General features: G+C 41.1%; 2 protein-coding genes across 6 annotated transcripts in view; one reads left to right on the forward strand and one right to left on the reverse strand.

Moving 5' to 3' along the window:
* Nucleotides 1–18,897, forward strand: part of ECRG4 (ECRG4 augurin precursor) — a 19,171-nt gene extending 274 nt beyond the window's left edge. The window contains exons 2-5 of the mRNA XM_086769721.1: nt 12,326–12,438; nt 13,252–13,299; nt 16,386–16,543; nt 18,498–18,897. Coding sequence (XP_086625847.1) covers nt 12,360–12,438; nt 13,252–13,299; nt 16,386–16,543; nt 18,498–18,659 — 447 coding nt within the window. The 5' untranslated portion in view covers nt 12,326–12,359 and the 3' untranslated portion in view covers nt 18,660–18,897. The remainder of the gene's footprint in view (nt 1–12,325; nt 12,439–13,251; nt 13,300–16,385; nt 16,544–18,497) is intronic.
* Nucleotides 18,898–26,983: 8,086 nt separating this feature from the next.
* UXS1 (UDP-glucuronate decarboxylase 1) lies at nt 26,984–92,509 on the reverse strand. 5 transcript variants are annotated; one of them, XM_086769745.1, is made up of 15 exons: nt 92,340–92,509; nt 78,682–78,709; nt 75,724–75,772; nt 73,553–73,596; nt 69,435–69,495; nt 64,380–64,560; nt 51,568–51,672; nt 50,190–50,249; nt 47,862–47,983; nt 39,674–39,793; nt 35,181–35,224; nt 33,894–33,954; nt 32,440–32,497; nt 29,877–29,980; nt 26,984–27,822 (listed from the first exon to the last, which is right to left on the reverse strand). In XM_086769745.1, the coding sequence occupies exons 1-15, from the start codon at nt 92,434–92,436 to the stop codon at nt 27,691–27,693; spliced, it is 1,266 nt and encodes a 421-aa protein (XP_086625871.1). In that variant the 5' UTR covers nt 92,437–92,509; the 3' UTR covers nt 26,984–27,690. The 5 variants fall into 5 exon arrangements, with proteins under 5 accessions (XP_086625871.1, XP_086625865.1, XP_086625886.1 ...); XM_086769739.1 differs by having other exon boundaries at nt 75,724–75,775; XM_086769760.1 differs by lacking the exon at nt 69,435–69,495 and having other exon boundaries at nt 64,380–64,462.
* Between the last annotated feature and the right edge of the window lie 51,670 nt (nt 92,510–144,179).

Consider the following 144,179-nt stretch of genomic DNA (forward strand, 5'->3'; position numbering starts at 1 on the left):
CGAAAACATGTCAGAGTTCGTAAGAAAAACTTATTGTGGCATCTTACTCTTGCTCTGACAGCAACTGCAGGGTGTCGTGAAGAAATGTTTTAGCCTTCAGCAGTCTGTAGCCTCGTGCAGGGTATTTTCCTTGCTGGAAGGATGCTCTTTGTCCGTCTGTGTATGCACGTGTGTGTGAATGTGCACTCTTGTAGCAGAGGAAATGGCTGAAAACATTAGAAGTGAGTGGACATAGAGGAATATTAGCAAAGTCTCTGGAACTGCTACTGTTTCTTTCTTAATATTTTCTTTATTGCAGCTGACCAGTGAGGAAACAACTAAAAATCACTGCTTTAATGAAAGCTGTAATTTGTAGCACGGATGCGTTATGGTTTACATACTTTTGTAGATCTGTCAGATTCCATTTCAGAACTTGCCTTTCATGCTGCTACATGAGAGGACCGAAAAAGTAATTTATAGGTGCAATTAAGAATGCCATGTTTGGGGAATACAGGGAAAGTATTTTTAATGAAAGCAAGCTTGACAATCGAGTGGCTCAGCTTCACTGGGATTCCTGAAGGCAGCGGCCGCAATATACTTTTAATCCTGAAATCTGCTCATCAGTTAATATGTTTGTAAAGGCTAGGTTGCACCCCACCCCTGCCCAAGACCTATTTTTTACCAGCTCATAGTCCAGATAACCTGAGGACTTAAGCCAGGTCTGCAGAAGGTACTTTATCGGCACAACCACGCAGCTGTAGCCACAGTGTCCCCAGGGCATGCGTGTCCCAGCCCAGCCGCAGCATCAGTTGGACTGGTGAAAATAGTCAGAAGTGACAACTCACCACGTCCCTGACTAACGCAGCGGTGCAGGAAAATGCTGTGCTGAAAGGCTGGGTAGGGGGACTTTGGTTACCTCAGCCTGCTTTGTGTTTGGTCTTGGAGGCACGCCGTTAAATTGGGCATGGACTTCTCCTAAACTCTTTCAACTGAACTCTTTCCAAGACCCACCAAGGGCTTGTTTTAGGCCAAGCTCTATTCTTGGCCTCAAACAAATGCTTAATAGAGAGGAGAGCTCTCCTGAATGAGTCTGACTCGGCGTTTTTAGGAATCTAGCTGGTTTAGGGAAGTTCTTCATATAAGGGTAGGGTGGAAGAAAATTGTCCTTTAACAAGTGCAGGGAATGGTGATGGACAGACACTGTTTTAATAAAAATTTGGCATGCAGGGGGTCTTTCATTTGTCTGCATGTTTGAACATTGCAATTTATTCATCTGCATTCAAGTACACATGTGGAATTTTACGGTGACAACAGAATGACCTATGCTACTGCATGAAGATTCAAAGGGAAACATCTGCCTTGAAAAAAACATTTATTTAGCACAGGCTGAAATACAGAAATGTTTGCATGCTGTATTTGGCTTGACTTACTACAGGCAAGACTTAATGATGTACAGAAGTGTTGTCTGAAAAAAACTGTGCAGGATCTGATATCTTCTGGGACTTCTCTCCTAAATGTTCGTTTGGATGTTGCGACATGCTGACACACTGTGATAAATCCATTTGGGTATTACGTAGAGGTCTCATACTCAATGCCTTTTTTGATTTTAATATGGCTTCATTCCCTGTGAATGCTAATGCGGATGTACAGAGATGAGAAGCTCTCCGATGACAGACACAGGGCTGTGCCAATGGCCTCTGAAAATATTGATGGCCAAGTGTGGTTACTGAGAAAAGATACTGAAGCCTTTGGAGCTGAAGAGTTAACAGAGCGTGGATCAAACCAGGATTTTCAGTTCTAGGCAGGATAAGCCCTTATGTCAGCCCGTCCCCATGGCAGTCAGCCAGTCTGATGGCTGGGTCTACATTGATGGGATTGCCAGTGATGGGAAAAAATGCATATCTCTGTTACTCTGCTTTGCGAAAGCTGTGCTTGTAGAGCGTTTTCTTACCACTCGCCACGCAGCTTTCATCCTCAGCAGGAGGCACAAGCACAACTCTTTTACTTTTGGAAGTAAATGTTATTTGTCAAAGCTTTACAGAATCAGGTCCCACTCTTGCCCCTTGATCTTTCCAATCTTTTACTCTACCACACTTTGTCTGCTGTGTCACTTACCTGCAGCCCCTCTGCTCCTTGTAGCACTTTCATCGGCCGTCGTCCTTTTTTTGGATATTGCCTGAAGCTACTGCTGTGCAATTGCTGGGAAAACAGTAACAGTTAGGTTGAAGGAAAGTTGGCTTCAGCTGACATTTTTGTATAAATTTGGAGCAATCAATTTCTTAGGGGATTTGTAAATGTACAAACTCTGTGCTACCACCTGTCTTTTCCTTCCTTTCACATCCGAGAGAGATGCATTGATTTTAAGGCTGGAAGGCATCACTGTGGGCTGACCACCTGCATAATTCAGATCCTCTGACATCCCTGTATAAACTTATATTTCAGGATCAAGAAGAGTACTTGTGACAGAGACTGTCTTTCAGCAAGAAAAAAAAATCTGCCCTTGATTAAGAAGGGCATAGTCCAAGACATAGTCAAAGACAATCCTTCTTAAGTTGTTCCAGCGTTGCCCAAGAAAAATGTCTTATACCTTCCACATGCTTGTTAACACCTATCTGGTATTTTTCCTCTGGAGTCAGACTCTGAGCCTGTTACACATCCAGTTAGGTTATAAGCACTCCAGAAGGGAGGCTGCTTCACTATCTGCACATGTACTGCCTGTGCACAGAATTCAAGTATTGGTAAACAAAATATACATGCAATGTACTGCTACGCAGAGAATGTGCTTGTATCTCTGAATAATATTCCAGATTTTTGTTGTTTATTTACATATAAGAGTTTAGTTCTCTGTGTGTGAGAGCTTATTTCAAATGAAAGTGTACGATGTTTAAGTGGAAACCAAGACAAATATGGGACAGAAACCTCTGATGAAATTAGAGGAAGTGGATATTGTCCGTAATGAAACCAAAATGAAGGTATTCTGTCAGCCTTTGTTTTACTTTGCTTGTTTTTTAGCCTAGCCTGGAGTTGTCTGTGTGCTTGCAGGGAAATCAATCTGTGCCTTGGGCAGCAGCTGTCTAGGGGAGACTGATTGATTGTTTCACATATTGGGACTGCAGGTTTGATGGGAACTGTATAGGAATGGTGACAGTAGTGGAGATTTGAGGGTTTTGGCTTCTTTACTAAAATATATACCTTACAACATATGCACCTTTTTCAGATAAAAAGAAAAAATCCTCTCTTGGCTGTGTATTTCTCTCCTCTCTCTGCTGTGCAGTTTTCTCCTTCCTCTCCAAGCATTTTTCTATAGCTTGTTTTAAACACAAAATAAATGAATAAGTCAAGCAACACTAGTACTATGGAAAAGCTTTTCCCTAGGCATATTTAGTAGCTTTGTAAGGATTTAGAGACTTGGTTATATTTGTATTGGGGTGGGGTTTTTTTTGTTTTGTTTTTGTTTTATTTTTCTTTAGTGTAGCACTATTTCTCATGGAATGAGAAAACCCAAACCACAAAAAATTCATATGAAATGATCGAGGTTAAAATGTTGACTTTGCTAAACCCAAGGACAAGCATTGCCTTTGAGTCAACAGGACCAGGATTCTTCTTGTCCAGCTGCCTAAAAATTGCTCAGCAGCGAGCCAGGCTACATCTCCGAAAAATGTGCTCCCACATCGAGTACTGCATGCTTCAAAGTATGACTGACCTGTGCATCCCCCAATTTTCTCTTCATTGAAAAAAAAAAGGCAACAAGCTTGCTATCTTACCTTTCTGATTAACAAGTGATTGCCAACAGCAAAATTATATCGCATGTCTCATGCTGTCCCTGTATCTGTGTTAACCAGCATGAAAAATAAAAATTTAAATGACCATCTTTAAGATGTTCCTAACCTGGTTATTACTTGAGTGAAAATAAATAATCTTATGCTACCGTGCATGCTCTCCTGCTCTATCATGCAGTCATTACTGTGCTTTGCTCATGCTGTTTCTGCAGGGTACAAGAAGTCCTCAAGGTTTGCCTGCGTGTTTACTCACTCCTGTATAGCTGAATGCTAACCTGGACACACAGAGGAGAGAAAGACATCAGTGTCACCAGAGCATCACTGTACAATTACCCTGCTCAGGTCCTCCTCAGCTCCAAATAGTGTTTAGCTCATACGTATTAGACTCATAGCCACTGCGTCATTACAAATAATTACCAGGTGAGAACACCTTTCTATTGTGGCCATTAGGCAGTAATATTACCTATTAAAGGCAGCCACCATCCTGTGCTTAGGAAGAGTGCGACAGCTCTGCAGTGCAGGGTGTGAAGAGATGTTAAACCAAGAAGATGGGTTTTAAAGCAAAAATCAACTGCAGTTTCATGGAAGAGGTCGTCCTCACTAAAAAGATGGAGTTGGATACAAAGGTTTGTAGCAGCAGATCTTGAGAAAGGAAGAGCTAAATACTTTTGTGTTGGTTTTGGTAGCAGTAATCTCACCGCACCTTGAAGACTTACAGCCTCAGAAGCAGATTAGCTTTCTAGTTAAACTGCATATCTGGTCTGGCCCAAAACCTAGTGATCTGGCCCAAAATGTGGCTGTCTTGCCCACCAGGACATTTCTGATGGCGAGGAAACAACGTGCTGGAGATGGATGGCAGCATATGAGCTCCTCAGTGCCTCAGCCATCCCCAATGGCAGGAGCTCCAAGGCATGAGAGCGATTATGCCAATGCCTAGAGGAGCTAGCAGAGACTTCAGTGGCCTGTCTACATGAGTAAACGTGGGCAGGTTATTCTGCCTGGGTGAAGGAGAGCCAGGATTGAGAAGTTGTGCAGCCCGATGAGCACAGACAGAGATAACCGGCCCTGCTGTGAGCTGAGTCAGGCCCTGTGCTGGGCTGTAGGATCAGCGCCCTGTGGCGTTCCCCTCCACCATCCCCCCAAACACAACCCTAGGAGGGCAAAGGGCCGGGGCCGAAATGCCTGCCTTTCCAGGGGAGCCATGTTTCTGTATCACGGCATTTTGCGAGATCCAGGTGTAATAGCGGCAGACCAGAGTTTAATCTTTCTGACATAAACGGGAATCCATAGGGCTCCTATGATTAAAAATACATATGTGCGTGAGCAGGATGGATGCCTAAATTATCTCAATAGGCAAAAAGATCTCCCCTCAAATTTCCACGCCCTGCAGCCATTGCGGTGCCAGCTTGGCACACGCGCTCTTCTAAGTTAAACACAGGTGGGTGCAGTGGGGTCTGACGTGGGAAGATTAAAGATGCCACCACCTCTTACTCAGCAGTGGCACGGGGAGACTTCAAAAAGTGCACTCTCCTGGAAACAAACCGATCTGTGGATCAGAAAGGAAAACCAACATCAAACGTGTGGAGGCAGAGGCTTGTTCACAGGCAGGGCACTGGTGAAACTGGAAAGCACAGGTATAAAGCAGAGCTAGGGCAAGCGGCCCCAAAGCAGATCAAGAGAGGTGTGAGGTCACACGTGATAACGTCAGGAAGACAAGCGAGGTTTCTTCTCCGATAACCTGAGAATCGAGCTCCGAGCTGGGAACCACCACCTGTTATTAAATCTCCCAAAGGCCTGTGTGCCACCTGAGGCCAGAGCAATAATCATCTGCCCTCTGCTGCCAGTGACTTTGCCATATTTTGACTGCTTGGGTGGCCGTTTTCCGCGCTGGGAGCCTACCTCAGGCAGGCTGGCGGTGCTGCTGAGGATTTCAGCCCATGCGATTCCCCCTTGCCCGAGAAGGCAGGCAGCGGAAAGCGGGTTGATTGCTTATGCTAAAAACTCCCAGCAGGCTCGAGGTCACGTTCCAGCTCCCATACATTGAACCAGGGGCTTCAAATTGAGCAAGGGGTGGCGGGAGCTGCCTGGGATGCACCCCTTTTCCATGAAAATGCACCCACTTTGCCTGATTTCAAGGGAAGGAAACAGTGGGTAGAGCTAACCCATCGCTGTCTCAAGCCCTTTGCTCCTCAGCAAGCAAACTTGTTCTACTAGTAAACTTCCCTATGCGGGCAGAAATCTGCTCTGGAGCATGCCAAAATTTAACAGGCATGCAGGTCATAGCTAAGGGGCCGTGAAGACACCGATTTGGCCTGCAGAGGCCTGTTTTAGGCATTGCTAAAGCCTCAAATGCAACACAGGAGGAGGAAGCGATGTGACAGGTGCTCAGGTGGGATGGTATCAGTGTGGACTCAGACCTCTCCTCTCTCCACAGTGCCCTGCACCTCAGCCAGTGCTTGCTGAGCATTGAATGAGCATGACCCCCAGCTGTTCCTCAGGGTGGTTAGACATACTGCCTGCCTCCAGCAAAATGGAGAAGTTCTGTTTCACCAGTTTCACCCTACTGTCACTTCTGGCCATACTCTCCTGCCACCTTCTTACTTGGCCCCAAAAACCACCTGCCACCATTACAGCTTACTCATCCTGAAGATAACTATCCCAGCAAGAGTGAACTGGGTCTGCTGTTTTAGCAAACTGGATTGGCTCCACGAAGTACTAGAGCCAATGTTGGTAAAAGAGGTGAGGACCAGGCAGAAGAAGGCAGAGAGGCTTCCCCCACTTGGTGGTAGCAAGCCACCATATTAACTGAAGCTCTTAAGGGTAAGGCAGCTACCTCGGAAAGAACAACCAGGTTTCCAGCCACCCTCCAGCTTGTGTTGGATTCATCATAAGGTGCTGAACTGTGTGTTGGAAAAGCTGGCTCCTCTGGCGACGCTCTTTACAAAGGAGGAGACTCCGTGCACTGTCCTGCAAAGGCGTTTAGGGCTGCAGGTGGCAAGAGGAGGCATCTTCCTCCAGCTGTGATGAAGGTGCTGAAGTGCCTGAAGGTGGCTGGGCTTGCAAGAAACTCCCCTTACAGCTTCTCCTCTCACAGTTGCTAAAAGGATGGTGCTGTGTCCCCTAAGCCAGCTTTCTGGTGAAACATGAGGGAGGAAGGAATGATCTCATGAGGATGATTTGGTTGGGGGTTTAGGAAGATGGGAAAACCCTGGAGGCCAGGACAGGGCAGCTGGTGGTGGTGTGGGACACTCTTCAGGGAAGGGCTTGATCACCGTGAATAGTGCACGGGCACTGGCAACATGATGTAGCACAATGTCAGATCGCTTTTTTTAATTAAATGGGCATCACAAACCACATGCATAAGCCCAGAGTTTGGGGGAAAGAACAGAAATGTGTCCAAACCATTAAAACAGCAATGTGTAGGAAGAGGGATGCTAAAATCAAACTGCTAAAATTAAGATTTTTAAGACTTTTTACTAATCTTTGAGTATTTGCAGCCCATTTTTTTTTTTTTGTTTTTTTTTGTTGGTTTTTTTTGTGGTTTTTTTTTTTAATTGTGCGTGCATTCTGGATATGAATAATAAAACAAGGGAGTGAAAACAAGTCAAAAATAGCTCAGAAATAAGAGTTCAGAGAAAATGGTTCAAAGCATAAAAAGAAGAGTCCCGAGAGACAGCAGTGAAAGAAAGAATGACTGGAATGAAATCAGGCTGTGGTAAAAACACAAGTTTCAGTGTACTACAGTCTTTCTCCTTCTCCCTTCCTGTCAGACCTGACTCGCAGAGCTGCCATCTATTTCCAAGTTTATCCAAAAATTTACTGGAGGCAGTGGAAGAGAAAACTGAGAAGAATTTGTTAGAGAAATTTCTTACTTCTCTGTGAAAAGGAAGCAGCTGTGATCAGACAATGCTGCCGAACTAACCTGCTTCTCACTGTGCTTGTCATGAGAGCAAGAAGGTTAATTCTGTAGTGAGGGCAGCGAAGTACTGTTGGTTAGTGAAGGGAGGAGGATGGACAGACCAACAGAAACTATTTCTTATCTGACGGGGTCAGCCAGAAGCTGCAAAAAATATCAGCAGCACCCAAGCACAGGGGGAAAAAAAAAAAAGAAAGACTGTATTTTAAGCTATTTTCTCCGGAAAAAAAAAATAAACTCTAATATTATTAATAACAGGGACCAAAGTAATGGTGCAACCAGTTGAGAGGCAATGGATGAAATGTGTCCTAAACCATGTCTTGAGGCCAACGAGACATACAGCCAGCAACAAATAAACTTTCCCTAAAGAGAAGGTGTTTGTCCCAGGACTTGGGACTGGTCCTATCACTATCTGGAGGACTCTGGAGCAGTGGAAGAAATAGTATGAAACTCAAAATGTTTTGGAAAGAACTGACTGGGGACTTAAATGTTCTTCCTTCTGTTTGGAAGGAAAACACGACTCCTGCGGTTTTCTTGGAACAGGCTGCAGAAAAAAATCTGGAGTGCCAAGTGCCTCTGTCCTAAGGCTAGCGACCAGGGAAATACGGACGGGAGATTTTGTAAAAACCTCATTAACAGAAAATAATCATTTTCTGGGTGTTGGGAACACTGTTAAATGCTGCCATGGTCTTGATCAAATGAGTCGTTTTAGTGGATCATTAAAATCTTCATGGTGCTTCTTTGCAAAAAATGAAGTGTCATCTCCTGCAATCCCTGGCCAATTTCCTACTTCTCTATTTACCTACTAAGTTAGTAAGCTGGTGCTAGGTCTCAGTATTTTATCATAAGTCTTTTGTATTTGGTGTTTTTTTTTTCCTTGAAAATCCAGCTTTAGGAGTCCTGTGATTATATAAGCATTTAATCTACACTATCTTTAAAAACATTATTATGTTGAGACGCTTGAAAACATGAAGCCTAATAAAAGAAGAAAGAAAGAAACCGAGATAAATATTTTAATACAATTTTTTATGCTTTTAATTTCTGAATATCCTTGAATGGCCATTACTGATGCTGTCTCTTGCCTTTTACTGAATACAACACAGTTCTCTCAACAGCTACTGTGATGAGATGCAAAAGCAGAGGTGTCTCTCTGCTATTCAGGAATCTCTCTGTACTTAATTCTAGGCAAAAAGTACAATAATAATTTTAAAAAATCAAATACTTAAAAATTCATTGATGTTTCAAGGCAGAGATTTTCCCCCTGTTCAGGTCAGATTAGTTAAGCAGCCACACTTGCCCATGCCACTTTAGGTAGTTTTAGAAGCCACTGGGTTTAAACCCACTACGCGTAAACTCAGAGATCATACAGGCAAAACGGGGTCACCAAACATGCAGAAGGTTGCAGAACTGTTTAAAAAATCAGCTAGAATTTTATCTGCTTACCCCAAAAAGCATACATGAAGTCCTGCAGGCTCCAAACACAACGCTGGCTAGCAGTGGGCACAGCGATCAGTATTTCTCTGGCTCCAGAGAGCATCTAGCCCGGCTCTTGCCCATTGTTGCTCAAGGTCAGGCTCAGCATGGCTTTCTGTTGGATTGCTCCCAGATTTCTGCCTCAACATGCAGGCTTGCAAGACCATAGACCAGCCTCGTGCTGGAGAAGCAGCAAACCCCACCAGCTCCCTCCTACCATGGACATCCCTCCGATTAGCAGTCCCCATTACACCAAGGGGCTTGGTGGAGTTTTACACTGTGTGTGAAAGTGGCACTGCTCACCGCTCCTGATCCCAGAGCTGTCTGGGGAACAGGCCTGCTGATGACGTTGATTAACGTCTTTCAATAGGGTTTGAAACCAAGAGTTTACCATTGTCAGTTGTGGTGATGAAAGACATTTAACCAAGTGACATCATTAGCGGGGGCTTGCTTAGCTGGAGCCCTTGGGGATGCTGCACAGCTGTGCCAGTGGAGAGCACCCTGAATTGACCTGCCAGCAAGGGCAACCCAAGCACTAAGACAAGTCTTAAACTTCATGATGAAGAAAGGGATTTTTTAAAGACAGTGATGATTTTAGATCCCTTAAAAAACCCCTGTCAAAGGTTTTAGCAAAAGTGGTTTCGATATGATATTGTAAAAGCAAAACTTAACAAAGTTTGATGGCAAGGTTCATTCTATTAATTACTTTGTGAAAAAAAACATACAAAGGAAACTTGAGTTACCCTCGAGTTAGAATCATTCACAGAAAGACCAGAGATGGCAAAGGATAAGGAGGACCCCCTCCCCCCATTGAGTCACGAGGTTCAGAATGGACCCCCTTGCTTTCTAAACTTCTGAGAGAGGCATCTAGGTGCAGCTCGATCCAGACGTAGTCAACAATTTCTATTTAAAGGATTATATAGGTAAAGCTGATATAACGTTTTGTTTGCATCAATTCATCATGCAATCAAAGTTACCAAGGCAAAATCAAAGTTACCATACTACAGGGTTATGCGTTATATTGGCCACTTACCAAGGATCTGCCATTAGTAAAAGGTCTCTCTGCACTGCTTTAGTCTGTAAAACAATCTGGAACAGAAATAAAGATTGCCTCTGGAAAAACACCAGTCATCTTTCACGACTGCCTTTGAAAAGAAGTGGTGTTATATTTTTACACAATTTTTTTACTTTATGTCAAAAGCTTCTGTTCCCTGAACCGAGAAACTGACCTCTTCTGGGAGGATACTGCATTCAGTTTAACCCAGAGCATTATATTCTTCTGTCAATCATTTCTGCCACCACCACAGCAAGGATTTTCTAAAATTGCACTTGAGTCAATCCATTCTCTGGGTTTCACCAGGTAGCATTTTATCCCCATGGTTTCTTGAGTCATCGTGATATATTTGGTATCCAGAGGAGGTTTTGTGCTTTGTGTTGCTTTAGCCCAGAGACACCAAGTACCTGAAGTTCTGCAGAGCCCCAGCTCCCATGCAAGGCTTGAACAAAAAAGCTGAACAAAACACCCTTTGCCGTTACGAATATAGCAGCAGACCTTAAATATTCATGAGTTATCACTCTGGTTTTATACATTATCTACATCATGGCTGTTTCATGTAGTTTTACATATGTACATTTCTATCCCTTCTAGCTATATCCTGCAACTAGCTATCCAAAAACCTCAGGTGATTTTAGCCAAGAGGCTGTCAGCGTTAAGCTTGTGAAAAGGCACATTGATGCTGAAGAACGGACATTTGCTCCAACACATGGCATTTAAGAGTGCTGACTCTGGAAACATAGAGCTATAAGGAAAAAAAAAAACCACTCAAAAGCAGTGATGGAAAAGAGAGACTAATTTTGGTTCCCAGTTACACTGGAGTTGAATTGGGACGCCGGTCTTCTTATGGGAGTACTTCCATCGTAGGGGTCTGGAAGATGCTACTCCGTTGCACTCTGCCGCTCCGAAGCCTCAGCTCCTGCAGAGAGCAAGGGGTACTTTGGCTGGAGCAACAACATCCCTTCTTCATGCTGCTGCCATTTCAGCTGGGATGAGCAGAGAGTCCTGAGCGTTCGTCTGAGGGCAGCTGGGGATGGAGAGAGGCAGGGGAAAGGCTTTGAGTGCAGCTTCAAGTCCTTTTTTCAGGAGGGGAAAGATGCGTGGGACAATCAGGGGTGGTTGCCTGAAGCAACATTCAGGCTGGGGCTGGGGAACCACTGCGGGACCAGCCCGTGCTGATGCTGCTTCTGCATTTTTATGGTAAGTGGTAAAGCCAGCTGCAGGGGCTTGTCCAACCTGCACAATTAGCCGTGCCTGAAACAGCACTGACAGGCCCCACATCTCGTCACAGGGAGCTGCCGCACCACTGCACGGTCCCCTTGCCAGGCACACGTGTGGGTGTACGTACAGACATACGTATTCAATATAAGCATTTATATACCATTACAATATATACTTTGTGTGTGTATCTATTCATCTGCAACCAATCTGGAAACAATCCTTGGCGCAGGGAGCTGAGGCCCCGGCGCTTGCCAGGTTTCTCACAAGTAGGTTGCAGAGAGAGCCCAGCTCTCCCTCGCTGACCCTCGCCTCCCGCTAAATCCCCCCTCTGTGCTCCTCCTCGCTGCACCCTGGCACAGCTTCAGCTGGAGACCGGAGGCCAGTGGCGGTGTCCGGAGTGGCGTGGGTCTTTGCAGCGAGGGGAGAGAGAGGTTTGTGTCCCAGGACAGGGGTTTTGCTGGGCTTCACTGGACGTGTTTCTGGCATTTGCAGGGGAGGGAGCGGAGAGAAGCTGGGTTCACCAAGGAGAGCTTAAACCTGAATTTGGGAAAGGCAGCCTAAGTTTGGGCACCGTTACAGTTATGATCCTGCTGAGCAAGGACTTTCGGTTTGTGAGTTGGGCTTTTGGTCCCTGAGTTCTTCCTAGAAATGAAACCTGTCTATAAGGAGAGAAAGAAATCGGAATTATTTTTTAATTCTGATCAGTTAAAATGCATTGCAGTTTTCTGTGGACTTGGGGTGTGGTGGGAAGGAGAGAGAAAAAACCTTGAATTGAGTAATTTTTGCTTTTTTTTCTGATTCGTTTTCCCACCCAGACACGCTCCCATCTAGGCGTGCCCCTTCCCTTCCCTCCCCTCCACTCCGGCTCCATCCTCATTCTCCTCTCTGTCTCCTCCCGCCCAGGTGGGTCACAGCCCCCTCTGGCCCTGTCCGTGCCATGCCGCCTTGCCCCCGTGGGTCCGCCTTCCTCCTCCTCTTCCTCCTCCTCCTCCTCCCGCTGCTCTGCGCGGCACCCGGTGAGTAAGATCCTGCGCCCGGGGTGCGGGACCCGAGGTGCTGGGTGCGAGGTCGGAAAACGCAGCCCCGCGCATCCTGGGGAGCGGGACAAAGCCTTCCCCTGGCATCACATGTGGGTGAAGGCTCTCGGTCACTCCCAAAGCTTGGGCAAGTTGAGCATCCCTGCTCCTTGCAGGGCGGTTGGACTAGATGGCCTTTAAAGGTCCCTTCCAACCCAAACCATTCTGTGATTCTATGATCTTTTTTAAAGAGTTCATTTTCTAGTGAGGAAAGTGTTTTGGAGCGGCCAAGCGCTTGCGAGTCTCCTGCTGCGCTGCTGGGCTGTGGGTGAAAGCTGTGGATTCCTTCTGGGAACGGGCTTCAGCAAGGAAACAGCCTTGGTGTGCACTGGGACAGGCTGTGGGGAAAAAATTTGAAGTAGCCCGGTGGTTAACGTGTCCCTTGCTCTGTGACGAGGATTTTCCAGGTTTATGATGCTGCCCTGGTCGCTGTGTCACAGTACTGGCATCAGCTGCCATCTTCTGCTGCAAAATATTATAATTTAATTGGCAAAGAAGCCCAGCATTGGGGTTGCCTTGCTGAGAAGAGCTGGGGAGAGGATGCTGGCGTGTCCAAAGCTTCCCAGCAGCGTATGTTGCGCTCGAGCACGGAAATGGGAGTAGAGGGAGACACTAGTAGAGACATGCTGCAGGGTTTTGCCTGGTGGTCTGGAGCTATGACAAAAGTGTTTTCAGTATTTTTCAAGATGCAATCTTCTTTCTGTTGTTATTTCCTTCTTAGTAAATGTATGTGTTTTGTTTTTACTTCTCTAGATGTTTCAAAGGGAAATAAACTTAAACTGATGCTTCAAAAACGAGAAGGTAAGTAAAGAAACAGCGAAGTGCTTTCCCTTACTTTTCCTTCAAGTCAGTTGCTATCGGTCAGAGCTGCCAGTGCCGTGTCGCTCCCTCCCCAGCTCCAGGAGGGCAGACAGAGGAGCCGTGTCCAAGCACTTGGTCCGAAGCTGGTAGCGCACAGCCGGACTAAAACCTCCTGCGCGCACGGGGCCTGTGCCTGCACGTCTGTTTGGGACTTGGTACTGGCAAGGCTGAAGGCTTTGCTTCTCACAGACCCCTCTGAAAACCAGGGTTCACGGCCTCAGGCGGTTTTGCTCTGCGTGGTCTATAACACATACCTTTGCCACTTCTGCCACGAACACAGACTGAAATTTATCTAATTTATTCTGGGAAGTCACAAGCTTTTCCAAGGAATTATAACGCATGGAAATAGCGCTGGCTTAGGTGCAGAGGAGAAAATGTGCAAACCAAGCTTGCTGGCGATGCCTTGACTTGTTCTCTTTGTCCTCTTGGCCCCATATGTGCTTCCTTTTTGGAAGGCTGCTCTCTCCATGGAGAAATGATGGCCCAGCGCCCAGCGGGCAGACGCACCAAATGGCTCGCTGGTTGACATACGGGGATGGAAATGGAGCTGGCTGGGGACAAGCAGCACTGCAGCAGGTGGAGGGCAGGCTGAAACACCCCACAAGTTTTGGTTGCCTCCCCTCAGACTGCTCTATGGCTGAGGCAAAGACTTTACACCCTCCACAGACGGGACTCCCCATTTCTGCAAGCCTGCGTAACTTCTTGCTGGGTTTTTCCTGGCATTGCCCACCACCTCTTGCCAGCCCTAAAATGTGTGCCCCATCCACGGCTGTTTTCCTTGCATGTGGGTTCCCTACCTCACCCCGCTGTAGTGCTTGCGTGAGGACAGGGGTGATCACCTGCAACAGCCGTCCTCCCTGCGCCCCAGCAGCACTCAGCTTGTTTGCTTAGGTCCTCTGGTGGGAGGAACCGCCTAGGAGAAGGCTTCTTGACAGACAAGACGGCCTAGTCCAGGAAGAACTGCAAAGCCTTGAATTGATGATGGTGGGAGTATGCAGCACCGTAATTCCAGCCTCACTCCCCTTTTCCAGTTCCTGCGACAACTCAGCTATAGTTTCTACCTCTTGAATCTCCTTCCCGCTGCAGTCCTTCATCTCTCCCTGTGAGTCTGCCCAGCTCCCACTTCAATGGTTTTCACATCTCCACCTGACATCCACTTCTGCCCCAACCTCTTCCCTCGCATCCTGCGAAAAGCCTCATCCACACCCATGTTCCTGGTCTCTCCCTCATCCTCCGAAGCCAAGACTGCCTGTCTCTCAGGCACGGAGCAGGCTGGGCAGCACGTCTGGGTCTGGCAGGTCGAGGCCGTTCCCCTGCATCCACCAAGCTGGGTGCTACAAAACCCTGACAAGGCTTTTATTTTCAGGTGTACATGGCATTTAGTAGCACTCATTATTTAAAAGCTAAATTTTTACACAACAGGTTAAAAAAAAAAAAATCTATCTTTTTATGTGTCGTAGTTCAGCCCCGATCGGGACCAGACTACACAGTCTCTCTCTCGCTCCCCCCACCCTCCGAGAGAATAGGGGGAGATGATATAAGAAAAACGGCTCAAGGTTTGAGATAAGGACAGGGAGAAATCCTTAAAGTTACCATCACGGGCAAAACAGACTCAACTTGGGGAAAACTATTCATTTATTTCTAAAATTAGCAGGAGAATGAGACAGGGAACAAGATAACCTCCCCCCACCCCTCCCTCTTCCCGGGCTTAACACTATCTCTACTACCTTCCCCTCCCGAGCGGCACGGGGGGGGGGGGAAAGGGAATGGGGGTCGCGGTCAGTTCATCACGCATTGTTTTACGCCGCTGTATCATCGTCGGGGGAAGAACTCCTCGCATTCCTCCTCTGCTCCAGCGTGGGGTCCCTCCCACGGGCCACAGTCCTTCGTGAAACTGCTCCGGCGTGGGTCATCTCTTCCACGGGGTGCAGTCCCTCTAGAACAGCTGCCCCAGCAGGCCCTCCACGGGCCACAGGCTCCTTCAGGCCTCCACCTGCTCCGGCGTGGGGTCCTCCACGGGCTGCAGGTGGATCTCTGCCCCTCCGTGGACCTCCATGGGCTGCAGGGGGACAACCCGCTCCACCATGGTCTTCACCACGAGTTGCAGAGGAATCTTGGCCAGAAGCCGTATTACTCCTCCCCCTCCTTCTTCACTGACCTTGGCGTCTGCAGCCGTTCCTCACAACAGGCTGGTAGATGCCTCTCAGGATCCTTTTTACATCTTATTCACTTCTCATCTCCTCTCCACTTCTTGCAGCCAGGCTGGGCCGAGTTGGGCCCAGTCGGCTGCCCGGTGGGAGGCCAGAGGGTGAGGCCTGCAAGGCCCATGAGGCTCGCGCCTCCCCCTCTCTGCCCCCCGCTCAGCTGCTTCACATCTTCTCCTCCTCTTTTTCCTGTTTTCCCCTACTTAAATACGTTATCGCAGAGGCGTTATCACGGGACATTCTGCTACCAATTGGCTCGGCCTTGGCCAGCAGCAGGTCCGCCGTAGGCCCGGCCGAGTCCACTGAACAAAGGGGAGCGACTTCTAGCAGTTTCCTACAGAAGCTACCACCTTAGGCCCCCCCTCACTAACAAAACCAGAACATTATGTGTGCCTTCCATCACCCTAATAAGTTAGCAGTGTTTCTGCAGCTTCTTCAGGCTTTTTAACTTCACCTCTCATCTTCTCTCCCATTGTGGCAACAGCAGCAGGCAGAGGCCAGTCTCCTGTTCTGTCCTCAAAGCGCAACACAGTGTGTGTAAGCTCTTTCAGTTTGGGTTTATTTATTTAAATTCCTTACTTAGCTTATGTCTTTGAGCTTAGAACAGCTTTTATAAAATGCAAGAGAATGAGGGTAGCTAGGAAATCCTATTACAGTGACGATTCCTGGGTTTATTACTGTTACCGCTGTGACACGCATCGCGCCACCGAGCACAAAGGTGACGGCGAGATGCGAGGAGTGTTTTCTGACTCGTTGCAAGCAGTATGCTTCAGGCTGACTAACTGTTTCCTGGCGTGCCTTCTGGGGGGCAATTAATTTCAGCCCCTGCCGCCACGAAGCCAGAGGTGTCTGTGAAAGAGACGGCAGCCAAGGAGTTCCTCAGCAGCTTGAGACGCCAGAGGCGCCAGCTGTGGGACAGGAGCCAGCCCGACGTGCAGCAGTGGTACCAGCAGTTCCTGTATCTGGGATTCGACGAGGCGGTGAGTGCAAGGCTTCCGAGAGCGGCTAGGGCTTCGGCTTCTGCGGCTGAGAGCACGAACGCGCAGCCACGGGGCTGCCCAGAGAGAAGCTGCCCCGTTTCTGTTCACAGACACTGCGATTTCTTTTTTTAAAAAATGTTAGCAAATATTGCACAGAAGTATAAGCTCCATATTTGTTAGAGATTTCTGCATTACTTTGTTAATAAATGACATTAAGATCTTGCATGGAGCTCTTGCCCGCTGCTGAACGTAAGCCTAACAAATTGCAGCCAGCCAAAGTTTGCTTTGAGAAATAGGTGACCAAACCCAAAGCAATCAATTGTATTTCAGGAAATTAATTTGGCAGCCTCAACCTAATCAATCTGCTTTTTAACCTGCTGAGAAACCCACGCCAAGCTGGCCATGATCAGCGTTCCACAATTAAATTGCACTAACGTTACGTACCTAATGCACGCGTGTGCCTCCATGATGCGGGCGCAGCTCCTGACCATCACGAGCACCGGCAGCTGTGCCTCGACGCTGAACGTGAAAGGAAAACCATTTGATAGCATGCAGCCAGCCTCACTTCAAAGGAGAAGGATAGATTTAAAAAAAAAAAAAAAAGTTAATTTATAAAAACACTGGAGTGGGATCTGGAGTTCGCAGCTCTGCTCAAAGCTCTGCTAAATAGATGCTGAAATAGGGTAAAAAATGTGCTTTTAGTCGCAGACCCACATGCAGAATAATTTCTACGTTAATAAGCAGTAAAAATAGTTATAGATGGTGAATTCTTGGCTTGTGTCAGCTGCATGAATACATTTAATGAGATTGCATTGGCACAGGCAAGCTGGAGGACATTTTGGACCTTCATGCTGTGTGGATTGCTTAGAAGATGAATGCACTCATTTTCAAAGCTGGAACAATTAAAAAAAATAATCCTTTGCTTGGACTGAAAGAATGAAGGATACATTTTTTTCGTTGCTCCAGGATATTATGCAGATAAAAATGACTTTTTAACAGCATGGCTATATCCCCCTCCCTCCCTGCTGACAGCAATAGGAAAAATAGGAAAAGTGGTTTTACGCTTCAGAAACTGAAGACCGGGGGCAAATACTAGGAGGTAACGAGGACAAACCATGCAGATAAAATGAATTCTCCTCTGAGTTCCTGTGTGCATTTTAAAAAACTGAAATGAGGCCTGTTGTGGGATACAATGAGTCCACTTAGTAGGTTTTCTTGAGTATTAAGACACAGTTTTAACAATGAAATAACTGTTTGTTCCAGCAAAGGACTTGGGCCATACTTACCCATTGTGTATTTTGCAAAACCTTTTTTTTTTTTCCAAATCTCAGCCAAAAATTTTTCCAAAGAGTCATTCAGATGGAAAGGCTTTGACTTGGCAAGTATTTGATATCCTTGCACACTGTTGTTCCTCTGCCGTTGTGAGCAGAATTGAACTGCTTACTGCATTTCCATAGCTAGAAGGATGTCCTGTACGTTCGTTTTTACCCATGCAACGTGAGAACAGCAAGATCACAGGCATGAAGTGGAAGCCAGTTGCACCCACCTTGACTTAGGGACATCAGAGCAGCGAGAAGCAAACCTTTAGATTTTTAAGTACAAAACATTGAAGTGCTTTTATAGTCCACCACTGAAAAGGTAATAGAAATATTAAAGGAACTGAAGTGTGTGTTTCAGTTGCAGGCACTCTCGGTTTAAGCGCTTTACGGTGGGCAGACGGCTGGGGGTGGGTCCGGGGTGGGGCTGGGCAGGACAATTCCTGCACTTGGGGTCCTGATAATCCCATGGAGAAGGTAGGTGCAAGTCACAACACCCCTTAGATTCAAGGACTTAATTTTGAGAAATACGCACAGGATCTGCATTTCTGAAAAGAGACAAAAGGTACCTCTTGTTTCACTCCCTTTGTTGTAAACTTTCAGGCTTGGAAAGCAAGAATTTTCTTTTTTTTTGGCAGAAATTTGAAGATGACATCTCCTACTGGACAAGCTTAGGGCGTTCTCGTAATGAATACTATGGTGGATACTACCAACATCACTATGACGAAGATGCACCGATTGGCCCACAAAATCCACACACCTTCAGGCACGGAGCAGGTGTCAACTACGATGATTACTAACGGTGTTTATCCTACTATAGCTGGTGCCTATAGGGCTGCGCTGGGCGAGGCCAAGTCCTCCCTCGGTCAGAACGACCCTGCTTTCCTTCTAGCCATGTAAAACAAGCAAGAGCAAAGGAACTACCAGACTTCAAAGAAAGCAACATGACCTTTTTTAATTATTGTTACTTTGTAGTACACTATATATAAAGTGTTATAGAAATAAAGCTTTTTTGATAAAATAAACAGGTTGCCATTATTTAGTAGAGTTTGTAACGGCAAGTTTCATTCCAATTGTATTACTAGAGATTCCTTTTTAACGAGCTTTTGCATTTGCTTTCCTACAATCAATTGCAAAATTATATTGTATCATCTAGTTTGGCATCTAGAATACATAATCTAAGCCAATACATTTCAGATGTGCCTGCTCATTCCAATTTGAGTCCACAAATCCAATTATTCTTGGGGGAAAAGTAAAAAAAAGCACATTCCTCTCAATTGAAGTGCTGCCTTGTTGCCTTCTCTGCCGTTTCCACACCCACTGTGCCCAGCCCTCCACACTTGCGTGATACAGCACTTCTACAACTCCTGTTGGGGTAAGGACGCAGACGTTCACAAAAGCAAAATTCAGTGCAGAGAAGCTTGCCTACCTGCAAAGCCTGTGAAAGGAAAGGATTCTCCAGGGAAAGGGCTCCAAGCAGAAACCTGACTTCAGAGGGAATTGCTGAGACGCAGAGCATCTAACCCGAACGGCCCCAATCCCTCCCGGGCACGATAATGCAAAGCTTATCTTTGATGAATACTCCCCTTTGTATCCTTCCCACTTAGCTGCAAGCTTTCAGTGCAGCTCAAAACAGGGAGTAAGATAACAAAACGAGCTATTTAAAGTGAAGTCAGTATCAGATAGCATCCAACGTAGTTCCCAGCCATAATTTCCTACCATGAAGTTGCCTCCATCCTCAATTCAAACTGGCATCTGTAGACATTAGGTTGAACACCAAAATACATCATTTGTTAATGAAGCATAGTGGATTAAAGGGAGTTGGCTGGTGGGGCTGTGTTCATTAAGAACTCAGAAATACGATTAATGTTTTGTTTGTACCACAGCAACACCAACTATGTTGCTGCTTCTCTCTTGTTACTGTAGAGAAAGTCCTCAGGCAGACCTACGTCTAGGAGGGAGATTTTGGCTGTCACGGGCTTCAAGAGGAGCTTAGTTGGGGAAGACACTGCTGAAGCTTGACAAGCGTAGAGAATGGGGAAGGAGTAGGTGAGGAAGGTGGGCTGGCTCCATGACTTCAGGAGTTGAATCTTAGAATCACAGAATATTAAGGTTGGAAGAGACCTCCAAGATCATCAAGTCCAACTATCAACCCAACACAACCATGCCTACTAAACCATGTCCTGAAGAGCCACATCTACACGCTCTTTGAACACCTCCAGGGATAGTGACTCCACCACTTCCTTGGGCAGCCTGTTCCAGTGTTTGGCCACTCTTTCAGTAAAGAAGTGTTTCCTAATATCCCCTGCCACAACTGGAGACCAGTTCCTCTTGTCCTGTCACAAGTTATTTAGGAGACAGAACAACACCCGTCTCCCTACAACCTCCTTTCAGGTAGCTGTAGAGAGCAATGAGGTCTCCCGTAAGCCTCCTCTTCTCCAGACTGAACAATCCCAGTTCCCTCAGCTACTCCTCATAAGACTTGTTCTCCAGACCCACCACCAGCTTCATTGCCCTTCTCTGGATGCGCTCCAGTAACCCAATGTCCTAAAGAACAATCAGGACAAAGAGAGATGACATGTGTACTGCAAACTATAGCCATCAGAGAAGACATTATGGATTGGGTTAACACCATTCTTTACAGTTCACTTCCTTCTTTCTTAACTCTGAGCGTATTTCCTCATCTTTTACTTCAAGCCCCCACTGCATAATGGAGTGGTGTCCAGCAGAGTCAGCCCAGTGCTATCCAGCTCCCTGCAGGAACACTTCCAGGGAGACAGCTCTTTGCCGAGGGAGCCAAATTGAACAAACATGTTAGCCACTCCTCCTCTGCACGCACAGATACGTGCTAGCCTATCATGCTCCAAAAAACCTCAGCTTTCCCCTAGGTTTTGGAGGGCTGGCTGTTAGCAGAATCCTTGCCAGTTTAATTGGTTTAAACTGGTGTGTTTCCTCAGTAGAAGACCCTTTATTCCAAATACAGAATAATCATATTCTGAGTCAAGCACACACTCTTCTGCACAGTTGGAAAACACCTATTCCTAGAAGAATACTTCCATTTTCTGGCCTATCAAAAAAGTGCACCGAATTTGGCAACCTTTGAACTGTGCTGATAATTTCCATCATTTCCCAGAATTTACAACAACTGGGAATTCAGACCTGCTGAACAAGAAGAATAAAAACAAGTACTGTAAATAAATACCATCCCTCCCTAGGCCTTTGTAAGCTGTGTCCGTTCCTGCAGGCTGACTCAGTCCAGCAGCTTTCTGTGCCTTGCAGGCTCATGACCAAGTCTATGATCTCTCTCTTCAGGATTCTCCAAGAGAAAAAAAAAAATTAAAATCTTTTCCATTAAATTACATATATTGCACGCTGAAGTTTCCTACCACATCCTGTGGTCTGGCTGGCACAGAGTTAACCTTCTTCATAACAACATGTGTGATGCCATGTTTTAGATTTGTGCCTAAGCCACTGTTGATAACACACCAACGTTCTTCCTATTGTTGAATCATGCTTGCACAGCATCAAGACCGCCTGTCTTGACTGCCGACACTGTCCCCCAGCAGGTAGGCTAGGGGTGGGTGACAGGTTGGGTGGGGACACAGGTGGGACAGCTGACCCAAACTGACCAATTACACACCATATGACAACTTGCTCAACACTAAAACTGGGAAGAGGAACAAGGGGGTGGGAGGTTGTCTTCCAGGGTAGCCATTGCTCAGAGGCTGGCTGGGCATCAGTCTTGCTTAGGGGAGATGGTGGGTGGCTTTGCATCTCTTGGGTGTTTTTCTTTCTTTTCTTCACTTATTAAACTGCTCTTATCTCTCTTCTTAGGAGGAAGACTACTTAAAAAAAAAGTTTGTCAGATATACATGGAGTATATAAAAGTTAACTACATTAACAAAGTATATTTCCTTTGACTATTTCTGTCCCAAAACACAGACGAAATCTGTGCACCCCCTCCCAGCCTTTCCATTCTGCATGGACATCATGTTTCAAGACCCAGTGCTGCCACATCCCCCAATTTGTGGGTGTCAGCAAGGCAGGTCTGTTGATCGGACTGATAGGGTGGTTCTGCCTCTTTTGCTGGCAATACAGGCCAGGTAACCCTTCTGTCAAAGCTACTGCCGTGCCCCAACAGTCACTCTCATATACTCCCCCAGGTCTAGACAGAGGTCTGTCTCTCCAGATCCAGTGTCTTCATCAGCAGCCTTAAATATATATTTTTTGGGGGGGAGCAGGACTTCGAATCATAGAAACATAGAATCATAGAATGGTTAGGGTTGGAAGGGACCTTCAAAGGTCATCTAGTCCAACCCCCCTGCAAGGAGCAGGGACATCCCCCACTAGATCAGGTTGCTCAGAGCCTCATCCAGCCTGGCCTTGAACGCTTCCAGGGATGGGGCTTCCACCACCTCTCTGGGACAACCTGTTCCAGTGTTCTATAACTCACATTGTAAAAATTTTTTCCTAATATCCAATCTAAATCTATCTCCCTCTATTTTAAAACCATTACCCCTCATCCTATCACAACAGGCCCTACTGAACAGCCTCTCCCCATCTTTCCTGTAGGCCCCCTTGAGGTAATGGAAGACCGCTATCAGGTCTCCTTGGAGCCTCCTCTTCTCCAGGCCGAACAGCCCCAACTCTCTCAGCCTGTCCTCATAAGAGAGGTGCTCCAGCCCTCTGATCATCTTCACGGCCCTCCTCTGGACCTTCTCCAACTGGTCCATGTCCTTCTTGTGTTGTGGGCTCCAGAACTAGACACAGTACTTCAGGTGGGGTCTCACCAGGGCAGAGTAGAAGGGGAGAATCACCTCCCTCGACCTGCTGGCCACGCTCCTCTTGATGCAGCCCAGGATGCAGTTGGCCTTCTGGGCTGCAAGGGCGCATTGCTGGCTCATGTTGAGCTTCTCATGCACCAGCACTCCCAAGTCCTTCTCCTCAGGGCTGCTCTCAATCCATTCTCTGCCCAGCCTGTATTTGTGCCTGGGATTGCCATGACCCATGTGCAGGACCTTGCACTTGGCCTGGTTGAACTTCATGAGGTTGGCATGGGCCCACCTCTCCAGCCTGTCAAGGTCCCTCTGGATGGCATCCCTCCCTTCCAGTGTGTTGACGGCACCACACAGCTTGGTGTCATCGGCAAACTTGCTGAGGGTGCACTCTATCCCACTGTCCGTGTCGCCAACAAAGATATTGAACAGGGCCCTTGAAGGGAACTTCATTCCCTTCAAGTTCCTACTTGTAACACAAACATGTTGGGGATAGGGGATTGGGCACTTTTATCCCAGGCCTGTTTCCCAGGTGGAAGACGTAGGTTTCCTCGCTCAAAACAGCTTTTTCTGCAGTGGGGTGGACACAGCCCAGACTGCTGTGCTTGGCTTTGACAGTACTTGAAGCCACCCAACGGTTCCCTGTGGCTTCATGTTTTGGACCTTACAGTTGCTTCATTCATGGCATGGACCAAGGCATTCACAGGATGCTCCTTCTTGCTCAACAGCACGTCAGAAATTAGGGAAAACATAGCAAGAATGAAGCAGTTATTGCTTGTTCCAGGCTGTAAATGGCAACAAAACAAGGTGGACAAAATGTTGTTGCCATGTTTGCTATTAAGAAATAGCCAAGTGAGAGAAGGAAATGGATTGGGAAAAGAAATAGAGAACAAGAGTCTGGTTTTTGCAAGAAAAGTGAATTGTTATTTCAGCAAAACCTCCATGTTGAAAGGGAATTGCATTCAAGAACCTTCTGCCACACAAAAGGAGCCCTGCTTTTCTCCAGAGCTATTGCTGCTGTTCCTGGTATCTCTAAGGAGTCAGAGCGGCAAATAAGGCATTCCCTTCTCCTGTCACTTGTGATCCAAGCACAGGGAAACATTCACAACAGAGCAACTACAGATTTGTGGTGCCTACATTCCCACCAATTTCAGGGAGGGGATGTATGGATGTTAGGGCTAGCAACGTTGAGTACACACTTCCCTTGCTATTAAAAAAGCATCTTCTTCCTGTGCACAGGTCTCCTCTGATCAGCCTCTATCAACCTTCAAGGACTTCATGGCCTCAAGCAGCATTAAACTCAGTACTAACAAGACTGGGGACCAGCTCAATCCATCACACTAATCAAAGCCCTGTTTTGCCCTCTGTAGCCTGTTCTCTATGGCTAATGAATTTATGCAACTGTGTGTCTTCCCCCTCATCCCTCCTCTCTTTCTCTCAGCTTTGAAACTCCACTCCAATCCTATCTGGCAAAAGTGAATTTTTTTTTTAAAATATATTACATCTCTAAAAATGTATTGAAAAAAATAGATTACCATGAGAAATTCATAGGTGCTCAGAGGGTGGTGAGCTTGCTGGCTGCTGAATCCGCTGGTTAAGAGAAGCTGCCAACACCCTAGACACAACACAGGAAGATCTATAGATCATGTTTTCCCTACATAGCAAAAAATCTAACCTAAAGATAGACATGAAGCTTCTCTTAAAATAAACTAGGTCTGCAAGCCCCATTATAGCTTGTCTGTAGACAAGCAATGTGGTTTACAAAGCTTCTGAGCAGCCTGCATATAGAAACAAAGCAAAGTACATATGTTTAAAAAAAAATAAAATCCAACTGTGGACCTCACGCTATGATAACTTCCAGCAGCAAGAGTGGTTCTCCTTGTGAGGTTCAAGGAATACACAGCAGTGGATGCCCTGCACACCTCTCCTTCTAGAAGACGCATCTCACCCATCAGCACCAAGCCGGCCAGCTCACCACAGGACTCTGCTACATTGCGTATTCCCTACTGAGAAAGGCTGCCTTCCTTCTAACGCCCGTTGAGCTGCCCGTTCGTGCAGATCACTGTGACTAAAGAGGCACCTCAAGCCGGTCATGTCAGTTTTATGTTGTCTACCCGACCAGGTGACAGCACCAATTGTCAAATTTCCTGAAAAAAAAAAAAAAAATTACAATTTGTTGTATTTGGGCATGAAAATGAGAACACGGCTTGGCTTAATTTACTCCTGAGTCCTACATTTTCAAGCTTTACGGGGCCGTATTCCACCGCCCTCCATCAAAGTGGCTCTTGTGGAGAGGCAGCAGCTGTTTCTCACCTGTGGTTCCCCGCAGACTTGATGCCTTCTTTCTCCTTCTGGGATGTGTAACCCCAGATGCGAGCAGAGAGCACCAACATGCAAACTCTCATCTGCCTTCTCGAAGACTCAGTTCAGACCAGAACAAACTTGAAATTACCCCAGATTTTCAGTCTTAAGCACCAGCAGACTCTGTTTTAACACCCACAGTTCATGCTTTTCAAATCAGCTAGGCGGCTTAAAACACAAAGGGCAATAGCTGCCTCAGCTGCCGTTTCTGGAAGACACTATTTAAAAGAATATGGGGACTGAAACAGGAACCTCTGAAACAAAAGCTAAAAAGAATACAAGGAAAGCAGCAAATCAACACAGTCTGTCACTCAGGCCCAGTGGGAGGCAGGCCACGTACTCACAGATGGGTTGTATTGGTACCAGCCATTCGCCCTCTCTCTGATTCGCTCCTTTTATGAAGGAGGTCAGGCTGTGAAGTAACCTAAAAAGCTTTTAAATTCTTATCTGTAGTATCTAAACGTTCAGATTTCCTGAGGGATTTTTTTTTGGGAAAATGCACATTTTGTGCTATTCTCCAGAAGCATGCTTGTTCCTGTACAGTTTACGTATTTTGCACTGAAGTCATTGAATGAAATGAAAAACAGCCCTGGAAGTAACAGCTGGTATCCACAGCTCCCAGTCGTTCTCAAGGGCTGCTCTAAATGCTGGACTAGGGTTGCACCCTTGTGCACCAGCTCTTCAGAGATGCTTTGGCATCCAACAGCACAATTTGCACGAGGAGCAAAATACAAGGAGAAAGAGCATCTTCCCCCAATTACGATCTAGAGCTTAAGGGTTAAAGCCACCATGCTGGGAGCTGATTAACAGTTCTCACCACAGAACAATTAAAGCAGCGGGCATTACTTTCACATCCATCCAGCTGTGGTTTTGAGTACAGGGAGAGGTTGTACTTTGTGAGTGTATCAGTAATGACAGGTTACAGGCACAATCGGAGCACGTGCACCACGGCAACTTAAGACAGAACAAATGCCCAGATCAAGTACCTAGAAAAAGGCTCCAAACGAACAGCAGACGTCAAGCTGCTCAGCTGTGAAAAGATGGAAGCAATGTATAATAGCTAATTCTGCCTCTAATTTCCTGCCCAGTCCAGACACGAAAATGCTCCTGGCTCCCCATCTTCGTTGCATGGCAGATTTCTACTGGAAGAAAACCTGTACACGTGAGCAGGGAATACACTGTTTTGTCTTAAAAGGATCACTACAGACCCGGTCCAGGCAGGGCACACAATGAAGAAAGCAGCCCCATCACTGCTGGTGTCCTAGGGAACTTTACCAGACAGACTGGATAGGACTCCAAGCCTTGCAAGCACCAGGAGGCTCTGGCAGAGGGCATGCACAGACACAGAGGCCTGGGCATCAAGTCACTGCTACAGGTAACTCCCACTTTGACCATCAACCTAAAGATACTTGAAAGCAATGAAACATCAAGCTTTAGGGAGACAAGGTCAAGTCACCTTGCTTGACGAGATCTAGGATTTTCAATTTTGAGTGGCACTAAGCCAAAATACCTTTTAAAAACTCTCTGCCAATCTCCCCTCCTAGGTATTCCATCTTAGGTATTAAAAATAAAGGGGGGCTATTAAAAATAAGGGCAACTGGATATTTTTTTTGGTTGGTTTTTCTTTGTTAAGATGACAGGTATAGTTATTGAAGTTGAAAACATTTACTGGCAATTCAGTAACTGCTTAAAACAGAAACATCTCCTCCATTAGGAGGGCTCAAGTTAGACTCTACAGAAAATCTTACACCCCCGCATCACTACGAACCACCTGAATTGGAATAAATCATGATATTCCTGTCTGATCTACTTCAACAGACATCCTGCAGCCCTTTCTATATATCTATTAAGAGGCAAGCAATAAAAGACCAGAGTTATTAGCTTTCAGTCAATTATTTACAGACTGGCACTTTCTAATTAATATACAACAAACACAGAGATGTGTAATGACAGAGACGAGCCCACAGTGAAACCCTGAAACTAGTAAATAGAAGTTTCAGTATTTTATTAAAATAGCATATTCAACCACTGTAACCAATAATACATTAACTTTATTCCCAGAGTACGCACAACACAGTAGTGATTCAAAATATCCTTATCCATGGTAATCAATGAAAATATCTCAAATTCAAGTGTACAACTAAAACTAAACCTTTGAAAAAATCTCTCATTTAAAGAATACATAAAGCTCTCATACAGAATTCTTTTAAACTCCTCTATACTTAGATGTCAGTGTCTCTCACCTGACAATACCACTAGCTTTTTTCTTATGCATAGTAGAACATCTCATATTTTATAGTACTCATTTTATAAATAAATTGGCATTTTCCATCCCATTTGTGTTTATCTTCAGCTTCACAAAGAAACCAGTAAATAAAACTGTCAAGGACAGTCACAACAAAATGATCTCACAGCAAGATATAAAACTTGAAGATACTAAAAGATGCTTCTACTCTATTTTACATAAAAAGACAGATTTAAAAAGTGCAAGGCAAGATTTGCAGGGGAAGGGGAATATTTGTTTGTTATTTTTAGGCACATCCACTTCTTTAAAGCAAGCTTCAGAATGAAATTCCAGTTTGTTCTTCATGATACCTGTTTCAAAGTCTTTCTCAAAAAAAAAAAAAAAAAAACCAAGAAAAAAATTACATCCGTTAAATATCAAGCAGGGAATTTTCTGTCCAACTAACAGTCTTCAGTTATGTCTTGTTCTTCCTTTTTTCATCCTTGCAGGTTTTGGTTTGGGAATATACTGATTGTTCGCCTGATACTCAAGTTCTTTACGGAAGTAATGAATCGCTTTATTCAAACCTTCTTCCAATGGGACCTGTTCCCAAAAGTGAGGAGAGAATCATATCACTCTGAGTTCACATCAGCTCTTTTCACAACAGTATCTTTTTTTAATACAGCTATCAAAAGACTGCTAGGAAGTCTAATTCTTAGCCAATATAAGTATTAACAGCACCACATACTGGTTACATCTCTGCACTGCTAATGTGTGTTAGCTTTTAAGCATCAGATATATTTTCTGACGTAGCAAGTCAACAAAACCCAACAAATTTAAATCTCATCAGAGATTATGACCAGTTATGATTGGTCTGTTTAGTGTCAAAACAGACTTACATAATTCTACTTTCAATTCATAATACATTGAAAGAGACGAGCACACAGAAATTTAAGCCCCTTCTGTTTTTAATTTTCACAGAATGCTATATACCACATAAAGGTATAAAGGTGGTGACCTTTTTTTTAGTTTTTATTTCTTCTGTGCTCCATCAATATACAGAAAAAGGGATGGATACAAATTATCATCCAGAAGCTCATTTGAGCTTAAATCCTATACAAGTAATTGTAATTCTTCATAATCTATGCCTGTATTTAATCACTACAATTTGTAGACAGGAACAACAGAAATACTACTCACTTTTCTCAGGAGCCATATGCTCTGGCATGCTTGCAAATACCATCATCAATACAGGAGGATAAAATAGCACCACAAAAACTACTTGCCTTGATGTACCAAGACTGTACTGCTACTTCAGAGTAAGTTTTGGTACTGACTGTGCCAAACACAGAAGGTCAGAAGCATAGAAGTTAATTGTTTTAAACCCTTTGTGACACTAACACTTGCCATCATCCTTGTGCTTTCAGGCACAGCCTATTTATATTCGGTGCCTTTGTGAATCCTTTCAGAAGGGTCTGGAGCTACCTTTTTCTATTAATAGGCTTACAATTACTAGATAGGCTCACTTATTTCCTGGAAAGATTTTTGTCTGCAAATCTGAAAAAGCCTACAAACCACCGTGCTAGCCAGAATACGGAGCTGGCTAAGAAAGTCACACCCTTTCTGGGGATTAAGTAGACCTTATCTCCCCAAACAAACCAGCTCCTATCATCAGCTATGCCTGGTTATATACTTGCACAGTCACCTTCACCATAAATGTTGAGAAAGGGAAAAACCAGCAAACACAGGCACTTTGCATTTCTTGCACATTAGCTGCGTAGACCAACTACAATCTCGACATCACCTCAGATGGCTGGTAATTAAGCTTTAGAGGTGGACAGACATTACTGCGGGTGGTGAGACGTTAAGACTAATCCTCATCATGTTTCAAGCTTATCAACACACAGAACAAGCCATGAACATCTCTATGTATGTTACCTGTATCTCAAAATAAGGGCTTCTTATTCTGGTTACTACAGTCCACCAGAATTTAAAAAAAAAAAAAAAAATCACCTCTCTCTGGCTAGCTTCTGTTTTGCCTGAGTTTAACTTATTTCCCTTTAAACAAACTCTAAAATCCAGAGCATTTCTCTGGTGCTCATATTTCTCCCTATTAATCCAAACAAACCTTTTGCTTACAGTTATGTTACAGATTATCTTAAAAAAAGTCTTACTCCAAAGACTTTCTAAAAATATTTTCATTAAATAAAAGCAATTTTTTTCCTTCCATAATGCATGTTACCACAGCAAAACAGGAAGGAGGACTGCAGTAACAACAGCAAACTCATTAGCTTCCATAACTATGTACCACCTATTTCAAAAGATTCATTGGACTTACAAAAAGGTAGACATTTCATAACATGCATGTGAAAAAGTTAAAATGTCTATCCTAATAATGTTTTTTTTTTACTTAAGCCCATTACAAGTGCCAGTGCTAATCTGCTCTTCTGCATGGCACAGGTCATACAATCTTACCCAGCAGCTCTTGAATTGTGAGCCAGGGCAACATGCGACAGAGAGCCTTTTAAACAATCATCCTTGAGATCGTGTCAAGCAGATACTCTGATAACTGAAAGGTATCGGTATTGTGTGGTTCTCCCCCGCCCCCCTCTGCCTCCCTGTGTTTTTGGACTCAACAGTAATACAGCTATACATACCACAGGTTCCCAGCCAAGCAACAACTTGGCTTTTCTGATGTCAGGTTTTCGTTTCTGAGGGTCATCCTGTGCTTCTGACAGGAACTGGATTTCACTCCCACTGCCTATTAAAAAAGAGGCTGTGCATTATCATCTGCAATACACCACGCTTTGCATTTACATCCTTCATACCTATTGGAGCATCTGGTCTTTCTGCAGCTTTCTGCTTCATAATTCTACCATAGAAATGTTTCCACAGACACAGCTGCACTGCATGCAACAGCTGAGTGAACCAGCTGTCCCACAGCAACATGGATTCACAAAGCATTTCACAAAGATTTCAGCATGGATTCACAAAAAGGAAGTTACACTTGACCAGTCTAATAACCTTCTATGATGAAATGACCGCTTCAGTAGCCAAGGGCAGAGCAGAGGATATCATCTAACCTTGGCTTCAGTCAGGCTTTTGACATTGTCTCTCATAACATCCTTACTGAGGGCTGGATGAGCAGATAGTGAGGTGGATTGAAAACAGTCTGCATGGCTGGGATCAGAGGGTGGTGATCAGTGGTATGAAGTCCAGTTGGAGGGCAGTAACTACTGGGGTACCCCAGGCGTCAATACTGGGTCAATACTGAATTGCTGATACACCAGAGGGCTGTGCTACCATCCAGAGGGCTCTCAAGAAAGGATGCAGGAGAAAAGGGCTACCAGGAACCTCATGAAGTTCAACAAGAAGTGCAAAGTCCTGCATCCAAGGAGGAAAAACCCAAGGCACCAGTACAGGCTGGGGGCCAAACAGCTGGAAAACTCCTTGGTAGCAAAGGACTTATGTGTCCTGCTGGACACCAAGTTGAATACGAGCCAGCAATGTGCCCTTGCCATAAAGGAGGTGGATAGCATCCTCGGCTGCAGTAGGAAGAGTGCTGCCAAGGGGCTGAAGGAGATATCTTTCCCCTTTACTCAGCACTGGTGAGATACACCTGTAGAGCTGGGTCCATTTCTGGGGTCCCCAGTACAAGAGAGACATGGACATACTGAAGAGAGTCCAACAAAGGGCCACAGAGATGATGACGGGACTAGAACATTTCTTTTATGAGGAGATGCTGAGAGAGCTGGGACTGTTCAGCCTGGAGAAGAGAACGCTCAGGGGGATTTGATCCATGTGTTTAAATACCTGATGGGAAGAGTAAAGAAGATGGAGCCAGGCTCTTCAGTGGTGCCCAGTGACAGGACCAGAGGCAAAGGGCACACACTGAAACATAGGAGGTTTCCCCTGAACATCAGGAAACACTTTTTTTACTGTGAAAGTGACTCAGCACTGGCACAGGCTGCCTAGAGAGGCTGTGGAGATACTCAAAAGCTGCCTGGATATGGTCTTGGGCCACTGCTAGCTGTAAATGGCCCTGCTTGAGCAGAAGGGTTGGACCCGATGACCTCTAGAGGTCCAACCTCAACCGTTCTGTGATTGTTATTACTTTTGCACTGTAAAAGGTCTTGGCTCCCTCTTTGCCCATACTCTTCAGTCTGATTTAAATAGCCAACTTGCCTTTCCCAATGACAATACACAGAAACAGGGTATTTCTCTAACCAAATCTAGCAGATAGTTTACACGCCATGTTCCTGTGGGATTTTATGAATGTAGAACTAAACTGCCTCTCTGTGTAGACTGAAACAGATCAAGTTGTTTGTGAACAAACAGACAAATGGAGGTAACAATTATTCCATGTGCCGGACAGGTTTGGTGCTGTGATTTTCAATTTCCTTCCCTGACCCGTGGACTCACAGATGTTTTCCAGAGGAGAGTCCTCTATTAGAAACTTCACATGATCCGCTTCTGTACTGCATATTTGAACTCTTCTTTTTCATATCTCTCAGAAGCACTGCTGGCATCTACTGACTAAAAACCCTTGGCTAATAGCATCAGTATGTTTCATCTCATTCGGAAGCCCCATTACAAGACTAAGCACAGCCATTCACTTCCATTCTTGACAGCTCTGATTTGCTACAGGTATCAGAGCAAGAATGAAGAGAAAGCCACAGTGTTTTCTTCCCAACCCCACAGAAGGGAGGTAGTGACAGCCCTTGCAAGAGTCACTGGTAGATCAGCAAAAAGCAGAGAAAGACTGTCAGCACAGTATGAGGTTTTTAAAGGTAGTTGAAGGAGAACAGCCTGCACAATTGTGAAGAATCATCCTGCTGAACTATCTATATTTCAGCTAAGATGTTATCCAAGACACTTTCATTCATCTGTTTTACATTTATGTATTGTCTTTGTGCCAAAACAAAGCTAAAAATCCCTAAACATTATACAAGATAATGAGTGTAGATTGCACAGATACACAGAAAGAAAATACTCATTCTATTGTTTGTGCAATATTTTACATACAATTGAGAGGATTTGGATTATCTTATTAATATTTAATTATATGACCAGGATACAATTAAATACTTCTGATAAAGTTATTAGGAAATCTAAAGCCCAATTAAATTATCCATATATTACACACACTAATGAAGTAATAATCATCTAATGACAATAAGTACTTCATAAGCTTTACTAAGAATTACTTATTATACTCACCAACAAGTTTTTTAATTAACTGGGCAAATTCTAGGATAGTGTGCTCTTCTGGGTTTCCCTAGAAATAGAAGGGATATTCATTACAATAGCAATTAAACACCAATTCTAACAGGGTCATGCTAAACTCTGAAAAAGCTATGCCTTTTTCCTACTTTGATGAAAAAAACGTAATTTTGACAAGCTCCGGACTCATTAGAAAAGTTGCCCTCCATCACATTTGCCTTACTAATTCAAGTAAGGGGAGTGTCAAAAAAATCAGTCTGCAAAGAACGGGTACATGCACCTCAATCACAATGAAGGCATATGCCACTCAGCAGCCATATCCTCGGTTTGAAATCTGCAATCTTTGATGAACTGAGGACAGACAATATAATGAAGAAGTATGCTACATTCTCAGTTCATCCGAAGTTAGGGAACCAAACTAATTTAGCTGCAAACAGTTGCTTCCACATTTACTACAGCTTACATATCAATATGTATAAGGGCTACTTGCTTTCCTATACAATATTCCTTCTCTTAACTTTTTTTTTAACCAACTTGCACACGAACTCTCGATCAGCATTTCAGAACAAAATGCTGAGAGCTTCCTGTCAGCATTAGCTCACTTTCATCAGACTTAATTCCTTCCATCCCTTGCTTTCCTTGTCACAAAATTTCTTTACTACATCTTGTTTGACCTAAAGCTGAACATTTAGGTACATATAGGTTTAAACATTGAATGTTCTGGAGAGAAAAATATCAGCATTTGGACAGAAACACAGAAATGAATTCATGGCCACAGTAAAAACGGAAAATCTAGTGAACAACTGTCTTGCAGAGTTGAATATCTGATTTGGCAGAATCTGGCATACACAGAAATGACCAGGCATATGCATAGAATCATAGAATGGTTAGTATCCCTTATCTATTCTTATATCCTCTGCTGAGAATAAGGTGACGACAAGACAGACAGAACAAAAATTTTATTACAAAAGTTAAGTTCTAAATAGCCATAATCAATGTTAGAAAATTATACAATCAAATATTATCCCAGTTTCCTCTAATCAAGGCTAGTATGAAGTGATTTCTAATTATTTAGAGTTAAGTATTCCTTCAGCGTTTTTTTTCATTAAAATCAGACTTCAATCACACCCGTGGTGTATTTTGCACGTCCTCTTCCCCCTCATATTTTGTTCGGGTTTTTTAATATTCTAATTACATAAATCTTTTTGCTAAAAGAAATTAAAAACTTTATAAAATTTATCCTTTTCTTGGAACTACAAGATCTCAACATCTAGGGGCTTAATCTTCTTATTTAGAAAGAAAATACACGAAAGAACACATGATCCATAACGGAAAGAGCTTTTCTGCTCCACTTATTTCTTCTACAAATCAGATTCAGTGACAAGGAGGAAAACAGAGGTGATGTTGGCCACTGCACAGTAAACACAGTAGAGTGGTGTCCTCATACTCACCAAGTTGACAGGACTGCTGACGTTGCTGTTCATCAATGCCACCAACCCATTCACAAGATCACTATAAAAAGAGAAGAACAGATTGCAATTTCCACTTCCCTATAAATAATATTCTTCTCTAAAAAGAGAACTGCCTCCTCAGAGCTCCAGTAAAGCAGATTAGGCAGCTGAGGAATGGTGAAATCAGATTTACAGTGTATACTTCAATGGCTGCGTGTTTTCTCGGCTGTTTGTTTCGCAGTCCCTATCGTAAGACATACTGGACCGGAGGTTAGTTTGAAAGGGTGATTATCTTTGGGATGTATACTGGCTACAGTTCATCTGAGCATATGAAAGAATATTAAAAGAAATCAAGTTACTAAAAACCAAAAAATACTTCCTCTTCCCTCCAGTACCCAAGCATATTTAGATGCTCATTTCCAACACATTTCAAACAGAATAGAGTAAGTTTAATAGAGGTACATGACACCAGTTGGCAGTTTGTTGTTTGAATTGTCTTTTTGCTTTCAGAAATTCTTAAATCAAGTTTGTTAAAAAGCAGTATTTTGGTGTTACCTCCCCTGTGCAAAATAACCCAAAGTTATTCTGGATTATCAGCAACAAGCCTAGCAGCTTGCTCCTGGACATACAAATCCAGATCCCTTTCATTATGACTTATAATCAGGAAAGGAGTGGCTACTTTGAACTGGTGGGATTTCCGTAACTTCTATCACTGCTGTTACTACTTTTAGCAGAGGGAAAGAACATTTCCAAGTGGAGAATGATTAAAACAACCCAGAAGCCTGGCACGGAAGTTCAGCTAGCATGGCAGAACAAAAGATTCGGAGGAACAGATTCACTTTTTTGTAGTGCAAGCACATTCTGGCCTTGCTTACATTGCAAATATTAGCTACAGCAATACCCTCTCAACTGGTTCCTTCCCCCAGGAGGGGACACAAGCATACACAGACTGACCACAGCACCCCCAAAGACACAAGGTGGCAGCACTGCATTAAAATACAAGGACTGACAAAGTGCTCAGACTTAAAGGAGCATTAAAAACTTTCCTACCGGTTGCTTGCTGTCCCTTGAAGGGAAGAACACATCAATATCTTAATTCAAAGTTCTAAATCAACTAAGGTTTTGTTTCTTGGTATTTTTAAAAACTTCACTGTCTCCCTTCTGAAAGCAAAGCTGGCCTAAGAATGAACATAATTTCTTTGACTAAAATGCACATGCAAATGAAGCTGGCTAAACTCAAAGAACCATCAAGTGAAGTAAACATCGGCAAGCACAAACAAGGCTTACCTGACATACTGGAAAGCTCTCGTCTGAGTTCCAGGTCCATAGACCTAAAATCAGATGAAAATTAGAAAAGTTACATAAATATAAAAGCCCTCTATAGCCCAATTATCTTTTCCTCACCATTCTAGGAAAAAAGTCCCAAGGAGAAACACCTGAGACACAAGCTCAATGTTGCAGGAATGGAAAAAGATGTGCCTGCAGAGCCTTTGGCAAAGACTCAGTTCTTTGAAGGTCTTCTTCCTCTTGGACATGTCTCCAGTAAACATATCCTTAAGCATTTTCTTAACCAGAACCCTGGATGTAGGAAACATTCTCAGGGATGTAGGACTGAGTGATGCTTTGTCCTCTCCTAGAACACTGAAATAGGCTGCAGCATGCACTCAGCCAAAAGAGTGCCAAATATTTAAAACCTCAGAGTACTAAGATGTGGTTATAACGAGCAATTTTAATTTTCCCATTAACAACAGATAACTTCAAAGAAACCACCAAATGTTAGTGGTTTCTACAAAAATTGTCAAGAAAAATAGCACTGTAAGTATTTAAAGGAATCAGAACAAAAAAAAAATTATCATATGACTCTCTAAATATTACTATCTGGGGAAACGGGAGGTAGAATAATTTCTAGTGACTAGAATTTTGGAGCAAGTAAGTTGTTTAAATTTGAACCAGATATTGAAACATATCTAAACAGTCCACAATGCTGTCAGATAACATTCAGTTTTTTCACAGTTCAATTGCGTGCAGTACTAAAATCCCTAGAACATGAATATTTAAATTCTGAAAGTTATCAGTAGGCATATTTAAGTGTGGAAAACACCTAAATGGGGACACACACATCTTATCACCAGCCTGCTACAACAGAAAAGCTTTTTGGAAGGACAGAATAGAAAGCATGTTTGTTTTCCTAGGGGACAGGAAAGACAATACAATTGGTACACATAGAATCATAGAACAGCCTGGGTTAGAAGGGACCCTTTTAAAGGTCATCTAGTCTAAACCCCCTGCAAGAAGCAGTGACATCTCCAACCAGATCAGGTTGCTCAGAGCCCCGTCCAACCTGGCCTTGAATGTTTCCAGGGATGGGGCATCTACCACCTCTCTGGGCAACTTGTTCCAGTGTTCCACCACTCTCATTGTAAAAAATGTCTTTTTTTGAATCTAGTCCAAATCTACTCTCTTTTAGTTTAAAACCAGTACCTCTTGTCCTACTGCTACGGGCCCTACATGCCATCGTCTGTCTCTTGGTAAGTCTGCTGCCCTCTGAAGCAGATGTAGAATCAAAAGAGTTCACATTTCAACAGGCATTGGGCAAGATCAGGGGTTTAAGAGTTTATCCAACAACTGATTCTGAGAGGAATGCACCAGCAGAGCACACTGACAGCCTGATGGTCTCTCAAAACAAACAGGAAGATGATTTTATGTATGCATAGAGCTTCCTGCTTGTCTTCTTTTAGCTTGTGGGATAAGTTTTACATAACTAAGTCATTTGTGCTCAAATGTGCTCAAATGTGCTCAAATGTGCTCAAAGTCATCCCTGTAGCTACCTTTCCTACATACAGGCAGTGGTTGGAAAATACAATGTAGTTTCCTCCTCCCAATTGCTCTTAATAAACCCTTCCTTTACAACAACACAAAGCAGCAATGGTCATGTTTGCACAGGCTATACTTTCTTCAAATTAAAGAGATTGTTTTCTCAAGAGATTATTTACTCCATTTGAACAGCTATTTTGAACCAAAAGGCTGAATACATTCAGTTTCTAAAAAGGTCAACACTAGGTTTTCCTGTCAGCCAAATTCTGTGACTGAATTTCTTTTTGGTCTCCATTACTGCTTCTTGATGATTATTCATTTTATTTCACCTGGCCAACTAAACAACTCTCCCCTTCGTTCTTTTCTCATATCCAGTAATTTTCAATGTCATACAGTTACTCCCTACAGAACAGCGATGTTGGGCAAAATGTTCTATTTTATCATCTATGACATTCTTGATAAAGTCTAGACAGCATGGCACTTACAAAAGAGAAAAAAAAAAAAGCTTTCAATATTCCCTCCCTCTGAACAGCACTGACTCAAGACTTCTCTTATTGATGTTCTGAAATATCCCATGCATTGCATATTTTGTAACAAGATAATTGCTTCATATTTAGTAAGGCTCCACAAAACTTCCAGTTAGCATCCTCGTTCTGTTATCTTAAGAAAAGATCAGGACTACTTTCAATAAAACTTGAGAAATTATTATGAATGAAAAAAAAAAATGTTTGAAAGGCCAAATACAGCAACAGCTCATTACATGCACTAGGAGAATAAACTTGAAAAATTTAAGTACCTTCTGATCATCTATAGGCTAGATAAGCTTTCTAAAGAGCATTTAGAGGCTCAGACTTTATGCCCCAGGATGCCATCCTAGGAACATACAATCCTGACAAACCAATATATGGTTACATTCATATTTTGATACAAGCAAGTCCTACAGGGATCAAAAGACTCAAAGCAAGAAGCTCCATCTTCCTGACTGCTTCTGTTTGCTCGCTGTCTTGCAACAAACAGAACCAGCCTCAACCTGCAGCTTTGGGAAGATGCCTGGATGAGAAAATGAAACTGAAGGAATGTGAATGCTTTTTTTTTATGTTTTGAAAGGAAAAAAGGGACTGAACCCATGTGGTTTTGCAATTAGCCTGTTCAGTGCCGAAGGGACTTCGTCAGTCAAGAGTAGGCAAGCTGGGCTCACTGGTTTTGTCAACTAATCCAGACTAAGCTCTGACATCTGCAGTCTTAACGTGGACTTATATGACACAGTACAAATGATACGTCCCAGGAAACACTGGCCATTAAGTCAGTCAGCATCACACAACCGCTACCACACTCTGATGACTGACAGTGCTTTGTACAAAAAAAAAGTAAATGTCTGGGGAAAAAGCAAATCTTTAAGAGATGCAGTGAACACAGCATTCAAATTACTACAGGATTTTTACTCTGAAATAATCATAGGCCTAAACCAGAAATTTAACAATAGTTAAAAACAACAGAGTAACCAAGATGCATCACTGATGACGTTGAAAAATAATAACAGATAGCCTAAATTAACAACAATCACTGATAAACAGCAAGCAAGCAGATGCTAACCTCCAGAGAAGACCAATCTTTTAAAAATGGTCAGAGTACTTAAGTCAGGTCATATGCATTGCTTTGCAGACGGTACACAATTTTAAGTTTAAAAAAAAAATTTTATGAACAGTTCTGGATTTCACCCAGTCAGCATGGTAGTGTCTACTAACCAAGTTTTGCAGGGAGTAGCCATATATTTGGCACATTATTTTAAAAAGATTAAAGGTAGGGGAGATCTACCACAGGACACCAAGCTTCATCTTGTCTGGGCATGATTTATTTCCTGGTCTAGACTCTTCAATGCTCTGTCCAGTTACAGATTTTGCTCTACAAGAATCCCGTTAGTGGGAGTTGCCACAAAACTTTCATCCTTTTCCTCTTTGGATTATCTGCTCCTTCCTAGAGGAATTCCTGGCTGAACTTTGGATTTTACAGTCTCCAATGGAAGGAATGCTATCTCAATCTCAAGACAGCTACCTCACGGAGGTACTTAGCAGTATTTTTAGTTATTTAGCAGAAGCCTTTAAGTAATTTCCTGACACTTCACTCTTTTAATCTAGGCAACATTATCAAATATTTATAGGAAATTTGTATGTCACATTTCAGGATGTGTCCTAATTTATTTTACGTGTACTCATTATTTTATAACAGTAAACTAAATGGGATCGGGGCACAGGTCAGGCACTGTCTGTATTGCTAAATTACCAGCAACATCTTTGGCAGAGTAGTGGCCTGTGCCAGTCCTTGCTCTCCCAGACAATGCTGTGACATTGTTTAAGCATTATCAAGAGCCAAGGACCATTCACAGCAAACAAACTGGATGTGACAACTTGTTTCAGCAGCAAAATTTAGCTGTATAGAAGTGAGCCATGCCACACCAGTTTGTCAATGGCAATAAAAACCAGTTCTGGCCTACTTTATTTACTAACACACAACATAACCTGAAGGCCTTTAATGTTACGTTATACAGGGAAAATTTAGGCTGATCTCCAAGCTTGCAAAAAGACACTTAGATGCCTAACTTCCAAAAAGGCTTCAGAGAAAGCTGCTTGAGAGGAAGAAGTACCAAAACATGATTCTGTAAGCCTTGTCATGCCATGTTCCCATCAAAGAGTTATGACAGACAGAGATTCAAGTTCAGGATGACTACAACACTTTCTCAGATCGCAACTAGTAGCCTTGTTTCTCTCTGGTAGCAGAACACCAATACCATCAACAGAGCACATCTTTGCATATGTAATTCTATACACTTGAGCTTGATACATTGAAAGATTTGATTTTCGTAAGAGGGGAAACCTCAGCATTTTCTAAAATCTAGCCTCTCCCGTAACACACGAGGACAGGATATAAAGATGAATAACTCTTCACGTCACTGAGAGGTCATTACTTACTGTCAGCGGTTCTCCCTGGAGAGCTTGTAGGATAAAATTACTGACAACTCTACCATCATTCATATGCATTCGAGGACCAAAGGTATTGAATATTCTGGCAACCCTCACTTCAACTCCTTCCTGTAGGCAAAGAAAAAACAGTTGTTACTACCTTAACAAGAGTGTCTTTCTTCCTAAAAGTGCAAATTGACTCTCGCCTGCCCAAAAGCTTTCTTAAGAATCCCTCTTATAGCTTTAGCAAGCACTGTTTTCTCACCATGAAACACCTGTAACCTCTCATCAACGCTACTGGAAACTGTAGTGCACACAGCAAGGTAATTTATACTAGCTCTCAGTATCTGCAAAGCAAATTCTAAATCAGTGCTAGAACAGCTGATGATCTCAGCACAAATGTTTTCTTCAAACAAGAACTTTAAGATTTTTCAGTAGTACCCTTCCAACAATGACTTACTTCACCTGGAACTTAGCTACATTTTTTTTTGCACAGAAGTGAAGTCTCACTATCACCAGATATAATAGCAAGGTAGCATTTCCAAAGATTAGAAAAGTTGAACACTTCAGATAAGTATCTTCATCAATGCTAAGTGGCTTTGTAAGTAAGTGGCTTTGTAACCACGGTCACAATGTTTCTTAGCTCCCTGCTACTTATTAGGCTGTGTAAACGCATGCATTACAATCCAGATGTCTTCAACGGCTTAGTTTTTTCCAAGAAACATTTCTATCATTCCCAGAAGTCCTTTCTGCAGGATATTCTGCAAATCTTCACAGCAAAATGAAACATATATGTGAAACTGGAAACTCTTTGGATAAAACATCTTAACACTGGGAGACTGCAGACTGAAGCAATCTCTCTCTAGGTATTTTCTGTTTATTAACATTTACTCATTTGGACAAGTCACAGCTCATGATAAAGCCTACAAGAAGGGTGTTTGGCCTTTGTAAGCTGAAGCATGCACTCGGCTCCAGAGCAGCATGGTATGCTGTAAAAACATAGATACTACCACGCGAGAGTGACAGCCACAAAACACAGAGGAAGATGTCAACTTCAGCCCAGGCCTATGCCTCCTGCTCATACTCCTGGTCCTTCCCTCTTCCAGAAAAAGTCATCCTTGTATCAGTCACAGGAAACACTTTTCATCTGAAGCAACCTTTGTGCTATTGATGCAACTGAAGCAACTGAAGTCACAAGCACAATGTTCTCGAGTTACAAACAATGAGTTATTCCTTCAGAGGATACGCAGCACATCTTGTATTTTCAATGCCTTTTACTAACGCTTAGACCAATGCCTGCCATTTTCTTGGAAGACAAGAGTTTCTGCAAAGAAGTGTATTGTTGGTGCATCTGTAGCTGAAGGCTGCAGCTCACACACACTTCACTCAGGAGAGATCTGGAAACACATTTCTTGGAAATAAATGTAGCTACCTGTACAAGAGAAACTTGCAGGAAAACCTGATCTTCTCTCTTGGGTCTCCAATGATTCATAAACAAATGAATCCTCAAATAAGTTTTGTGAAAGCAATAGCACTAGCTTTTTACAGATGAAAGAGAGAAAAGGCACATTTAACATTGATGTTGAGAAACTGGAAACACCAAGTAGTATAGGTAAAGCCCAACACTTCCTAGTATGGAGAAGGTCAAACAACATCCAGTTCTGTTTAACTGCAGGCAAGGTTTCAGTCACCATAATCAAACGTTGTTTATATTTGCAACTAAACTGTAAGGTAACAGTAATGAGGGAGGTAACTATTTACCATAGGAAAAGCTACAGTCTTGAGTCTTTGTCACACAACAAACTTGCAAACACAACAAAGCCAAAAAAAAATAACCTCACAGCATCCACTTGGCCCTGCTGAGACCCTGGAAAGAGCAGAAGTCCCTTCCCATGTAAAATGCATCAGCTGGGAACATATTCTTTATTTCCTGTTAGCTAAAAAAGCACAGCAGTGTAACATGTCAAACATACACTTCCAGTAGCCTATTACAGAGCCATTCCTAATGCCTGCACTGTATCTGGAAAAATATACTCTGACGGAGTTTCTCGTTCTGTTTTGCCCAGCGTTCTATCTTAAAAAGGACACTGACTCCTTCGGGGAGGGATTGTATTTCATGTGGGCCTTCCAGATCTTGCCATTAATTAAAAGCACAGAAAACGAGGCACTTGGAAGCTAGTACTCAAGATAAAAATAACTCATTAAACAATGCTGACCAAAAAGCCTCTCTTGTACTGCACAAGCTACAGCAGCAGCCTTGTTTTCCAGTACTGGCTGGAAACCAGCAAGGGATCTAGAAAAGAAAAACAACACATTCTGCATAGGAACTTACTCACAGCCACAGTGAATACGGTATTTCTTCTCCCTTCTATTTATTCCCCTCCCCCCACTGCAATGTTGTCTTTTAAAATGAGTAATTTTTTATTTATAGTGTCATCTAGCAAAGCTTTCCTCTGCAGCCTACTGCTTTGAAAATCTATTTTCTATGTAGCTGAATTTTCATTTGTGCCTGTAAAACTGGGAGCTATCTTCTTAACAGGAACTCTTCCACAGACAAAAAGATTTTGGAGCCAGTAACTTAAAAATTGTCCTAAGTTTCCTTTTGTCATTTCATTAACAGCTCCTTTGAAGTGATCCTTTTTGCATGTTCAGTAACTCCCTACTCCTTTTTGTATTAACTGCCTAAAAATACTTACGGTACACTCTTACCTCTGCCCTGTTACTCTGAGTATCAACAACAACCTGTTACTTATGACTGACCATCTCCACTAGCAAAGCCAATTACTACCCCAGATTTGTGGCAGTAAGTCATGTACAATATTTTATTATATCCTAGAGAAAGCAGAAAAACTTATTTGGCCTACATTTATACTGCTAAATAAAAAAGAGCTTGAAAGTAATCCCCGATGCTGAGATCAAATGTGATCAACTGGCTTCTGTTCTCACAGTTTAAGACTATGCCTTTCTACAGCAGATGAATAAGAGAGAAAGTTCCTTCAGCAATGCAAAAAAAAAAGAGCCTGGGAGCAAGCTAATAAAATGCAGCATTGTGGGCTATCAAAACACTCCAGATCACTCTATTATTTACCAGCATGGACACATTTACAGAGACCATGCCTGTAACGATGGCAAGGGAAAGCAGAAAACATACAAGAAACATTGTTAAGGCTTACAGAGATACCTCCTCTGAATTACTACTCAGACTATGCTATAGCTGTCAGTCAAAAAGCAGCATTAGCTATCTGGTCTCCCCTGCAAAACAAACTTGTCCATGGTCTTCAGCATGAGTCTTTGCTGCTTAGTTCTAGAGATCCCTGGTCCAGAGAGTATCAAGGTATCAAGGATGCTATGATAACATCTTAATTTAAAAAGGCATATTTTAGTTTTATAAGTCCTTTAAGGAAAGATTGTCTCCTTGTGTTGAGTGTCTCAGAAAATAGATCAATACAGAATACAACTCAAATGTCAAGAGATTCTTTTAAATGAAATAAGTGGAACATATGCTGTAGTTGTAATTCATAAGGATATCAGGCAAGTTTGTCCTACTAATTAACAGTGCTTCCTTCTTTGTAAAGTATGTGGACCTATCTGAACAGCAAGCATGAATTAGACCTTCCTGCAAACAAAATCAGGAAAGGGAAAGCTGTAATTATCTGCTCTCCAGCAAACAACTGGATTCACCACCAAACAAAAAATCTCCTAGGGAAAGCCCAGACAGTTGCATGGATATCACTATGACCTGACAAAAGTCTTTATCAATGTTTCAGCTAAAATTACTGAGATTGTTGCCTGCATCCTTTGCTTTATTAGTCACGTTCTTACTGATTCATGTTCTCTTCCATGTGTTTCCGAGATCATTAACTAACTCTCAAAATTGTTTCCCAAACCCTGACTTGTAATCACAGCAGAATTACTAGCACAGTGTTCACCAGGATCCATCTGTGACGCACTTAAGCTACAATACTCTATACTAAGGCTTATATATATATATATATATATATATATTTGTACTGCCCAGTGTATAAGCAAAATGAGATTAATTCTGTTACTAACAGCTTTTTAAAACAGTTTTGCAACAAAAATAATAATGCTGAGATCTGAGTTTCACGAGCAGTAAAGCTCCTAAAAGGATAATCACAATCATCTGACTGTACTTAATGCATAATGCAAGTCCCTGAACACAACCAAGGCACACACACCTTCAGTACTCCAATCTTACAGTTGATATATTACCATGCTTATAGTTCAACACTTCCCAGACTAGAGAAGCTACAACATCTTTTTGAAGTCTTTTCATACCATTACTTATACCTCTCTGCTAAAAGTATGTCCTATATCTAGCATCTGCCTCAACTTGAATACCTCTTGTACGTACTGTACATGGCCAATGCAAACAGCCAGAGGTACCTTCCACCAGCACTTTGACAGGAGATGTTGCCATTGGAAAGGGATGTGTACCCACTTAAGTGCATCTATGCCTGTATTACTAGGATATCTACTTCAGACAAGGATTTTAACTTCAGTATTTTACTGTACAACATGGCTTCTGAACATGAGGTGGCAGATAACATAACCAGTACAATAACATCCAGTGAACGAGAACTGTATCACAGCTTCCAGTAAGGTTCCAGTAAGTGTCAGGAACACATGCAAGCAAACAGCAATATATACTCAAAACAATTTAATTTTAGTCATCTGCATAACAGAGTTCTGCAGTTATGCTCATGAATTAGCGTAACAATGACAGTTACAGGTGAAAGAAAATGCCTTACCACTGCTTTTGCCTTCTGTGACTTGGGCGGCGTGGCTAGAGCCCTTACTGGTGAAGACTGAGGCAAAAAAGTTGTTGAGCAAACAACTTTGAGTAAATGATTTGCTACCATTGAAGCCTGCAGAGTCACACAGTTGATACAAACAAAAAAGATGAAGAAAGTGGAAGGAGATTAAAAATTTTCCTGCAGCATTCCATGGGGACCTGAAGTGTTGCTTCAGTTCTGGAGAATTTCCTTACAGATCAACGATGTAAGAGAGGATATTAAATGTAGTTCACAAAAGACCCTTAAAATGCTAAGCATTTAAAATGCTGTGTATTTGTACTTATGACACGCCTATGCAAACGTACCAGATTCCTGCCATGTCAGATTCTGACTAGTATTCAAATTAAGCCAGAGTTGGAGTGTACATTAATATTTGGATTTCCATGTAGCTCCATAATTCCAACCACGATTTTTAAAAAAGTTAAATGCACACTGAATGGCAGCTCCTGAACAAAGCACAAGATTCACATTGCAGTACTATGCGCTGAAACTCCCCTCCCACCTCTTTACCTCCCCTGCACCTGTATGTTTTCTCTGCCTATATACGTCCAAGAAGATATTCCTTGCATTCAGAAAATGCTGTTCAATTTGGAAAATGGTGGTATTACCTTACCTAGTAAAGGTAATCTAGTAAATCTTAACTAGTGAAACAGAAGTTTTGTGGACGAGGAAAATTACTAGCTGTGTAATCGTATCACATCTGTGGCAAGTCACAGACCTGTATACTAAGATTATGCAAAAAAAGTACTTTGGAAGGACAGGGAAGGATAAGCAGAACAGTAACAAAGACAAGAGTACAGAATGGAGAAAGCAAACAGATCGACAAGTTGTTACTGTAAGAGAGTTTCAAAACAGTCTTGCATCTTGTTAAGGCACTTGACTGAACTGAAAAAGGCTTTCCAGGAGTGAGGGCTAGCAAGCACTGAAAAAGAGATGAAGAGAAGGGAATTCTAAAGAAGTCTGAATCAGAGGATGCAGCCCAGTTCCCAGATGAATAGGACAAGGAACTAAAGCTTCCTGTGGCTTGAGAAAAGTTCCAGAAGCAGGTACATCCACTCACACTAAGCAGTATGGCTCACTTCCATTCCCACGCGAATTTATGGAGGGAGAGCTGCCTTTAGAAGCCTACAGCAAATACTCTCTCAAACCATACATTCAGGTGCCTCACATGGGATGAGATGAACTTGAGTAAGTGCTTTGAATTTGTGAGCCCAGCATTTTTCAGGCAAATATTTACTCCCTACCTCTCCTTTCAAGCAGATGCTTATGTCTTATTGAATGCTACTACTGCCCTCGGACTCTTTGATAAAGAGGTACTGCTGGGCTTCTTTCTAGACAGCAGTTGTAAAGAGGAGATAAAGTCAACAAAAGCTTAATTCATAGGGTCAAAATAAGTGAACAAAACAACATTGCCAGCAGAAAAGACTGCACTAAAAAGGTTTTGATCAGGACAGGCTGCTGAAGAACTGTGAATAAAGAGTCATTTGACTAGATTCAAGAACTGTTCTGATTCAAACAGCCTATCTGGAAGTATAATGTAGAAGTTAATTTTCACTTTATACTTTTTGGAACCATGATTAGTTATTTAAGGTTCTCAACAATGTGCATGATGGAAATCTTTGGAAGAAATGACCAAAAAAATGCAGAAATAAGTTTGCTTGTTTCTGCTTTTAATTGAAGCTGAGAAGATTCTGTAACTATTTTAGTCTGAAACCCTGTAAATCCAATTGTTTTAGGCTATGTCACTTCTTCCTGAAAACCTTAAAAGCACAATACTTATTTCCATAGCAGAACTCAGACCTTTCCACTAGTAAAAGATGTTTCCTTCACTAATAACAGCTTATCATTTAAACTCTGGAAAAAACTCAGCTCACCAGTATTTTAAAATACACCTGAATGTGGGGCAAGCTTGGGCAGACTTCACTAGCCCATAATAAAGTACAAGAGATATCTCACAGAGCTGCCACTAGGACAGAGAGCTCACTTCCTTCAAGTGTAAGTTTTCACTTAATGTAGGTGTGCACTGCAATTCCACCTTACAAACCTTTACTATCCTTTGTAAATCCTGCATTAAATTTAAGGGATAGTATCATGACTCATCCTGTGGCTTTAAAACACAGCCCATGATTTTCAAAATAACCTACAGTATTGGCTTCTAAAAGAATGCTGCAGTGTGTACCACAAACTTGCAAAGAATACAATACCCTACAGCACAAGAATTTCTCATTAAAAATACAATATTAAACTGTGAATGAATTTCCAGACCCAGGAGTATTTTGCTCCAGTGAAGTACAAAAGACAGCATCCTGAACAACAGCAGTACCACCATATTGGATGACCTTAAATTATTTAAAAGAGAACAAAGGAGAAACAAACCTCTGCCTTCCTTGTCTGGCAGAAGAGATAAGAGAATATTACTACAAAGTCTGTACTAAAATACCATCCCTAAAGTCTTATCAATGAAGTTTAATTCTGTTTTCAAGCTTTTTAGAAGCACTTAGTACTTTATCATTTAAAGGTTTAAAAATCCACAGAATAGACTACATTTTATACCTTTGTATATTAAGGCTGCAAACACCAAGAAACAGTGATATAATTTTGTTTAGTGTGCCACATCTTCTAATTGAATGGTCTCTCAGAGACTAGATGAACAGTAATTAAATAAGATTCATGCATAGGTACAGTCGATGCTGGGTTAGTTAATGATGAGTTTCTACTTGTTGATTATAAAACCCACAGAAACTGGCATGTATCATTTCACAAACATATTTTTAACTGCATTTTTATATTCATGTTACTGTATTTGTCTGAAAAAGTGCATTACATAGCTGAATATTCATATCTCTCATTAAGGGCTGTATTTATATCTTCATAATTTAAAGACATTTTTAAAGTGTTTAAAATACATTGCTCCCATATGGGTATCCATTAAAGAACTTCCTCATTTTTACCTGTACATTCTGATTTCAATTATGCTCATTAAACATTCCATATTTATCAGTAATGGCTCTATTCACCAAAGCGCTTCTCAGCACAGGACCAACTTAAAACAACTCTGTTATTTGGCTCCCAAATTAGTAAGGTCACCTCAGTTTAATCTGTCTAACAACTATTTATGATACCGAGAGACATAATGTGTTTATCAAGAAGACTGAAGTACATTTTCTTGAAGAACGCTTCTCATTTGAAAAAAACCCAATCGATGGAAGCAATACAACTTTTGCGTTAAAGAAAACAGATTTTACAGCTGCAGTATGAATGCTCCTACTCAGTACATTCTCTTTTGTCATCCTGCCCCCAAATAGGCACATTCCAGTTCCGCCACACATTCGACCTTCGTAATTACAGAAAATCCATTGAATCTGATACAAGTTTAATACCTGCTTCATGTATGCATAGCACATGGTCTCTGCAACTCGCTTTCCTTCATCATAGCAGGCTCTTGGACCTATTGGATTCACATGGCCCCAATAATCCTCATTCTGAGGGTGAACTTCAGGATCTAGAGAAAAAAAAAACAACCACCTTAAACAACCTTCTATCAAAGAGGTGACTACATACATAATGTATCTTTCAGTAGACCACCGGTGTCATACAGTTTAACAGCTTCTCTCTGAACGATGCAGTAAAAAAATATTAAGTTTCAACACAATTCCTTAAACATGTGTTTACTAGAACCATGAAAATGACATTTAATGGAAGATGTGAAACTCTAGTAAACAACTGAGTACAAGCAAACAATAGCCAACATCTGCTGTCCCCTAAAAGAGTGTGCAAACTGAGGTTTAAATTCAACTCTTCTCTGCAAAGACAGACTACCTCAAAGATTCTTATCTAAAGTAATTCAGATAAAATACTATAGGTTATTTAGGCAGCACTTTTTATTGTATTTGGAAAAAAAGAGAGTAAAGAATCTTCACGTTTTATTAAATAAGAAACAAGGAAAGAAAAATTGACAAAATGGAGAGGTACTGCATTTCTTAAAGAAAGAGTAGAGTGATGCACCACAACGTACTTGCTATGTTCCTTCTGTGTTTTATCCTAAGCATTTTGACTAGCTATCACTGGGCACAGACAATCAGGTTAGACAATCTTTTGGTTTGATCCAGTACCGACAAAAAAAAAAACCAGCCAAAAATCTCCTAGGAAGCTCTGTGCGTGTGCACTCTATATGCCTGAAACAATACAATCATTGTTACATTTCCCCACTTCGCTATCTGTGCTGCCCTACCTCTCTTACTGGGTTTGAAGTTTGCCTACGTTGCTACTAAACTTTCAAATGTCACAGGCTAATTTTTGAAACAGCTTTGATGGTCAGTTCTGATTAACCCTTCCAGTTTTCATGCTGCTCACAGACATAATTACACATGAATTCCTGCCATATGAGAGCCACAGAGCAATGGTAAATGCAGAGAGGTTTTACATTATTATAAAAGCCTGTAGCATTCTTAAAAGGGCCCCAGAAGGTGATCAGGAAGGCTGCTTCAGTTTCCATCTCCTTTCTGGCAGAGGCAGCTCTGTGAAGCACTTGGAAACTCTCTGTACAAAACTGCTTTGAGAACTCCTGTGGAAACAGCTAACATATATTTTCTGACTTTATTTTCTGTCCTTTATTTTTCAGCAAAATTACTTCTGTCTGTTTAGTCAGAGTATGATTTGAACAGATTCTCTCCACTGGCTTTACTGACACAACAAAGCCTGATCATGGGAGTTTCAAGTTTTCCACTTCAGCAAGCAGACTGCAGCAGAGCAATCTTGGTTTTTTTTTGCCTGTAGGTTCTCTGTTCCAGAAGAGAGGTTGTTCAATTACAGCAGAGTTCTTGGTACTACCATTTTCCTCTGTGGAGTCTGACCATGAATAATCAAAGGCAAGAGATACTCAAGCTGCCTATTTACTTGCCTGGTCATCTTAGTGGATTTTTTGCTTTGGTATTTGCTTTGAATCAAGCCTAGACTCTCAGAACTACTAATGTTGAGCAGGTGACTGTGCCTGCATATCTCCATTAACCTTGGAACACTGCTATTATCAATTAGGCAAGAGTTGACAACAGTAGGAAGTTTCTCTAGTAGGCACACAGTCTGTCACACACCCCAGGGAAGTACTAAAGATTCTCCTTTTATCCAGTCACCAGTTCTATCAGTCATTCTCTTGCTACTTCACTTCTCAGTAACAGCAAAAGGAAGGAGCAGGGATGTGGCACCACTGCTCAATGTTACGTTTTAAGAGACACTGCAATGGCAGGCATGCACAATCACCATCTCCTTAGCTTGGAGGTTATATCTTGTCTCTTGCACTGTGACGCACACACTAGGGCAATTGCTAAATCATAACAATACAATTCATAAGCACATTGGGAAGAGAGAAGTAGATTTGCTACTGAAATTATCTTTCTTCACGGGTTTTCTTACGGCATCTGGATTTTAATCAGAGTTCAACACTCAAAATACCCCTATAAGCCCTTTTGAAAAAAGCCATAAACTGAAACACAGGAAAGTTACAGAAAAAGTCTGAGTCTCCTTCCACCATTCTGACTAGAGATTTAAAGTAAGTACTAATGCCCACATTTTAAGCTGTGAGAAGTACATCTGATAAAGAAATGAAGCTAAGACAGTGATGAAAATCTATCACTCAACTGACAAAAGGTTTGTAAATATCCTTTTACACAGTCACATTTCAAGAGCTCTAAACACTGTTTTAGCCTTCTTACCTCCATACACCTCTGATGTAGAGGCCAGCAGCAGCCGTGCTCCAACACGTTTGGCTAACCCTAAATTTTGGGCAACAGGGAAAGGAGAACATAATTAGATCAAGGCCAAAAATCTTCCAGTCATGTTAACTGCTTTAGTGTGATCTCATTTTACATGTTTTTAAAGATAATTCAATTTCTCTCACTAGATAAATCTAGCTGTAAATCACATCCACAGCTCCCACTCCCAAGCTACAAGACTTGAGAAACAGCAGAGCAGCACCCATATGTGATGTGTTTGCTTCTGGCACTAAAAATCACACTGAAGCAATATCCAAGAACCTAATATATTACAACCTAAACAAAAGCCAAAGAAGCATAAACCAGTCCAGTTATGAAATCAAGATCCGGAAACAACACACTGTATCATGATTACCAAAACTTAACGATAAGCTACATAAAGAAACTGATACAGAATAACATGCCATAGGACAAAAAATCATGCCCCTTTAGACAGCCTGGATGATCCTACCCATCACTTCAGATTATTCTGCACCTCATTTCAATGACCTTCTTGCCTTCAAGTTGGCATGGCCAATCAAAGAAGTACAAATCTCTGTTACCTCAATAGCTCCTAAATCACTAAATTCTCTGAACTGTACTCACTAGAGTATCACTCACATTAAAAACTCAGCTGAGTTAATGCCCAGTGGGGTTTTTTTGCCTCATAATAACTGATTTAGGATCATCCAGTTCAAGCTCCAGCATATGTCAAATGGATCAAAGATGGGATGAAAAAGTAGTGAAGGATTGAGGTCTTCTTTTCATAGGCTCATTCACAGAAGACAAAGCTGAAAATGTTGTCTAGCATGAAGCTAGACATTAAACGTTCTTGCAGAATTTGCTAGCCAAGGCATACACAAGAGTGTGCAGTACTCTTGATGTTTGGGGTTTACAAAGCCAATGCAGTTCCACCCAGTTCAAGGTTTGCTGTGGTGGAAAGGAACAGTCATTCATGGCAAACATGAGAATGTTCCACAGTCACTAAGGTGAGAAGTGCAGTCATGGACACAGCTTTGCTGTAAAAACTCCATGCTCTTAATTGTATCTATGACTTCTATAATAACTGCACAGTTATTACTCCACAGTCAAGTTACAGGCTTAAAGTTCTTGTGCTTTGATAGCCGAGCTTGCATGTTGTGAGAGTTCATCTGCAGATATATTTAAAGGAAAAGTCCAAAAATCTCCAAAGAGGGAAAAAAACCACCCTTATTTTTCTTAAAGAACCAACTTTTAAAAATGTTTAACTCATCTGCTCCATCCTCCCCTCCCTCCAATGATTTCGTCCATGTTATATTACGTCTAATAAAATAAAGTAAGAAAAAAGATTTCCACTTACCCAGCATGTTTAATGTCCCAATAGTGTTGGTCTTTAATGTTTTTATAGGATTATACATGTAATTTGGAGGAGAAGCAGGAGATGCTAGATGATAGATCTGGTCCACTACAGAAAACCAGAGGGAGAGAAAGAAAGCATTGTTATTTTCCCATGTAACATACTAAATGAGAAAGCATTAGAGTCAAGAAACAAATACTTCTTTCTGCATTTCCTAGCATTGGAACTCAGCACTTCCTATATGGCTACCTAGAGATGATATGTATGCAAACTTGTCGTAACCCAAAGAAAGATTTAATTTTTAGTACAACAAAAGCTAGAGTATAACATCAACACTGTTGACACAGACAAAGAAGTCTGTGTGACTGTTAACACTTTCCACTTAAAAATATTTTAGTTATGAGTACTTCAGACATGTTTAGAAGCTGCAAAAATATATGCAACATTCTATTACCCTCAAGTTTTTAAGTAACTACCAGCTTAAGAATATTCTTCTCAAATAGAATCCCAAGCAAAGATGGCAGAAACATTTCTTAATACCAGGAGGAACCTTTTAGGAAAAATAAATATTGTATTTTTATTTGTAAGCCACTTGTCAATGAAATATTAACAGGATTAGTATCATATTTGTATTTTAAATATATATGCCAAGATATGGGCATGCAACTTTTGTCTTACCCCCCCACCTCTTGTCTTTGTTCCATGCTGCACTATGGATGATACAGCACTTTAGCTTTAAAAAAAAAAAAAATCCCCAATACAGAGACTCCAGCTACCCTCTCAAATTATGAAATATAATTAACCAACACACTACGCAGTGCCTTACAATCAATGAATAGTATACTGATGCCTACCCTAATTTAAAATAAAGTAGCTTGGGTATTGGCAATAGATTGCCCAGGTAGGACAAGTCTCAATCTTTTTATTCAATCAATTATAGTTGCTGCATTTCTGTGACTGCAGTCTAAACAAATCTAAAGATTCAAATCACCCATAGGAAAAATATACCCAACACAACAGCAAAATAGAGACTAGTACAATAAAACTAAACAGTTACACCATTGTTATGAGAACAGACTAGATCAAGCCCACAAGAGCACAGAGAGAGAAAAGAGAATGAAGGCTGTAAAAGATTTTTAAGTTCACAGGCCAAATGTGAACAATCAGGGCTTGTTTTTCTCTCCACCTTTTTCTACTTCAGTTTATTTCTGTCTTAAGCTAAATTAATTGTGGTTTACTGTCTATTCATCCAGTAGTCAGGCTTACTTGTTTATTTTATTTTAATAAAATGGTATATTTTCAGAGCAAGCATGGCAGTCATTTCTATCGAGGCAGTTCAGAAGACATGCACAGGTATCACAAATGGTACTTGATACAAGGAAAACAAGCACAAAGTACTTCACTCAACTTCAGCTTTGTAACCAGGCCATCAGGAAAGTTGCTATCTCTGTATTTCAGAACTTCAAAGAGCTCACTCACGTCAGTAAATTTAAAGAACTCAAAAAAAAAAAACCCTCAATAAGCTGTGCAGCACACCAGAATCAGTCTTAAATATGAAACCTAAAAGAATCCCAAGACATTAGCTGATTAACATGGATAATCACAAAAATCTTAGGCAAATCCTAATCTGGGACCAACTTCAGCATATCAGGGTTGCAAAATGCACTGTATGAGATAAGAATGCAAAGGTTGGAGTTACTACAGGGAAAAAAAAGATTTTTTGTTAAATTAAAATAAAAACAAACCGATAAAAACTGGACTCATTTTCACATGTATCTTATATTCAACAAACCTCAACCTGCAAGCCTTTCATAACACAACTATTGCAAATATAAAAATGTCCTTCTGTCTTCAGCGTAACATGATTCACAGCTATCCAGAACTACTTAAAGAGAACACGGATAAGCGAATGCCAAGAAAAATTAAACATGAGATTAAATGAGACATAGTGATACGTAAGAAAGAAAAAGAACAAATGCCCTACCAAGGACATTCAAGAAAAGTAGTCTAAAGGTGATGTAAGAACGGCTAGATGGAAGAAAGAAAAGTAATTCCTTCAGTAATTCCTTCTTTGTGTTAAAAAAATGAAAGTCTGGGTTTTTTTTTAAGAAGGCTCAGCACCGAAACCTGAAAGAACCTGGAAAAGTCAAGGCTAGCTGCTCTTCTCACAGAACACAATATTGCGTGGCATAGGGCTGTTTTGCCCTAGAACAGAACACTGTTGGTCAAATGGTACACTAAAAAACCACATTTCATTTAATCACTTTCTCAGATGGTTGATAACTAACAAGCAGCCAGAAATGACAGCAACATTTTTAAAAAGCTGCATTTTGACACTGTATTGCTTATCGTTAGCCCTCTGTTAGGTTTAACTTTCACAGTATCTGTGACAACGAATTTTGTTTCCAGTTTTAAATTAATCCTTCTGCCAAAACCAGGGTAAAAGCATCCCTGATTTTCAAATTAAAAATACACACAAACTTGCCCAAATTTTCCTTTTTCTCCACTTATATGTAACTATACTGGCTTAAATAGCAGAGGCTCTACATGAGATACGACTAGTAGGAAAAAAAAAATCAAATATTAATTTATCACCTGCTCTTAACTAGCTGAGAAACACTGAAATGTTTGAGGATTGTGCTTCCTGTTAAAGCTTCCTTTCTTCCTGAATTTCATTTGACAAAGCAAGCATACAATCCGTTGCTTCCTGACCTCTGGAATGGGATGGCTCCCATGACTGGAGTGTTGAGATGGAGCGTTATAGGCTCTTTAGGAAGGACAAGCAGGAGAGACAAGGAGGGGGTGTTGCCCTCTTATGTCAACAACCAGCTGGAGTGCACGGAGCTCTGCCTGAGGACATTATAGTAGGGGTCCACTACAGACCACCCAACCAGGAAGATTGAGTGGATGAGGCCCTCTATGGACAGATGCGAGCAGCCTATCACATTCACAAGCCGTGGTCCTCATGGGAGACTTCAGCCACCCTGGTATCTGTTGGAAGGACAACACAGCAAGGCATAAGCAATCCAGGAAGTTAGTGGCATGTGTTGATGGTAACTTCCTTCTCCAAGTGATAAAGGGGCCAATGAGGAGAGGTGCTATACTGGACCTTGTTCTCACCAACAGGGAGAGGCTGGTTAATACTCAAGGATCACCTCCTCCAAGCTCAGGTGCAATGTATCTCAACAAAGAGGAAGTCAGGCAAAAATGCCAAGGGGCGAACCTGGCATGGATGAGCAAGTTGCCTCTGGACAAACTCAAACACAAAAAGGAAGTCTACAGAGGGTGGAAGCAAGGACAGGTAGCTTGGAAGGAATACAGAGAAATTGTTCAAAGTTGTGACAGAATTAAATCATCAAGGGCAACAAGAAAAGCTTCTATAGATACGTTAGGGATAAAAGGAAGACTAAAGAAAATGTGAGCCAGAAGGAAACAGGAGACCTGTTTACCTGGGACATGGAGAAGGCTGAGGTACTCAACAATTTTTTTTGCCTCAGTCTTCACCAGTAAGGGCTCTAGTCACGTTGCCCAAGTCACAGAAGGCAAAAGCAGGGACTGGGAAAACGAAGAAGTGCCCACTGTATGGAAAGTGCAGGTTTGAAACTATCCAGAGAACCAGAGGGAGCACAAGTCCATGGGACCCGATGAGATGCATCCATGGGTCCCAAGGGAACTGGCAGATAAAGCTGCTAAGCCACTGTCCATCGTATTTGAGAAGTCGTGGCAGTACAGTGAAGTTACCACTGACTGGAAAGGGGAAACATAACCCCCATTTTTAAAAAGAGAAACAAGAAAGACTCTGGGAACTACAGGCCAGTCAGTCTCACCTTGTCTGACAAGATCATGGAGCAGAACCTACTAGAAACTATGCTAAGGCATGTGGAAAATAAGGAGGTGATCAGTGACAGCCAACACGGCTTCACTAAGGGCAAACTGTGCCCGACCAATTTGGTGGCCTTCTACATTGGGGTTACAGCACTGGTGGACACGGGACAACCAGTCTTCTACCTGGACTTGTGTAAATCATTTGACACTGTCTCACACAACATGCTTCTCTCTAAACTGGAGTGACATGGATTTGACAGACAGATCACTTGGTGGACAAGGAATTGGCTGGACGGTCACACTCAAAGAGTTGCAGTCAACGACTTGATGTCCCAGTGGAGACAGGGGACAAGTGGCTTTCCTCAGGGGTTGGTATTGGGATCAGTGCTATTTAACATGTTTGTTGGGAGCATGGGCAGTAGGATTGAGTGCACTCATAAGAGCAAGGTTGCAAACACCACCAAGCAGCATGGTGTGGTTGACATGCTGGAGGGACGGGACATCATCCAGAAGGACCATGACAGGCTGGAGAGGTGGGCTTGTGCAAACCTCATGAAGTTCAAGCAGGCCAAGTGCAAGGTCCTACACCTGGGTTAAGGCAATCTCAGACAAAAATATAGGCTCAGGGATGAAGAGATTGAGAGCAGGCCTGAGAAGAAGGACGCGGGAGTAGTGGTAGATGAAAAGCTCAATGTGACCTGGCAATGTGCATTTACAGCCCACAAAGCCAACTGCATCCTGGGCTCCATCAAAAGAAGTGTGGACAGCAGATTGACGGATGTGATTCTCTCCTTCTGCTCTGCTCTGGTGAGACTCCACCTGGAGTACTGCATCCAGCTCTGGAGCCCCCAACATAAGGACGTGGACCTATTGAAACAAGTCCAGACGAGGGCCACAAAGATGACCACCTCTCCTATGATGATAGGCTGCGAGAGTTGGGGCTGTTCAACCTGGAGAAGAGAAGGCTCTGGGGAGACCTTATAGCAGCCTTCCAGTACCTAAAGGGGGCCTACAAGAAAGACAGGGAGAAACTCTTCAGCAGGGCCTGTTGTGAAAGGACAAGAGGTTATGGTTTTAAACTAGAAGGAGGTAGATTTAGACTTGATATAAGGAAGAAATTTTTTACAGTGAGGGTGGTGAAACACCGTAACAGGTTGCTCAGAGAAGCTGAGATGTTTCCCCCTGGAAACATTCAAGGTGAGGTTGGATGGGGCTCTGAGCAGCCTGATCGAGTTGGAGATGTCCCTGCTCCTTGCAGGGGGGTTGAACTAGATAACCTTTAATGGTCCCTTCCAACCCAAACCATTCTATGATTCCATTCCATAAAAAAGTAGAGTGGTTAGGGTGACAGTGTATGTAAGTGGCTTAATTTACCCATGTGGAATGTACCTATTTTCAACAATCTTTGAAGCAACCAAAAATTTTTAAATAATTAAAAGCCTTCAAAACACAAGTATCTCCTTCATATTAAAAAATTACATCCTTTTTAAGATAAGTATGTGTTTATTATCTTAAGATAATAAAGTTTTAAAAATATTGGTGAAGTTGGCAAGGTGAAATATTTCACTTTTTTTCTGAATCCTTAGTGAAGTGCACTTGCCTATATAGTCATGTTTGTCCAGATTAACTGTAACTTTTAAGTCTGTTGGGCAAGGTCGTAGCTCTTGTAGGAGCCACATCAACGTTCACCCCATGCTGCATCTTTACATTATTGCCCAACACAAGAAATCTTGTAAAATAATTCATAATTAAATTTTATTTGCTGCTCAAGTTTATAATGTCACTAATGACCAAAACAAGGAAAAATTATTGCAAGTCAAACTTCATCACACAGAACAATTAACTATCAGCATGAACACAGGATCAGCTTCTAAGGTAATCTGCATGATACCATCACCCCAAGGTTCATCATCTTGACAGAGTAATTACGTTTGACAGTTAGTATGCTCAAGCAGATACCATAAAATATACCTGCTTCTTATATGCTGCCACGCTCTCTTTGGTCTACAGCTGTTAATCTCTAAAGTGGAGATGACCAGCTGCCTACAAGATGTCAAAACAGCTCAGAAAGCCAGAGAGAGAATCTTGGCAGATGTGTCACACTGGTGAGGACATATTCTCACATAAAAAAGTGCAGAGAAATACATTTTCATGTAGCAGACTGCTCTGCTATTTGCTCTTATATCAGCAGAAATGGATATTTCCATTCACTATCAACTCCAGTGCAGCATCAAAAGAAAGCTTTTCACAGAAGGCAAGCTATAGTAGCAACACAATTCGTATGGAAAGATGGCCTGCCACAGTGAGTGCTGGAGAAAGCGAGCTCCCAGCTCAAGCTCGATTCAAAGCCCTGCCTGCACTGCTAATGCAACTGAAACTTTTAGCATTCTGCCTGCAACATTAAAATAGTCAATTGTTCTGTGTGATGAAGTGTGATGCAGAATAACTCCTCCTTATTTTGGTCACTGTTGACATTGTAAGTTTCAGTAGCGAATAAAATTTAATCAGATTGTTTTGCAGGATTTCTTGTGTTGGGGCAAGAATGCCAAGTAGCAGCATAGTGTAAAGTTTAATTGGTCTGTTGAACTTTAACATGGCTCCTGCAGATGAGCCATGAATATGAACGAAATGTATGACTGCCTCAAGTTATGCCTTGGAATGTAAGCATCCCCTTCCCACAGCATGGTACTGTCATGAAACCAAAGAAGAAGGGGAGACTGGAAGTTGATGAAAGAAATGTTCAGAGAGGCTGCTGACCACTGCTTGCAGGCAGCATGTAATTCAAGAACAGTGGCTCAGAAAAATAAGCAAAGCAACAGCTAAAGCCACCTGCAGTGAAGGCAAAGCTTAACTCTGATCTGAGCTTTATGGTGTTTCTTTCTACCTACTCCTTCACAATCCTTTCTAAATCTAGTTTTTAACAAGCTGTGGCAGAATTTTTTCAGAGTGAAAGTGTCAGTTCAAAAGCATTGCCAGTAAGTTTCTACTCAATCCTAGTCTGTCAAAGCAGAAGTGAACACTTTCCTGTCTCCCTACCTCCACCCACTTCATTTTTGTTGTTTTTTTTTAAATACCTGCTGAATTTTTGACACAGAGCAGCTCTAGTTCCTTTAATAGCACATGGCAATTCAGATGAACAAGGCAAAAACTACCTTTCCTTTCTCTGCATCAGGATACAGCTAGGCCTGTGATTATCCAAGTGGACATAAAACTGCTATCTAGAAACAAATGCAAACAAAAACCCAAGGGTTCCTTATAATATTCAAATTTATTTATTTATAAAAAAAGAAACTAAGTGTAATGGACAGTGGTCAAAGAAAAAAAAGAAAAAAAAGAAAAAGCATACTTGTCCTCCTATTGTTTCTTTCTCCTTTTGTTTCACAGCTGGCAATTGCTTTAAATAAAACTGAGAAGGAGCTGAGAGAAAAAGAAGGTATCCCTGTCAGACATGGTCCTGCCTGTCTGAGGCTAGTTTGCCTTAACATAATTCCTCCCACACATGCAAAGAGAAAAATAAACCCCTGTGATGAAAACGTTCAGCAAGAGCAGAACTAGCAGATGGGTGGAAGGTGGGGCATTTGCCAAGTTTCAGATGCCCATCTTCTAGCTCAAAGGGACAGGCAGCCAGGCAGCTCCAGGACTTTTCCCTCTTGCCCAGGAAAGAATCTTTAGAGTATTGAGCTTTAGGCCAATTACAAACATCACTGGTTTTCCAAAACATTTAGAAAGTGCTGGACATTTCAAAAGGGTGGAAAGGCAAGCTTCTGCCCTACATTGGTACATTTCAGCCATCAAGCTAAGGATGTTGAGACAAGTACAGTTATTTCTCCTTCCACCTTCCCTCTTTTACCTCCTAGGTCTAAAAAAACCCACACTTTTTTGTCTCAAAACTTCAGCAAGCCAGTCAGATATGCCAGACAAAGCCATCTACGTAGCTTGGCTGACAACCTTGCCTGCTCTAGCACAAAGCTGGCAATTATTTAAGACAGCAGGTAACTTAAACTCTCCTTAAGCCAGAACCGTGGAAAGCTATCCCAGCTACTGCTTTTCAAAGGATTAACTGTTTGGGTGCCTGGGACAGCATTTACTGCAGGATAGGAACAAATGCAACTTGTAATCGACCTCCATGCCTCTTCCTTTTTTATGAGGTAAAGAAAAATGTTCTACAACATTTAATTACGCCCACTAGGAAGCCTTCAGCTAGCTTTGTAATAAAAGTCATAGTGCAATTAATTGAAAATAACTGCGTCAAAGGTTGTGCAAAGCTTTATGTAGATAGATAAGGACCATAAAAGAAGAACAAATAATAACAACAAAATTCTGCAGGTTTTGTACGTAACTCACATCAGGGGCTAGAACTCCATAAGCCACTGTGAACACAGCAGCAAGTAGTAGTTTACCAAGCACAGGAAGGGTAGATCAGTGATAAAATTAAAAAAAAAAGCATTAAACAAATTTTTTCATATTACAATTTTGCTGAAAAAGAACCCAAACAACTAAATCCATTTCAAAAAAGCACAGACAGAAGCTGGCATAAATATTCAAGCCATCAAGTACACACTGACAAATACAGAAATCTATGATCAACATAAAGTTTTAGTAACATATTGCAAGATCAACAGCAAATAAAATGTGTCAGTTGTACTCCTTTCTATGTGAAAAGCTCAAAAAACTCCTATCATTTAGTATACATGGAATCTGTAATACCTAAATCTGAACACAAATGTTCTATCTTGTGTTTTCCTTAACGCTAAACAAGTATTATCCATATAACCACTCACTTTCAGAAAATATTGCAGCAAGACTACTTTCCTTCATACAATCTTTTTTTTTTTCCAGCTGTATCACTGCATGCATTCTGTGTGCTTCCTGAATGAATTGTAAGGGTAGAATCTACCACCTTGCCTATGACAAGAAATTACATTCCTTCCTATGAAGGAATGACCTTCATCTTCAATTTCTGCCTTCAACACGTGGCATGGTACCAGAAAGGACTAAATGGGTCACTAAGTCCACTAAGCACCTGCATCCATCACTGTACTTGCTAGTCAGGAAGTAGTAAGCAGAAGAGCTTTGATCAGAAGCATACAAACAAGTTTCTACAGCTTAAACATACGGACTTTTCTTGTAAAGAACAGCTAGGCCAATTCCATTACTGTAGGTCAGGCCAGAGAAGCTGACACAGTGAAGCAAGACATTTCTATTGCACTGAACTAAAAAGGACTACAAATACAAATTAATTTTCTGATGTTAAAAACATTGCCTGTAACTTATGGCAACCTAGAATAACTTTATAAAGGTTTACAGTATTGCTTACACTGGAGCAGCTTTGCAAAGCTTCACCAGAGACCCAAGCACCACCGCACTTGGCTCTGAAACAAAATTCAAGACTGAGAGGTATTACTTGCTTTTTCAGACTCCAGTTTGTGGTATGACTGCCATCTTATGATGTTGTCTTGAAATTGGCTTTTATTTTTGTGAGTGTGATTTTTCAGGGGTTTATTGGAGTGTATGGTCTGGGGTTTTTTTATTTTTTTTCCTGAGAGAGAAGGAAGGAGGGGTGCGTTTGTTCTGTTCCCCGCCCCCCCCCCCAACACATATTCAAGTATAATAATACTTCACAGTAAAAACACAGGTGTCAGTGGCTTTAAATTACTTTTTGCTACAAACACACAGTCAACGCTAATGCAAAGATGGGTATAAAAAAAAGACAGCACTAATCCTCAAGTCACTATGTAAACTAGTTAACTACATTGCGTCTGACCTAAATTTTTTTAATCTAAAATTTCATTTGTTAGTTTTTAATGCAATTCTATTACCTTGAAGTGGGGTGTATCACAGTAACACCAGATCAAACATTCATTCTCATTTGTTCTCCAAATAATATCTGTGTGTCTTTACACTATGGTTTGCAGGAACATGAGCCACAGTGCTCTCAAACATCCATCTTAGTGAGTACAGAGAATGAGAGGCAGAAAATAAGCAAATGTGGATTTACATACATTTTTGCTGATAATACAGCAAAGAGTAATATGAGATTCTTTTCTTTATACACCACCCTTCAGAAAATAAAACTGTTTTCCTGTACCAAAAGAGACCAGTGACAAGTGGTTTTCCTCAGGGGTCAGTATTGAGATCGGCTCTGTTTTAAAATTCTTGTCGGTGACATGGACAGTGGGATTGAGTGCACCCCCATACCAAGCTGCGTGGTGTAGCTGACACACTGGAGGGAAGGGATGGCATCCAGAGAGACCTTGACAGGCTGCAGTGGTGGGCCCATGCCAACCTCATGAAGTTCAAGCAGGCCAAGTGCAAGGTCCTACGCATGGGACAGGGCAACCCCAAGCACAAATACAGGCTGGATGAAAAATGGATCGAGACCAGCCCTGAGGAGAAGGACTTGGGTGTGCTGCTGGATGAGAAGCTCAACATGAGCCGACAATGCACGCTTGCAGCCCAGAAGGCCAACCACAACCTGGGCTGCATCAAAAGAAGCGTGGCCAGCAGGTCGAGGGAGGTGATTCTCCCCCTCTACTCTGCTCTTGTGAGACCCCACCTGGAGTACTGTGTCCAGTTCTGGAGCCCCCAACATAAGAAGGACATGGATCTGTTGGAGTAGGTCCAGAGGAGGGCCACGAAAACAATCAGAGGGCTGGAGCACCTCTCCTATGAGGACAGGCTGAGAGAGTTGGGGCTGCTCAGCCTGGAGAAGACAAGACTCCGAGGAGATCTGATAGCGGCCTTCCAGTACCTAAAGGGCACCTACAGGAAAGATGGGGAAAAACTCTTCCATAGGGTCTGTTGTAATAAAATGAGGGGTAATGGTTTTAAAACAGAGGGAGGTAGATTCAGATTAGATATTCAGAAAATATTTTTCACGGTGATGGAGGTAGAACACTGAAACAGGTTGCCCAGAGAGGTGGTGGATGCGCCATCCCTGGAAACATTCAAGGCCAGGTTGGATGGGGCTCTAAGCAACCTCATCTAGTTGGAGATTTCCCTGCTTCTTGCAGGGGAGTTGGGCTAGATGACCCTTCCAATCCAAACTATTCTATGATTCTAAAAAAATCCCACTTATTAGTGGATTAAACTTAAGCATAACGGTTCTACTGAAATGAAAATATCTTTTAAAATCCTGAGTACTTTAGAAACACAGAACTCAACAACAGTAGAAAAAAGGTTAATACAACTATTGCGCAAAGTTTTTTCTGACTTTTTTTTTTTTTACTATTTTCTGTCTTTCAAGATTCCTGAACTACTTTCATTCCACTAAAGAACTCAGGGCCTTTGTTTTTCTGCTTGAAAAAGCCTAAGAGAAAGCTATGTTCTTGTGCATTTTCTACTGACATCTTCCCCAAATGCTGAAATAAAAGACCTACAGCACTACAGTTAACTGTAGTTGTCATAGAGTTAGGAAATAAAGTGTATGCTTAGGTGATTTATTATTATTTCTGGCCAACTTAGATCAAAATCCAAGAAAGCTGAGTGTCACTTCACATCATGGATCAAACATAATGACTCAGACAAGGCAGATTGTGCGTAGGCATTACTGCGAAGCTAAAAAAAAAAAAAAAAAAAGCATCAAGAGTTCTAGTGAAAACCATATATCTTGAGACTAAACTCAGTTTCCATATCAAAAGTGCAAACACTCTTCTTTCTAGATCAGAAATTAGGTCAGTCTCAGAAACAAAGCGCTGATTACTCTCTCCGGAATTTAAGTGTCAAACAGCCTTGTATGACCTTGTTTAAACAGAACTGCAAATAAACAGAAATTCTTTAGATACAAACCTTCTTTTGTTATGACTTCAGTCATTCCAACTTCTATTTACAAGCAAAAAGGAGAAACTGGGACTAAGAAAAGAAGTATTGATCCATATGCTAACTTGTTAATCTGTTACAATAACTACCCCTCATTGCCTCATCTTCCCTCCCAACCATTCTCCAACACTGAAACGAATTTTTTTCATGTTCCTATACTAGTATATTAAAGTTAATTCTATTTTAACATTTAGCTCTGTCAGCTTTCATTTACACTGTTAGAGGATGAGAAGACATTCAATAAACTACCCACCGAATAAAATGCTATAATTTGCTGTCAGTACAAAATGGGGAATTGGTGTCTTAATTACACATGGGAAAGGTAGCTGAAGCATCTCAGAATTTCCATCCATTAGTGCCTAGTAACTGGGCAACAGTATTAGCAATTATAATTCTCTGAGGTCTCAAGCGGAATCAATCAATCAGAAGAAAGGTAACAGAGGGGAAAGAGGGGGAAAGCTGACAAACTGCACTGGCTACCACTACCTGGAGCAGACTAACAAGATCCTAGTCCCATTATCCTGCCAGCGGAAGGAGAAGTTTGAACTAAAATAACAGGCAGTAACTGAACCAGTGCATTGCCAGAGAAGGGAAGGAGCATGTGTTTGCAGGACTGTTTCAGTAGTGCTGTCAGGAATCAATCACAAGCAATTATACATGAGACGCAATTGCCAGAGATTTTCCCTGTGAAATTCCACCCATTAGAATTCAGCAAGAATAAAAAAACCCCACAACCTCAGATTTATTTTTTTGTTTAATGTCGCCTAGTGTAACTGCAGCTTCAAATTAAATTTCTCAGTTCATGACATATCTAGACCACAGATTCTGTGTGTGTAAGCCTGTGTACACACTTAGGTACATGGGACAATGGATGGGACAAACAGATTGACAGACTGCCTCTTGCCTTCTCACGAAATTAGTTACATTAGGAAGTTTTTAAGATCTCCTTCCTCCTGTCCACTCAGAAAGGAAGAACTGATTTCAAAGGCAAAAGCACTTTGAACCTCTCACTCCACACTGGTCATAGAAAATAGACTAATAATAAACAAAGCATACAGGTACTAGATAGATCAATCCAAAAGTCAGTGCATAACTTTAATTTCTTCACAGACATATATACTTACGAGGGTAAGGAACAACAAAGTGCAGATACCAAAGCAGAGTCTACTCACCTTCAATGTACAGGGGCTCAACGACATCATGATTTATCAGTTCGAAGTTCTCATGACCAATCCAGTGCTCCACATTTCTTTTCCTGCCCGTAAAGAAGTTGTCCACAACTGTAACCTCATGGCCATCCATCATTAGTTTGTCAGTAAGATGAGAACCCACAAACCCTGCTCCTCCAGTTATCTGCATTAGGACAGTTGGTATAAATTTCTTTTTCTTTTTACACAAACACCAGACAAAGTCTACAAACATGAAGACAGAACAGCAGTTTCCAGATCTTTGCTTACTCCAGGGGAAACAATTCCATTTCCATGCTTTTCTTTTTTTTCTTCCCCCCAATATTTACAGCATTTAAAATTTCAACAGACATGCTTGACATGTTTCATCACTGTCAGGCTAGAAGTTCAGCTAACCATTCACATAAACAAAATCTCTTTTTCAGATTAGATTATTTCCCTTTTTTCCTTCACATTGGATTGTGCCCTTTTATGTGACAGCAAGGCCTAAAAAGACCCAAAAGGTAAGAGGAGAATTCTCTGCAATTCCCATTTTTCAGAAAAACGATGACATAATGCCAAGTTATTTTCATATAAGATCTGTAATACCAGACATGTCAAATCCAGATTTTGTCTGGTTTAAACAGAAGACATGTTGGCTGTTCCAAGTAAGTACTACAAATTCTTTCAGCCTTCAGAAGAGGAAGGAAGGAATGAATGGTATTCTTTGATGAGAGCAAGTCTTTGAAGACCTCTCATTTGAAACATCTTCTAAAACCAAAATTACTCCTTTGGTGTTTTAATGCTTCCATAGCCCATATCACTCTGGCCTGAAGTGGTCAGGCAGTTGGGCTACATGATCACTGTCGGTCCCTTTCAACTGAAAATAATCTATTCTATTCTACACCACTCGCTCCAACATTCAGCATTTGCCTGTCTTGGACCTTTATGATGTTTTATTGCAAAGAAATAAGCAGAAATAAAATATTTAAAACTTCATATTCTTGTTCCATTGCAGATGTAGAAGAAGTAAGGAAGTTTGTTATTTTTTCCCTTTCTGCACCTCAGTCTTTAAGAGTAAAGAAAAACAAACAAACAAACAAAAATATCCGTAACTCAGTATTGAAGCAGTCAACACAATAAGTAGCAAAACTGCAAGTTCTACACATCCAGACTGACATATCTATGGAAGCAATTATTTTCTCTGCACTTCATAAGTTGTTTTCAAGAACACACTGACATGACAGATCACCACTCTCAAAGAATGAAGGGATTTGTAAAAGGCCTGTGCGGCATCAGCTATATTATGACTGCATGATCAAATTCATATTTCGAAAGTGATTCAGCTGTTGATCTCCATTCTTCAGCTGCAGTGACAACTAACCAAACAACAAAAGGACATGGTGTAGTTGTCAAGCAAGAATCTAATGAATGGATGGTGTGCTAAAATGACAAAGTGCTATGTGGAAAAGGATGTAGATGCTTGAAGTTCTTTCACTTTGGGTTAGTCAAAGCCTAAACATTTATCCTGTCCACTCCCCTTCCACTATAGAAATAAAAGCCATATTAGCAGAAATTTATTTTATTCTTTTTTTAAAACTAGGAAATACACAAAGGCAAAGAGAAAGCTATCAAAAACTGAAAAGGAAAAAAGACAGCTACATCTGTTTTCTTCTGTAAAAACTTGAATGTACACTTCTTGTATTCTCACAGTTGTTGTTCTTACTAAAAATTCAGGCTCACCAGTGTGTCAAAGATATTTTAAGTGTGAATTAATAAAAGAATAATTTAGTTGGTCTATTTAGTATTCTTATGGGTTTGTTGGGGCTTCCTTGTAGCAGATTCAATATGTGATTGAGTTCCTCGACAAACCTGAAGAAGAAAGAGGATTTGGGAGTAGTCCTCTTTGAAAAAAAGAAATAATTTCAAGGCTCCCACTACCCTGGAACAGACAGGAGGGAAGAACTGTCCGAGTGCTGTGAACAAGGAAAGAAGAGTAGTAACTGAGGGAGAACAGCCTATGCCAGGTGTCACCACTTACTAAGGGAAAAATAATATGCATGGAAAATCTACTGCTATAAGCTCATCCTGACTTGAAAGCAAGCTGCAGCCTTGCTGAATGTTCCAAAGGTTTTTCCTGGTCACCACAAAAAGGCAAAAAGTTTTCCGTAGATGATCCGAATCTTTTCCTTCAACTGAAACCCAAGGAAATCCCCTGCTGCTGCTGCTTCTGTTTCTAGGATTCCAGAGAAGACAAACTCGATGTTTGCAATATGTTTTTGGTGCAGTAAAAGAAAGTGTCATCTTCCTTGTCTCCCTTTTGGAGAAAAACAGAACCAAACCAAGTGCTGCTTCCAGCACTGCTTTACATTATAGGCAAGCAAAAAAAAAGAAAAAAAAAAAAGCACAAACCAATTTTGTTCAGAAAGACACTTCCAATTGCTTTAAATCTCTAAGTAGATTTTACGATTAATCTATGTTAGCTTTATTATCATATCACTTCCACGGGTATTAGATAAAGAACTACTTGGAAAAGGAGCTGAATTTCCCCTGGAAAAGTAAACTGTGCAAATTATTTTTTTATCATTACTTGAGGCTACATTAAAAAAGAAAAGATGATTTATCACTGAAGCTCTCTGTATAACCTTCCTGTAATCACTCATAAAAGCAAGGTCAATATACTACATTTCTAAATATGACTTCCTGCAAATCACAATGACTTATTAACCTGCAAAATCATACACTGTACATGAATCATTTCCATATCAGAATTGAAGCCCCAGCACCTTGGGCTTAAATAGCCATTCCTTAATAAGACATCATTAATAAAAATATTTAATTACTTGGTAGAGCAAATATACTTAACTTCAGCATCTACTAAAAGGAACAAATATTACTGATAATTTCCTCCTGTAGAGGCACTTAAAAGTTTGTGTATTTGTTACATTGGTTTATATTTGCTGTCTGCAGGCAGATTCAAAACATCTGATGTCATACAGAAATTATATTAATTTTTTATTTTATGCTTTTATCAGTCTAAACCATCAGTATATTCAATTCAGAAAAAATCCACACAACAGACTGAACCAATGTCAACACTATCTTCCATAATATTAACAGGATTCCTTCTCTTGCATACGAAAGCCTGTGGCCTAGTCACTTCAGAGAACTGAGCAAACATAAATCATGCACAGCAGGACAAAGACCCGAGCTCTTCTGAATGAAAGTGCCAGAGTATCTAGTCTCAGCTGAAATACCACCCCTACTAGTAATCGTCTCTAAACAGATGCAGCATAACAAAAACTAATTGCTAAAACTGTTGTCTGGTCAGGTCAGTGCTGTGGGTATCTCCAGGTTGCAGCTAGAGATTGCATTCAGAGGAAAAATACCAGAATTTAGAAGCATTCAGGGAAAAGACACAGTATCAACAAAATATGAAGCAAATCATCTACCAAAGATCACTTGGCCTGCCAATTCTTGAGAAATGTCCAAGTGCCATGCAACGTCTACACAAGTCCTTTATACGCTGACTTCAGCTACTCAAAAAAAATGGATTATTATTTCCTGTAGGATTACGCCTGCAACACTGTAACAGAACGAAACTGCTCATCTGGGCAGGAGGCTTATGAACCCCATCCAAGTTTGCACTGAACCAGTCCCCAACTATGACAGAGAAGAGACAACTGAACAACTTGCTCATCCTTTCGGACAGCTTTCTCTTTAGTAATTTAAACTCTACAAAATACACAGACACCAAGAAGCTATTCACCTCCAGGTCTGCAGAAAGCACTCCTGTTCCAATTACTTGCCATCTCTGTGGAAGCAATAGATTTCAACAAGATATCCAGTATCTTGTATTGCTATTGCAACTGTTATCAAATTAGTTCTGCAATGTTATTCTGGCATTTTTATTACAGTCTGAAGGAGACAGACCTGTAGGCTTCCTGTTCCCTTGTTGAATATGAAGATATGCTGAGGAAAATAGCAGAGAGAGGCTTAAATCTGAAAATCCCTAAGTGATCTGCTCATGTGTGCAAGGGTAATAAAGCTACTCTTAATGTCATGTTTTCTGTATAAGCAAGAAGGTGTTTTCAAGAGAAGTATCAAAGCAAGCTGTTAGTAAGTTATGGAGCTCTTTAATATTAACTTTTAGACTTTGCCACTGAAGACTATTGTCTAATGGAGTAAAAACAAAATTTGTTTTTATTTGCATCCTGTCAGTGTTTTTCTTCAAAATTCTCAAGTCAAAGCAAAAGAAACAGCAGGTTAGGTAGGCACTTTAGCAGAGATTCATCTCAGACTTTGCTCTCTATTACAGAGGCAGAAGTTCATACTCCATATGTACACATCTCAGGTAGCTATACTTTCTCTGCCTCTTCAAAAGTGGGGACATTTTTTTTTTCCTGAGGACAGACAAGGAAAAATTTAGGACCCAGCTAACTTTAAAATTGTAGACAAAAGTCGAAAGCTGATGCTGCAGCACACTTCACTGAGTTTAAGAATGCCTTGGACAACTACTTGTCCAGAGTTAACCTGCCCTTCTCTTCCACCCTAAAATGCCTGTGATGCTTCAAAATACCAGAAACAACAGAGAAGACAACAGAGAGTAACATTTCCACAGTCTAGTTAACTAGTCCTTCTTAACAGTACCGCAGAGCAGCTGCTTCTCTAGCCTTATGACTAGATTCTGTCCAATTTGGTCACACAAGCCTTCAGTCAAGATGTGCCTAAAAAGTTTCCCAGTCCCTGAATGTTGAAGCCATCGGGGACCACACATGAAGACCTTTTGGCAATGCACTCCTGTTACAAGTAGAGAACAGTAGCTTAATTGCCAAGTCAAACCTCCAAACCAGAGCCCAAGTCCATTATCCACATGCTGAGCTTGAAAACATCAACACAGAGTAAGTGAAGCACTACTCTAAACCCTTTGCAGCACATACAACATCCAAGGTAATTTACTTTATTACTGCTCATGTCTTTAATTAATCGTACAAGACTGATTACATTCCATATTTTTTTTAATATTTCCCAAAAACAACCCCCGACTAAATGTCAACTTACCAGGATCCTTTTACGATCCTTTTCTGATAAAAATTTCACCGGTGGGTATTTCTGGGTGAAGCTACAGAACATTTCAAAACAAAGAGAAGCGATGTAAGTTTCAGCCTTGCTTCTTTCACATATCTGTCTTTCAAATATGAAAACTACTCTGACAACCTCCCATTCTTAAAGTTCTGCTAAGGGTATGCTTAGTCCTTTTTTCTAAAGGAGGATCTGGGTCAACATGAGAAAACATCTGTGCTTTCTAAATGCACTGTGAGAAATATAAAAATTGATCTGCAAATGTGCTTATAAAATTTCTGCTTAACTGATTTTCTAGAATGAATCACTTATCTTTTGAGAGCAGAACTGGTGCCAAGTATGACATCAGAAGAGAATAAAACCATAAAAGACAAGCAGCAACTGGACTTTTTTTTTAAAAAAAAACAAACAAAAAACAAAAACCAAACAATCTTCTTAAAAGTTCAGGAAAAGAAGCAAGTTGTGTTGACTTACCGCACTGACTTCAAACACTTATGCTTAAAAGTTTTAATGTGACATTTACAATATGAAGTTTGAATTCTCCTTAAAGTTTCACAGTAGTTAATGCAAAGTTTACAACTCGAATGTTGAAGAAATTCTTTTTAAGATACTTCAATCATTTTTACCAGAGAGCTTACCCAGTTTGAAAGCTAATCTGAATTTCCTTTTCACAAATAGCTAGACTGTCATTGTTTTGATGGCCTTCAGGCTACTTCCACTTTACTACTTTCGCACCTTCTTCTTTACAAGAACTTAATAAAAACTAAAACATCCTAAAATAAAATTATGTGACATATGAATCTTAGGTGCTCTCTCAAGTTCTTGATGCTCAGAACGTCTGATGATTTCATGGACGTTTTATCACTTCTTTCTCCCCACACTGACATGCCTTCTGCATACAGTAACAAACTTGGCCCAAGGAAGATGCGAAAGAAGGTGTGAATTTTATTTTATTTATTTCAGTAATTAGCATTGTAGCCTCGGCAGTATTTTAATAGCTCAGGTTTTTCTTAACTAAATATGGGTGTTAACACTGGACAGAAATCAAACTATGGCTACTTTTCTCCTCCAATAAATTCACATGCTAGAGATGCAATTGGATGCAGCACACAAGACATTTTCATCTACTCAGAAAAACAGACTGTGACTGAACTGACCCTACACCTCTGATCTTGAAGCACCTCCTCTGCTTCTAACCTGCAGTACTGGCTCAACAGGAATTCTTCAGAGGCAAAGCACAGATGCTTCTGTACTTATGTCAATGTTTCACCCCAGAGTAAAAAGTCATTTTCAGTTTCCTGGATAGGGGAAATATGGCAGTGGAATCTTCCAACATTACCCACACAGGAAGACTGAAATAAGAAGCTACCCACACTTGCCTTATATCACTACGTGGGGCACTAATTTCTATTAGAAACCCTATTTCTTTGATTTAAGCTGAAGCAATGAGAAATAGCAGTGCATAAATATAATGCAGACATGTAAAACAGCCTCCCTGTGAAAGAAGGGCAAATCCAGCAGTAACAAGAGGTTCATGGAGTTTAAAGAAAAAAAAAAAAAAAAAAAAAGGTTAAGTACCAAATAACTTGACGTAAAAAAAAAAAAAAAAAAAAAAAAAAAAGAAGCAATCTCCTCCATTTTTAAGAACACTATTTTAAGGTCACACTAATGCAGCATGGAGTCATGCTGCCAAAGGGACCTCCCAACCATTTTTGCTCCTTCTATTATACCAGTACCAGCTTAGAGGCAGTGGGTAGGAGTTTGGAACTGATCTAGCTGAATGTTCATTTTTTGGCAACAACACCAAGTTTATCTTAACCTAATGCCTGCTTTGATGACTACACAGTAATGCTTTTGCTGTGCAAATTATTAATAAAAACTTTCCAACTTTAGCTTGAGTTAAACGATCTCTTGTCATGAGACTAGCATTAAGGAATTCTTGTCTTTCCTGCTTCCCAAAAGCACAATGATGGCTTGCTTGTAGGTTTTATCAGCTTATGAGGTTAAAAAAAACATACTAGAGAGGAAGCTTTGCAAGCAGGATCAGCCTTCAGGTACCTGACAGTGAATAGTTATTTACAGTCACTTTAGACAGATATAAAAATTGAAAATTATTAATTGCAACAACCCACATGCACTCGAACTAGCAGAGCTAAATGGCTATGCTATTTGAAAAATCCAATAACAATAAGAGTCCATATTTTCATACAGGCCATAAGAGCCCATAAGCCCACACTTTGTGAAAGTACAATTCCAAGACCAGCTCCTACAGAAGTAAAAATATATTTATTTTTTTTTCTCCTCACTGCTAGACATTTGAAACAAGTGTCATCAATATACTGCAAACACTACTCAAAAACAAAAGAGCATTTAGATGGCTTCTGGGAGAAGTTTTAACTTAATGGTTTCACCCAACAACTCATTGCTCATTTGGAAAAATGTAACAATTATTAAAAAAAGAGCCAGTCAGGATACTCTATCATAAAGGTCCTCTGTGAACAACAGAAGGAAATACCAGAATTGTCAGCACCTGAAGCTGAAGATATACTAGGCTATCGATAAAGATTAAGTCAGTCAACTGAACAGAGGCAGGACAAAAAAAAATTCACCTGAACATAAAATCTTTACTCTGTAATTTGACTGTTATGATCAGTATGGTAGTATCACGTGCAACTACTACAGGTGATGCAGTCTGCAATTTGTTTCACGTTGTCAACACTTCACCTCGTTCAATCCATGAAGTTCACACTTATATTAAAAGATGAGCAATCAGATCAGTATTCTCACTGAAATAAATTGCATGTGGCAGGTCACTGAATCTTTCAAACCAATTGTAGAAAACAGAACTGGTTTTTTTTTCATTTCTCTCTCTTTTTTTTTTTTTTCTTCAGCAGCACTGGAGGCATGAGAGGAGGAGGGGCAACTGCTCACTGGCAAGACAAAACCCAAAAACCCAAACCACCAAAACACTGCGGATGTCTAGCATACCTCTGGCCAAGAGCAATGGGATTCTGTCCCTCTCTCCAGAGGAACAGCACACAACCACCAGTATGCCATACATAAACATCTAGACTTACTGGTACTGCTTGGATAAGTCCAGACTTGGCCCCTTGTAACACAGTATTCTCAGCTAGCTGTTTGCTTGGGACATCAACAGTGCCACTTGTGAAACAGTATCACTGTCAAAACCAGTGTTTTTGTCAGAGTTGGTAATTCCCACCCCTATTCCTGACCTCATTTTGTGATGAAAAGTACCCTTGTCCACCCATGGACATCCAGATAGCAGAACTGATCTAGTGAAAAGGCAGCTAGGCTGGGGAGCAAGGGAGTTATTTGCAAAGACAGACTGAAATGCCTAGTTTCCCCATCCAGCTTACTATCAGCACTCAAGCAGTTCTGCTGGCATAAAAGTGAGTAAACAATGGTGCAGAGTGGACACAAGAAGCCAGGGAAAAAATGGATCAGGCTTGGATTTTTTTTTTTTTTTTTAAGAACTATGTCAATTTAAGGTACTTGTGGAACTACAGCACATATTTAATATCTGCAGCTCATCAAAAGGCTTGTCTGAATTTCCTCAATCACATAATCCACTTTAATCCAAGATAACACGTTCCTTTACAAATCCTGAGAGAAGCAAGTCAGTCAGGCTCATCCAAAGCACATGCATAGACTAAGAAAATCACTGTACATCAGGTGAACCACGGTAACCGATCACAAGCATGGGAAATGTGAGGTAAAATATATTTTCAGTCTCTTGAAGTTGAAACCAATATCTTTTAGCACACACCTGGATAAAACTTACTAAACCATGATAATCTGCTCACCAGCTGCTCAAAACCAGCAAATTCCTCCACAGGATTTGAACTTTATAAAAATCCAGCACTACCAGTTTACTTTAGTTGGATTAATCAACCCAAATACCTTAAGCATTACTGTCTTCCAGCATTCAAGGCACCATCCTCGCCTACATACGATAAAAATCCAAAGGCACTGAGTATATGCAAAGCATTTTTCTCAAGCCTACAACTACAAAATTGACCATTACAGAACAGAAACAGTGCTTTTAAACTGCCCCCCAAATTTAGCAGAAGACATACCTTTTTTCTAGATCTTTGATTTTTTCCCTTAGAGGTGCAATAGCCTAAAATAAAGGAATAACATTTAATCTTTGAAGAATAGAACAAGATTCACATCACAAAACATGCATTATAAGAAGTTAGTTTAGAAGAAAAATCATGGGAAACAGTCTCCTACGAAGAGCTTCACTGAAGACACTCCAAGAAACTTGCATCTTAAAGCATCTTTTGTTAAAAAAATCCTTGAATCTTTTTCACCAAAAATCAAATCACCTAGGACAGTGTGAAATCCTTAGCTTACCATTGAAAACAAAATAACTCAAGGCTGTAAGTACTGTACCTTGTTGATAAGATCATCTGCTGTTATGATTCCTATTTGGCAAAGTGAAGTCACAAAAGTGACTTGTCTGAGCTTGTCAAAGGCAATCTATATTCAGAGCACAACAGGACAGTCACTAAAACCTCAGCTATTTAAATGGACAGCAGATACGCATACTTGAGTGTACACGGACACAGAAACAGAGGCATTAGCCCTAGTGCAAAGTCTGTAATTCTCTCCGAACATGGTATGTGAATTTAAAGAAATATCACGTTTACAAATCCAAGATATGTTTCAAATCGTGATTTTCATAGTACATCTAGCCTTCTAAAAAAATATTAAAATACAGTTCATCTACCAAGACTTCTGTTCGGATTTTCATTGCTTTGAAAGAGAGGATTACTTCAGTGAGCACCAGCTTCATGTTCTTTATCACAGGACCCAATTTCTAACAGTCCTGCCAAAACTCAACAAGTCCCTGAAGTCTTGTTTCTAGGTTTACTAAAACCTTGTCACAAAATTTACCACCTAGGGCCACAATAAGTTGAAAGCTATCAGACGGTTATCACTTGAAATGGTACTATATAGCAACACATCACCAGCCACCATTAATTTGTTTTGTACAAATACTGCTGGTTAGAGCTAGACAATTCAGAAACTTCATGAACTGAAACAAGCTACATATTCACGTTAAGAGGAAAAATAATATTGTCATTTATATTTATTAAATATCTAGCTCTGTGGAGCAGCAAATAGTTATTGAAACAGTCATATTTATTCTAACAGTTTAAGATACTAAACAACTAAAGCTTTAAAAACAATATCCAGAAATGCCCAACTTCTCTGACCTTACAGAAACTCTGATCTACCCATTGAATGCCCAGCACTTCACCATTCTTAAACAACTGGGATTTTCAGAATGCTTCTTGCAAGGTTTACCAGAATTTAAAGAGAAAAAAAAAAGAAAAAAGAAAAAAAGAGAAAGGAATGCAAAAGACAAACTAAGAACACAAGCTTTCAAGTGATTTTAAGCTATTTCAGTGAGCTTCTCGCTGCGTCCAGATGAACTACTGCCATATAAACCTGCTGGAATACAAGTCATTAGGCAGACCAGCCTACACTGGTACATAGGGTCACGTACACCCACGCAAGTGGTAGAGGGTATTGACCTCAAAGACTTTTGTATCTATCAAATTCTTTGTTTCATTGTTATTAGACTGGTAGTCTAAAAACATCTTGAGAAAGATCTGTTGCACACATTCTTAGTATTTCACAACAAACAGAGGCTGAAATGGAAATTCAGAGGTATTAGTGCAGAAGTTCAGAATGATCAGTGTGTTTAATACACATGTGTGCTCCAGAAATTGCAAAGACCTCTGCTTAAAGCACTGGATCTGCACAAACACACCACTACCTTTGTTCATTAGTTAAAAAAAAAAAGCAAAGCATTTTTTGGCGGTTTCATATTTCATATTTTTCATATTTCTAATGAAACTTACATATATATAGTTAACATTTCATAAGGGTGACAGAGGAAAGAATTTGTGTATATCCTTTATTCAGCAACAAAACAGTTCTCAGGAGGACTCTACCACAGTCTCTGCAGCAAACAAGACAGCAGAGCTATTACTTCAAGAAAGGTTTCGGAGGGTGGAGGGACAGGGAAGAGAAAAGATTAGTCACAGATCTATGTTAGAAACTCCATTATAGTGAAGAACAGTTTAAAAACTTAGGTACAGACACAAATCCAATGTTTTAAATGCTTTTAGTGGAATGGAGAGTAACGAGATAGAACTAGACACACTCTTTGAATACGAAATGAGTGAAATGGAGCCCACAAAACAGAATAAAATACATCTATTAGTAAACTAACCTCCTCAATTTTACTTTCCACCTTCTGTTCCCCATATTCTTGAAGAGACCTGCTGGCAAGAAAAGAAAAAACATAATCCATACCTAAGCAACAGTTGCTCCACTGCACCTACATCATGCTTTCTTGTTAAAATACTATCTTCAAAGCACCCCAAATTAGTATTATTTCAAATATATACTCAGAGCAAACTGAAGTGTATTGTGCAATTACACAAGAAATCAGCTAGTCTTGTCACTGAGTTTGGCAGAAACTGAACCCAGGCCACAGGAAAGGGTAATAACAATAAAGATGGCATTCATTTCACAGAGAAAATTAACGTCTAATCATTGCAATAAGGCAGGGTCAGTAGAAATGTTTTTGAGTGTAGCTTTACTATGCAAATGCCCAAGATGCCTTCTTGAGGGTCTCTGTTCACTGTATGCTACAAGTATGTTAAGAAAACATTTTCCCTTTAATGCCACAACTGTAAAAAAAAAAAAAAAAAATCAAAAAGAGAAAAAGGCAAATGTATCCAGCTTTGACTTTGAACTTTTCCGAAAACTAGGGGGAAAAAAAACTCTCTGTACTAAAACTTGTCTTAAGTGACCAACTGATGGGCAATACTGCCTTCTCACACAAACATTACTCATTTGAAATGAAGCCAAGGATCAAGGTAACTTGTGAAAACAGAGCACCAAGAAGCCTTGCATAACTCTGTGTGGTCTTATTTAGCATCTGATTATATAAGGTCCCAATTAGTTGAGTTCATTCTTTGAGTAAACTTCTACAAGTGCAGAATACGTTTTTTTTTAAGTTTTACCTCTTGCATCTAGTCTACTCAGTTTTCCTTAAGTTTGTGTAATTCTTTTTTTCAGACTGGATATAAGGAAAATTTTTTTTACACTGAGAGTGGTGGAACACTGGAACAGGTTGCCCAGAGAGATGATGAATGCCCCATCCTTGGAAACATTCAAGGCCAGGCTGGACGGAGCTCTGAGCAACCTGATCTGGTTGGAGATGTCCCTGCTCCTTGCAGGGGTTTGGAGTCTAGATGACCTTAAAAGGTCCTTTCCAACCCTGACGATTCTATGATTCTAAACTTTTGCATACTAGAGGATTCATGGGTATCTGACATAAAATAGAGTTCTTTCAAATAAAACAGAGCTCCTTTACTTGGAACCTGAAGTCATTACACCTAGGGAAACAGAAGATCCTTTGTTAAGCAGACATACATATGTCACACTGTTAGAAGTCAGAGCAATGATTCCCTTCATATCCCTCTGTAAAACTCTTTTACTAAAAAGTCAGTTCAGTCTATTAATGAGGCAAAAATCTTATTTACTACATTTGTTTTGTCATATCAGTAAAGAGTGCAGTAAATTCCTACAGTAAGACATACAGACCCTGAACTACCTTAATTGTAATTTATTTTAACAGTGGTAAATAAAAGCCCTCGTTAAAATAATACGAATTTACTACAAAGAAGCAATTCTTGTGAATTTTTCAAATGTTTTTGCAAATAACAGGAATTTACAAAAACCTATGCAAAACATCTGTGGAATATATAGCCCTTCCTCTCTACTAAACGAGCACGGAAAATGTCAAAAAATCCCTCAGAATACTAAAAGGTCCCCTCAAAAACAGTTTTTACTATTGTTTATTCACAAATCCTGGAACGTAAGGACTGGCACTCTGCAGTTCATTTTTCAAACAAGCTCTTCCTCCTAACAAAGACAATCTTACTGGCTGAGGACCAACACAGACCTTCAGAAATAAAGTCGTCATCGTGTCCCCCGTCCCGTCCCCCCCAATAGCTCTGTAAGGGACATCTCAAATAAGTCAGATGCAGCTAATGGCAGAATTTGTAAGGACAGCTTATCAGGGAATGAACACGCTGGATCCCACGTCCACCTGCCCTCCCCAAACCCCTTTCTGAGGTTCTTGTCCTTCCTTCGGAAATGCTCAGCTGCTCACGTAACAGCTGTTAAGCTGTCACAGTTTGCTAGTCACAATAACATGGTAATCTAAATGATGGCTCCAGCTGCAAGCCACAGCAGCTCAACAGCTGTTTGCCTAACAGCTGAACACTCTTTGTAGCAATGGTGGGAAACTCCAAGAGGAGTAAAGTGAATGGCTTGGGACAGAACCCAGGGTAAGCTGTCCTAGGTGAATCAGAGCCCATAGAAAATTCATTAATTTTCTTACTTTGCCTCAGACATTCTTTACTGTGCTGCTAGGCATAGTAATGGAATACCACCACACTTTACTAGCAAAACACCACTATGAAGTATTTTGTCCTCTGTGCACAAAGACTTCGTTGTAGGGAACAGACTGTCCCCATATTCTCTGCACTTTCTTTTTCAGTTGTGTCTTCCTGGTGACTCTTCCCAGAGGATAAACACTCCCATGCAAGTAGAAATGCTGTGAAAATCTGCATGTTTTGCATGCATATGCTATGCCCTCCTACTTCTAAGGGTAAAATGTCTAGGAGACAGTGCAGGATTTTTTTTTGCTTTTCAACATTTAAACCATCAGATTCTCTCCCAATTAATGGTGGAGGAGGAGAAACCCTCAAAACCACATTTCTAATTCTAAGTACGGAAACATAATTACAGCAAGTAGTGGAGGATCTCCTGCTTTTCAATGTTTAAGCCTGAATTGTCACTGACATATCATCAGATCTGTGCTGAGGAAAAGCAGAATCCAAGCCTATGTGTGCAGCTATGCAAATCAACTTGCCTGAAAAACAGATGTTGAAGTGTGAGCAAGATCCTAGGCGAGATTTACAGCAGACTCTTTTTGAGATTGAACACCTTATATTTAAAAAATGGTATCAGCCGCTTAGCAATCACTCAAACAACAGTGTGAGCTGCTGTTCCATTTTCTCCCTACTTGATATACAGTGATACATGTTGATGGGAAAGATAAGTTAATTTTATTTCAGATAAGGATATAATTTTTAAATTGAGTATACATTACCTCATATTGACAAAGTTTCCCCATACAGCTGGAAAATAAGAAGAGAGAGAACATTTCAGTGCCATATAACAGTACATGAGGTCATTTTTCTTCCTGTAATCATCAGAAGGAATTTAAAACAATATTAAGTATGTTTATCACAAATTATCTAAGTAAGTTACATACACGATATATATATATACACACACACACCAAGTGATAAGAACACAGTTTAATAGTATGCAACGAATTCTGAAGAACTTACATGAGACTTAAAAAGTAGGAAAATACAATAATTCAATAAAAAAGACTAGACTATTCCAGTGCACACCTGGAATTACCTGACTAGTAAATCATTACTTATCTGATCATTATCCCCACATTATATTACATAAACAAAACGTACAAGAATTCTCTGAACTGTAATTCATCACTGCACACAGATTGAACAAACCAGAGCTCTGGACTTGCTTACTAAAGTACTCCTTAAAGAATACTGAAGAAAGGAGTCCTGTAGACCTGAACCATACAAATTGGAAACTACAGACTGACAAGAGTAAAAAGACTGGCCACTACAGGCAATTGCCGAACCAGTCCAAAGAGGTGCCACAAGAGTCCGGCATTAAAGGCAGCAAGTGCTTGTGCACACGTGCATTCTCTCTCTAAATATATTGTAATGCAGACACAAAAGTACCTAAGCAATGTAACCAAATGCTTCACTGAACAAACAAAGCTCATTTATTACACTGTTTGTATGGAAAAAAAGTTTTAAGGAAGACAAACCACAGTATAAAACAGCACAGCAAACATGTATCAGCTGTTTCTCTGTGTTTACAAAACGATTCACCTGCCCAATTTATTTTCTACCAAAAAAAAAATAAAAAAGGAAAAAATCTTCTGCAACTACTCAGGGTTCAAGTGATTACATGAAGACTATCAGAACATTGATTTTCTTTTCAACTAGGACACAGAATGTAGTCTAAAGTGAAAAAAAATGAGAAGCCATAAACCAGGTTGCGCTACAGAATTGACAACCTCAGATCATCAAGCCAGACAAGGTTAATACGGAACAATTACGTAAGCAACTCTGTGACAATAAGCAACACAGGAAATATACCCCAAACATCTCCAGAAAAATCATTCTGCAATTGCTCTTTAAGAGACAAGGCTCAACCTAAGGATCCAAATTAAAATGGGTCTTAAGAAGGAGTAGCAGCCTATATGTAGTATTAACATACATACAGAAAGCTGCTGAAGTGTCATCAGTTTTTGCAAGGTGTGCTTCAGCTCTCAAGTAGCAGTTAATGAAGTATTTTGCCTAGATTCACGCTTTGTATGTACATTTTCACGATTATTACTTATTGATCTCAAACAGATGATGAGGTGTTACAGAAATAAGAAAATAAAACCTGCCACTAGTCAGAGGCACCTCCCAAGCCAGAGAAGAAAGGAAACATAGCCAGGAAAAAAGGAGCAGGGAGGACAGAAGTGAGGATACAGTAATGCAGTTGCTGTTCCACCCTTTAGGGGATGGCAAAGCTACTGAACTGTTTTTAACTACTGAGTGCCGCTGAGTAATTCAAAGAGTAATTTGAATCCACGACAGACTATCAAGCAAACTGTCAGAGGGCACTGTGATGTCCATGGTGGTATCATAAAGACTCTGCCATCTTCTGGGGACAAGATAAGGAAGCTTTATATTACAATAGATGATCAATAAAATCCAACGGAATTAAAAAAAAAACCCTCGATTTTATGTTAATTAGCAAAAGTAAATTCTCAGCAGGAAAAAGGGATATAATGTTGAGCACTAAGTTGAATTCAAGTTATTTACCCTTTGGCTAGGATTTTAGAATTACTTATGAGAATATTAATGGAATTTTTTTTTTTTTTTGCAGTGAATGATGACCATCTGGCAACTACAGGTACAGAATTCTCAAATTATAAGTTACTCAGCTATACTTACAATCAGTTACTTTTCTAGGCCACAGACATCCGTACAAATAATGTAACGTATTGTTTACACAGTACAGGAAACATCTGGGCTTAGTTGGTGAAGCAGGAATTGATGAAAAAAAAATGAGTTGCCAGCTGCACCACAAATACCACCCTGCGAGTTTTGTTGCAGCAAAGACAGTGCAGCTACACTGCATACAAGAAACTGACTTCCTAAAGAAAATACATTAATTGTGTGTGCTCAGTATCCACAGCAGGAAAGAGGAGCTCAGAAACGCATACTTCTACAGAAGCACTATGCTTGATAACCCAGTTCTGTAGAAGTAAATCACCTTCCATTAAACTTCTAGGAAGTGTATTTTTACAACATTGCAAAAAAAGAATGAAACTGCAAAATGAACCACGTAAGAAATGCCGTATGGAGGGATCTGAAGAACCCTGAAGTCTCTCTCACACGCAGAGAGGCGCTGCAGAAACTCACTTGATCATATTGGCCTCACAAAGGATTCTGAACGCATGATTCTAAGAAGGATCTCTTCAGCTACTGTGTGTTCACATACAGCTTACGTCAAGGTTGAAGGGATCAGAGGTAAGTTTTTGCACTACAGTGGAATTAAGGTTTTGTTGAGTTTTTTCTAAATGGACATTGCAATTGTTTATATAACAGGCTTACACAGCTGCAGAACCAACAGTATGACTATAGCTTACAGAGGATTTCCCTGACTTGTCACTTCCTTGCCCTAAAGGTTATGCCAAGGCCAGTCCGACATTCAGGCAAGGAAGTTGTTCTGAATGATGGAAACATATTAAGGCAAGTGGACCCCAATACCCAACAGAATGATTCAGAATTACAAGCCTAAATCCAAGACAAAAAGCCTCACAGGCATCACAAAGGCCTTTGATAGGCCCACCAAGTTTAGGCACCAAAAGCTGCAGTATATGTGGATGGTTAAAAAAGCTTCCACACCAGCAAGGTCACAAATCAGACTCTACACATAAACCCAGTTTTCAAAAGCATCAGACTCCTAATGGACCAAATTTGAGCAAAGGCTAACATAAGTGAGCACCTCACTGTAAAAGCCAGTCTTAAAAAAATACAATTTAAAAAATTCCAATTCTAAAGCCAGATCTTTTAATCCAAGAGGTATTCACCCAGGATAATAGACCTATGCCAATTCTCAAACCTTAAAGATTTAACACCCTCACCCTCCACAGCCACACACAGTACATACTCTGTGTGGAACTTCCTATTCATCCAACTAGAGAGCATGCGTGGACAGAAAACCTTTCTGCCATCTACTGAAACTCTGTGCAAGCGAAGAATTCATGATTAATTGGACTAGACAGATAGAAGCATGACTTGTAATCAAACAATTAAGATGCTCATCTACAAGAGAAAAGAAATAGAGCTCTGCTTATTCTGTCAAAGACTATTTGTAAACTCCACCCAGTGACTGATTAAGGTAATAATAAGTTGCCATTAGGGAAGAGAACAGAATTATCTGGATTGTTCTGCAACACATGAAAGCCTGATTTAATGGCCTGTAGGAGAAAAGTATGCTCCTATTTTGACTCTATCTGTTCTAGGATGTTTTTTTTCCCCTCTGCACCCCTTCCATAAAATAGTGACAACAATCATTTTTATTGTCAGGCTTTCACAAGGACTAATTGCAAGTACCATAAAGATGAAAAATACATCAGAAGCATTAATCACTCCCACAGACATTACACTTTAAAGTAACAGTTTCCAGAGAAGAAGAATGACATGCCTTGGATGAAGCGATAAAGAGCTGTACTTTTAGAAAAGAGGAGATTTGATTCTTAAAGTCTTAATCACAGTTTTGTTATTAAAGAGGTATTCACGTTTTGCCAACTAAACATTAATCACTCATGGTTTTTGGAAAACCTCAACCCTCTTTTTTATTTGGTTTGTTGTTTTTTTGTTTTTTTTTTTTCCCTTCCAGTCTCTGAGAGATAAAGCTACAACTACTGGCAAGCACTGTCTTACAGCAACATTGTTGTAGATTTCCAAGACTTCTCAAAACTACCTTAAACTAAAAGCCAATCAGTCATAGATGAGTAAAGAATTATTTTATTTCTAATGAACACATTTATACTCCTTGAAATCTAAAGGTTTGTTTATTTTCCTGGAGAAGACTCTTTCTGAAATTATGCGGGATGCACAGCAGTACAGATGGGGCTACTTCTAGCAAAGGAATATTCCAAGAGCTGTCCTTCGGGTACAAGCCAAACCTGCCTGCATGAAGAAAAAAACCAACCAACCAACAAAAAAAAAAGAACATGCACCAAAAAAAACAAACACTAAATCTGTTAAGTCACACACAAAAAAGTACAACAGAAATCTCAAGCAATCCACTATTGAGTATTCACCATTAAATGGACGCTTCCCTATCTATCATAGTCAGACTTTCAGCTCTGACCAGTTGTATTTCATAGCAGGCAAGAGTTATTCTTCTAGACCCTCAGAATAAAGGAACAGGATGTCTGTTTTCACCTGAATGTCCTTTGAGTCTGTCACCTGCAATAACACTTACTGTATAGGTTTCTGTAAAGCACAGATCACTACTCTGAGAACTTTGCATGCCTTAACTTACCCACAACAGGCTGAGGAACCTGAAGAAAAACGCTATCATAACCTGAAGGCGGGAAAAAAATAAAATCTCAAAGGAAGCCTGTGCCTTTACACCACGATAATCCCTCTTCTCTGGGTCTCTTTAAATGACATTAAAATCAAGTAACAAACTATTACAAGGCACTGACAGTAATAAATGTTCATAATCTGAAATTATTAGAGACAATTAGGTTCAGCAACCATGTATTTTAAAACAGATATTTTAAAAAGTGAAACCATGATGCCCATAGAGATGCAACTGTACCAAAACTGGATGCAACCTCTTTTAAAACTAATTTTTCCCAATGGCTTTGTTGTTTGCATTTTCAAGACACTCAGCTAAAGAAACTTTTACACAAACTTTTGTCTAAGTAGATTTAGCTAAAAACACAGAAATTTTTCCATGTATCACCCTCCTTACAACCTCTGCTCCTCAGAATAAAAAGAGTACAAGATAATGTTCATTTCAAACAGATCTCACTATCAACAAAAGCAGTATGCAGGAACAACATGAACTGACACACCACAGTAACCTGAATTTCTAGAGCAGAATTTTAAACTTTGAATGCCCAGAGGGAATTGCTTCAGCCAGACTTTCTATTTGAGAGACATACAGTGTCATTCAAAAGAGGTTTTGGGTTTTTTTTTTTCCTTAAATCTGACTCTCCATAGTCACTCAGCAGCTTCAGTCTCCCAGTAGAAATAAACTTTTTATCTCCAGAGGAAAACTTGACAAAAAGGAAAAGTAGGCAAAGGGAGCTGATAAAATGCTTATTATTACAGACGCATTAACGTCTTAATTTAATTCTTTTGCAGATCTCAATTGGATATCTAATACTGTAAAGAAAACTATTATTTCCTTAGTAGTTTCTATTAGTTTGACGGAGGGACTATTCAATGGATAAGGAATTGGGTGGGTGGCCACATCCAAAGGGTTGTGGTCAACAGCTCAATGTCCAAAGGCAGATCAGTAATAAGACCCCCTCAGGGGTCTGAAATGTGACTGGTACGGTTCAGTACACAGACAGTGGGTTTGAGTGCATCTTCTGCAATTTTGCAGAGGATACCAAGCTAAGTTGTGGCATTCAGGGAAGGGATGCCATCCAGAGGGACTCTGACAGGGTTAAGGAATGGGCAAATATGAATCCTGAAGTTCAACAAGGTCCAGTGCAAGGTCCTGCACATGGGTCAGGGCAATCCCCAGTATCAACACAGACTGGGTTATGAACGGAGCTGCAAAGGACAACTTTAGGGTACTGGTGGATGAAAAGCTGGACATGAGCCGACAATGTGTGCCTGCAGCCTAGAAGGCCAACCATACCCTGGGCTGCAACAAAAGAAGCAGAGCCAGTAGGTCGAGGGAGGTGATTCTGCCCCTTCACTTTGCTCTGGTGAGACCCCACCTGGAGTACTGTGTCCAGGTTCGGGGTCCCCAGTATAAGACAGCCATGAACTTGTTGGAGCGCCTCCAGAGTAGGGCCACAAAAATTATCAGAGGAATGGAGCGCCTCTCCTATGAAGAAAGGCTGACAGAATTGAGGTTGTTCAGCCTAGAGAAGAGAAGGCTCCAGGGAGACTCTACTACAGTCTTTCAGTACTGAAGATAAAGAGAAACCTTTTACCAAGGCCTGTAGCGACAAGACAAGGGAAAACAGTGTTAACCTGAAAAAGAGTAGACTTAAATTAGATACAAGGAAGCAGTTCTTCACTATGAGAATGGTGAGGCACTGCAATAGGTTGCCCAGAGAAGCTGTGGATGGTCCATCCCTGGAAGTGTTCAAGGTCTGAGTGGACGGGACTCTGAGCAACCTGATCTAGCAAGATGTCCCTGCCCATGGCAGGGACGCTGGACTAGACAATCTCTAAAGGTCCCTTCAAACACAAACCATTCTATGATTTGGCCAATGTGTTTCAAATTGCATTTTATATTCTAGATTCCGTAACAATTGAAAAAAAAAAAAAATCTCAATTTTTTGGTCAATCAACTTTGCAGAATTTGTAATTTCAGTAGTTCATTGAATTGCTTTAGAAAATTATTATACTGACGAGAGTATGTTAATAACATACTAATCTTAATTTTGTATTACAGAATGTCACCTTCCTGGTGAAGTTTATGATTATGCCTTTGGGGAACGTACAATAATTTGAATATTAAAAAAAAAAAAAAAAATCTACTCCTCTGGTACATCTATACAGATTTCTGTAGAGCAAGTAGTTCTTCCTGTTATATTTCCTGAACTGACATCTTGTTCCAACAGTAAAGATCCTGCCTGAAATCAAAGACAGCAGATAGGAACTGTAGCTTTTCCCCCATGGAAAGTAGCCTAAACACAGAGATACAGGGTTTTCTGAAGGGGAAGATGCTCTCTCTTCAACTTGGATAACACCACCACTATGTCAATCCCTTAGCTAATCATCACCTGGCAAAACAAAGGCAACATAGTCACTAGAACAACATTTTTGTACCTTCTCTTAAGAACAAATACTTAAACCTTTGGGAAACTGGTACACTCCCACAGCTGTGAGATATAACATTATGCAAATTTTCTTTTGTTACAAGAGTTAATGGAGCTTCATACTGGATGTGAAGCTAACCATGAATACTTATTCTAACATTTCAGTTAGCATCATCACTTTATGACTGAATTCTGCTCTTTGTTTCCCAGACAGGAAATTCTTTCCAACTCTTCTGTTAAGTCTTTTTTTGAGTCCGCTGTTCAACATCTCTACTCCTTCCTATATCTTTAGCATATTTACCACTAGTTACTACAAAGAGAAAAAACATCCAATATTTACAACAACAACAAAAAAAAACCAGAATGCATAAAATATCACAGCTACAAAGTTCCAAACAGGATCTTCGATTTGCATCACCACGTATACTTGAGTGTGCCTGGACATCATTAAACTTTCTAGCTTTGAATTTACTGGCTTGAAACAACAAAGTGGTTTGCAAATATGTTGACTGTCTACATTCTGAATCGGGTCAAAATTATTTTGGCAATGTGAAAGCTAAGCAATCTAAAATGCTAACATCCCTGTGTCCCCTTTTCATTTAAGAATAGAAAAAGAACTGAAAACCCCAAGTGTCTTTCCTTAAACAGCAACAGATGAAAACTGTGAAATTACACCTATCGCCACATAGATCTGATCCACAAAATTCAAATGCACAAAATTCGTTGAGAAAAGTATTTTCTCCCTCTGCTTTAAAGCAACACAGCAGAAACCTTCTACGCCAACAGACCTGTATGTGCTGCTGCTGTTAGGGCCACACATCTCCCTATTTCAAGCGAAGGAAAGAGAAAGCACCAGAACTATTATCTCAATAACTGGATTATATCAAACAGAGTTTTACACAAACCATGCTTTTCCCAATCTAGATGGCAGTTCTAATTTTTCAAAGGCCTTTTAAAGAAAGGGGGGGGGTGGGGGGGGGGAACACCTCTGTCTTCTTTAATTTAGCCTTTGACCTTTCCTTTGTTTCCCAGACACGGCCAGCAGAACTGTGCGACAAGTTTCAAGAAACTCAAAAGAGGCAGAGAATACTCCACACCCCCAAGATAATGATGATACGCCAGCATGCATATCAAACTCCAGAAACTGAGCAGCCACCCAAGGTAACATGACACAAATTAGGGTGGCAATCAAATGAGGGGTCATGACTCAAATAAATAATTTTCAGCATTTTACTTTAGGTTTGTTGTCTGCTAAGATTGTTTTCAACAGATTCACAGCATGCTCCAGTCGTCAGCACTGTAACTGAAAACCTCATTTTTCCCGGTTACCTTTTACAAACTCCTTCAGGTAAGCTGGTGCACTAACTCCTACCTCTCCCTCCCTACGGTCCATGAACGATTCCAACTAAACTCTGCTTTAGTCAACCCACCTTACAGAAAAGAAACAAGCAATATAAATGATAGGGAAATATTTTCCCTTTGCAAAAATACAGAGGAGAAAGAAGATGAAAGCTCTAAGAATGTTCATCCTTGAGCAAAATGATGACAGCATCACCTCCTGCACATGCCACAGAAAAGACAAATACTAAGTGGAGATAAAATATTAAAGATAAATACTAAAGACAAATACTAAATTGAGATAAGCTGGGAACTGTAAGGGTGAATTTCTCCAGGATGCAAAAAAAAATTTTTTTTAAAACATCATGGCTAGCAAAGGAGAGTTGAAGTCCATTTATTCCTGAGAAGCTCAACTTAAGCATGATCAAATCTTCATAAACTATACAGCTACAGCTAGTTGGAAGCCTGATGAGCAGGGAACTGGAAGCTGCTGAAGACAGTAAACTTATTTGCATAAACTCATAGATGAAAGGCAACTCTGCAGGACATGAAGCCAGCAAGCAAATGGTTTTGGTTTGGGTTTTTTTGGTGGAGAATCCATGGCATGCTAACACAAAAAGCAGGCAAGCCTGATATCACATCAGACCATTTCTAGCTCTTCCAGGGCCAGTCAATCCTGCTGTCTAGTTGTTAAACAGCTGGGGAAGGAAGATTTCTGGTATTCTCCACAGCAGTGCTGAATAATTCTCAGACAGCTAGCCGAAGCAATAGGACAGGACTAAATTTGCAGCTGCTCTCCTATTATGAAAAGTGAAAGTAAAAGCTTACCAGAACACAACACTAAGTAGCATTTAACCTTTGTTTTGAACACATACAAGACAAGCAACGTGCAAGGGGTTGGTAAGATTCAAACTGAAAAGCTTACTCACAGCTTGATATTCTGACAAGAACACATAACGTTCTCCCTAGCTGATGGAAATGCGACAAAAGCAAATGGCTAACCTTGTAAAACAAAGGACAACAACCATGAAAACTAAAAATGCTGGGTGAAGTCAAGACACTACACTGCAGGATGTACTTCCATCACATGATTTTGACATTTTGTTCTTCAGTTGTTTCAGTGGCTGTGCTGTAATTTATCTTATAAAGATAACGAGGTCTTAAGCTTGGATCTCATGACAGCACCCTACTATTCTTTCTTCTTTCCCTTGGAAAAGAAATAAGGCTACTGACATACTTCCTGCGAACTATTTGATCTACAAATAAGCAAGAACTGTTCTACTTTACCAGAAATAGAGCTCTCAACTTTATTTTCATTAACATGCAACTCCCTTGTCATACCAAGACATCAGTAGATTATTTACAGTAGCAGCAAGATTAAAGCAAACCATGCAGATTGACGAGCTCTGGTCTTTAAATCCTGACTACAAGATTTTACAGTGTATTTCCAACAACTTAAATATGGTCCTGATTCCACAAGGACAGCCTCACTGAAGCATCTCAGTATTTCCATATAAAGCTGAATAAACATTTAAAATTTCAAAGGGAATGAGTTTAAGATGTGTATGTACGGACAAACCAACCCACATTCAAGTGGGCTTTCTAAAAACAAAACAAAACTCTCAGGCTGCCTATAAGGAACGTTGTGGTGACACTGGATTTTTTTCTTAATATATATTCAATTGTTTGCTTTTTTATGATATGTCTACATTTCTCATTACTGCTAACAAAAATAAATTAAATCCACTTCACTTGTGTTTACAATCATCTCATGTTCTTAAGCTATGATTTCACAACAGCTTCAAGATGATGCAAGTGCAGCCCATGACTGAAAGGATTTGTCCACCTCCACGTTCCCCCTCTCTCCTTTGGTCAGCATTAGCACTTCTGCAGTATCCTGCTGGGTGTTAAATCAGAGAAAAGCTGTAGCAGATGACTTTGTCCGTTTAAAAGGGCAATGAAAATTCAACCTTTGGGCAAGGCTTCCCATTATATGTAGCACAGTATAGCCATGCATTGTTCACAGAAGGAGACAACACTAAGTGAGTCAACTGAGCTAATTCTGAAAAATATTTAAAAAAAAAATTGAGTAGTGTTCTACCAGATTACAGACTGATTTTGACAGCTCACTAGCTGGGTGATGAGCAACAAAATCATCCTTTTCACCTAGAGCCTACAAATAAGATAAATGTAGCTGTTAGTGAAACTCTGTTCACTTCAGTTTTGCCAGGGAACTGTCGCTTAAGTTACAACAGCTTTTAATTGCCTTCTGCATAGAAACCCTCCTTTGGGGTTCTATTTTTAGACACACAAACTATGCACAGTACACCGTTTCAAGTGAATAAGTAATTTTTTTACATTAATAGAAATTATTTTTACTGAAACAAAACATCAAATGTTACTTTCATGCAAACCCAGATGTAAACTAAGGATACTTCTTCCTCTAAGTGCCACTAGCGAAACCAGTAAAGTCCATAAAAAGTGTTCTAGATATCTTTAGCATGACCCTGACTGCGCACCTCATGTCACGGTGGTACTTCAACGAATGTCAGCGAGATTCCTCAGGTGAAACAACAGCTGTAGATCTGCAAAGCATGTGACAGCAACACTGCCAACAGCACTCCCAGCTGCCCATTTCACCACTGCACAGCCTCCTGTTGTGCCAGAACAGCTGTTTGAATACCCACACTGCCAAATGGTTATAAACTGAAAAAGATTACCTTAGTCCAGACCAGCTCCTTCACCTGGCGCATAGCACAGAAATTTAAGTCCTTGTATGCAATAGATGCTGGTGGCAAATCGGACATATGGAGCAGGGTTACCTAAGCCAGCCTAGCGATCCAGCACCTTGTGCTGTGAAACTACCGAGAGCCACTCAATGACTCTTGAGAGTGATATAGCTAAGAGCCTTTCAACCGCCTGTAATAAGCTCTTCCTCTAGTTTGCAAACTCTGGTGAAGAAGTTCTTCAGGCACATTTGTAACAAATTTGCATTCAAAGGCAGAAGCTTTTTATGAAATAAGACACTTTTAGAAAAGATACTCCCTAAACATTCTCTCGGGGTTTCACACACAAATTGACAAAATGGCACTATCAAAAAAGTCCTATCTCCTAGTTCATGAAAAAATAATATACTTGCCAAGTATTTCATTCCCTGTAACATAATGTGCTCCAAATCTGATTCCCCATGTACTAACACTGAATGGAAATTCATGGAAAGGAGGTGCACAGCCTGAAAACACTTAGTCATTTGAAGAGCACTTGAGAAAGAAGGAATGTAAGAAGTGCCAGCACATACACCTACACCGGCAGCTCAGTTTTCTCAGATTCTATGCTATTTTAGTCTGGCATTATCTGACTGCAACTAGAGCACAGTGATGATTCAGGAATATTGTGAGGAATGCACTTTTAGGATAGGGGGATGGGATCATGATTACTTCCATAGAAAACAAAAATTAGTCTCTCTAGAATCTATTAGACTAGCAGCATCAGCTAGCATACCACACTGTATTGAAGACACCAGAGCCATAACTAACAATTCCACTACTTTTTACCACTAGCCAAAAGACCAAACAGCACAGCAACCTGACATGTTAGATTGGCAAGAAACATATTTCGATCAGATACCAACCTATTCCCTTTTTAAGCTTTTTGCCACATTGATCTGCAGTCTCTCTCTTCCTCCATTTTTACTGAATCCCACAGAATTACCAGAAACAAGCTGTAAGAAGACTTCTATGACTTACAGCAAAAATCGTATGGCAGTTTTTCCCTTCCTTCAGGCCTTTTACCCACCAAGTCAGACAGCAAACACCAACTACCACCCACAGAATCTAATCAATAGCCAGGTCCCAATGACCATGTCAATTGCCACTCAATTCCAGTATTTTAACAGCAGCCTAGTAACTGTTTCCAAAATTAAGTCTATTTTTTGGCAAAACACCAAGCCCTTTCAAAACAAGAACAGACAGTAAAGCTGTCCCTGCTTCAGTATGCATGGAACCTGAAGTAACTTGGACAAACAAACTGTCCGAAGAGTCAGAGCTGGCACATAACTTCAACAATGACAGCGGTATCTAAATAATGAGATCCTGCAAACATAGTACCATCTTGTAGGTAGTAAAGGGAATTCCAGTGCTGTATTTCCGGGGTAGGAAACACCACCTCTTCTGCCAAAATACTTCAGTCGTACCTCTCCACCCTCCTAAATGCAAAGGGAGGATCCTAAATCCGATGCACACACCCATCCCTGAAGCTAGCTCACCTATGTGCGTTTTGGAGCATCAGGAGAATCACTTCTCTCTAGCTACGCTGACAAGGATTCAGATTCTTCCTCATGGTGTTGGGTCTACAGAAAATCTACCTAAGTCTAAAACCAGGCTAACATAAAATAAACCGAACGAGAGACACGCAACAGAAAAACCTGGACAAGAAAGGGATGAGAGCTGACAGGACACCACTATAAATCCGAGACTATTTGACTCACACCTAGTAATTGAAGTCATAAACATCCCTGTCAGCAGTTACTCTCAAGATTTTCCCAAATACCTTTTTGTGCCTCTCTTCAGGCATTTCAGACTCCAGCTACGCGCCGCGCTAACGAACACACAAACAAACGTTTATTTAGCCCCCAAAGGACACGGGAGGATTTTACAACCACCAGACACGAGGCCTGCCCTGGAACACTTCCCTGCGGCCTCATCTCACACAGCTCCCAGGTGAAGTCCCGGGCGGACAAAGAGCGGTCTGAGGAGCGGCGGCGGAAACCCTCACCCCTCCGGCCACGTCTGCCTCACACCGCTCCCCCTCAGCCCCCCCTCCAACCGCCCGCCCGGGGCTCGGCTGCTTGCCGCACGGCGCCAGGCCAGCACCCCCTCCACCGCCCCTAACGGTCCCCCCCAACCCTGGGGACACGGCGGGGCCCTCCCCGCTCAAGCCCTCGCGGCGGGGCAGGGGAAAGATGCCCGACCCCCGGCCGCTCTCCGCTACGGCCTAGTGCGCTGCCCGCCGGACTTGGCGAAGTTTCAGCGGGGCAAAGGGGGAAACCCCTAGGCCTCGCCGCACGGAGAGGCGAGGGGGGTGGCGGGAAGCCCCTTTCCCTGCCGGGACCGGAGCTGCCGCGCTGCGGCGCCTCGTAACTGGTCAGCGTAACGGGGCCCGGGAGGATCCGCCGCCCCCTCCTCCCTCCGGCGGCGGAGGGGCAGTGGGGGCGGGGGAGGGGGGGGGTGGGGGAGGGCACCCGGGCTAGCGGGCAATGAACGGCCGTGCCAGACCCGCTCCCATCCGCGCTCACTCACAGGCGACGTAGGCGACGAAGGCGAGCCCCATGAGCAGCTTCATCCTCCTCCGGTTGATGGCGGTCAACAGGCGCAGCACCGGCCCCTTGCTCACCATGCCCAGCGGCACGCAGCGCCGGGCGCCTGCACCGCCGGCCACGCCACCGGGCTCGCGCGCGCGCGCGCGCCGCCGGCGGCCACCCACCGCTCGCCTCCGCTCAGCTCGCGCCCCCCCCCCCCCCCCCCGCCACCCGAACCCGGGAACCGCCCGCGCAGGCGCAGCAACGCCCGTCCTACCCCCACCCCTTCCCCCGCGGTGGATGCGGTTGGCGGCCAACGGCGGCGGCGTAGCGCGGCGCATGCGCAGGACGCTACTGCCTGGCGGCCTGAGCTTCGCCTGGCGGCCGGGGCGGGGGGAGAAGTGGGGCGTGGTGGGGTTGGCGGGGTTGGCGTGGGGTCTGTCCGTCTGTTTGCCCTTCCTTCGTAACAAGCAACAGGCCCTTGGCTAGAGGCTGCCTGGAGGGCATTCGCTTCCCATAGAGTGTGCCTAGGGGAAAAGGAAGGGCGGCCGCAGCCTCTGACCCGCTCTTTCAGGGTCTTGGTCATCTCCGGCCGTGGTGGCCCTTCGGTGGTGGTGACCAGTCGGGGTGGATGGTTGGACATGGGCACACACACACAGACCAAAGTGTGCGTCGCACTGCTTCCTTAAGTGTCTGGTGTTTTGAGAGCACTGTTTGCCTCATTCCAAATGTGTTTTGTACACATCTCTTTCCTAGGGTGAATGGAAAATTTGGGATTTTTTTTTTTTTTCCCCAAAGTAGTAGTTTATGAATTTGCCTCTGTTCAGGATAACGGGATTGCAGTTGCTTTAAAATGGTTTACAGTTCTACTGCAGCTTCCATCCAAAGCCCTTGTGGCGTGTTGCAAACTGCGGATCTGTATTTGCCTGGAATGGTAGGCACCTTCCTCACATGTGTCAAAATGTGTTCTCCCACTCAATCTGAAGAGAAATCTCCCTCCACAGCCCAACCATCCCCCTCAGCAGGTCAGCCTTCACGCAGTTTTCCAGTGGATACTCTTTCTCACACTCACTTCCCACAGAAGACTATGAAAAAAAAAAAAAGTGTTCTTCAATTAAATGACGGGTTTCAATCATTTAATTTCAATGTAGAAATACAGCTGCTCACACTGAGGAAACTATGACCTCAGTCAAAGACCCATAAAGTTAACAGGAGTTAACCCCTCCTTCTTACGAGGAGTAAAGTCAGTCAAATGTGCAAGTCTCGGAAGGGTAAGTGCAGTAAGATGTGATTAAGAATATGGTGTGATTAAGAATTTGGTGTGGTTAAGAATATCCTCCTGCGGCCTGGAGAGGCAAAGTGACTTTATTCAGGAAGCCTTGAGAATTGAAATTTCCTAACTGCTAGCCCTGTGCTTTGATTATAAGGCCACTCCTTTCCTCTTGGCTTTTGTTTCCTATGATTTGTATTTGATAGACTTAACTTGCCTTTTTAGTCCCCTACTTGTAGCTATGTGGAGAAAAGGGAATAAAAATATCACCATTTAAAATACAACCTAGCACCAAATTTGTCTGTGTAGTAATAACTCAAATAGTTACAGAGTTTTATACCATGAGTAAATTTGACCATCAAAAAACTATAGCTGAACAGCACTGCATGAAAGCTAAAGAGTATCACAGGACTACTGCTCCGGCCCTGCACCTCAAACTCGCACTGTTTTCAGTCAGGAATTTCCATAATGGTATCCGCATGTACCGCACTGATTCCACAAGCCTTTAGGGGTAGACAAGACCTTTTTGACAGTGGCCCTGCCCTAAGCTGGGCTGCACAACCTGTGACTCGATCAAGCTGCCTGCGTAAGACACCTTGCTCGGCACCGCGCTCAGTGTTCAGGCTAATTTTTCTGCAGAAACGTGTTGAGGCAGGCTGCAATCCCTGAAGGTCGGAAAAGGAGAGCAAAGAAGCAGGATGCTTTATGGAGCTTCGTGGTGGAGGAGACTCAAACCCCGTGGGAGGCAGCCTGACCGTGGTGTCTACAGGGCCAGCTGTTTGTCATGCGTGACACCAGGGCCAGCTGTGTCCATGTCACTCTCCAAGTGAGCCAGACCATGTCTAACCTAATTGCAGGAGGGGGAGCGTAAGTCCAATATATCTCAGCTGTAACTATAGGCATGTACGTTATGAGTACTATGAAGTTCTCTAGGCACATGACGGCCAACAGCAGGGAGACTTGTTTCAGCATACAGCTGGTCGTGTTCACAACCTTGTGCCAAGGACTGGCACCAACAACAGAAGTCCTGGTATGTAGTGGCTGCTAAATGTGCCAAGAGAAAGACTTGAGGGATGATACAGTTTTGAGAGCTGATTCCTAGGAGTGCGCTAACAGCAATCCTCTCTGGGCTAGTTTGCAAGCAATATACCCTGCCTCTCGTACTGCAGTTTTCAACTTTAGTTCTCAAAGTACTTTATGAAAGCATTTTGATTTTTTTTTTCACTGACCACAGCCTGTAAAATGATGGCAGTTTTTAAATGATATTGAAATTTTCATATCGACTTTTTTAGTGATTAAAAATGTGAATGTGTAGGTCTATCTACCTGAATGACCTGTATGAACTTAAAATTTACAGCAGGCCTGCAGCACACTTTTCCTTGATACCAGATCAGAACTGTGCAATTACCCAGCTGTCATTCCAAAATCAGAAAAAAACAAAACAACTGCCACAATTTGCACAATTTCCACATGATGCTATGTGAGGGAGACTCTTCTGCCATGTGGAAATAAATGGACAATCTCGTCTTTCTGTCCCAGCCACGGTTCTGCAAGAGATGACATTCCACCTTATGATCTGGGAGGCAGAAGTGAACCCTGAGCACTGAGACCTGAGCAGAGAGAATTGCTGAGTATGAGATAAGGAAATGAGCAATGAAAAAATGCAAAAATAAAACCAAGCCATTACCACCACACTGCTATCATCTCTTGTAACTTTGGTCTCTGAGTTAGTTATGGCTGGAGGTAGCCAAGAAGGTGACACAGAGTTACACAGCTATGCGTGCCCTTCCTCACCGTTCAGCTGCATCCTACAGCTAGTGATACCTGGGAGGAACTGTTCTGCTCCCCTTACTCGCCTCTAATAAATCTACAGATGATTCTATGGAGTAACACTGTTGTACTGCAGAAGCACAATGATCCAGTCATACAAAGGCCTAGATAATAATGGAAAACTAATGCCATTCATGCATGCACAGATAGTAAAAATGTGAAAATAGTTTTTTTCAAAAAAGATTGGAATGTGAATCTTTTTTTTTGGTGAACTCTACTTTTAACAGCAGTTCATAGTGGGGAAGGGAACTCACACTAAAAAAAAAGTTAAAACTAGCAGTATTTCCTTTCAGGGAGAGTTTGATGAAAGGAGTTTGAGGGTTTGTGTGTTTTTTATAAGGCTAATGAAAAGAGAACATGCAGTTCTGGGAACAGAGTCAATTCTTTTAATATTAACGTCTCAAAAGAAAAAGAAAGCTGCTAAGTGTTTCAGACAGTTATTATTTATTATTTGGATGGTGATGGCAATAAACAGTTTCAAATCAACTGGATCACAACTGTCCTAAGTATTTAATAAATGCACAATTGAGACAATCCCAGACCTTGAAAACATACAAATTAAGAGACAGATCATCCAGTGAATGTGAACAAACAAATGAGCAGGTGTCAAGGCATAATATGAAAATGACTACTTAAATACACATTTGTAGAAATTAGGTGAATCATTTAATGATTTAGACAGCTATTTGCAAAGAATAAATTATAAAATATAAGAAAATAATTTTATTTCAGACTACAGTGCAGTCCGACTATTTTGTTAACCAGTTTTGTTAGGTATCATGGGAGTAGTCCCAAGATTTCATTCTGTAAAAGTTGAGGCTCCTTTCTACATCAAGCACATAGAAACCCAGCACACAACACTACTCAGAAAAGTTGCTTCAGGCTCTGAGCTTGAAATTGATATACTGACTACATTAAAAAAAAAGTCAAACAACATTCCTAAATTGGCTGGTAGCATTACCTACATAAAGTACATGTTCTTCATGATGCATTTTTTCCCTGAGGTAACCAAAGACAGCCCTGGGCATTTTTAAAGTTGGAAAAAGATTTTAAGGTGCTATACCTGTTCTGAAAGTGTGGAACATCACATACAAGGTTCTCTGGTAATTGGGTCAGAATGGAATAGCAGAGGTAGTGGCTAAATTACTGATTATAAAAACTTGTGAGCAGTTAAAACCACTGTTCCTCAAAGTTCTTTTATCATCCATCAAAGAAGCTGGTTTATTAGGCCAGGTCAGCAAGTAAGTTATTAGTTCACTGCTGTTTTACATTTCATGATTTCCCCAAGCCCTTTGGAGCTTTTTAATTGGCATCATTCTACCCTACGGCACTTGGGAAGTAGTGACTTTGAATGGTTCTCTTTTGGGTTGGATTCAGTCCAGACCGTGCTGGAATCAGTACCTAGGAAGCCCGTGGCTTCTTTGTATGGTGATACAGAGCAATCATAGCTATATGCTTCTGTTTCCCAGTGTATCACTGCCCCAGAAAGTGAACAAGAGGTGGGCTGAGGATGTATATGCATGTAACATGCCTGTGCTGTAGTGGCTGAGGACTGCTCTCCGTTAAGGAAACCCACTTGGGACTTATGCTGGAAGTCTGTGCTGGTCACTGCAGCACTAGGAACAGGGAAGCCATTTTTCTTCTGCATCTTTACTTGCAGTAATGTTAGCGGGATGGAACTTCAGCCGTGTTAGTGATATGCTGTACAAAAGGTCTGCTTCCCTTTTCCTCATGGCAGATGGTTTACAAGCCACCTCGGTGATAGCATTTATGTGTTACACTGATGTGAGGATTGTCAGATTAATTGTGAATAAGGGGCTGATGCTCTGAGTAGCTGGAGAAGCAGGACTGCAAGGTGCTGGAGGGCATGTCTGCTCTGCAGTCTGGATGTGTCTATTGGTGGTTTTTCCTCCGAGGCAGAAAAGATTCTTAGTGCTGTTCAATGCACTGAGAGTCTGCACTCTAATGCTGTCAATAAAGCAGAAAGTAAACAAAGTAATTAAAGGTGTTAGAGAACTTGTACGTTGAATTTATAGAAAGACACTGCTGAGAAGAGTCTGTATCAGAGCCTGGTTTGGACTGCACGAATTCCTACTGATGTTTGATATTATTCCTCTTCCACAGATTTCCCTAGCTCTAGTGTCAGAGAGGTTAGATGAATGACAGAGAGAACACATACACTCACACAGTTCTGGAATGTGTGACCATTATGTGGTCAGTGGCTATCATGGTCCATGGCCTCATGAAGAGGGATATGGGAAAACTGGAAACAAAAGAGCCTCATATAGCAGACTCATCTGAAAAATGGGGCAGTGTACCTTCAGCAAGTTTGCAGATTACACCAAACTGGGAGGAGAGGTTGATACACAAGACGGCTGTGCTGCCAGCCAGAGGGACCTCGACAGGCTAGAGAAATGGGCTGACAGGAACCTCATGAAGTTCAACAAGGAGAAGTGCAGAGCCCTGCACCTGGGGAGGAACAACACCAGCCACCAGTACAGGCTGGGGGCCAACCAACTGGAAAAGACTCGGAAGTCCTGGTCACCAAGCTGAACAAAAGCCAGCCATGTGCTCTTATGGTGAAGAAGGCTAATGGTGTTTTCAACTGCACTAGAAGTGCTACCAGCAGGTCAAAGGAAGTGATTCTGCCCCTCTGCATGGCACCAAAGAGGCCACACTTGGAGTACTGGATCCAATTCTGTGCTCCCCAGTACCAGATACACATGGAAATACTGGAGAGAGTAGAGTGAATGGCTACTAAGGTGAAGGGACTGAAGCACCTCTCCTATGAGGACAGGCTGAGAGAGCTGGGACTGTTCTGCCTGGAGAAGAGAAAGCTCAGGAGGGCTCTCATCTATGTGTATAAATACTTGAAGGGAGCGTGGGAAGAAGATGAAGCCCAAGTGGTGCCCACTGATTGGACCACGGCAATGGGCACAAACTGAAACAGAGGATGTCCACTCTGAACATCAGTAAACACTTCTTCTGCGTGAGGGTAACCCAGCACTGGCACAGGTTGCCCAGGGAGATTGTGGAATCTCCATCCCTGGAGGTACTCAAAAGCCATCTGGACATGGTCCTGGGCAACTGGCTCTTGGTGGCCCTGTTTGAGCAGGAGGGTTGGACCAGATGAGCTCCAGTTGCCTGTCATCCTCAACCAGTCTGTGATTCTGTGTTTAGAAAGCAAACAAAAGCACAGATCCACATATTTTACTTAGCGGTGGGCTTTTGTTCTTTTCCTGGGTACAGCTGAATAGATATAAAAGCAGGCAAGTGCAAGTACCTTTGTATAAATTTGCTTTAGTTATCTCAATAGAAATATTCATATGAGTAAAGACACTAATGAACAGCCTTCTGTGTAACCTTACTCTCTTTTCCAATTACAGGCTTTAGAATGATAGCCTATGGTCAAGGTAATTTACGGTAACAAATTTCTGTTTTGAAGTAAGGAAGATTAGGAATTTCCAGATAAGTTTTCTGGTAGCTAATGAGATTTAACCAAATAAACTTTCATTGCTGCCTTCCAAAGCTAAATTATGGTCTTACATAATTACATAAACAGTAAATTCCCCCAGTGAATACCTGTTAAATGAATTTAGAAATTGTGTTGCAGCCCAACAAGCAACCAAGCAAACCTAACAAAAGAACCCTTGAATTTTCTTGTTATACGGAGTATAAAGTCACTGCTAGTAAAGGCAATATCCCGTAGATTTCCAAATCATGTAAAAGCAATGTGAACTTTTGAGTATGATACTTATTTGTAGAAAAAAAATGTGACAATTATGTGCACACTTTTACCTTGTGCCTCTCAGTGGTACTGAAGATTTATTGCTGCAGTGCTTACTAAAAGAAACCAGCAACAGTGAAGGTCTAATGCCTACACCATTTGCATTATTAGATCAAAAATAATTATCAGAAATTTATCTTTTCATGTTATGCTAGTTCTTCCATGGGAAGGTTTTATAAATGAGCAAGTTTGCATATATCATGGCCTTCACACTAGGTGGTTAAGCTAGATTATGCCAGGCCTGGACAATAGCTTACTGGCTCATGCGACCTTCTCCTTTTAGCTATGGAAACAATACTGCAAGGTGAATGGTGAATTGAGGAAGGAATGCAATGAAGACAAAGCTGGAACATGCACCTGAACTACATCTGGGAAGTATTCCTAGATCCTGAAGTTTGAACACATGGACAGCTTTGAAGCATTCTGCAAAAGGTTCGGGAAAAAAATGTAATACTGTTATCAGGAGACTTATATCTGAAGGACAGGGGAGATCAAAAAGGTTTGGAAACCCTTATTCTATGCACATGTGATAGGCTGACTAGGTAGGAACAGGATCTCAAACTCCAGTGCCTATTAAAAGGAAAATTATTATGTTCATTCAAGTTATCGGTAATTTCAATAAATACATGGCTCAGGAGATTGTCTACTATACATACAGAAGCATTTCCCAACATAATTGTACTGGATTCACTTCCAGATAGCGCCAATGTGCCCACATTATATTGGAAAAATTAGGCTCCTGCCAGGATAGTTTAAACTAGTGCCCTGAAAAGAATCAAGCAATATCAGTAAGATGAGTTGTTACTAGACATTTTGCCCTGATGTCTGTGGCGGTGATGACTATGATTTTTTTAGCCTGGGTACATACCTGTGTAAATGTACTTACACATTCCTGTGTCTCTTTATGTCTCTCTCCCTGGTTTCATGTCTTTCTGGTCCCTCAGTAATTTTTCAATCATCAGCTTATTTTCTCTGAAATAGCACAGGTCTCACAGATGTTCATTTGCCTATATATTGGTGGTAGGTGGATGGAAAAAATACAGGTTGTGCTTAAGTCTTATTAAGCAGCTGTCCTTGTTTTAGCAGGGATGGAGTTAATTTTCCTCTCAGTAGCTGGTGTGTTTTGGATTTCAGATGTGAAGAATGTTTACAAACACACTGATACTATGAGTTGTTGCTAAAGAGACCCAGACATTGTCCTGCTTTTCAGGTCTCACTAGTGTGCAAATGCAGGAAGCTAGGAGGGATACAGCCAAAATAATTGACCCAAACTGGCCAAAGAGAGTATTTCATGACATAAACATCACGCTCAATATATAAGTGGGGGGTGCCTGGGAGGGGGCATATCTCTCTCTCTCTTTCCCCCTCTCACTCCTTTGCTGGCTGCTAGTTTGTTTTTTTTTATGTCTGTGACTGTTGCTCATGATGGGCTGTATCAGTCATTGGGACATAGGGTGATGAGAAATTGTGCATTGTTCATTTTGTTTATTTTAGTATCCTTATATTCTGTTATTATTGTCATTTGCCTTCGCTAGTCTAGTAAACTGTCTTCATCTCAACCCACAAGTTTTCCTTTGTTCACAATTCTCTCCCCCATCCTGCTGAGGAGGAAGAGCGAGCGGCTGTGTGGTGACTTGGGTTAAACCACAACAGCAGCAAAGAGTCCGTGCAGGAAAAAGACCTATGGACACTGTGACTATGAGAATTTCAATCAGAGCTCACAATTTATTACATATGAAACAATCCAAGCACAAGACACAAATTCTTTGGGAACCAGACTTCATTAGCTCTTCTGTTCCTGGACTTATTAATTGTTGTAGTAAAACTTGCGAGCAAAACCCACAGTGCCAGCTTCCTGGGAGAAATGAATGTGGCTCCAGAAGTAGAAGAATCTACAGGAAAAGATGGAGAGTAATGTGGAAAGGGGGAAAGAAAAGAAAGCAGTCTGTTGAAATAAAGAAGCTGTGCCCAGATATCTTAAAGCAGAAATTTTAATTATCCATGTTTCTCTCAAAAAGTTTGAGAACAATGCCAAGTGATAAAGATCTAAAGTAGATTTCTGAACCCTTTTTCTCTCCACACCCAGTACTCATGGCATTTACAAAAAGAAAAGGATGTTTGTATGAGGAGAGAAGGAAGGGTGTCATCCATGTGAATGGCACTTTGGCTCAGCCCACCCACTCTCACCCAAAATGAACTTGGCTGTAGATACTCTGATTACTCATGCCTGTCATACAGCCTTCATTTGCTAAATACAGCCAAATGGAGAGCAACTGCAAGTATAACCAGATTTGTACTCCATCTGCCAGGCCATTCATTTGTCTTCTATAGGTTTTGTCACATGTCAATGGACATTTCAAAAGAAAATGCATTTGAAAGGCATTATTTTGCATTTTCATTTTTAAAGAAAATGACCATACTGAAAGACTACATCATGAAACTTTGTCTAGAGATTAGGGTGCTCTTCTACAGAAATTCCAACAAGAAATTCCTGACTGTCTTTATTATTTATTTCAATGTTTACAGCCATGTAGACTTAGGGTTTATAGTACCTAAATTAATCTTGTGAGACTATAAAATCTGTAATACTCTTACGGGTGGCACCCTATGTATTCATCTAGCTTTAGTAAAGGCTCTGGTCATACGTTTGTGGGCTAAGGTATTTTGTGTGGTCACTGAATAGAAATGGCTATGCCTGAATAAAAACTGTATTAAAACCCCAGCTACTAAGGACCTCTAAGTGATGCCCTTGAACATGGTCATACACTTTAGGAAATAGTTACAGTTTACTGCCAGGAACAAAGAAACCTCTTTTTTTTTTTTTAATCAGTAGTTGCTATCTATATTGCATCCTGCAATTAATCAGTTAAGGTCCTATCTATAGGACGGTTTTCCAGGCGGGTTCTTAGCCATTTCCAGGAAAGCAGAGCTTCATCATGCGTAATGGCTACTTGAGAAGACAAATGCCACCGCTCTGAACATCCCCCCTTCCTCCTTCTTCCCCAAGCTTTTATTGCTGACCAGGATCTCATATAGTGTGGGATATCCCTTTGGTCAGTTGGGGTCAACTGTGCTGGCTATGTCCCCTCCCAACTTCTTGTTCACCCTCAGCCTGCTCACTGCTGTGTTGGTGTGAGAAGCGGAGAAGGCTTCTCAGCACTGAGCACTGCTCAGCAATAGCTAAAACATCTCTGTGTTATCAACGCTATTTTGGTCACAAATCCAAAACATGGCACCATATATGCTACTATGGAGAAAATTAACCCTATCCCAGTCAAAACCACTAAACATGTGCAAACAAGTGAGAGGAGAAGGGCCCTGGAAAGGTGTAGGATGTTGATTGGGTTTGTAGCATAGGCATCATGGCCCAGCGCGTTCCACACTGTGTGTAGATATGACTAGAGCACTGAGAGGAAGGAGCTGTGAAAGAATGTTCTGTGGTCTTGAATGGGCTTTTCCAGTGGGGGCTTGTGTGCAGAGACGCATTGCAGACATGGCTACAACGTCTGGCTAGAGGTAGGGGTCTGGTCAGGCTTTCCGTACACGTATGTGAAATGGCTCACTGCTCTTTCAAATGCTTCCTTGCCATCTATTGGTCCGCTTGGCTTGGAAAATCAGAAGGCCATTGGTATTCATTTGGCAAATAGGAAAAATGAAGGCTGAAAGGAGAGGGAGTGGGTGCTAGGATGTGTTTTGATGTAATGGGCTTTTATACTGTCTAATTTGTATTTTCAATTACTTTGTATAATACTCCTTTCAGCACTGAGCCTGTCCCTGAGTACTGCTTCTGCTTGAAATTATTTTTATTTTTTTTACTCTTCAGCTTTTCAAGAGTTAATTTTAACCCAAACACACAGACTTTTCCTTCCTCAAATGCCTTTCCTTTTTGTACCCTTGGCCAGGGTGGAAAGGTAGAGCTGTGAATATTGTGAAGTACCCAGTGCAGAATTTATGCATCCCTTGCAGTAAAGCCAGAGCAAGCACTCTACAGCTCAGATCTTCGATTTACCCATTGAAATACTTTACCTTGAACCTGCTCAGGTTTGTTATTTGAAATCAATCACTAGAAGTGAGACAGTTAGGGGATTTTTTTTCATCCCTTTGATGTAGACAGTACTTCAATTAGCATCATGCAAAATAAGATCTTCCCAGTTTACAGATCAAACAATTTCAAGAAGGTAAGTAAAGTCTTTAGAAAAATTAATGCAAGTCACTGAAAAAGTGTTCATGCCTGCATTTTTTTTTTAGACTTCAGTAGTTTAATTGCTTCTTGAACCTGATGAGGTGTTGATCTCTGCTAGATTGCAATAGCTGAGCCTCCTCTGGCAATAACCTAGAAATGGAAATAAGGTAATTATCATCTGGCCATCCAGCTTTCCAAATAAGACCTGGAAAAATGTTATTTAAAATCTCTTCCATCAGCAGAAGTGATCATATAGTTTATATAATTCTACTTCAATCTGACAAAATTAAGAAAGGTCTTACTTATAATCTACCTACTCACTGCTTGGTTTGGATAGAGAAATAATTTTTTTATTTATGTTAGCACTGTGTCCCTCTAGTCCTGCAAGCTAACTCAGGGAGAGAGAAGACAGGAGCTAAGGGGCTGCTATTCAGTCAGACACTTCAATATTTAATAGGTTGTCCATCTTCCAGAATAACTTTTTAACATTCTTTGTACTCCCTGTTAATTTCATGGGAGCTGCACATACAAAACATGACTTTTATGAATGTGGATCACTGCCAAGTCAGTAAAGAGCCTCATACAAGAAATCAGGTGAATTCCTTGAGGTACAAGTTAAAAGCAAGGAAAGTAAATTCCAAAAGAGTGAATCACTAAGAGTGATTTCTTATAAATGTAGTGTTAAGCCACATGTTTAATGATCAGATGAACTGGTGTAGGTCACAAACTAAACTCTGGATTGAGGGTTGGGAGCGAAGGGTCGATGAATGCTGAAGCAGAATCTTGTCTGGCTGTTCTAAGGGAAACTGCATCCCTTCTGTGCAGACTTTTTCCTGTTGTTTCAAATAAACATTGAAACACTAATTCTAGACACTGACCCCACTACCAAACACAAATTCCCGAAACCCTTAGTCTTCTGTACTTTCCACTGAAAAATGCATTTACTGCGTGCTAGTTGTATCCTATTTGCTAAAAGCTGTATCTGCCATTCATATGTAAGCACATCTGAAAATAGCGTTGTATTCTTTGTGACTTCACTTTAGCTGTAACTGTTTGTGTTGCAGGATCAAGTGGCATCTAATAAATCGAAAAATGTGAGTGGAATCTTCACCCACCCTACAGCATTATACCGAAACAGTTAGTATGGTATAGGAGGACACCTTGAAAGCCCTGAATTTTCTAGGAACATGACTTATTCAATGCCAGGACCACAGGAGACACTTTATAGTTCATTGTTCAGATGCATTTTACCCTGAGCTAGCTGATTCTCCTCATATGTTGTGTAAAGAACTCAAGGCATAGGAGGTCAGACATCTAGGGCAACTTTGGGGTCACTCAAGGGGGCAACAAGGCAACAGAGGGTCACTCAAGACAACTTTGGTGTCAGATGTCTAAGTATTTGACTTTGTGGGGTTCAGTTTTTAGGTAATTAAGTCCTTCATCAGCTCTAGCTCAAAATGTCTGCCAGGTTCCCACAAGAACGATTTCTCTTTTGAACATCCTTCATTCTGGCTAGCGCTTCTCTCTCTTGCATCAGTTATCATTATGGGACTACATCAAAACTGTCTTCCTCCTTGTTTCATGAAAAAGCGGAAAACAATGGAACAACCTAAAATAGCCTGTTGTTGCAGGTTGGAGTGTTTGCACAATAGCTGGGAAAATCAGTTTTATATGACTTAACAAAGGTGGTCTCTGTAAGCTTGGAGGAAAGACTGCTTTATAAGTTCCTGGAGATGTTATAAATAACTTCATAACAAGGCTCTTACCTCAGACTTTCACTAATTTTTGCATCTAAATGAACTTGGTAGTTCAGCTGTTATTCTCTATTTCCACAAAGCTAGCTAGCTAGCTAACTATATCTCACATTCTGATTCAATGTTTTTCATTGACAAGGAGTCTGTTTGGTTTCAAAACCAAGAATAAAGTCTTATCTGTTTTTGATTGTGTGAATGGATATTCTTTTTCCATCTGTCACTGAGAAATAGGATGAATGTAACCTAAACTGCGACAATCTTTATCCGTTTTTAAACACAACCAGATGGCAGTCTATTTTCCTGTTTTTCTTAGATGGAGTATCCCATGTGGTTTACAGAACTTCTTATGCATGCCTTTTTTTGACCATAGAGCAAAGAAAACACTCAGGTTTGTCATTGGTCCTAAAGCATATTACAGCCTTCCTGAAAATACATAATACCACTTGTAAATACAGCTCTGTTCTCATTTCTTCCAAGAGCTCATCACCATCATCATCATGTTGAGTGCCTATGTGGGAGGTCCAGAGGGTATCAGCACATCCTCCTTCCCCTCCTGGGAGTTTGCCTGCCTTGGCTTATGGACAAGAGCTTAGCTGGATGCGTTCAAGGTCAGCTCCTTGAGAAGAGCTCTTGTGAAGAGCTGGAATATGCCTCAGCTAGGGGTCCCCACTCTTCCCTTCAGAGTTGTTTGTAAGCTGAAGCTCTTGCCCTTGTCCCCACCTGAGCTATTTTGCAGTTGTGCCACAATCATGCCCATTCCCAGCCATGGACACTGTTGATCCAGACCCTAATCCTGACTTGTTGGCTTGACTCCATGACTTGATCTCAGACCTGCTTTCTCTCTGTGGTCTTGTCTGGTGATCTGGACTCTCAGCCTAAGCTCACTACTGTCACTGGACCTTCTCTGGTCACCTCCCCTAGGTACTGTGGCACTCAGCTCTTGCTGGCATGGCACCTCTGTCTGCCAGCTGCTTCGTCATGCTTGGCTCCCCTCTGCCTTTTCCTTATGGAGTAGCTGGACCTTGCTGCCCCCTGACAGGGTGATTCATGGCAGCAGGCATGGTTTGTTAGCCTGGGTAACATACTGTGCCACCTTACAGGATAGAGAATACTCATGCTAAGACCGTGTCTATACCTGACGGTTTTTCCTTTTGTAATTGGGCCAAAAATAAAGTTGGTATCTTTCCATGTCACCCACCCACTGAGATATACTCACAGTGGTACAGTGATGTTTCTATTGGGCTTATTATGAAAAGCTGAGGGATGTATTGTGGACTGTGTGAAATACATGGCACCTATAACTAACTAGCCTGGCAAAAAATAATAAACTCTCTCGCCACCATAGTTAAAAGTGATAAAACTTTAAATGTACATTAGGCTCCAATTTGTAGTTTGGGTGTAGTTTTGCTGCTGTTTGAGTTACCAAAGCAATGTCCTTTCCAGTAAAGCCAAATCCTGGGAGGTGTGAAAGTTTGTCCTATATACACCATGGAAGGATATTTGGAGGCATATGCAGGATCTCTTCTTTTTCTCTCTCTCTCTCTCTCTCTCAGCAGTTTTCAGTCATGTTTGTCTTTATGCTCCATGAATACAACCACCTAACAAGGAGGTGATACAATCAAACAGGACCCAATGTCATGGGGTTGGGAGGGCAAATACGTATCTGGGGATAAGTAAATACTTGTGGCTTCACTTCAGCCAGCAAGGCTCTCTTCTCCTTCTTTGCACAACTTCTGTATGACCTCGACTACCGCATGTTGGGATTGACATTTTCTCCTTTTAGAGTTTTGTAGATTTCTCCAGTAGCTTTTCTCCCCTTTAAATTCTCATTACCACTACATGTTTTTTCCACTTTTAAAAACTTGTTCTTGCTAATACCTTGTTAGTCCTGAGAAGGACTATAACACATGCCTATGTACTGCTCACTCTTAAAAGCCTGGATTGCCATTTTCAAAAGCAATTTAGCCACCTGACCTTATCTGGAAAAGACACATTAGTGATGCATCAACAGTTACTGGATTACACTTACACACAAGATTATTCACAAGGAGGGAATTTTAGTGATAGCAGCTTCCCAGCAATATCCAGAACCCACATAGACAACATTATCACAGTGACAAATTACTGCAAGCAAATCAGCTCCATGGTAGAAATTCCGCTGTCAGACATTCACTCTAAATTATGTATTCTTTTTATGTTCTGCATCCAGAACTAGTGTTGACCAGGGAGAAATAAAAGCAGCAATGCATTTGATACAAAAGCAGAAAGATAGGAACTGCAGTGTGCAGAAGGAAAGAGACATCTATCTTTGGTTTATTTGTCTTGGAAACAGTGTAATTTTTGCAAGATTTTACAAGACTCCCCAGAAAGCTCACTTATTTGTTGCAAGCCTTTCCCATCTTCCAAGAGGCTTCTACCTCTGGGACTGTATTACATGAGGGCATTGGCTTACTCAGTGTTTTTAGGTTGGTCTGGAGGTTCTCCCACTACTGTGTCAGCTCACTGCTGTTGTAACTGCTGCTAATAGCCTGTCTGCACAGCAGCATTAACTCAATTGCAACCATAGTTAAAGTACGATATCAGACACTCAGGTGAAGAGCACGTTAGGTCTAGAGGTCTTCATCCTCAAGATGCTGTGAGCCAGACCAACGCGACTGTGTCCATAGAAACCCTGTCCCAGCCTAGCTGCTTTAAAAAGGACTGTTGAACGAACCCAGTCACAGGGTGCTCTCTCATCTGCCCAGAGATGCTGTCTATGGCAGTGACATGAAAACAATACTTTATGTAAGAAGATTCCAAGCAGTTCCTCATTATTGATGCAGACAGTTCTGACAGCAAAAGCAAACAGCATTTGGCAGCAAGAACTTAATAAGAATGTCAGTCTGCCAATCAGCAAGTGCTTTGTAGTGCAGTGAGCTGACTTCCCTGCCTCTTTGCCTCTTTTTTTTTTTGGCTGCTAAACATAAAAATGTCATTGTAAGTATATTTTCTCTCTTGATGTGTTTTACTGGTACCATACCACAGCTTACTAGAAGATTGATGTCAGCTCCTGGCAATCGGCATTCTCTGTCAGTGTCACAGAGATGGAATAAAAGCGCATGAAAAAATTCAGCAAAGTACAAGCCTGGTAATAACAGGGGCTGAAACTGGAGGACTAGCAGGATCAATGTTTAGTTTCCCTGAATGTTCATTGAATGTATTTGCAAACACTGAGGCCATTACTTGTGCAGGTTCTTTGCAGAGTATTAACAGGTGGCAAAGAACAGCCGATAAGCCTGATCTTTGATTAAAATTACTGGTATTTACTTTACTCACACCCCATCCTACTCTATCCTATCCTATCCTAGTATAGTCTATGTCACAGAAACTTAATGCGTTTAAGGAAACTAAGTTCTTTTTTAAACCCCATGACTTTAACTTGACCTGGACACAGTAGAACATTTTTATCAAATTGCTGGAAAGAGTTGATATATCAATTTCTTCAGTAAGTTTAATCCACAAAAATGGCATCTGGCACTGACTCTTGGCATGCCAAATACCATCCTGTGTGGCTGTACAGAGAGAAAAACAGTGCTCTGCTCTCGGTCCAGATTCAGCTGGCGTTGGGTCAGCAAGTCAGCATGTACCTACCATTTCACTCAGGTGATCTGCAAAGAAGAATAATGTTTATCAGTTCTCTTTAAAAGAAAACAAGAGAACAAAGTGCAGAAGCATAAAAGGCCTCATTTTTGGAGAATGAGCAGCACTTTCTGAGTTTTTTCCTGCTTCACTTTCTAATGTTAGAAATATCAGGAACAGAAATCTTGTCTCTTATACCTTGTTGCTGAAAGATTTATTCAGCATTTAGTTAAAAGAGCAGAAGTGTTGAGTGATTCACAGAGACAATATTTCTTGCGGATAGTTTAATTAAGTGAATGTAAACTAACTCTAATCAAACAACAACAAATTGAACAACTGAGGTGTTTCAAATTGTCTGAATAATGATCTCATTTGCTTTACTTCATCAGTCTGAGTTCCTTGGTATGTGTCACACCATAGCCTTGCCATTTCTGTAGCTCTCCATTGAGACTCTAGGGGAAAACAAGCCCCCAAAGTGTTTGGTTTTTACAATTCAAGTATTTTAAATGAAAATTCTTCCCCTCCCAGGAAAGTCTTTCAGACCGTCAACCTCACTATAACTTAACCCTCCCCTCCAGAAATCATGTCTTGTGTTCGTAGGATCATCATCAGCTACCTCTATTTGAAGTACAGAAAGATAAGTCACAAGAGCAGAAATTGGTAGCTTTTTTTCACAGCCATCCTTTCTGGTCAATATATGTGCAGTCAAGGAGAAGGAGCTGGGACAAGTAAACACAGCATGCAGAACAACTAGGGAGTCACCATATCCAGAGCTCAAGTGTCTCTGAGAGTGTTCTTGGATGCTGAATAGGTAATTGTTCCTTTTGTACTTTGTATTGTCCTGAGACTGAGGGTTTTTTCATAGTTACAAAAAGAAAAATCAATTGTACTTTGACCCTGAAAGAATTTGATGTTTGGTGGTGGGATGTGTGTGCTTCTGAATTTTACTAGGTGGAGAATTCAGTTCTATTTGTGACCATCCTTAGACCACAGGATATGTGTTTTGGAATGTGACCTGTCTTGGCTAAAGATGTTTTTAAACAAACACAAAATCTGCTTTTTTTTTTTTTTTCAGAAAGTAACTATCTGCCTAGATCAAGAACACACAGAAATCAATATTAGTAGGCATCTCTTTCGAGCTGATTGTGATGTAGCAGAGTTCCTCTTAAAACAATATCCAAATGTCTATTCAGGTTTGTGCTCCATGCTTCCCTTTATCAAGCCATCAGGCTTGGCTGCACTTATTTTGCACTGGTGCCAATGATTTTACAAGCTGCCTTAGCTTATTCCAATTTTACGAGTAGGGGACTGAAGCAAAAAGGACAAAGAAGGCCATAGCCTACTTCTCCGTGCAGGTGACTGAATACTTCCTTCCATGATGGCTCTCCCTGACTGCTCACCAGATACTTAGCTCAGTAATGGTGGCAGAGCATGGCTGTAAGTGACCTACCTAGCTTTGGAGAGCTGAGCTGTTTTATTTTTGTTGAAGGCACCATACATAAAATCATAGAATCATAGAATCATGATTGGGTTGGAAGGGACCTTTAAAGGTCATCTAGTCCAACCCACCTGCAAGGGGCAGGGACATCCCCAACCAGATCAGGTTGCTCAGAGCCCCCGCCAATCTGGCCTTGAATGTTTCCAGGGATGGGGCCTCCACCACCTCTCTGGGCAACCTGTTCCAGTGTTCCACCACCATCATTGTAAAAATGTTTTTCCTAATGTCCAGTCTGAATCTACCTCCTTCTATTTTAAAACCATTGCCCCTCATCCTATCACAACAGGCCCTGCTGAAGAGTTTCTCCCCGTCTTTCCTGTAGGGCCCCTTTGTGCTGAAAGAAGCAATCCTGCCTTTCATGCAGCAGCAGCGAACCAGAGTGGGAACCGATCTGGTGAAAACACACTTTTTTTTTTTCAGTATGTTAGAAAGTCGGGAGTGATTATTTTGCTGGAGAGGCTGCCTTATGCAGGCTGTACCAGTTAAACTATGGTCTCAGTTTCAAGACACTGTAACATGTTTCAGGGATAGCCACAACCAGAGCAGTATCAGTTGTGCTGATTAATGTGATTGTGCTGCTTAATGTATATTCTTATTCTTCTATACAGCTTTTCAGCAAACAGTCTAAATTTATGAAAATATCTTGTTTAAAACCTATGGGTGCATCAGAATTGTAAACTTCCACAGTTCCTTGATTTTAGTTTTATATATGTTTCTATGTCTATATATTGAACAATTAGAATTATTAAATTACCAACTAACCATGGCAAACTTCAGTTTAGTCCAATTGGTCCAGAGACAACACATATTTTCTTCTGGATTATCTTGCTTATGCTGCTGCTTTAAATGTTTTAATTGAGCTAACTAGTTTACTTTGTGCTTCTTTCAAGGATTCCTTATGGGCAACTGAATTCTAACAAAGCCAATCAGAAGCTTCAGAAGTGATCCTGCCAGTACCTTTGACACTTTGCAGATTTACACATCTTCTCTGATTTTTTCCCTATTGCGGAGAAAGTAAAGTAAATATTATTAAAATGTCTATTTTTTTTTTTATTTGTCTATAGTTCTTCCTTTGCTGAATTTCCCATCTTTGGAATTAGTGTAGTTTGAAGAACTGTCATTTACTAACCCAGTTCCAATCCCACTGAAGGGCTCTGTGGGAAAGCAATGCTATCAATGCAAATAAACATTAGTGACACTTACAAAACTGTGTCTTCTGAGTAGATTCTACATGTTGGCAGTTCTCTCTGCCATTCAGCACTAATTAAAGAGTTGATGACCTTGCTGCATCTAACAGCTGCTGCAGGAAAGGTTGCAAGGCTATTAAATTAGGAATGCAAATATGGAACATTAAGACTAATTGAGCATGCTGATTCCTGTTGCCACTGTGATGTTGCTGGGTTGATGCTGACACCACAGCTGAGAGGTTTTTGAAGCATTCCAGAGTTCTGGCATGGGAGCAGAAGAAAATTTTTGAACAGCAGCAATTTCTGAAGTAATGTTAACGGTGGCACTGATAGTTCTGGTGACAATCAAACAGTGAAGAGCAATCTGCTAAAGATTGCCAAAATCTTCAGGTCTGCTCCACTGTGGAGAATGCTTGATTGCTGTCAGAGTAGTGTGGCAAAAGGGTTTGTAAGGAGCCTTCAGGATTCACCTACCCGCTGCCCTTACCCTGCGTTCCTGGGAATTATTTGCTGACCAGCTAATGGGGACTCTTGGAGCCCTTAGGCAATCTACTGAAGTGCTGCACTAGTTCCATTTCTTCAATGGAAGGGGAAAACTGTCTCCAGTACATTTAGCTCTTTGAAACACTTTTTATTTCTAGACCAGATTATGTCAGGATAACCATTGTTTCCCTTGAACAAGCTGCTTTCCATCCAGGATTGCTTTTTGTGGAGAAGGATTGAGAAGCTTCAGGTATGGCAGTGATTCCCGCAGCAGAGAATGAGCCACACTAGGACAGCATAGCTAAGCTCACAGCATCCTGTAGTCTTATGCTTTTGGAAAGAAGAAGCAAAAATTAAAAAACCCTACAAGTCTTTAGTGGCAAGAATTTCAGAGAGGAAGAACTATTCTCTTTCAAACTTATTTGAGTTCTGCTGCAGAGAAAGGACTGAAAGCTCTTGCTGGATCCTCTCTTCATACTTGGTTTTACAGGCAAGCTAGAAATACTCTATTGCAAATAATTGCTCAGTTGCTGAGAGGCCCAGCAAGGTGGACAGAGAGATCTCAAGGACTATGGAAAAAAATCACTTAGTGCACCATGACTCCTCTCTGCCAACTGCCTTCACCTGAGTCCTCTAAGACATCCAGAACATAGGCAGCTGTTGCGTATATTGCAGCCTGGCAAATATTTATTATTTACTGACTTTCACAGTCTGGAGAAAGACTCACAGCTGGATGGCACTTGAGTAAGTCTTGTCTTTTTCAGAATGGGGTGCTGTACAGCAATTTTCTATGAGTTTGATACTAGAATTTATCTACTAGAGGCATTTACTTTTTTTTTTTTAAAGTGAACAAAGGTTATTTTTAACAAATTTTACCAGCATAGGGAAGTATATGTCTGTTTCATGGGTTGCAGGTCTGTATTTCTCAAAACTTTTTAAACTTTAGCATGAGTGAAGTGGATAAGGTCAGTCAAAAATGATGGCGAGGATAACATTCAAATGTTAAATAACCGCTTCCTTTTACAGATTGTCCACCACCTCTTCTCCACCATAAGGCACTTTCTGCAGCAGACGTCTTCTCCTTTCCAGCCATAACTGTTAGGAAATGTATTATACCTGTCAACAAATACAGGTCTTGTAGCAGGCTCTGGAATTTACCAGAATTTAAGATTCTGCAGTCACAATACCAAGAAAGGGAGTATTTGTCAAGGAAAAATAGTTGTTGTGCTGCAGAACATCTACATTGTTCATTTGCTGTATGCGTTGGGATTTGTTCTGTCTCTTTTAAACTCCATTATGAAACTACACCACTGAAAACTAAAAAAGCATGGTAGATTAATGTTTCTGGAATTGGTGTGTGTCTACTTGATATTCTGAGCTGAATGACTTCCTGAGAAACTTCAACTTTGTTTTCTATTATTTTATGGCAATGTTTTAATTTTTTTTTTACCTATGCAAGAATTAGAAAAAAAATAAATTGAAAAAATACTTTAAAAAAAAAAATCTAAGATTACCTCAGAGGTACCTGCAGGAACTGTTGTTCAGATTTCTCATGGCGTGCTTTTCTGTATAGGTGAGGCTCCTTCATTCAAATAAAGCCCCAGCTGTGTTTTATGGTCTCCCATCTTGATGAATCATTTGAGGTTACACTGGGAGTACCCACAAGAAATCCATACCAGGAAATAGAATCATGCTTGGGATTCTGACCCAAGGGAAACAAGGACATTTGAGACATTGAATTTGCATGAGGTTATACATTAGAGTTTCTTCAATAAGATCCTTTTGATTACTGAAATATTTAATTTCTAAAAAAATAACTTACTGCTTTTCAGGATTTTTATTTTTTCAGAAAAATAAGTGAAATTTACTGCTGTTCATGATTTTGACTGAAAACTTTGCTTTGAAAACTTAAAAAATTGGTTTTGTTCAAAATTTTCACACAGTTCTTTTAGCCAGCAGGAAGTATTTATGATGATTAGAGCACTGACTTTTTAATGTTTCCTGGGATATTGTCTTCCCTGCTTCTACGCTTTTAATACAAGAGTGTGATGGTAAGCAGTGCTGACCTTTTGTGTAGTCTATTAGGTAAGCTGAACGGTTATCTTACATTCATAGATAGATAGTTGGAGAACGTATTGACCAAGAATAAGCTTGAAAAATTTTTAACACTTAATTGCTCACATGGTAAGTGATAAGAACAAATTAATATTGAAGCAAAGACTTGTTGCTTAGTCATTATTTTCCACTTTCCACCTCAGCCTTGTTTGATTTGGCATCGGTTGCTCAGCATGTTTGGCCATGCTGAATCACAGAGGAAACAGAAAGCAATGAATTCCCCTTGCTGATCTTTCCTCTTCTGCCCAGTTTTCCAGGCAGTGTTCAATCCACTGCTTGCAAAGCAATTTTATTCTGGAGCTTTGTAGGTAATGATGAAGAAAGTTTGAATACATGTTTTAAACCGTAGTTATGTGGGACATATTCAAATTGATGCATAAATTATGAAACCAGGTATGTATGTGTTTAAATCTAGTACTGTAGTCTCGTTAAGACCAAAATTAATGGATTTTTAAGTACGAACTGAAAAAAAAAACCTGAAAGCCATATTTTGAACACAAAAGGCAATTTGACTCCACAAGTCTAATAACATACTCTGATCCCAAACTCATACAAAAAGAGCAAGGAGCTCACAAATTTGGACTTGTTTCCAACAAGGAAACTGAAATTCTGCAAGCTTTACTTAGAATTTGAGATGTCTGTATTTTATTCGTTCATTATCTTAATAATGTACAACAGCTCTTCAGGGGTGTCCCAGGAGAAGTTAAACAAGAACTTACTTTGTGGAGTTGGTAACAAGAAGAATGAATCACATTTTGGATTTTGTTTCTAAGCAGGGAATGCATTGGGGAGACAAAAATTTCAGTCTAGAAAAAGTTCTCATGTGGCTGAGAAGTGATTTATTTTTTTTTTAATGTGACAGACAAAACTGATGACATACACAGTGAATAACCTGTAAATATTTTCAACCAGGAGAACAATGACTGAAGAATTATGCAGTTCCTCACACATTCTGTTTATTCTGCTTTTAAAGAATTTTTCTGGCAAGTTGAGTTTTTGTCCAATACGACTTACATATGATTTGATATTTGTCCAAAAATTGGCATGAAATCATAAAGTTGTATTGGTTTTATTGTGATTTTGAATTGAAAGTAGTAGTGGGATTCATTTCCACAGTCCCCTGCTGCCCCCAAAAGCTCCTCATTTTCATGAATATTTTACATTCCTACCAAGTATGAAAAAAGACTAATGTTCACACCAAGAAGTTATGTTTCAATGTCCAATTTTTCAATGGTTCCATAGTAATTCTTCTGTTTTAAAGACAAGCAGGTCATACAAGACATTACTTGGCATTTGCTAGAGCATGTTATAGGGATCTATAACTGCATCTGCATTATACTTTGTTTTGATACAGTATTGAAGCTATACAGTGAATTCCTCCAACTGTCCGCAGCTGTGTGTTGATTGATCTGGCTTATAGAGCAGTTGGATGTGTGCAAACCCAGTATTTTTTCGATGAATATTAAACCAGAAGCTATGCTCCTGCTGTGCATCAAGTGCATCCCAGCCCCTAACAGAACTAAGAGTCTGGATCAATGATGGTCCTTTGGACAACTTCAGTCCACAGCCAGGGGGGCGGATAAAATCTAATCTGAAGTAAAAGCCCTGTACCATCTTGTACAGCTTAACAGACAAGCATTGATTACTTCCATGCTGAGCTGCTTTTGTTACGTACAAGTACTTGCTAAAGTAGGCATTGTCTCTGATTCTTTGATTTCTCTGAAGTATTTGAATCTCCTTATTTTAATCTTTTACATGCTTCTTTGTTTCTGATTTGTTCTTGGAAACAAACCACTGACCCAAACAATTTCTCCAGTTTCCAGTTTACATGTGCCATCTAAACATAATTTATCACTTTCCATTTTTTCTTTTTATCCTTCCTGGAAGGTTTTGCCTGTCGCTTTTTGTCTTTGAAATGCCCATCTCCCTGTTAAGTGGAGTGGCATGAAATGAGGAAGCTACTGGCTTATAAATTACCTTCTTCTCTTGACTTACATTTCTAAGACATTTTGTAATAGCTGATGTTCGAAAATTCTTTGGGAACATTATTTCAAGGGACTCTCAGTGAATTACTCACAGAGCTTAACACATTACGTATTACAATACAGCAAAATCATAACAAAGACATAATTCAGGAAATGTTATTAAATGTTAATATGCTTGAAGTAAAACTGCAGCAAGTCTTCATCTCTGCCCTTGACTGGATTTTTTTTTATACATCACTCATAGATAGCTACAGTTTCTGTAAGAACTTTGTTCTTAGACCTTTTGTACTGGTTTTGCTTCAGTCTCCTTCCCACACTATCTTTTTAGATTATCAGACAGTGTAATTACATGTTAAAGCTCTACATGGGTTCAAGGGAGGGCTGGACAAATGGCCAGAAGAAAAATGAAAAATGTGGGATGTGGAGTGATAGTTGGGAGAGGTATTATACCTGCTTAGCCTGCCGTTATCCATCCTCAGGAATCTGCTTCTCATCACCCAGGACCACTTCAGATGCCTTCGCCGTCCTGTGGATGCCCCAGTTGCCCTGCCAGCAGTGGCCTCTGCCTGTGCCTATCAGCTGCAGGTCCAGCCCTCTGAGCTTGTGCATCCTTACAAAGTGAGCTACTGATTTCTTTACTCCCATTCCATCCTTCAGAGTATCTCTAAGGAAACCCTTCTACCCTTTCCCCCACATCTTTAGAAGAAGATAAAGATAATCCCTTTAGAAAAGAGAGATTCCTTGGAGAGGAGGAGGTGGCCTACATTTAGCGGTGAATGCCGGATTTTTTAATTTTGTGCTGTGTGGCTACTTTTTAATTTCTTACAAGCATATTTTCCCTCAGATGCTATGGAGCTTTTGTATCTATTTGTATATGGAAAAAGTTGCAGTTTACAGTTTTTTAGTGGTTATAAAGTGGCACCAGGCACAGCACACTCAGGTACTGGTACAGCCCAATGGCAGACAGTTGCACCTGATATTGTTAAAGTTGCTTTGCAGGTTTTAGATTAGTCTTGCAGCAATAGCTGGAAAGAGAGGAGTGTATTTGCAGACGTGCTAGGGCCTCCCTACTCTAGGAATTCAGAAATGTGCTGAAGTTAGAAGAAAACTCTTCCCTCCTGCTGTGTTGGAATGCAGAAAAAACAAACAAACAAAAAACAAACCTAAAAAGCCCAACGCCCTCACTATTTTTAGTGCAGGACCAAGGTAAAAATGCTGGCTACAAATCCATGCAGAGTACAAGAAGGGTTTTTTGAAGAAGAGTTTGTATCCTTTCCATTGTTTGGTCCTTGGGGCTTTTCTTGTGGAAAAATGGGAACCCACAGCCCTGAGTACAGATGTTGGGATGGCAGTGGTAGCCAGTCAGTTGCGTTACTAAGTGCCTGCTGTCCTCCTGAGCACCAGCAAGGGATGGCAGGAACTCTGAGACCGTTACCTGCCTCTACCGAGTATGCTGATCCAACATCAGTCTGCTCAGACTATGAGTTAGAAGAATCACATTAGGCCCAGTTAGACCCACAAAGTGGTAATCTTTTCAGCTAACTTTAGCAATCCACAAATTAAATGTCTAGTCTGTTTTCCAAGTTCCCCTTGTAGGCTGGAAACGAGACCATCACCTCCAGCCAGGGATGTATTCCACCTGCAAGTGCCCCTTTCCCTCTGCTTGCACAGAAGGGACCTGAAGGACCCCTTTCCATGCTTAAGAAATACTCACCAAACTCAATGTTGGGAGAAATGCTCACCCTCATAAAGCTGGGTGGGGCATTATTTTAAGTCAACCATATTCTAGAGGTGTCTAGGACAATCCTGTTATTACGGGAGTGGCAGCTGTGTACCCGCAGTCACATCCCCTCCTTTTGGATGCTCAGTTTAGACATAGCAGCTGTTATGGTGCCGATCCAAGAGCCTGAGACCAGTCAGATCCCTGCTGTCCATCACTGCCAGGCTCTGCCTCTCTGGGAAGAGAATCAGCTAATGTGAGAGTTCGGAAACAGCAGCTTCTGTCGTCTCAGCACCACCAGCGATAATTCCAGGATTTCTTTGAAAAAAATTGTTGAGTTCAGTGATAGAACATCCACATCCAAATTAAACACCGTCAAGAGTTTTGGGGCTCAGCTCTGGCAGCAGATTGAGTAACTTGTCCTCATATAAGCAAAATACTTCAGAACGACTTCGAACGCTGTGGGATTTCCCAACCTAGCAAGCGCTTGGCTAAATCAATGCTATACCTTCATATATTGACAGCTTGTTCAGATATGTAGCATTCCCATTATCTAGAACAACATTACCATAATCTCTGGCACAGAAGCAGATAATTTCGTCGTATTGTTTTAAGAACCTACTTTCAATAAGCAGGCTGATTTAGAGTGAGTGCAATAATTTAGGATTTACTTAGTGGATTATTGCTGAGCCAAGTCAACGTGACATATTTATTCCCTTTAATCACATCAGTGTTATGTTGACAATTAACCTTTGATGATTCAAAAGCCTTTTGAAATAACTAGTGGCACTATAATGCTATATTTAGATCTAATTAAAACTTTTGTTCTGAACATGATTTTCCCTTTAATGCCAACTGCATTACTATATGGGTTACAAATGCAATCATATAATTGAATAGATTTGAAGTAGTAGCTTAAAAAGAACAAATGGACAATCAGAGTAGCAAAACACTTCACGAAAAAATGAAATCATAATCAGCTGGCTATCACAGCATTTCTGTGTTATTTTATGAAAAACAAAATACTGCTGCACTTTGCATTTTATTTTCATGATATCACCTCTGGCTTTTCCTGTTTATACACCTTTGCTGCTTGAACTGATCTAAATCTAAGTGATGTTTTTGTTTTGTTTTGTTTTGTTTTTTTTTGAAAAGCACATTTTTTTTAATGTGTATGACTGCTAATCTCCTTGGAGTGCAAGTGACTGGTGGGTTGGAGTCAGTTCTAATTGAAAGCAATGAAATGCTCACTTTGGCATCAGCATTTTCAAGATATGCAGAAGGCTTAGCTATTATTCTGAACCATTATCATTGTTAATTGTTCCCTGTGGTCTGATCTGATCAATTCTCTTCTTTTTTAAATGAGACAAAATCAATTCAATGATTAAATTGGACAAGATGGTTAATTTGCATATTGTATTTACTTATATGCATGTAAAAACCACATGCATACCTGTATATACACCTTCCCCCCCGTAATCTACATCTTGAACAAGTGAATGCTTTATCTGTATTATAAATGAATAGCGGTTGTAGAATATTTTTGAATGTACATTTGTTAACATTTATTAGCAAAAATAATTTTTGAATGTGTGTTTGTTAGCAAATATCAGCACCCACATTTTATTTAACAGAGCTGGGATAACAAGAAATGAACAGAGCATGGTGTGCCTGGGAGCCCCTCTTCATACTGTCAGAAGGGTGGTATGAGAAAGTATCTTTAGTGCTGTAGATGTCCTGCTCAGTGCCTGCAGCTCAGGGGTCCCCTTGCTGGGAATGAACGGGGTGCAGTCGTGCAAGCACTGTTTTTAAATAAAGTACGTCTGTGTCTCTGCAGTCACTCACAGGGGCTGTTGCAAAAGCAAGAAATGCAGGTCCTTCTCGGATGGCCAACATGGTTGTAATGGTCGGTTAGGCAGTGAGAACCATTATACAAACCCACAAGGAATAAATCTCTCCATGCTGCCTCACGGCGAAATAAGTGTTTGCTCCTGGAGTGTGGTCTTTCTGCCAGTGACTGGCAGCAGCAAAGCTGCTGTGAGTAGAGGGCCCTGGCACATCAGTGATAAGCATTATAGAAAGGTATTGCTTTCAGGGACTGTGCTAAGTATGCTTTACTGCACAACGAGAGATAAGTGTAGGTTGTGAGATGGCACATAGCACAGTAGTCACATAGTATTTTGAGGAAACACTGGAGAGCGTGGACCATAATAGAGGATAAGAGATGATTAAAGAGTGTGTCTTTCTTCAGGGAACTATATATACTTTGCCTGAAACTAGTGACTGAATAAACAAGCTGTGTAAAAAGGTGAGTACACGAATGCGACATGAAGTTTGAATAGTTCTCTCATGGGAGGTTCAAGCTTTTATAGGACATCAGCCATACTGGGCAGATTTTGGGGACACAGCCTGATAGAAATGTAGCTACTTGTCCCGCAAATTGCACAGAACAATTTTTTTCCCTGAGGTGTCAGAAATGGACTTAGGGGAGTCGAAGTCTTGCTTTGACTTGTGCTGTGGTGACTCTTACTTCACCTCAGCTTGTAATTTCTGGAGAACATAGCAGCTTCAGGATGATGTGGAGATGTGGAAAGCCTCAGGGACGTGGTCCACAGGCAGCCTTTGTCATTCAGTTCCCGAAGGGGCACAGGAAGAGGTATTTTTCAGTGATGTAGTTCTGATTAACTCTTCAAAGGCACGAGTGTTACAGTCATCTCATTCAGGATGAAAACTGTGTCTAACAAGACTATCTGTTAATGAAAACATGAGAAGCAAGTAATTCTGTGCACAACAGAACTGAAGTAGCCCAGTTTCCAGTGGTTGCTTCCTCACCTCTACTAGCGGAATTTTTGGTGTCTAATGGAGAGCAAAATCTCCCCTTAATGCGAGCACCAAACACACAACATGACTCCACAGGCTTTATTTCCTTTCACAACCATATTAAAAATAGACCTTATCCTCGTTTAAACAGTTGATTACATGCTGTTACCAAGGGGAGCAGTGGGGGAGGAATAAATACTGCAGAAACATTAATCTTTCTGTATATGCAACAGTGGAACACTAGCATTGTGCTTGTATCTGAAGGGACCTTCAGATGGAAGTTCACCTGTCTAAAGACCTTACAGTTTATCTTATTGTATATTAGATTTTGGTTTTCTTCCTGGTCTTACTGAGACTGGATAGTTAGGTACCAAACCCAGTGCCTGCAGAGAGCCTAAAATCAACAGAGCTCTTCCCACATGGCCTTGGTTACAAGATTCTAACCCTCTAATGCAATAAAGCATCTCAGAGCCATGTCGTAGCAATCTGTTCTAGTTTTATGTGTGCTTACAATACAAAATTTAAAGTCTTAAAAGATACAGTTGCAGTATTTCTTTTTCTCTGTGAAAAACTTGATGTACAGTGAAACCATAAACAGATCTAAATGTGAAGACAAATAGAATTTGCAATGCAACATTTCTCTGTGTCGGTTGGGAAGGAAATGTATGAACCCAACAGTGTGCTGAAAGAATTTGTTTTAATTTATTTTCCATCTAATTCACTTCACATAGTTTCATAATGTCAAAATTCTTGTGCTTCACTGGAGCTGTAGTTTTAGCGTGACCGCTGTACAGCATCTTGTATTGCAAGATTTGCGTGGTATCTACTGCTAGACAAGGATCCAAAGGGAGAAGGGAAGAGAAGAGATCATTTTCTACAAGACCAGAGACATAATGTTTGTGGTTATGCTTTATGAGATTTATTCTTTCACCTCACTTAACATCTCCAGTATTAGTGCTCCGGTATTTTGCTGTACCTTGCTGTATTTCATTACATGAGGCTTTTGCACTCCTTACTTCTTGCAAATTCACTGCTCATGCTGTTATCCTCACTAAAATTCTTTTGTGAACCATGAAAGGAAACCTGTAGTATTTAATTCACAAACATAGGTCCAAAAACCACCTTTCAGGGAAGCCCAAGGATTAGCATGGCACAGTCTATTTCCCGCTCAGTCCCTTTTGCCAACTGAGAGAATGCAGATCAGGGTGGCTGGAGAGGAGGCAGAAATTTTGTGTCAGGCTTGGACCAGGATTTGCATTGTGTGTATAAAAGTGCAAAGTGGATGAAAAGCGGCACATGGTCTTAACCCAGAATGTGCCAATGAGGATGGGAAATGGAAGCCCTCTACCAGCTGTTCCCAAGATCCTGTTCAGTCTTCAGCACCTGCCACCAAAATCTGATACGTATAGTAATTCACACTGCACTAAAGTTATTTAAATCAATCTTACAAAATTCAGTCGCATAAGAAGGGTTGGAGTGAATTCTGGCTAAAGATTTTGGTTTTCTCCTAACGGTAATTTTTAATTTGTTTACTTTTTGGAGTGAATCAGCTTAATATCTGTAAGGTAAAACGTAAATATTGCTTGAATATTTATGGTTTATTTGAATGTGTGTTATTCTAAGGTATTTGCACAGCATCCTGATGGCTGTGACAAGTACTTTATAAATCAGCAACATATTATCAAAATCTATTTTTGACTGAGCTCTTGAGCGCATTTTCAAAATCCCTACCTGAGTCAATCAGTTGCAATCACCCAGAGTACACATGAATGATTGATTTTGACGTCTGGAATGGTAAGATTATTATAATATAGAATAAAGTCTCACAATGCATAGCATCATCATCCTATACGAAGACCTACGTAATCACTTTCAGCACACAGTACCCGGCACTATACTTTGCATAATTGATGTAGCATAGACTGTTGTTTAATGTTGCTCAGCTGCCATGCTTACTAGTTACAGAAAGGCTTGCTGTGGTAAGGGTTCTGAAGCTCAATATTTTTGTAAATAACAGAAAGTGATTCAAATCTTTGAGCATTTATAGTTCTGGTCAAGTCAGTGGAGCTGTACCCCATTGGTATTAGCTCAGCATATGGCCTGTCACATTAGTACTCCTGATAAATACCAGTGAAGTAGCAATTAAGTTTTTCTGAAAAATATGTCAGTCTTCTTAGCAACTGAATCTAGCATTTTCAGAGCTGATTTTTCTTTTAGTTGGCTTACTAGGAAACTGGATATGTTTCTTACTGGTTGTTCTGGTTTTGTTAGTAAGGGGGGGCCTAAGGTGGTAGCTTCTGTAGGAAACTGCTAGAAGTCGCTCCCCTTTGTTCAGTGGACTCGGCCGGGCCTAGAGCGGACCCGCTGCTGGCCAAGGCCAGGCCGATTGGTAGCAGAATGTCCCATGATAACGCCTCTGCAATAACGTATTTAAGTAGGGGAAAACAGGAAAAAGAGGAGGAGAAGATGTGAAGCAGCTCAGCGGGGGGCAGAGAGGGGGAGGCGCGAGCCTCATGGGCCTTGCAGGCCTCACCCTCTGGCCTCCCGCCGGGCAGCCGACTGGGCCCAACTCGGCCCGGCCTGGCTGCAAGAAGTGGAGAGGAGATGAGAAGTGAATAAGATGTAAAAAGGATCCTGAGAGGCGTCTGCCAGCCTGTTGTGAGGAACGGCTGCAGACGCCAAGGTCAGTGAAGAAGGAGGGGGAGGAGTAATACGGCTTCTGGCCAAGATTCCTCTGCAACTCGTGGTGAAGACCATGGTGGAGCGGGTTGTCCCCCTGCAGCCCATGGAGGTCCACGGAGGGGCAGAGATCCACCTGCAGCCCGTGGAGGACCCCACGCCAGAGCAGGTGGAGGCCTGAAGGAGGCTGTGGCCCGTGGAGGGCCTGCTGGGACAGCTGTTCTAGAGGGACTGCACCCCGTGGAAGAGATGACCCACGCCGGAGCAGTTTCACGAAGGACTGTGGCCCGTGGGAGGGACCCCACGCTGGAGCAGAGGAGGAATGCGAGGAGTTCTTCCCCCGACGATGATACAGCGGCGTAAAACAACGCGTGATGAACTGACCGCGACCCCCATTCCCTTTCCCCGCCCCCCCGTGCCGCTCGGGAGGGGAAGGTAGTAGAGATAATGTTAAGCCCGGGAAGAGGGAGGGGTGGGGGGAGGTTATCTTGTTCCCTGTCTCATTCTCCTGCTAGTTTTAGAAATAAATGAATAGTTTTCCCCAAGTCGAGTCTGTTTTGCCCGTGACGGTAACTTTAAGGATTTCTCCCTGTCCTTATCTCAAACCTTGAGCCGTTTTTCTTATATCATCTCCCCCTGTTCTCTCGGAGGGTGGGGGGAGCGAGAGAGAGACTGCGTAGTCTGGTCCCGATCGGGGCTGAACTACGACACTGATATTGGAAGTCTCTGCTTATGGCTGGGGAAAATCAATCCTAGCCTTTATAATGGTTGTGTCTGTATGTTTACAGTTCCCCAAATTCCCAGAGTAAATCTGGAACTAGATAAGCACCTGTTCTGTATAAGATTAATTCCACTTGTTTTCTTGCTGGGCTTATATTTACCATCAACTGCAACTTAATTAATTCTTCACATCCCTGCATGGTGCTTCCATACGTGACAGAAAGAGCTGCCTTACATTATGAGACTTTTCAATAGCAAAATGTCAGTAACAATAACAATATTCTATAAAGTCCAGTCAAAAGGGTATTCTAAAAACAACAGCATTCACCTAGGAGAAAGTCCCTGCATTGCAACCAAAACCCATTAGGATACTGTGGGCCTGAAGAAATTGATGGTGTTTTAATCAGATTGTGGTTTTCTTGTTGTACAATTGTACAACACTGGGCAGGCTTCTTTTTTGAGTTTTGTGGCTTCACTTCCAATTCCACCACTCTGCGTACTCTGGATCCACGCAAAAGAGATGGCATTTTTTTCGGGGGGGAACTCTAGGGATAATTGTTTTGAAGCTTAAAACCTAGAAGTACATGTGTTGCTAGGACCACCTGTGCTTAAAGTTGAGTATTTGATGAGTCATTGCCCAAGGATGGTTCCTAGACCAAACGTGGTTCCAGATAGTGAGGAAAATATGTACAGGGCTTGTTATTTATCTTTGTGTGCCTTCATTGTGAGTTTCACATATGAAGAAAGTGATGAAAAATCTGCTTTGGGGTTTTGCAAAGAATATGTGAGTGTGAGTATTCGTGTGTGAGTGTGTGTTTGCATTTACATGTGAAAGAACAAGACGTTTCTCCTCTGAAGAGTTAAACTGAGAGTTAAAGAGTTAAACCCTGGTGACCTGTTGAGAAGGGGCCTGCCTCTCCTTTCTCTTGGGAGCTGCTTGGATATAATCCCTCCTCACTCTTGGCCTGACTGGGGCAGAGTCTGTCTTTCTGTTGTAAGTAAAATCAGAACAAACACATGGGCCACAGTTTTAACTAGCCTTGTCTCTGCATGGGCTGACAGGTGTATCACATTGTCTGTGCAGGATTTCCTGCCTGCCCCTCCTCTACTGAAGGTAGTTGTTCTCTTCTCCTCATGAGGCCCATCTGACCTGCCCATCTGACAGGCAGATTGAGCAAAATTCCCTGTACATCTTCACCCAACCCTCTCCTCACAGCTTGTTAAAGCACTGCCAACACCATGAAGCACTCATTGTCAAGTGAGAGCTTTTATTTTAACAAGTTATTTTCTTCTTAGACTGATTTTTACAGAAGAGACCACGCATCTCAGGGAGCTGTTGGTAATTTTCTTTCCTCGGCTTCTGAGCCACCCTGCACCTGCCCATGGCTGCAAACGCCCGGTCTTGCCATCAGTGTTACCTTCACAGTTGTTCTTGAGCATCCCAAGGAATGAGCAGCAAAGGTCTGCAGGATGCCATCTTGTGAAATATGTTAACGATTGTGCTGTTCTCTGTCACAAAAAGGGGAGTTATTGAGGATCTGTACTGCACAGCAACCTTCTCTTGAATGTGGAGCCACTTTTCATCTCCTGTCAAAGATCACTGAACCTGTTGTTTTCTTCACTGGATATCAAACTCTTTTTCCTCTGACTGTGACCCTATCTCCAAAAAGGAAAGAGGACAGGAAACATGATATCTTAGGTACCATTAGGCATGATGAAATGTCATTCATAGTCAAGTGACAGGAAGGTGGTGGGAGAACCCATACTTCTAAACTGGCTTCAGCTATGAAAACAGTATCTGCCAACCTGCACTGCTGGCACTGCACGACTTTTGTCACATACAAGGCTTGACACAAGAAGGTTTGCCAACGTGTAAAGGAAATGTGTCTGCAAACATTATTTTTTTCTAAGCTTTCTTTTTTCCTGGATCACACAACTCTGTCATGACTGTAAAATATAAAATAATTATATAAGCCAGAGTGGACTAATCTCAGTGGTGGTGGAGATAAACATGGGGAGTAGTAACAATAGATTAAGCAAAAAAAAAAAACATTTTTTTTTTTTGCTATTGCTTTTGTAAACTCTTTCAGTGTTTCAGGTTTCTATTATTTTCACTTGAATAATTTTCATTTGAAATTACTTCTATTGTTTCTTCTCCATTCCTAGCATCTCTAGCCAATGTGCTGTGCAATTACTGAAGAGTCATTGGGAGCTGGGCCACTTTTATGCTTGATATCTCAAACCCTGCCTCTAGTTTGGTTTTCCACAAAAGGCGGAATTTCTAAAAAATCATGTTGGGATTTTCAGGAGTTCCTAAGGGATTTATATACTGAATACTCTGAAATACTGTGGAAGTTGGGCATCTAACTTCTCTAATAATTGCAGGTCACTCTCCTTGTCACTAGAATGTGATAAAGAGCAGATACTGCAGGAAGCACGTCTGTTCTACTCTCTTTATTAGGTAATGTGCTTTTAAATATTACCTATGTATAATTATGTATTTACTCTTGTTCAGAGATGTGCAGAAGAATTATAACCTGCCTCATGATAGAGCACAAAAAGATGTTAAGCAGAATCATTTTGTTATTCATCTGAAAGGAAATGGAATATCACATTTTAATATAGTGTTTTTAAAACAAGATTACTGAATAGATTTTGTCAGCAACAATGTGATAAAAGGCTGTCAAATTTATGCTGCTGCCACTTCATAAATATTAGTATGTCTACCTTTTTATTTACTGAAAAGTTATCTTGTAGAAAAGTGACAGGAATATGATATTAAACTAATTTTTTACAAGTTATGCTTAGCAAAAAATATACTGCTAGCTATAAGTTGCAGAACTCAATTTTTCTGTTGTACAAAATGATGTTATGTCATTAATTCCAGGGCCTTAAATATGTTTTATTTAAAATTAGACATATATCTCTAAAGGAGCACCTCTTCAACTAATTTTTTATGAGAACTGATTTTAGTTATGACTAGAAACATTTGTTTTATTTCTCATGTCTTAGGTTTCTATTTCCCTTTTCAATCACTAACAATTTTGTTTTAGTTCTATGTTATATGTTCACATCTGAAGCATCCCTATTCATAGTTTTCTATGATAGCATTTTGCTTTTATTTTATTTTATTTCATCAATTTTATTTATTTTTATCACATATAGTTTAACCCAGGCATGACGTCTAAGTCTGTACAGGTTTTGGGGAGAGTTAGATGCCTCTAGGTGATTCCTCCTACCTTCCCATCCAAAAACATGCATATTGTCTTCTAGAAACATCTCTTTTGACCTCTTCCTCTCTCCTCTGATTACAGAGGGAAACTCAATAACAAGCATCATAATTAGTTAGTGTTCCACTAACCTCAGGTCTTACAAAGGTTGTGCTGGACTTCTAGTAGACTCATTCCATCTGAGGTCAATAAATAGATGTTAGGTATCTGGTACTAGACTCTGCCATTGATCCTACCTTTACCTGCACAAGTTTAATAGCAGCTTCCTTCTTACGCAAGAAGAAAGCATATCTGGAAAGAAAGATGGGGATGAATGCATCGAGAAGAAAGGGCTGTGTGGCAAGCTATTGAGGGAGTGGCAAAGCTTGTAGAGTGGAACATTCCTTCTGCTATACCTGCTTTCACTTGTCCCAACTTACTTAGATTTAAATTTTCTAAATCATTAGGATTTGATCCTGTGGAGATCTTTCTTTCTACTGCTTTCTTTCTCTGGAGGCAGCATATCCAATAATGTACTGTTCCTGACAGCCTAGTGGTGTGTGCAATGGAAGACGACATGACACAAAGTGCTGTGTGATAAGTAAATCCTGAAGAAGACAGATAAATGGCAGGAAATATCGCAGGACCATTCCAACCCCATGTACGGAGCTGGGCATTTCTAGGTGGAGAAGAGAGCACATCCCGTATGGTTACAGATTTTGCTGTACTCTGGTTTAATATGTGAGAACATATTAAACCAGAGTACAGAGAACATATTGCCTGAAAAAAATCCTTCAGAGGTACCTGACAATTTGCCAGTCAAGTTTGCCCTGAGAGTGCAAAGTATTTACTGAAGGACTCAAGCAAAAGAGGCATCACAATGATTGTGCTCTGGGTAGTAGCTGTTTGCATTTGGAGATTTTTTTTTTGTGTAACTGCCTCCTGTTTGCACAAGCAAGATACAGACTCTTACCAGTTCAAGTATGTACCCAACAGTCAATCTCCGAGCTGCCTCTCCCCCTAGCCCTCTCCCATAGCCCCCTCAAGCCCACCGCCAAGCCCCCCTGGGTACACTGCATACAGGGAGCCAGGCGCAAAGGCTGTCGCGCACTCATCAGTGTCTCCTGTGCTGCATTGTGTGGTGGTGTAGTTCATACCCTGCAGATACCTACAAAGATTAATACAATTTTGCTTTAATACTTCTAAACCGGAGTTGCCGCTGGCCAGTATCTTCACATACGCGTGTCTGTATACCGCTGCTTTCTATTTCTACCCAGATTGCTTTTTCACTGTTGAAACTACATACTAGTCTACCAGGGAATAAATAATAAATTGCATATGACTGAGGCTTGACTTTTCCTGCCAACACCCTGTCACTGAGGCGAGGCGATATAATGTGAGTTTCCATTTTCCTACCAGTGGGTTTCATCATGTCCATCTCCACCACCATCCCCAAGAAAATCTCAAAGCCCTGCATCTTCGCTATCTGAATGTATACATTCTTGGACCTGTATAGAATTACTTAGTGGATTAGGAAGGGTATATGAACAAACTTTCCCGTGAATCCACATATGGTGACAATGGAGGAGCAGTACATAATCATATTGGATGGGCATCTTTCTCAGAGGTAGCAGTATCTTAAAACTCATCTGTTTGTTGTGTACAAAGCTGTGCAGTGAGAATGGATTAAATTCTATTTTACACAAATTATATGTAGGTAAACTCCACATGACTGGAATTCTTCCAACAACAGAGTGCGAATTCCTGCTTGACTCCGAGGTCTTTTTTTTTAATTTAAAAGCTGCTGGTGCAACAGAAAGAGTGACCAGATTAAACTTTATGTTTTAATTTGCAGTAAGCTGCTAGACAAAGGGTTTTTTTCTTACCTGTTTAAATTGTGCTCTAGAAAATGCTGAGAGAACATATGACATATCCAATTAGATTCCGTTCTGAAAGAAATAACTCCAAGCTATTTTAGAATGGATCTTTTAAGACTTTTAAAGCTCTATAATTTATAAAGCCACACTAAAGTGGGGCTTTATAAAGCTCTGGCTCAGATTCTGAAAACAAAATTGGACTGCAAACTTCTTTTAGATTTAAAAGTGTTAAGACAATTCTCACTGCTCACTTCTTCATTGCTGCAAGCAGACAAAACCAAGACCAATCCCTTGGCAGCTAAAGATTGTAGGCAAAGTTGTTGGTTTCCTTTGGTATTTGATCTAAACTCCCAGTTGCAGCTATACTCAGATACCCTCTTTCCAGTTAAAAGCCAATTACACAAAGTTTGTTAAATTGTTATTTCACAGAAGAATTACTGATCTTGACTATATGACTGGTAATGGTAAACCCTAAGTGAAGCCAAGCTATCAAGGGGATACTGTTCTTAGGATTGGTGAGAGCATGGTGCCCACATCAAGGGAAGGGCAGACCTTTCTAGATTCAGCTTTTGTCCTGTTTAGCAGGTTCTTTGAGCACTGCGATGAAAATTCATTCTGATAGGCTTAATTATATTTTTTTCAGAAAGATAAAATTTTTCTATTACTTATAATAGATGGATTGATATAGCAGAGGTGACATTAATTGGGCTACTGCCACAGTCATGTAATTCAGCGTATATATTTTATTTCCCTTTAAAAATGTGTAGATGACTAATCCTCCTGCTTTTTGAAACAAGCTGAGAAATGGCAAATCAGCAACTAGCTTGTTTGGTTTCATCTTGTCCACAGTGACTCTGTGCCCTAGATTCTTGTTCCTCATCCTGCTGTTCTCTTTTCACTGATGAAAACTATTCATGATCAGCTTCCCTTGAAGCAGTAATGCCAAGTACAGTGAGAAGCAGAAGAGCTAAATGCCATAAAAACATAATTGTTGAGCTGTTTCTTAGCTGAGCTGGTATCCCTTTAATTTTATTAAGAGTATTCATTTTGTAAGCACAGGGGGACTGAATTTATTAGAAGTTAGATTCCTGTACTCATAGCTCCATTCAACTTGACCCGTGTATGTTCATCCTGCATAGTTAATTTGGATTTTTAAAAATGTCTGGGCACCTCCTGGGACTGCCAGGGTGTCTCTTTGGACTGCATTAACCACTGACATTCTTTTGAGTATCCGTGCCTCAGATACTCTTACCCCAGTGCCAGAAGAGCTGAGCTGAAAAAGAGCATGGCACAGTCCTAAAAACAATAAGTATCTACCTAAGAGTTTCCAAAGCTCCTAGCAGAGAAGGATTTTAAAGAGTGGTAACAACAAAGGTCAACTTTTGGCCTATTTCTCCCCAGGGTGAGCAAGGTCACTGTGAGAACTCATCAAAACCAAACATAAAAGTCACACCTGGGCTTTTCTATCTGACACTTCAGCACCAGGAAGGTCACACAGGTTGAGCTGTTGCAGTGCAGGGAACATAATTAAAATGTAAAATGACAGCAGATGGTATTATCGTCAGTGGAAGGTTCATTCGGCTGCTACCTGCAAGTTGCTCTGAATCACGTCAGAAATGGTGACATCAATGTGAATGCTCCCAGCAGCAAGAGCCACTGTGGAAAATGTTTATATCTTTGCTTAATTTCTGACAGTTAATGAGACCTACGGGGAATATTCAAAGAGCAAAAAAGGCACCTTGTTTTGGCTTGTTTGCTTTCTAATGCAGAATATTTCTTGGTCTCCAGTTGCTCCCTGATGACACTTCCCCCTTTCAATCTTTGGCCTCTGCCATTCTGGATATAACTAAATAAGAAGAGAGAGGCTTTGCAAACTGCTTTTAAAAACTACTTTTAGGAACTGCTTCTTTGCATTTTCCCCGTGGGACCTGTTTGCTCCTGTTTGTTAAGTGTTTGGGGCTGTTCATCTTCCTGACCTCTGGCACAGGAAAGCCAGGGCCTTGGGTCCTGAGCCAGCTTCTCCCGCTTTCATGCAGGAAAGGCTGTAGGTCCACGCCCTTGCCTGCACACCCCAGCACAGGCATGGACTGTTGTACCAAGGCAGCGTTGTGGTGCCTGGGGCAGGATGTCAGGGTGATGGCTCTGCCTCATAAGCTTGTTTGAAAGAAAGACTGTGTCCAGCAAAAGGTGATATGGAGAATCCTCCCTGCGGAGCCTCTTGTGCAAACACAGGTTAAGGAGGAAGATTTTGTTCTGTAAATAAGTTTGCCCTCTTTTGTTATGTTCTTGGGGCAGACATCCTTCTCAGGCTGCCCTGGCTATGACTTGTACACACAGACACTGCCTGTGGCATAAACACTGACACACAAACACAGAGCTACCAAACGAAGTGGGAGTCTCACAGGGTAGCATGAGCACCCACATGCTCAGAAATAAGTACGACAGCTCCGAGGAGGTGTGCAAGGTGGAATCTCTCCTTGCTCAGCAAGGAGTGAATGAGGTAGAAGCCATTTCAGTTAGACATCGCATGGTTTTCTTGGTCAGAGGCCTGACAATGATGTGGCAGGAGGTAAATGTACTCTGTCTTAAGCTGTCTGTCCAAAGGTAAACCAGTGAAAAGGCTAAGTGATATATATGAAATCCTATCTGCCTACGATACTGCAGCCAGTGAGTACTGCTGCTCAATATCACTTCCATTGCTTCAGACGAAGAGGAAAGGAACCACTTTGTTGTGGTTAAGCTGCTGAAAAGGATCGTGTTGAACACAGTCTTATTTTGATGAGAAAGCAGATGGTTACCTCAGTTGATAAGGATTGTGGGAGAATGGTTGGGAAGTGAGATAAACAGGAGTTACAAGATTTGAATTATTGTCTGCAGGGGGAAAGAGTGTGAGAGGAGAATAGAGACTTGTGGAGCTGGAGGTTACGATAGAAGGTCATTACTAGGTGTGTGTGAAGGCACAGCAAGGGGAAAAAAAGATCCTTTAACTTTCCCCATTTATTTGAAACATTTGTAGTTATCAAATTGAGTTTCATACTTCCTTTTGAATTAGTCTTGCTATGTCAAAATTCACTCCTTAAGCTATATAGATATGATTCCTGTTCTGTTTATTTTGCAGATCAGATACTTAACAAATCTTAAAGAAAACTGTACAATGCGCTAGGGATACTAGGTCAATTGGCCATCACAGACAAAGCTGGGTGAAGTTTATCAGTTTCTGTTGGCTAGAATTTCTTGAATCTTTATTCATCCTTATGTGAATGATTTAAATTAGAAAATAGCATATTTTCTAATGGAGAATTTAAAATGAAAGTTCTTTGCAAATTTCACTTTTGACAGATTAATTAAAAAGTTGATTACAACAGTGATGTATTTTGATTCCAAACTGAAGTCCTGGAGCTTTTATCCTAAGGCTACTCTGTAAAGCTCTACAAAACACTTTGGGGGGAAGACTGAAGCAAAGTTTGAAGTGAAATGGATGTTGTTTGGCTTTGGATTGCATTGTAAAAGCTTTTCTTATCCTGTAACAGCTGCTTCTCCATAGAGAATAGCTTCCTATTCCTCCCAATTGTTAAAAGCTTTTCAGTTGTATTTCCTTCATAAAGTCTTTCACATAATGTGAAATTGTGCATTCCATCTTTGTGAAATCATTACCCAAAAAGCAAGTATGTTCAAGGAAACACATGTATTTTAAACTAAAGAAGTACCTCTCTTTCTGGAGCTATTCCATATCTTTCTTCACTTGCGGGTGCAGAGGAAGATTAATCTAATACTTTGAGTACCAGAGGCTGCAGAGGAAATCAGTGGAAATGGGACTAATTCCATGACACACAGAGGACATGCAGATCCTCTGATAGGATCAGAGTATGGGATAAGGCTTTGATACATTTTCCCATCTCCAATTTTGGCAGATTGCAAAAATTGAAAATCTCCTCAGATGGTCATCCTAGCACTTATTCATCTTTTGTTGACATACCTGAGGGAAAAAAAGAAATTATTTATAACATAAATAATATAAATTAATTTTCTGAGTGCATTTCCACTTTCAAAGTAGAATATTTCTTGCTCTTTTGGATGCAACAGAGTTACAGATAAAGTAAGAAATGTACAACAAAACCACAAAAAGAACTACTTTTCAATATGGGAATACACAGCCTTTGAGGTCTCCAAACACTATACGTATTGCAAGAGAAGAAATCTAATCATCTGAACCATCGAATCATGGAATTATTCAGGTTCAAGAAAGCTTGGGGGGTTGTTAGTCCAGCCACTTGCTCAAAGCAGAGTCAGCTATCTGATAAGATCAGGTTTGTTAGGACTCAGTTGTCAGGTCTTGAAAACCTCTAAGGACAGAGATTTTACAGCCTCTGCCACTCCTTAGGGTATCTCTCCATTGCAAATTGTGGTGGAAATACCCAAGAAAGCATACAGAAAGCAGTGTCATGTGTCATGGGAAGTGATTACTCCCATTTACTTAGTGAATGTTGCACGATATCTGTGTACAGTGTTGGTCTCCCAGTGAAAGAAAGATGTTTCTGATCATATTTACTGCTTTATTATTTTATTTCAACTAATTAAGTTTATTTGGCTTATCTAGATCAAACAACTTCAGAAATTCCCCTCTGTCTGGGGAAACAGAGCAGAGTTTTATTTCTTGATGACTTTTTTCTTAAGTTATATAATCTCAGCTACTATAAATAGCTTAGACTATCAGGTTTGATTTTCGTGAGATACTGTTCTCTAAAGATAACCAGAGTTTGTGTGTTTTCCCAGTTGCTCCAAGACAAAGGATTTTTGTTATTGAGGAGACTGGATTTTTCTTTAAGCTGTACATTCTTGAGCAGAGGTCATCTTTTATTTGGATTCTGTTATATAACTGTTGTGTATGTAAAGAGTTGGTTTTCCAATATAAAAACCAAATGCATGTGAAGACAGCAGCTTTTAGAACATCTTCTGTAGAATGTTAATACTGCAAGTATTAGAAAGTTGTACGATAGTTCCAGCATACCGGACTGCATTAGGAAGCTCATTGCCAGGAGATTTAAGGAGGTGATTCTTCCCCTCTACTCAACAGTGGTGAAACATATCTGGAGTTCCAGGTCCAGTTTTGGGCTCTCCAGTAAAAAAAAAGACATGGACTCATTGGAGTGAGTCCAACAAAGGGCCAAGAAGATGATTAAGGTACTGGAGCATCAGGGGAGGCTGAGAGAGCTGAGATTGTTCAGCCTGGAGAAGAGAAGGCTAAGGGAGATCTTGTTCAAGTGTATAAATATCTGAGGGAGGGAATAAAGCAGTCAGAGCTAGACTCTTCTTAGTGATGACCAGTGACAGGACCAGAGGCAAGTGACAAAAATTGAAATACAGGACATTCCATTTAAACATAAGAAAACCTTTTTTTTTCTGCTGTGAAATTTATCAAATACTAGCATAAGTTCCTCTGAGAGGTTCTGGAGTCTTCATCCTTGGAGATATTCAGAACCTTCCTGGTCCACATTCAGAGCAACTTGCTTTAGTTGTCCTTGCTATGAGCAGGGGTTTGGGCTAAACAATCTCCAGCAATGCCTTCCAACCTCAACAATTCTGTGATTCTGTATTCAGATTCTTTAACCTAACGCATTATTATAATTTACTACATTTCGTATTTCCTATAAGAGACTAATTTCCCGTGACTGGACTATATTTCTAAGCATTGCTCTATCTATGGATGTTTAGCACATCTGTGGATATGGATCTGTGGATCTGTGAAACAAGATAAAGCAGTGGTGGCATGTGCATAGGCTAAAGCTATGAAACTACCTCTGTCCAGCAGAACACTTCAGAACAAGTCTACCTTCAAGTGTTGTTCAACATGTTGTACTGAACTGGGCTCAAATAACAAAATTTGGAGTAGGAGTGTGGAACTTCCACTGACATTAAAAGTGAAAGATCAAACCCAGATTGCTACTTCTCAGTTTATGGCATTCTGTCTTGGTTTCAATCCAACAATAGGTTGCTTTAGAAAAACATGACTAAATCTCAATTTATTTTTTTTTAATTAAGAGGGGAGTGGAAAAATTAATTTCCCCTCTAGCATAACAATATTGTTTTTCCTATCTTTTGGCAGCCATAAATGAAAGACAGCCAAATTTTGAAGATGAATCTTGATATGTCACTTCCTTATTGACCTAAGTAAAACTCTTTGAATCGTGGGAAACAGGATTGTGAAATAAATCAACATATGTGCCAAGTAAGTTTGTCCAAGAGAAAATTTCAATCAATCTCCTTTTACGTGATAACAGAATTTGTATCTTATTTCTTTTGTAGCTGGACCTTCTCAATGAAGTCTACAAAACAAGGCAAGTTTGAGTTTCTATCTTTAATAACCATAGAAATGCAATCATGGCTACATCAGTAATCATGAGAATTACCACAGCTGCAAAATCCTAAATTTCTCACTGTAACTTTTGCGTGAGTTCTTGGTTTTCTCCTGACTGATTGCATCTTGTTATAGTTTAAAGTTTCTGTTCAATATTAATATAGCAGCTTTTAATACTTATAGATGGAAATATATGACTAGGAGGTATCTGGATTATTGCATAAACAAATCTGAACATGACTCATTTATAGCCTTTCACTTTCCGGCAGTGAGCTCTGGGCTATGAGGAAGTTAAGTATTTCCTGGTGGCTGCTTGCACCAAGATCAGTGTAAGTTTCATACTTGGGTAAGGGGAAAATGAAAAAAACAAAATCCAGGTTCCTGGTATTAAAAACTACCGAATGCTGGATTTGCTGCTGAACTTTAATCCTAAGTATGCCACAGATCTCCCCCAGCCCCAGCTCTGCTCAGACCAGCTAGCAGCCAGGTATCTAGGGCAGCTTGCCAAGTGACACACTGAAGTACAATGTTGGAAGTGGATTCCCAGGCTGGTCTTCTGGGCACTACCAGTACAGAACAGAAGGTCTTGGTATTTTCTGAAAGGATGACCAATGCCTTCTTTGAGGCAGTCAGACGCACAGACTGGGAATCCTGTTCTTACGCATATGCCGGCCTGCAGCTTGGATTCAGGTGGGTGCATAAGCACATAAAAACTAGGAGATTTGGGACAGAATTTCCTATTCCCTAGCTGCGGTAGCTACTGACTCTGTATCCCAACTGATCTGATAAGGTGTGAGACTCAGGACGTGGCTTAGAGACAGCTAGAGCTAGGGGGTTGCTGTTAATATATTCAGCACAGCAGTAACAACGGCATAAGAAATCACAAATCCTTCCTGAGGAGCTTGTCTTTATTTTTATTTTGTATTTATTTGGGAGTAGAGTTCTTTTTTTTCTTTATATGGAGTTTCTATTTTTAGCCTTGACTACATGTTGATACTGGGAGGATGCTGTAAAGCTGCTGAGAGCAAGTAGCTCAGGTCGCCAAACTGTTCATTTAATAAATCAGTGAGCCCTTTAAATCTTCAACACTAAGAGACCTGCCTGTCTCCTTATTTTTTTTATATGCATGTATATTTATATGTATGTATAGACCTACATATATGCAAAATGTGTATCTGTAATTTCCTTCCATATTCTAATAAAATTCTGAATGCCTAATTATTGTGTGCTACTGATATACAAGTGGAAATTGCTGACCTCAGAGTTTCCAGGGTTTTATTCTTCTATTAACAATCAGATATTCTACAGCCCTAGAGTGCAGTGTATCAATATTATTAGTGTATAAATATTTTATAAACATTATTAGTCTTTAATGTCCTGATCTACACAAACAGTTAAATGTACCATCAAGTCTGCTACCGTAAATGAGACTTGTAACATTGGCCTGAATGAAAATGTTTCCCTGAATTGGTACAGCAGCAATTTAAGTTATCACCACATTTATATTTTAAATCCTTCTACTCTGATTCTTTTTTTTCATGGGCTTTGTAGTAGGAAGTAAAAAATTACTTATACCTTGCAAATCCATTCTTGTCTCAAAGCATCTCTGAGCAGAGATGGAAACATCCTTCACATTTGGATCTATCTGTAAATTTTAAGGGTGAGTCCCTCTCTTTTAGGAAATGAAGATTTTGAGTATATCCATACAATTTTTGTGAGCTGGAAGCCCTGCCCTTTCAGACTAATTAATGAGATCTGGCCCACATCCCTTAGACTGGGGCTGAATCCTCAGGGGGAGCGAGCGGAGCTTGGTGGGAGCTTGGTATTCAAGAGATGGTACAGACACAGTCTGGGCAGCTAGGGTGCCAGGACCTAAGACTGAAATAGGGATCAAGCCAAAGTGATGGTGTATATGCACCCTCTGATGGTTGTTTCAATGCACCTTTTAATGTGTATTTTTTAGAGAGGAAGGATAATAAGAGAACTGCGGTAGTGAGCACTTACTCTCTCTTTATTATATCCTTGAAAATCAAATTAAAATGTTTTCCAAACATAGCTTTACTTTAAAGTTAAATTAACTTTTTTTTTATTTCAAGTGTGAATTCAACGTACTGCAGGTATTGCTGATCAGCTATATGTGGGGATGCACTTTCCCAGAGTAATATGCCTGTTTCTGTTTATCTTAATTAATTCTGAAAAGGTCAGAGAAGGAGAGAAGCCAGCGTAGAGGAGTGGAATTGATTTGGAATGGCAACATGAAGTGTTGTGATAAGAAAAGTGCTAAAAACAGCTAAAAGCGTTGAAGCATTTGTAAAAGCAGAATGTGCAAAGTGTGAAAACAAACAAAAGAAACCGTGGCTGGCTGTTTCCTGTCACGGTGTTTTTATGGTCACCTGTGTCCATGTTGTGTGCTGCTTGTGACCCTGCCAAGCATCATGTGGGAGAACTCACAACATTCCTTCTGATGGGGTAGTGTTTGGTCTTGATGACCTCAGCTGTTAGTTTCTTTCTGCCTACCAATACACCTGTCTTTTTTACATGTGTTTTTGTTCTTCTGGGATAGTCTAGATTGAGAACAATAATTTCTTTAGTATTTTTTTTTAAATAATGAAATTAATGTTTCCTTTATAAGCTTGCTCTATAAAATTAATTGACTCTTACCTGATACAGGTGGCCAAGCCACATCTGTCCTGTGAGTGCTGTCTGAATTCAACTTTCTTATTAATTTTGACAAAAAAATAAACAAATTCTGCTTGCCTGTTTTTGTTGACTAAAATATGTGAGAACTTCAGCGCTAAAAGTTACAGTGAAGATAGTAATTAATAATCATAGCCTGCAAACCCATGGATCTGCAAAATATTTACCTCTGTGTTTAAGACAAAGAAATAAAAAAAACCAAAATGCTCACCTGAGTTCAGCCCTTTGGTAATTAGTTAATGGTCATATCCCCACTGGAAGCCAAAGCACTGTTAAGTCTCCTGCACAGAAAACCTGCAGCTTCTTCTGTCCTCTCCTCTTGGTAACTCCTGTGTAGCTGGTTTCAGCTTGTGACTGTGACCATGTTCTTTAGAAAATACTTCTTATTCCTTCTATGTCTCCATGGCAGTTGAGAACATGTACCTGGTAGGGAAACACTGCTTCCAAGTTAAGATTGCAAGATGTGTAAAACTGTTTATATGCTGGTACGCAACATGGAGTTGGTATGTAACATGGAGTTTTGGAAAGGGCAGGTCTGTTGAATGAATCAAGCAGATAACCAGGATAAATTGACCCTCATGATCCCTAAATAGGCACACTCCCCCTCTTGAAGGAAGGGGATGGGTTGGCAGGCTGTTTATATACATTATTATTATTATAGTAATTTTAATTAGTTAAATGAGCAATACAGAATTGTAAGCATTTTCTACACACTGTGAGCATTCACTTTTGGGGCGTCACCACAAGTCAGATAAAAAATGGAAATTTGTTAAAGTAAGTTGATCACAGATCAAGACTTCGGTGTCTGTCATGGTGTAGCTCATCACAGAATCATGGAATGGCTGAGAGTGGAAGGGACCTGACTTCTGGAAGTCATCTAATCCAACCCCTCTGCTCCAGCAGGGTCACCTACAGCCAATGGCCCAAGACTATGCCAAGACAGCTTATGAGTATCTCCAGGGATGGAGACTCCACAACCTCCCTGGGCAACCTGTGCCAGTGCTGGGCTACCCTCACAGGGGAAAAGCATTTACTGATGTTCAAAAGGAACCTCCTGCATTTGAGTTTGTATCCATTGCCTTTGGTCCTGTCACTGAGCACCACTGGAAAGAGTCTTGCTCCATCCTCTTTATATCCTCCCTTCAAGTATTTATACACATGGATGAGATCCCTCCTGAGCCTTCTCTTCTTCAGGTTGAACAGTCTCAACTCTCTCAGCCTGCCTCATAGGAGAGATACTCTGGTCAGTTAATCATCTTAGAAGCTGTTCACTGTCCTCTCTCCAGTACGTCCATGTATCTCTTGTATGAGGGAGCCCAGAACTGAACCCAGCACTCCAAGTGTGGCCTCTCAAGTGCTGAGTAGAGAGGAAGGATCACCTTTCTCGACCCACTGGCAATACTTTGTCTAATGCAGCCCAGGATACCATTCACATCCTTTGTGGCAAGGGCACATCGCTGGCTCATGTTCAACTTGGTGTCCACCAGGACATCTAGATTCTTTTCTGCAAATTTGCTTTCCAGCACTGGATGGCTCCCAGCATATACTGGTGCCTGGGGTGGTTCCTCCCCAGGTAAATGGCAGACGTAACCTACATAGACTAATGTTTTTATATTTTTTTTTTCTATTTCATCTGCATCCATCTTTTTTTTTTTTTAATGAATGTCATTGTCCTGCGGGTGTTTCAGATAGAGAAGAAAATAACACCGTGAGTCACAGCAGAGATCTCATCTGACTGCTCTGTGGGAAAGGCCTCCAGCTTGGGGCTGTGCCTCAGTGTCCAGCGCAGAGAACAGGCACTCTTTAGCACCAAAGAGGAGCGCTGGACTGATGGGTGATAAAGCAGTTCCAGCTTTAGCAACACAAGTTACCAATAAAATGCATGACAGCTTATCAACATGCAACTAGTCTAAGGGCACATTGGAAATCAACTGCATTTTGAAAGGGGAGTAATGTGTAATCCAAATTTAGATATTTATTATACACTAACAGGAATGAACAAAATCACAGATAGTCTGTTGGAGCATCCTCCATTCTGTGTCTCCTAAGTTTTATTTGTCTTCAAGCAAATGTGCAGCATGAAATACATTATAGTGTACTATTGATTGCAGCCTGAGCCATCTGGGAAGTAGGGGTCAATTCTGGATCACGCTCAACTCTGTGTCACTGAAGCCTAGGTTTCTTGTGCCCAGTAGTAGTGCCCAAACTGCTAGGAAACTCCAGTAATCTTGTGAAAGATTGGCACTTACACATTACCTTCATGTGTTGCTTGAGATGTTCCTGTGCTGCAGCTTGGATGCTAGCCCGTGTTAACCGCAGTTACCAGGGACAGAAGGGGAGCTGGCTGAGCTGCACAAGGAGGCAGTTTGTCAGCGCCTCATATGTCACAGGAGGGTTTCAGATCCTGGGGACATGTATGAGGCACACTGCGTGAGGACAAGTGTAGTGCAGAGGCGGGCTGGCAGAGGCTTCCCTTCTCTCTTGGTAAAATGCAGTTGTCAATTAATTAAAATTTTAAATTAACAATTTTGACCCATTTGTGTCTTCTGTTTCACAATAACAGGACCTTTTATTTAGTCCTTCTACTGCTACTGCAACTATTTAATTTATGCATTTTACTGATTCAGTCACAGTGTGTCATTCATTGCAAACGAAAATCTCTTCTCACATTTTATTATCAAATATTTCCTGCCAGCAGGGGTCACGCAACGACCGCAGCTTCCCAGCACCACCGCTGCCCTAGTCACTGGTGCCAGCACATCTCTTCTGGCTAAGAGGTACTTAGAAATGCTTCTCAGAGTTCTAGAAAAGAGAGCTGGGTATGACCATCTTATTACCTAAATATTTTCTGGGAAAGATCCCATCATATCTCTAGAATTGGGTTTTTTTTTTTTAATCTCAGACTTTTTTTTTAATGATGATCATATTGCTAATATTAAGTGTTGTAATGGCTCAGATAAATACACCCATTCTACACTTCACTGTGTTTGCAGGCTGTTATTACTCTCCTAGAGTTAAAACTCACGAATCTCTGCTACAAATGAGTATAAAACTTGCTCTAGGAAAGGAAAAAAGAAGTAGTTGACTGTTGGAACCCCACTAGGAAAAGCAAATCGACAGTCAGGAATTGAAATTAAATCATTAATATTTTATGCTTTCATATCTGGTATGCCTGTTAGAATTGTCTCCTTAGTGAATTTTGCTTCCAGGAAAAAAAGTCAGCAATGAATGCAGAGCAGCTAAAGAATGAGAGGCTGTTACAGCATTTGAAAAAAAAAAAACCACTAGTGAGATGTCATGTCAAACTTTTAGCTCACTTGTGCATAAAATTGGTATTTCACCTCCAAAAAAATTAGTAATTCCTCTGAGGGACCAAGGCTCCCTTGCACTAGGCACTGCACACAAATACCAGAGGGATAGGTTTTTTCCAAGACAAATAGAATCCTGGATGAAAAGATAGAAACAGTGACTAATTTTTTTTTTCCTGTCATTGTTAGCTATTCAAGAGTTTCATAGCTGCCTCTATTACAAAGATACCCGAAAATAGACACCCCTGGACGTTACCTGCAGGCTGACTAACAATGCATAGGCTCCAGAGGACACAAAGTGCTGCCCTCACCTCCCTCTATACCTTGCATCATGAAAACTATGAGAACAGCACATTTGACAACTGTGCTGCACTTTGGTTTTAAATTTGCGAGGAGAAATGGTTCAAGCCTTTCCTGTGCTAATATTGCAGAGAAGGACAGGGCTTGTGGGGAGGAATTATCCTGCTGTGCCAGGAGAGCTCCATGGCTCCATTCTCCAGCTTCGGTTGGGGAATCTGGACTCACATGCAGGTCTGAGCTACAGGTGGCTTGGTGGTGCTGGGAATGGCCTGTGCTCCTGTCACCACATTTCTGCAGGCTGCAGCATATGTCTGAAGCCAATTTCCAGCCCTTCGCTGCATGAGAACTTGCTCAGATTTAGTTTCAAGTAAACAAAATGGAAGTATCTTACAAAGGAAAAGGGAGAGGAGAAAAAATATTCCAATCTGACTGCAAAGATACTCTAAACTGTAATTTCTACTACTTGATTGTCCATTAATGCTTCTTGTTCATCTTATTTTTTATAGTGAACTGAAGTGACTAAGATAAAAAAATGCTAGGAGAATAAAAATCGGAATTGTCAAAGGGTCAGAGTCTTTTAGCCAACCTTGAAAAGAGACAAGAAATGAGAGGATGAGTCTGCAGACCTGAAAAGAGAGAACAAAAGAGGAGTCAGAAGCACCGTGAGATAGACATGCTCAGTCATTACTATAATGACAGTACTAAGTAGAGATGCAGCAACTGTAACAGAGAGAATGGGCTCACTAAATGAAGTAAAGGCTAAAACTTGCCTTACTGTGCACAGCCCTACTTCTTCAAAAGAACTAGAAATGAGTAAATCATTACCATATGAGACCAAGAGTTTTAAATCGGATATTAAAATTTAGCTTGTAGCCTTCGTTTGTTCAATTCTGTGAAAGTTTTCATAACCTTCAATTATTCCCATGCAAATGGCCTGAGAGCTATTAGAGCAGATATTGAGATGCACTCAGCACCTCTTATTTTAAGAGTCTGAAATTCCATGTATTATCTTTTACAAACACTGAGACACTGAAGGGAGACCAACTGGTGAGCTTTAAACATTAGACTAGAAATTGTAAGATGAATGTAACTAAAATGCTGATACCTAGAGAGCTCATTATCTGACTTCCTAGGATCTTATTGATGTTATTAATTTTCTTCTGCCAAATAGGCAAAGATAATGTGAGATGCAGAATGATAAGGTAATTCTGAGAAGAAATAATTAAACATTTCCAGCTGCAAATGCTTCTTTATATGACAAATGATGGCCTTTTCATGGTGTAAAATTACACTACACATCATGATGTTAATATGTGAGATGTATTCTAATTATGTCCTAAGCTGCAGAATACCCCTGTTGGAAAAATTATCCATTCACCTAGAAAGATTATTGTGGTGCATAACCTAAAAAAAATGTGAACATCCTTCCAAGGGAGGTACCCATTAGTGTTGTGAATCTTCTTCTACCTGGTGGGAAGTCTCAAGCAGGTCTGCCAAGATGAGATTGTGAGAAAAACCTCATAAACACCATAAGTATCTCAGAAGACATCAGGAAGGAGAGATGCAAGGGATGCAAAGGACGCTAGGTGGCAAGTCTCAAAGAAATGTTTTGTAGGAGTTGTGCCCTTACTCAGATACAGATGGAGATAAAACGGCTCCTCTTGCAGGCAGCCTCAATGTGACAACACTTCAGAGCTACTGAGGAAAACAAAGTGAACAAGAAAGACAAATGGTATCATCTCTTCATCAGTGTTCATAAGGCAGGACCCTTAAAAATAAAAGGACTTTTGCTTTTTTTTTTTGCATAGACAGGAATCAGAGTTGCTTGGTTCTTCAGGTGCTCGAAAGACGTTCTGTCACCATTTCTGGAGATGAGCTCAAACTGGTCAGATGGAACTGTTCAGCACTGTGCAGCAGCATGAGCTTATAATCTTACATCAACCAGTGTCACACCTCGGTTCATAAACTAGCTTCTCAGATTCTGGTTCTCAAGCTGTCTCTTGGGCCCTCTGTATCTACTGCATTAGATCACGAAGGTCTGCCTCCACTCTTCTGTGCTCTTTTGACCACTAGAGGAGCTGATATGAAGTTAGATATGTGACGGACATCCTCAGATGTCTAGTGTCCATGAGTGTCTGAGACCACCCAGCCCCCTGAAAGGTTTTGTGACTGCTTTGTCCCTGTGAAATTTCCAAACCTTGCAGTAGAGCTGTGAAAGCAGAGACAGAAAAACACTCTGTGCCTCAGAAATTTTCAATGATTTTTCCTCTTTCCTAGCTTTGGAACATTTCTTCTGGACACAGTGAATCTTGAGTACTACTCAAAGTCTTTTAGAGGCTAAGTGGGTGGTGGTAATGATCTATAAAGGTTTTGTCAGTGCATCTTCTTAACAGATTGTTAGTGTTTAACCAGCACTTGAGGGAATGCTTTATGTGTCTGTAAACAT

Source organism: Chlamydotis macqueenii, chromosome 1 (assembly GCF_036417535.1).
Source record: "Chlamydotis macqueenii isolate bChlMac1 chromosome 1, bChlMac1.mat, whole genome shotgun sequence".
Classification (NCBI taxonomy): domain Eukaryota; kingdom Metazoa; phylum Chordata; class Aves; order Otidiformes; family Otididae; genus Chlamydotis; species Chlamydotis macqueenii.

Bases quoted from the DNA above. Each gene is read 5' to 3' on its own strand.
- UXS1 (XM_086769739.1), bottom strand. From the start codon at position 92,436: ATGGTGAGCAAGGGGCCGGTGCTGCGCCTGTTGACCGCCATCAACCGG. The intron at 50,250-51,567 runs GTAAGTGGAAAT...CCCAAAATTTAG, and splicing joins TGGGACATTAAACATGCTGG to GGTTAGCCAAACGTGTTGGA. The intron at 33,955-35,180 runs GTAAGCCTTGTT...CTCTTTTTATAG, and splicing joins AGAGCTTTCCAGTATGTCAG to TGATCTTGTGAATGGGTTGG.